Genomic DNA, 144,179 nt, shown 5'->3' with positions numbered 1-144,179 from the left:
AAGGGTTCCAATGGAATGGAATGAAGGGAATGTCAGCTGTAGCAGTCAGTTGACTGTCAAAACTCAGATCAAGAGTCCCTTTTTCTTTTACTTTTTTTTTTTTTGGGTCCGGTTGTGGGGCCTGAACTCTGGGCCTGGGCGCTGTCCCTCAGCTCTTCAGCTCAAGGCTAGCGCTCTACCACTTGAGCCACAGCGCCACTTCTGGCTTTTTTAATTTTGCTTATGTGGTGCTGAGGAATCGAACCCAGGGCCTCAGGCATGCAAGGCAAGCGCTCTACCACTGAGCCACCTTCCCAGCCCAAGAGGCCCCTTTTCTTGTTCCTCCTGTCCCATCCTCTAGTTTCTGATCTGCGCACTTTCTACCAAAGCATTTATGGTAGTTTGGTCGTATATCATTAATTTATAAATACATGTTCTCCCACTAAGAATCCCTTAGCAACCTTGGAATGGTCAATTTAAATGAAAATATGCTCCATAAAAGTGTGAAAATGATTACTGAATGAGTGTGACTTCTGCTCAGATGTTGGCACTGCCATGCTCCTATGGGGAGCTGTAGAGTCAGAGAAGCCTGGCTTCCTCACCATGCAGGCAGTGGGGAGGCCCAGGGTGGGCCTCACCTACCCAAGGCCCCACTGGTTCAGCCCTGGAGCTCCTCCCCTCCTGTAGATCTTGAAGACCTGCTCTTGCTACTCCCTGATTACCCATAAGTTCTATCGTATTTTTTTATCTCATTCTCTCAAGGTTTCCTGTGGTGACTGAAGCTTTTCCCACACCTCTGTCCCCCTACAGTACTGATACCACTAAGAGCTGGAGGTACTACCTTTGCCTGTGAATTGATATATTAACAAGAAACCATTGAACACTCAGGGCCTTAGGTCATCCCTATAATAAAGATAATAACTAATAATTACTCAGCTGCTACTATATTCAAGGTACTATTTTAAGTTTTACAAGCTTAAACCTCATACTAATTCTATGATGCAGGTTGTTAGACTTTCTAACTTCTACCAGTTATCTCCCCACCAGTCTGCCGTCGGTGTCTGAAATCTCCAAAATGTGCCAGTGAATGTGCAGATCTTAAGTCAATGAGCCCTTAGAATCATCTCTGGCACATAGTAGGTATGTTGGGCTCCCCAGAAGCAGACTCTGAATGAGTATAGGAGTGATAGTAGTTTGTTTGGGGGTACAGGAAACACTGAGGGGATCCAGATTGGGATACGGAGGTACACAGGAAAGGGAAGGAAGGGGCATCATGCCAGTTAACAATGTAGGCCATTAAAGCTTAATTCTATAGGGATAACACACACTACATAGCATCTTTTATTAGATACTACATAGCATCTTTTATTAGGGTTTTCTCTCTAGGGCTAAAGAAAATGCACATCATTCGGGAGGGCTTTGTTCAGGAGAACCAACTCTGCAGCACCTCATCTGACAACGCCTCGGGTGAAGTGGCTTTGAAAGTCCTTCAGGGAAAAAAGGTAGATACTTGGCAGAAACGGATTAGACAACACCCAAGGCATGAAGACAGCTACCCATCCCATCTGCCAGAGTATTTTACCTTTTAGAAGCCCTGTTCCCAGCAGGTCTCCACAAGCTCCAAGATGGTGGTGCTAAAGTATTTTACTAAATATCATTGAATGAGTAAGTGAGATAATGCTGATAACAAGAGGCTGAGGCGGCATAATCTCCACTGATTTGGGATCCCTATCAGGCTTTCCTGTGATTTTAGGTTTTCTTCATTCTGTGGGACAAATCTACCACAGAATATCTAGAGTATCTATGCTATCATCAGTAGCCAGGGGAAGATGTTTCAAGAGTTCCAGAAACACAAACTGAGTTTGGAACTGTTCAATCCCTGGGATTACATTTCCCAACATTCCTATGAAACTTCTCTCACAGAATGCCAAGTCTTCTGCAGTAGCCATCAGGAAGGCAAAAAAAAAAAAAAGTCTAAGAGGACACATGTCATGTGTGTGTGTGTGTGTGTGTGTGTGTGTGTGTGTGTGTTTTCTCACTAGTGAACTCTACCAAAACGCTAAAGTAACACAAGCCCAATGGAAACTATGTACACGTGTGTTTGGATTAAATCCTCTGTTGATTTCTCTTGATTTATGGATTAAAACTCAGCCAATGCAAACCTTGTCCCTATGCTACCAATTTCTGTCTTGAACTAAGTGTTCAATATTTTTTCAAACTATATTTTTTTGTTATTTTTAGCCCCATTAAAGTATTCTTTTTAAAAGAAGCCCTGTACAGGATTGGAGAGTAAGTAGTTTCATCTGTTTTTGTTTCCAGAAGGATTTCACCTTTCTGATTTCACATAGCCCTGGCTTCAGAGAATCACATGATCTTACAACTCTTAAATATAGGTTTCTCACATCTGTTTTTATTTGTCAGTCATGGGGCCTGAACTCTGGGCCTGGGTGCTGTCTCTCAGCTCTTCAGCTCAAGGCTAGAGCTCTGCCATTCGAGCCACAGTGCCACTTCCAGCTTTTTCTGCTTATGTGGTGCTGAGGAATCGAACCCAGGGCCTCATGCATGCAAGGCAAGCATTCTACCATGGAGCCACCTTCCCAAGCCCTCGTATCTGTTTTTCATATCAAACCAGAAAACTGAGCCTCAGATCTAGAAGCAACCAGTTATGGTGATATCTCTAAAGTCAAGGACAAGAACCTACTGTGATACAATCAATCAAGAGTTTGATATCCTTCTCCTCTCCCTCCTACTCTCTCTCTTCTCCTTGTCCTCCTCTTCTTTCCTTCTCCTCTCCACTCTCTCTCCTTTCTTTTACTCCCAAATGGAACATATTTGTATCTGTCTATGTGTGTATGTGTGCCTATGAAAGATCTAATATGCCTTGAATTCCAAGGTCATGTCTCAGAGAGAAATTGAGAAACTGCTCAAAAAGAATGTCTGTGTCTGTGGCTTGGAGGAAACATGAGCAGGTTAGAGGCACTCTTGACAGGGAATTTTCTACCAGGACAAACAATAGGTCCACTAATTATAAACTAACACTGCCACCTGGCCACTGTTGAGGTCCTCATGCTAAGGAAACAGCAAAGTAAGAATGAGGTCACTGTAGTGGCCAGGCAGTGGCTCTCCCACAGGGAAATTGAATCACCTCTTCTTCACACTGAGGCCAGGGATGAGCAGGGCTGGAAAGCAGGCAATCTTTGGTCCCTATTTTGGTAATGCCACATTTGATGATTAAAAAAATAAGAAAGGGAAGCTGTGAGGCAGGGAAGACAGGACTGCTGGTAGAACTCAGATCTAGATCATCCCACCAAACAAAGAACTTTGGCCGGCTAACGGCCTTCTTGTGGGCAAAGGGAGCATTGAGAAAGGATGTAGAAGGAAGAAGTGACATTACTAGGCACGATAACATGACCAGTTGCAGAAACGGTGAGTGCAATAACATGTGGCCTTCAAGTTACAGGGTAGTAAGAGGATGAAGTAATTCAGCTGATGGGGATAATGAAGACAACCTAAAGACAAAAGCAATGACATAGGGCCTCTTATCTTGGAGAGAGCTCACCTGTTTCCATTTGTATAAAGGGTCGTGGCATCTTGTTAGGCAAAAGTATGATTTGTTGATGGTCTTTATTTGGAAGCTAAACCCAGAAAAGTAAAGAGATGTAGCACATACATAAGGGTTAAAGTATGGATGGATCATTCCATTCTTAACTTGGTCAGGCTTGAAGCTTTTACAGGATCTCTCTCTCCCCCTCTTTCTCCCTCTCCCCTCTCTCCCTCCTCTCCCTCCCTGCCTCCCTCCCTCTTTCTTTCTCTCTCTCTCTGTCTCTGTCTGTCTGTCTCTGTCTCTATCTCTCATTCTCTATTTTGAATGGCTCCAGGTTAGAGTTGGCCAGTGAAGGAACTTGCCTCAGATTTTAAAGATGAGAGGAAATTCATGGCCATTGCGCCCAGCAGGCCATTGTCATAGTCCGACATGACACATGTAGAACTTCAGACAGATTGAAGCTTGTTTTTGCTCTGAATCTAGCTCTTCCTCTTGTTTATAAACCTAATGGTCTACCGGATTCTGAGCTATGGAGCTAGAGATCAGTAGCTGCCCAGATCGATAGCCTCTTCCCACCTATCCCAACAGAGGTACCCCTTTATTGTCCACACCAAAGACTAGAAGCAGCTGCTCCCCCAAAGTCTCCACCCACCGGTTCCTCCCCCTGTTCCTGTGCTCTGGGAGGGCTGGAGGTTAGTCTTCCTTTCATTTATTCTTCTTCTTTCAATCCTTCTGTTACTTAACTTTTCCTACTCTACAAGAGGTCTCCAAGAAGGAGAAAACGAAGGGCCTGCTTGAATTTCAAGCTACTCTGGGCCAAACGCAAGAGAGAAACATGGTTGCTATACCTTGAAAACTGTTCACACTGGGAGATGGATGGCTTCCCTCAAAGAAATCTTGGAGTCCTAGCCAGTCACTCAAGTAACAAGAGGATGGGTTCTACAATGCCTTCCTACCCACACTTTCTACACAGGAAATTTGATCACACCCAGGGGAAAGCCTGGGCTGTCCAAGGATGCATGTGCCATCTCCACTGTATGTTTACATACCAGTACTTCCTTAGCATCCCTGATTTGGGGGGATGACCCAAGTGACCCAGCCATTTACAACTGTAGACGCACCACACTAGAAATTATAAAAGGGAAGCAAAAAGGCCATCTTGACAGCTGAGGAGCCTCACTGTCAAGGCAGACAATCACCCCAGGGGAGTTTTCACAGGCAGTTTAATTTCTTTGTTGATACAACTTCTTAAATCTCTACCCCAAGTCGCTTCTCTCCAGACTTGGCCCAAATCTATATACCACCCCTCCTGTTTGGAATAACCTCCTCAGTCAAGCCCACAGTCAGTTTTTCTGAGTCTTTTCAACTCCCTAAAGACCTTCCAGAATCTTCCAAACAATGCCCTTAGAACGTATGACTGTGTCTGAGCATCCAGTTAAGTGTAGATGGAACATCCGTACATCAAGTAGGCTCTCTGAGGGCACATTGGTATATCGATTCAGTGCTCTGCATTTTTCCTGTCTTTCTCCCAGGTAGGATTAGGAGTGGCAGATTGTGTTTATAATCCTAGCTATTTAGGAAAGAGAGGGGGGGAAAGGAAGGAAGGAAGGAAGGAAGAAAGAAAGGAAGAAAGGGAGGGAGGGAGGGAGGAAGGGAGGAAGGAAGGAAGGGAAAGCAAGCAAGCAAGAAAGAAAGAAAGAACAAGAGAAAGGAAGCAAGGAAGGAAGGAAAGAAGGAAAGAAGAAAGGAAAAGAAGGAAGGAAGGACTCATTCATAGCTACACTAAAGAGTTGCTAAATCTAGGGGCAGGTCACCCAGAAACTGGGTCATGCAACAAGCCAGGGACAACTGGAATGGAACTGGAAACATTTGGCCAGTCCTGGCCATCTGGTACTCTGCCTCTCCCTGGATGGTGCCTGATGTTTGTGCCCTGGGACCACATTGGAAGTGTAAGGCCACTGAGAAGCCACGTTATACTCAGCATGGCCACAAGCACGTGATAAGCCCAGACGTTGACTCTGAGTTCCACTTAGTGCTCATCAGAGACAAGAGAGTGCTGCCGACCTTGGGACTGACTTGGCACTCATCAGAGACAGGAGGGAATTGGGCTCCTCCTTTCTCAGCAGCCTTTCTCTCAAGTCTCCTTTTCCATCTGTCTGCACCATAAAGACATTTGTTCACACTCAGCCTGCTTCCTGCCTGGATCTTTGCCACCTTCTGCTGCCTGACTTTCTGTCCTCTGCCTGCCGGCGCTCTGTGGTGCCAGATAGGACAGGCTGTCACTTCTCAGCTCAGAAGGCAGCAGCCTCTGGGCCCTGGCAGCCTCCTTCCTCAAGGTGGTAGACAGAGGCAATAGAGGTCTTCTTAAAAACCACCTTCCATACTGCTCCTTTGTTTCCTTCCATCCTTTCTTCCTCAGTGCAGATTATGTTTTCTTTCTAAAATTGAACTCTAAAAGCAAAAGCTCAGATCCCACCCCCTATGCCCCCTTTTTGTGTGAATATAAATCAGTGTTTTCTGTCTCTGGAAACTAAAAACCACTTACAATTAAAACTCCATGATAGCACCAATGATTGTGAAATGTTGGCACAAAGTCCTGGGAGATGAACACAGAAAGGAGTTCCTTCCCTTTGCACATACCTACCTCCGTGGAGTGTCTGACATTCAGGAATGCACCCCTCCCCCACTCCCAGTACCAAAGGTTCTAATTGTTGGTCAAAAACTATGCAAGAGTTTTTGTCCCAGCCTTTCCCCTAAATGTAAACCCAAATTCCTTTCTTTCTGACCATCTGGTCTCCTCATTTTAACTTGGATAAGCTCAGTGTGACAGGTATCTCCCTCTGTGCGGGCACAAAGGGAAGAAAAGAGGACCTGAAATTGGCCTGATCTGGTCTCAGACTTCAATTCTATGCTGCTTAAGGTGCAATAAACCATCAAAGTGATGTATTAGAGAACTATGGGCAGAGAAAGCATGCTCATTCCCAAGACAAGGAGGAAATGGACTGAGAGTAACTAGTCCTGGCACTCTGGGAAGAGATGACTGGAAATTCCACCCACCCACATTGTGCCTTACCTCAAAAACAATAATGGCCAACAGCACTTTACATCATCCTTTCACAGTTAATAGAGGGTCTATCAAAGAATATCAGGATGATGATTTATTCTCAGCTCTTCCTGTTTTAAAGTCCTTTTACCTTGGATACCTCAATTCATTCCCTCTAGAATTTTGGAAGATGAACAAAGCAGGAAATTATTCAATGCATCATTCATCCCATCAACCAGCGCTTATTGGATGCCCAGTGTGCTCACATGATGTTGAGATAGATGTAAATGGTGACTAGAGTGGATGAAGTCCCTGCTCTCATTGAAGGTGCGTGCTAATAGTAGGAATAAGCAAATAGGAAGCAGAGAGGACGTACTAGTGGGCTAAGGTGGGAATGACAGTTACAGATAAAAGTTAAGCCAAGAGATGTTTTACTTAGCATTCCAGAGAAGGGGGGGGGCCTGCTATTTCTATAGGGTGCTTCCCAGTGAAGTGTATTTGAGCAGAGACCTATGGGACTATGGGCTGGGATGAGCAGAAGCCTGGGGATAGGACCTGAGCAGGTGAGGCTGAGCAGAATAAGCAAAATAGGACTGGAGGAAGTGAGGTCAGAGAGAGAGGAAGTGAGGTCAGAGAGAGAATACAGATAAGATACACACAGAGGGCCTTGTGGAACACTGCAGGGGCCTTGGCTTCCTGACTATAGGATTGGGATGGCCATACTGGGTTTTATCCCAGAGAGATAAATCGTGGAAAGGTTTTACTCTAGTGGAGACTATGTACTGTCCCCCGATTCCCATTTCTTCCTTCTTATCTAATACTAGAAACCCCACATTTTTAGCTGAGCTATGTTTTGGGAGCTTTGTTTGTTTGTTTGTTGTTTGTTTTTTGCTCAAGGCTAGCACTCTTCCATTTGAGGCACAGCACCACTTCTGGCTTTTTCTGCTTATGTGGTGCTGAGGAATAGAACCAGGGCCTCATGCATGCAAGGCAAGCACTCTACCACTGAGCCACCTTCCCAATCCCAGCTGAGCCTATGTTATCTCAGAATAAAGACTGCATCTAGCAGCCTGTCCTGAAGATATATACATATATATATGTATAATATATATACATTATATATATGCCATACCACTGACCTAGCTAGTGGATAATGAATGGAAGTATACTGGGGCCCTTCAGAATATCATTATGTAAAGACAGGCATCTGGAGATTTTTGATATTTCTCTTTATTTTGTCATTTATCCTCAGCCTGGAATGCAGCTATGATGGTGAACATTGAGGGCAAGGATCACTCCCTCCAATGGGATAGTAGTCAGAAGAAGCTTAGGTTCCTGATACTTTGTGGAACATTCTCTAGCACCTCATGAAAACTGCTTCTGAGGGAAGGGATAGTGGGAGAAAAAAAGAGTGGGTAACAATGTTGGATAAGAAATGTGCTCATTATCTTGCTCATCTGACTGTAAACCCTCTGTACAGCATCTTTACAATAAAAAAATAATTAAACTGCCTCTGGTCAGTTATTTGTGTGTGTGTTTCTGGTAGCTAGGCCTAATTCTAATTAGTAGAAACTTTCTGGCTACCATATAGAGAGCAAAGTATAGGGAGAAAGTGCAAAAATGGAGATAATCTCTATAATTCATGAATGAGAACATGATGTTTGAAGAATTTAAATGAAACCCATTAGGACCGTGTTTGAAAACATTGGCTTCAATGCTAACAAGCTTGTTTTGTCTTCCAAACCTTCTAAATTTACAGTCCTGCACATATTCCTTAGCTTTTCTAAAAGGTATGTCCTCCTGTGTTGAACAAGACCTCGTCAAATGGTTATGGTGAAAATTCAATACAGTGAAATCTGTGAGAAGACATCATGGCATGGCACAAGGTTGGAACTGTCCACCTGAATCTTCCTTTGTCCTCTCCTCTACCTCTGCCCATCTCCTGAGCATGCAAGGATGTACTGACATTTCCAAAGGATGTGGGCATGGCATTCTTTCAAGAGAAAGCATTTTAATCAGGAAGAAAGGAAGGGATGAAAGGAAGGGAGGGAGGGAAGAAGAAATCTTGAGTCATGGAAGGGTATGATGGGATCAGTGCCTCTCTGGGGCTACAGCTTACAGGAAGAAAAGGAGAGCAGTTCTGGAACTCTGAAAGATCTCAGGAAAGAAGGCCAGCAGTTCACCTTTCAGCCTGCCATCTGGGGATGTTGTCAGCACTCCAAGCTGTTTCCCTGACTGCCTTCTTTTCTCTTCTCTTTCTACTTCCAAAAAAACAAAACAAAGAATGCAAAAGATTGGTAAATCATCTAGTTTCCAAGCTATTTTGTATTGGAGTAACTGACTTATTTTTAATGAGCCTGGCAAGATACTATGACACTATGAGGAGAGTGTGTGTGTGTGTGTGTGTGTGTGTCTGTATACATGTGCAATCCTGCATATGCAGAGTACTATGTGCCCTTAAGAGAGTGTTTTGTCTTTTTTATTTTTCCTTTTGTTTATCTGACTCTGGACTTAGGAATGCAAAGCGGCAGTACAACTATGCTTCTTCCCTTTTGGTAGCAGATTCTCTTCCTAATTATGTTTTGCTCAGGCTAATATTAAAAGGAATTGGCTTCCTCTGACAACAAGAAGTGTAATAATAACAGGAAATGGCCCCAAATCACCCAATAATAAAAATAGAGACAGGAGGGAAACAACAGAACTCTTGAGAACATTGTGCTGCTTGACTTCCCGTTCTACTTCATCCAACTGGCTGTCCATCCACAGGCTTATTGAACTGACACAGAAAACTCCATTTGTAACCACGGAGCAAATGGGAGCCTAGAAAAAGAAAATTCAGCTTTTTTCTTTGATGAGGAATTTGTAAAATTAAGGTGGGGGGGGTGAGGAAGAAAGATACTCGTGTTGGTTTCTCTTTAAACACTAACCCATATTCTGCTCCCTATAATTGTTTTGTTACAAGGGTCAAGTAAAAGGAATAGCTTCCATTAGTAATCTACATTGAAGGCTTTGATCAGTCCTAAAGAAAAGTCACCTGGGGAAATGTGTCTGGCCTTAGTGGGACCCCATTTGATCCTGGAACTTGTTTCTTTTCAGCTTTTCCTACTTAGGAAGTTGGGAGTATAGGCCCCAGAGTACTAACACCTTTTAAGGTTTTCCATCTTAGGGAAATCCCTACTTGCAGTCTGAATGTTGTTTTCCCTGTCAGGCATTTAGCCTGAAGAGTCACCTTCAACCTAATCAATGGTTGCTTAGGCCCCCATAAAAAGGCTCTTTCCTCCACCCCTCCAGAGCCCATGCTGATGGAATACCTTTGTCTTTGCAAGCTGATGACCATAACCTTGACCTTGTCCATAAGGAGCACATTCAGCAGAGAGCAAAAGGGTCATCTCTATCTCAAAACTCCCTCCTCCATGCCATTCTCTCACAAGAATCCTATGGTCTCCTTAGCACCATGAAGCAGAAGCTCAGGCCAGTCCACCTCACACCACACACAGTGTCCCTTTGTGAACAGGGAGATTAGAAGTGATGCCAAACATCTCTTATTTGTATGTGGGCAATTCAGGACCTGTTGTAAACCCAGCAAGGACGTCTTAGGGCCGGTGGATGGCTGAGGAGTCTAGCTGCAAGACCTGTTTGACATCAGTGCCAGTAAAGCCCCTGATTCCAAGGGCTATATGTGTTCAGTGACGGAATGGAAGACAAGGCCATGGTCAAAGTTCAGGAAAAGCCAGTGTGCGCATGCTCTTTCCACCCAGGTTTATCCAGTGGACTTCGGGACGCGCTCAGGAACAATGCTTGATAAATCACAACTGCCTCCAGGGGTCGCACACAGACTGAAGCCTAGCTAAGGCCCGAAGGGGTCAGCCATTGGACACAGGGATTTTATCAGGTGAGACATCTGTTCCAATCTCTGTTGCCAATTAGGTCATCATTAGTTTTCAGCTGACACGTTCGGACAGCGAAGAGACACCCCTGAGAGCTGACTTTAACACCTTCACCACTCACTGTAAATCAGGCTGCTCTGATTGTCTGAGAACATCTGTGCACTGGCCACCCTTTGGGCCTTCCAGCCTGGGGCTTCTTCAGTTGATGGAAGGATGCACAGACAAAAATGCTGTCCAAGCACCCCATATCAAAATGAGCTTCCAGGACAAAGATAATGAGCTCCATAGACAGTTTATATGAAAATATTTATCAAGTTTTCCTTTCTAAAGTGAAACACACATATGGGAGAAAATTCAGAGTATTTCATATTACATATTATTATGTTATATATCTGTTACATAATATACTTATAATATATAATATAACATATTTTCATATTATACATAATATATAATACATTACATCTTACCTATGAGATACATACTGTAGAATATATAACATATAAATGTATATGTTATACATTTAAATAGATATTAATTATATATTATGTAATAAGTTAATGTATATTAACATATAGTATACAATACATAATATAATGTAATATATGATATGTACATGATATCATACATGTATTATATTTACATATGTATATATTTTATATTACATATTGCATATATTAATATATGGGAATGTAAGAGAAATTAATAATATTTCAGACACTATATATATGCTACCAAACCTTAAATGTCCTATGCAAACATTTCTAAAATTAAATAGAAATCTCTGTGCATCTCAGTCATCAAGCATGTCAAGTGAGATGTATCCAGTAAAGAGTGAGTGGGGCTTTGGCTCCACAACCCTTGCAGAAGACGAAGATCTATGTTCCTCTCAAATACAAAGAGCAAAAAATCATCCCAGATGGTTCCATGGAAAACGTAAGATCCGGTCACCTAAGCTATGGTAGTCTCTCCTTTCCTCCATTTCCTCTGAACATGGGTAACCACCTTTCATAGGATCCAAGCCAGCAATGCCTGGCAGGCACTTGTGCCTAATGCGTGGGGCTGGGCTGGCAGCATTGGGGCATTACTGTCCTCCAGTAGAGCTTTATTTGCATTTTATATCCAAGTTTCCAGACTTTCCCTCTCAACACAGCACTTCTCAGAAACCATGGTTTGTGGCTTACACTCCATGGACCACACCCTGAAGTAAAACTTTCAGGCTGCATTAAGGCATGGGTGGGCACAGTTTCCACATATTTCTATGGAGAGTTGATCCACCTGGGTTTAGAAGTGGCCTCAGGCCTCAGTCTTGTAATTACAGCCTCTCTTAAGCTCTCACATTTCAGAAAATAAAGAACTATCAAGTTTCTGAATCTCTGGAAACTGCAGCATAATTATGACTGGATTTACCAACATCATTCCACACAAAACAGTTGCCCAACGAGAAACAAGGACAAGGACAAATGACTCCTTATGACTGAGGAGCTCACTTATGTACCCAACAAATATTGCTATGCACCTGGCTTATACCAAGTGTTAAACATGCTGAGTGAGACTTAAATCTCTGCCCCAAAGAAATGATAGGTTGCATACAGAAAAACTTCCTGAGCCACCGGAGCTGGGAGAGCCCTTTATATTTGCATAAATCCAACAGGCGCCATTTACATCACAGTCTTCTTTGAACAGCATCGTCTGGATCTGTGAAATGGACACTCATGTGGTCCATTGCATGATGCAATGTCTCTCATGGGAGTCTTGAAGAAGCTTTGGCTAATATCTTAATACAGCACTAAAAAAATTAAGTGCAAGAAGGTCCAGTGCTTGAATCAGTGGCAAGTTACCATTTTCCTTGCTGTTCAGGCATTCATCCAATAAGCAAGTCTGAGATACCATTGGGAGTATGTGTCTGGACCTTGCTAGTAGCTAAGGTTAGGATAGAGAAAGATATAAACTCTAAATTATGTATACATTCCAGGAGTTTATTTCCTAAGAGGAAGAGAAGTAACAGGTAACTACAATACAAGGTGATAAGTACTGAGAGTTGGTAATGGGAAGACTTGAGAAAGATACTCAAATGACTACTGACTGACTAGGTATAGACCTTCCAGAATCATTCCCTTCTGACATGTGAGGAATGATTAGAAGTTAATGACAAAAAGTGCTGGAAGATTCATTTAAGATCTCTGATAGGGAATGTGTAAGAGCAAGCCTGACCATAGATAGATGAGAGATAATGTAAAACTGAAAAGTCAGTTCCCAGGAAAGGAAAAGTAGGAGATGAAGCTGGGAAAAGTGGGGACATTGGTTTTGTAAAGATCACTAAATTTTATAGATAGCAGTCTTGGTCCAATCGAGAGACAGAACTCACAGGGTATGTTAAAGATTGAGAGATGGAGGTGATAAATTGGTAACTGACAAACCATACCAAAAATACAGATTTTAATCATAGGATTAAAGGTTCAATGAATGAACTGAGCTGTCACTTTCTTTTTTCAATATAAGTCGAAAAAGAAAAAAAAATCCTTCCACAAGTAATTTTCTACAGGGTCAGCTACACATAATGCCACCATTTAGTATGGAGCTTAGAACATATTTTCTGTCTAAAGCCATTTTACCAGATTTAGGATTGGGCAGAGAGCAACTAGACCTTCTTCAGCCAAGCCTCAAGAAATGTCATCCAATGTTCCCAATTGCAATGAAACTCCAGACCTAAAAAAGGCAATTTATGCAGTGTCCACTGTGGTTTTATTATGGAAGTTTCTGCAGAGCTGTGGTCAGGCTCCTCCCAGTGCTTATGACGTGATGAATCACAGAAAATGAGTGATCGACCATTCTATAAGACTGACCAATGTATTTAATATGAGACCCTTAAGATCTCTCATGGTAAACATATACTAAATTTATACACATGTCTGTTGGTGTATTGAAGAGTTGGTGGAATACAGAACAAGGTTGTGTGTGTGATTTGTTGACTCAAAAGACAACTGGAATTAACTCCGTGCTGCCCTTTCTTGTATGTGTTTGGTTATAATAAGAATCCAGTGGTAAGAAATGGGATCAGAGTCTTCAGCAGATAGTTCAGTTTTCTCGTAAACTGAGAAGGAAAGCAGAAGTTGTAATGAGAAATTACGACATGACTTTAATTAAGCCATTTACATCTTTGTACAGCTTTAGTTGTTTGAGAGCTTCTGCACTTTTGATTCTAACCCCATTTGTGTGTGTGTGTGTGTGTGTGTGTGTGTGTGTGTGTGTGTGTTTAAATTCTCCTCATCCTCTATCTTATTTCTGAATGTGGCATGGCCTAAGGGTCCAATGTCCATCATAACACTCATGATTTTCTTCTTCATGCTATCCAGACACCTCCAGCTCCCATTGTAGTGTGAACTTCCACTTGACCTCCAGTTCCACGCTCCTAAGTGCATGTTCATGGAACACTGAGTTATTCCTCCTACTTCATTGCTCTCCATTACAGAATGATGTCCTTTACCTGTCATTATGCTGAGACCTCCTGACACTTCACTGACAGGTTTTTCTGTGCAATTTTTTTTAGCCAGTAGAATACAAATGGTCATGAAACAGAAGGTGTGAAATGAGTCTAAAGATGGGACTTGAATACTGAGGCTTCTGTCACTACTGAGTGGAGAATGGATACGCTGTGTGGCTGCTGGTGTCAGAATGATGTACTGGGAGCATATGGGAAGCTTACCTGCAAACTTCATCAACCCCTAAACGCAATGGCTAGATGATAACCTCCAATCCTCAATTAATCCACACATCCATACTGGAGAGAAATCTATGCTTCCTGTTTGAAGGCATGCTGCTCCAGTACTGTTTGTGCTGCAGCATTATCAATGTGACGCTAGCTGACTATTATATAATGACTATCTCAATAAGGAGCTAATAGAAGTATTGCAAATTCAGCATCAAATTTACCTCTTTCCCTAGAGCTATGTTTGTTTTTTTCTATATATTTCATCCTCTTATAGTCTGTTCCTCTCTTCATTCACTAATGCATGTAATGGTTGTTAAGCTACAGATATAACTGGAGAAGAATGTATAAAGCAAGTTTGTTAGTGCGGGGGGGGGGGCGGGCATCTAGTCCTTCATACATGAAATTTGAAAGACAACCAAGATGGAGTTTTTTTTCCTTTTAGCTCTTCCTCACTTCTCACCTGTTGACACTGTCACAGAAACCTCTCAATCACGCTTACAACAAAGGAAAAAGTACCCATTATTTATTGTCCTCTGGAAGGTACAGTCTGGCAACTGCAACATAATGACATAGTGATAGCAGCATTAAATATCTAGTAGAGATATAAACCTTGGGCATAGATGCCAGAAAGACCAGCTAAATCTCAGTTTCTAAGAATAAGTGAGAAATACAAAGACACCTGCAAAGATGTAAGCTACAGCTAGAAGATGGGAAGAATCAAATTGCTACTCCAAAGGAATATCTTCTAATGAGACACCGAGTGCTAAGTCATTTGACTGCTTACCTCCATCATTTCTATACAATCTCTGGAAAGGTGCCATTCTGTGTCTTTGACATTTCTGCCTAGATGATTCTCTCCTTACTTATTTCACACAAAAAGTAACAATAAAAATAGGGTTTAAAAATATTTACTGACTTGGAAAGTTACTCATGCTATAATTTGGGAGTCATAAAAAGCAAATTTTATACTATACAATCAACTTGACCTAGGGTCATCTTTTTGATAAGCAGAACAAGAAAAAACCTATATGTGTTTATTTATTCACATACATTTACATGTTAGAGGAAGGTGGTTAGTATAGTTAATAATTTGGGATGCTTAGATGATAAGCATATGTCATCCAAAAGCTACAAATTACATACTTCAGCTTAGGAGATGTTGATCAATGAATTCTTTTAAAAATAAATTTATTAGCATAAATGTATAAAGGGGTATCATTGTGATGTATGCAACTTGCATATAATACACTTTGGTCCAATTGATTCCATCTCTATTACTTTTTCTTAGTAACCTTCCTTTTCCCTTCCCACCTTAATAAATATTTAGTGAGTTGCATCATGATATGGTCATATATAGAAATACTGGATTTATATATTTTTCAGTCCCCTGTCATCTTCTCCCTCCCTTCTTCCTCTAAAATGTTCACTTCTCCTTATGCTTATATTTCCCCTTCCTCCCACTTCTGGGTCCTCCTCCAAGAAGTTCCCCACATCTTCTTGGTCTGGTACCAATAATATGATCAAGCATGTCACATTATTTAGGTCTAGATTCTGCATATGAGCAAGAGCATGACACCTGTCTTTCTGAGCTTGACTTAACTTGTGCAACATGATGGTTTCCAATTCCATCCCTTTTTCTTAAAATGACATAATTTCATGCTCCTTTATGACTGAATAATATTCCACTGTGTATATATACCACATTGACTTTATCCAATCATTGGTTGCTGGGCAACTAGGATGTTCCTTACCTTGGTGACTGACAGCTACAGCCATCTGATATTTGATAAAGGAGCCAAAGGCATAGGCTGGGGAAAAGACAGCTTTCGATAAATGGTACTGGTAAAAACTGGATATCCTCATGTAGAAGACTTAAACTAGATCCTTACCTCTCACCTTGTTCAAAAGCCAACCCAGAATGGATCACAGATCTAAATATAAGACTTGAAACTGAAAATGCTACAGGAAAACATATATAGTCAGGCAATTATTTCCTAAATTGGATTCCAGTTGCCCAGGTTATAAGAGTAAGAATTGACAAAGTGGACAGTAGCAAATTAAAAAGCTCTGAACATCAAAGGAAACAATTTCTAGAATCATATGTAAACCTATACAAAGTGAGAGTCTTTGTGGCTACTCACAAAACAAAGGATTAATAACTGAGTATACAAAAGCTCAACAAATTTAAACACCAAAAGAATAAATAAATCCAATTAGTAAATAAGCAAATAAATTGAATAGGTAACTCTCAAGAGATGAAATATGCACCAGACACTACTCAGGAGGCTGAGACTGGGACAATTGTAGTTCAAGGCCAGCCCAGGTAAGAAAAAATTCATGAGGACTCTCCACCCCATGGTGGCATAGGCCTGCCACTCAAGCTTTGTGGAATGTTGAGATAGAAGACTATGGTTCTAGGCTGGCCCAAGCTGAAAAACACTTGTGAGATCCCATCTCAGCAGAAGAGAGCATGGTAGCATGTGCCTGTCACCTCAGTTATCATGAGAACTTTACAATAGGAGGATTGCAGTCTAAGCACATTCCCTGGCAAAAAAAAATGAAACCGTATCTTAAAATAATCAATGCAAGAAAGGGTTGGAGGCATGGCTCAGGAATAGAACACTTTTTCAACATCCCTAGCCATAAAAGAAATGTAAATTAAGGCAAAACAACACTGAGATTCATCTCACCTCATCCCAGTCAGAATGGCCCACATCAAGAAAACCAATAACAAATGCTGGGGAGGATGTATGTGGGTTGGGAGTAGTACACTTGAGGAAATGGAACACTTATATATGGATGATGGGAATGCAAACTAGTTCAGCTACTATGGAAATCTGTATGGAGGCTTCTCAAAAAACTAAAAACTAGAAGAACAATTAAGGTCAGTGAATTCTCAGTGTACCCATTTTTGTTGCTTCCTCTTCCCCAAAGTATTTCTTATTGGATGGAGCATTGGCATGTGTTTTTAAGATTTGATAGCATAAATGACTATCTTCAATGAGTAAATAAAATCTCCAAGCATTGAGATGAATCAGTTCCTAGCCACAGATGTGTCTGTTCTAGTTTGGTTTTCTTAAGTGATCCTAATATTTAATCTCCTCTCAACATGAAAAGTCATGGTAATTTGAAAGTGAAGTACGTATTGTTGAGATAGTCTACTTGAGCAAGCACTTAAATGATATTTCAAAGGGTATTTTACTTTTGTAGAAAAAGAAGTTTCTCATCCTTCATTTGAAAAAGTATATATGTATATGACAGAATGTTCCTTTTCAAGAGCTAGCATACATCCGTGCCAAAAAAGTAGAATGTTCCTGATTGCTCATTGCTCTAGTTAACAACAAAGGGCTCAAAAAGACATGACTCATTAGATGCCATTGCTTGGACTTGTAATTTGCACCATTTCAACCCTAAAACAAGAGCAGGAGGCAATGTGTCAGAGACACTGTGTTACACAACTTTGGGGGGTAATACAGACCTGTATTTCTCTGCAGGACAATGTCTTCAGTGATCCCTGGAGTTGTTTCTGCCAGCTCGCTTTCAATCAGTCAGTGTGTGAGCTGGCATTGAATGCCAACCCTTCTATTTTCATGGTAATGGCTTCACTCCTGATTCTTGTCACCTTTTGAAGCCTGTACACAAATGGCATAGTTTGCTACATGGAAAATGTCTTCTTTTGTGTCATAGACTTTAAACAGTTGTATGGAATTTTCCTTTCATGTATATCCCACATGAAGATTAAGAGCTGATTTATAGTCTGCACATCAATAGTTCTATAAGATAATAAAGTCTTAGCAACCACTCCCCTTTATGTACTAACACCATTGAAAAGTCCCAAAGTGCCAATGGAATGAAGGAAGCTTACCAAAGCCTCTTCCTGATTTCTCTGAAGGAACATGAGTTTTGTCTTAAGATCATCTAAGCCACAGTGTACTTAAGTAAAAGAAATATGAATTTGTATGATATGGCAGGAGCTCTTGTCTCTTTGGTGACTTAAGTAATGAACTAATATTGATTCAGACATTAATATTTTGGCCTTGCCTCAGAGAAATTCAAGTAGTTAACAATCATGGAGCTGTGTTTAAAAACAAAGTGAAAATGTTAGTCTTTTGTTTCTAGTCTACACAAGGTTAAAAATACAAAACACTTGCTGGCAAGAAATATGATGTCGCTTTCTGACATTCATTTCTTTACTTGTTCATTTTTCAAAACCAGAAGGACTCAGGGCAAAATGCGCCGATAGAATTTCATCTCAATTTCTCCCTGGCACACATCAGTGCAAATGTCTCACATTTGCATAAATAGCTAGTGCTCCCAGAATCTCCACCTTCACTTTTACACTATAACAGGTGTAGTCATTATGTTGTTAAGTTCATCACTAACATTAAGTTCAACAACCATTTTCTGAAGCACAAATCTATTTATGAGATTAGTAGATGGTACATCACATGACCATGATGGGAAGTGGGGTTTCAGCCTATGTAAACAGCAATACACAAGCAAGGTAAAAATCAACAAGTAGAATAAAGCGAACATTTGCAAAAACGCCCTTTGAAATTATAATGGCATCCCTGTGACAATCCCATTATGCTACCTTTCAAATTTGTGAGTGAATCTGAATTGATTTAGCTCAGTTTGGTATTTATTTTCTCCCTGGGAACTGTCAATCCATTTCAGACTGCCAACATGACAGCCAGCTACAGAGCACACTCCTGAAGTGTCTATCATATGCCACACAAATGAATGAAGGAATGAATGAATGAATTGCATTGAAGGACTTAGGAAAAGATTTCCAGATTAATTCATGCTATAAACCAGATGAATAAGCAAAATCTCTCTCAGGAAATGAAATAATTTTGTATTCAAACGCAGAACGTCCTTCCAAACTTCGGGAGGAGGAATGCATGACAGTAGAGAGTTGCCAGATCAAGCAAGAATATCTGCCATAAACGCATCGCATCCGGCCTTGATGCAAAGGACAGTGAGAGACCAAGTTCTGCACTCTATCATCTCATGGGAGAGAAAAGTCAAGAAAAAGGTAAATGAAGGTAGATATTTGGAGAGTGAAACTGCAATGTTTACCACCAATATGATGTGGGGAAGGGAAGAAAAAGGGAAGGAGAAAGGGAAGGGGAAAAGGGTAGGGGGAAAGAGGAAGAGGAAAAGAGAAAGAAGGGAAGGGAAGGGAAAGGAAGGGAAGGGAAGGGAAGGAGAGAACGGAGGAGAGGAGGGCAGGGAAAGGGAGGGGAGGGGAGAGAGGAAAGGAAAGAACAGGAAGGGGAGGGGAAGGACAAGAAGGAAAAGGGAAGAGAAAGGGAAAAGAAGGGAAGGGAAGGGAAGGGAAAAGAAGGAGAGAATGGAGGAAAGGAGGGAGGGGAAAGGGAGGGGAGGGAAAAGAGAGAGAAGGGGAAGGAGGAAAGGAAAAAACAGGAAGGGGAGGGGAAGGACAAGAAGGAAGAGAAGGAAAAGGGAAGTGGAGAATATGGGCTACAGGTGTCCTGAAATTTAGTCCTACATCTGCCATTTTCTAGATATGTGACTTTGGGGAAGTTTTTTATGTGTCTCTGCCTCAGCTTTCTCGTCTGGGAAGTAGAATTAATACACAGTACCCCCACAGGGAAGCTAAATAATGAACTATTATCAAGGCAAGCAGCTAATTGCAAAACATTTCATGGTCATCCCTCAAATGCCTCTGTTCTCCCACTACTATTAGACTACAAGTCCTAACTGTGCCAAATTATCCTCATTACTACCTGTAAAAATAGCACTGCTTAGATAAGGTATTCTTGGTAAACAATGAAACGTATAAAGCTTTCTAAATGCCCTCTCTGTTCTCTCTTCACTTTTGGTGGGTCGCCAACAAGATAATTTTGCAAACATATAAAGATTTTGTCTGTAACCTTGGGATTTCATTCGTCCGTGCAAAAGTGCAATCTGTAAGATTTATTGAACACCTGAGATGAGCCAGACAACCTACTAAAACAATACAGAGGCTACAGCAGTGATCAGACAGAAAAATCCCCTTCCCTCATAACTCTAACAATCCAATTGATGAGACAGACTTTAAACACATAGTCACAAACATGAAAGCCAAATGAGAACTTTGATCACTATTAAAGCCACAGGTTTTCTCTTTTAAGAACATGAGTGCTTTTTTTTCCTTAAAAAAATAAAAATTAAAAATCCAGAAGTTGAGTCAATTTTAGACATCTATAAAAATCAGCCTGAAACTCTCAAACAACTTGAAACTCTTTTGCCTGCTTTTACATTAAGGACATTTGGAGAATGAATTCCTGTGTCTTGTTAGGAATGTATTTCTTTGTTTGAGAGCTATATTTCCTGCAACTGAAAATTAATGTAAGATGTTGGCTGGTCTGCAATGGAACAATAGACCGTATGAAATCATTTTGTGGTTTGATAGTTCATTATTAGTTGGAGGAATCTCCACCCCCTTCTCCTGTCCCTCTGCCTCATGCCACCACAAATAGCAATTAGCTGACATAGAAGAGATTAGTAGTCAGGTTCATTGTCAGAAGTGGGGCTCTGTGTTACTGGCAGTAGGGGTGAGAGTGGGAGAGTGAAAACTGTCAGGGAGAAGAAGCTCCTTTTGTTGCATGCTTTCAGTCTCTGGGCATCCTGGTCATTCCAGAGACATCCGTGGAATCCGAGGGCATTGGGACCTTTTGTGTTAAACCATAAGGGCTAACCTCATGGGTGTTTGCTGAGAGCAGATATGGGGATGACGGGGCTCATTCTCCAATGTGAAGAATGTCACCGTCCTCTTAACGGTTGAACTGAGCTTCAGTAGAGGAAAAGCAAGGACACAACTGGGTTTCATATCCTATGAATGAATCTAAGAGATATTTATTGGGATTTGAAATTATCTTTGCAAAAATATAAGATATGGCAAAAAATGTACTTCTATTTTTCTGAATGCCCCACCAATAAAATAATGGTATTAATTTCAGATACTCACAGGTCACAGTTCCTGAGAATCTCCAAATGAGTATCATCTAGCCAATGCAGTACCAGAACATTGAGGTTTTAGTACTACAATTTTTAAGCAAGTACTTATTTAGCACCTCAGCCTTATGCTAAGTAACAAGGCTACAAAAGCATCCATTGTAAGCCAGGCGCTGATGGTTCATGCCTGCAATCCAACTACTCCCAGAGGCTGAGATCTGAGGAATGGGGTTTGAAGCCAGCTGGGGCAAGAAAGTACATGAGACTCTAATAATTTACTCAGAAAAAAAATGAAGTAGAGCTGTGGGTTAGGGGATTGAGCACTAGACTTGAGCCAAAGAAGCTCAGGGACAGCATCCAGGTCCTGAGTTCAAGCCCCAGGACAGGGGCACACACACACACACACACACACACACACACACATACACACATTCACACACACACACACATGCACACACACACAGCATCAATCCAGTTCTCTGAGAGATCATAATCAAGTGGTAGAAGCATCCCATAGATCCTCACAACATGGCAGAGCTAAACACCAGGAATCCAAGAGTGTCCCAGAAAAGACCAGCTAGCTTCAGAAGGAAGAAGATTAAGTCTAAGGGAAGAAAGCCATATTGATCATTTTTTTAAAAAGCTGTGAAAATACAGGTGGGTAGGAGGAGAAGCATTCCCTTCTATAAATATGAAATATATCCTCAAGTGAATTATTTTTTCCAGTTCATGCCTACTTTGAAACAAAGATAGTTACAAACAATGGCTTCAGTTTTAAATTTTTCATGAGTCCCTGTCAGTTTATCTAACCTTTGCCCTTAGATGTTAGGGTCCTCAAAGGGAAGGAATGGAATATTTATACATAGACTTTGCTCTTTTGTCTAACATTTATTATTCATGTACTGTCTTATGATTCACACACACACACTAGGATATTTCTCTGACAATGGTGACATCTGTGCTGAGTCACACTTGCTGTCCCAATGCAATCATTAATAGTGCCCCTTTCACTGGCAAGCTTGGGCACTAAATTACGTTGTTACTCTAATTATAGTCCATACATAAAGGCACATTTTGGTGAGACTAAACTTCTAAGGCCCATTGCTTTTCTTCTTTTTCTCTCTTGCTACTTAATTAGATGACAACAAGTCAGGCCACCATCTTAAAATATTCTTTATAGCTGCTACTGTATTTATATTGTGAACTAACATCCTGGTAATTCTTACAGGAGAGATGCCCTCCTAATCTTACTTCCTTAAAATCTCTTTCATAATTGAGAATTTTCCGTTTACCTTATTATATGCCTGTACCAGTATGAGATGTTAATTGAGCCTTAACCAGACAGATGCATGTATTTATAAAAAAGGGGATAGCTTATCTGATATTTGTGATTCTAATAATCTATAAGGTTTCACCTGACTCAGGATAAAGTGCACCCAGGATTCCTTTAATTTTGGACTTTGAAGAGCTAACAAAACTGGGTAGTGTTTGGAAGGCATAATATTATGTGCCATTTTTCAGTTTTAATATCTTTATCCAAATAAGAATTTATAAGTTCAGATTTAGAATGACAGGTCCATAAGTTGTGTGTGTACAAAGAACCATTAGATATCCATGTGTCCAGTGGGCATGGTGGTTCATGCCTATAATCCCAGCACTCAAGAAGTTGAGGCAGAAGGATCACAAGTTCAAAGCTAGCCTGGGCTACATAGTCAGACCTCTTCTCAAAAAGGAAAAAGTCATAAGCTTGCTATTTTAATGACCAAGCAGAAAATGATTACTTCAACACAAACAAATATGATTAGATGGGAGAGGGGTTCATAAGAATTACATTATAGGAATATAAAATGAGGTTCCATGGGCTGGGAAGGTGGCTCAGTGGTAGAGTACTTACCTTGCATGCATGAGGTCCTGGGTTCGATTCCTCAGCACCACATAAGCAGAAAAAGCTGGAAGTGGCACTGTGGCTCAAGTGGTAGAATGGTAGCCTTGAGCTGAAGAGCTGAGGAACAGCGCCCAGGCACAGCGTTCAGGCCCCACGAATGACAAAAAAAGAGGTTCCACTTGAGTATGATTCACTTCCAATTTTATTGGTATTAGAATGATGATACTGAGTTTAGTCTCAGAAAGAAAGGTCTGATTGATTATTGATGTCTACCATGGTCATAGAAAGTACTATAGTTGCATCAAAGTTCATGCAAGAACTTTGTTATTGGGTAAGAGATTTTTCAGAGACTAATGGCCCACTAATAGATGGTAGATCACCTGATTAAACCCTTCATTTCATTGTGGCATGGCTTTGGCTCCCAAAGCATCTTTCTTTAAGTTCTCCAACTTAGTTGGCTAGTAGCTCAGTTATTAGCCAAGGGTTGGTCTACTGGATATTAGAACATCAAAAGTCTGAAGAAAGGTACCAAGAGGAAGAGTAATAAAAGCACTTTTTCTCTACTTCCCAGTTTTGCTCCAGGTTATCCTTGGACACAGAAAAGCAAATTTAAAAAATGGCAAAATCGAATGAGCCTGCTTTTGAATGAGCCATGGATATATCTCAAAATTCATGGGCAATAATAGGTAATTCCCCTTCCCTTAACAAAGTTTAATTTTTACCACATCTTGATACTCATTGAATATAATCCATGCTTCCACCCCTCGCAGGGAGTAACATCAGGATCATGCAAGATTAGGCCATATCTGGGGCATATGCCCTCTGTTCGGAATTTTCCAAGAGGGGCTGGAATGAACTGTGACAGCTGTCGAGTGGCTTTCAGGGAACAACCTGCTTGCGCTCTCGGTGAAGAAGACATTTGTGCAACAGGAGCCACTCAATTTGTTCTTTAACACAGCTTGATACTAGCTTTATCAGTGAATGCCATTCACTTCATTCATGCTTTTGCTTTTGTCATGTTCCCTGCTTCTGTGGGGTGAGAGGAAGCTTGGGTTATATGAAAATGATGTGATAAGGGAAGGAACAAGAATTGAACATATCTGGGCTGAAGTGCTGTTGGAATCCTAGAAGTGGCTTTGTAATCTCCCAAAGGACGTCTGTTGCCTCTCCCTCAATAAAGCTCTACTCTGAATGATAGGTTGTGATGAATCTGGGTTCAGGCACACAGGATACTGCTTATAGACCAAGACACAGAAATGATATATTGTCAAAGGACAAGTTACTAAACAGGTATCTATGGAGCCCACTTGGTTTTAGCCTTGATATTCTGCAACTGTCTGGCAAATCGCAGCCCCCAAGATTCTACATGGTCCCAACCGCACTGTGCATCTCTGCCTTCATCCCCAAGCAGTATTTTTAAGGGTGGTCAACTGTACCACCATCTTGTCAGTCCACCCTTCTCCCTGATTCCCAAGGTCCATATACAATAGGTTATCCAGTCTTGTGGACTCCTCCTCTAAATCATCTCTCAATTTTAACTCCCTGCGTCTTTGCTCTCTTTGTCTTTGTGCAGGGCCCCATGATTTTGCACTGCTGATGTTTCTTCTTTATAGTTCCCTCCACTTCCTTCCTCCTTTTCCCCATCACTCCTCACTCTGATCTTAATGATCTTCCTAAGACAATAGAATCCTTTTGTTTATTATTATTATTATTGCTGGTCCTGGAGCATGAACTAAGGCCTGGGCACTGTCCCTGAGTCTCTTTGTGCTCAATGCTAGCGCTCTACCACTCGAACCATAGTGCCACTTCCTGATTTTTCTGAGTAGTTTGTTGGAGATAAGAGTCTCACAGATTTTCCTGCTGGGGCTGGATTCAAACCATAATCCTCAGCTCTCAGCCTCCTAAGTAGCTAGGATTAAGGATGTGAGCCAATGGACCCTGCACAATCAAATCCTTAAATTTAAGCATTTACATTGTTATTGATTCTGCTTCTTACAGCCCAATGGCCTTAGTGGGATCGTTCACCTCAATCTGCCAACATTTTCTTTTTTTTGTCAATTGTGGGGCCTGAAATTTGGGCCTGGGTGCTGCCCCTCAGCTCAGCTCTTCAGCTCAAGGCTAGCGCTCTACCACTTGAGCCACAGCGCCACTTCTGGTTTTTTCTGCTTATGTGGTGCTGAGGAATTGAACCCAGGGCCTCATGCATGCAAGGCAAGCACTCTACCACTGAGCCATCTTCCCAGCCCTCAGTCTGCCAACATTTCTTCTCATGTTTCATCAGTATACCTCAACAGCATTCTATGAAGGCCACAGACTTGCCATTCAGTTCTTGCACACCTTTAGGCATTTACATATATTCTTCATATAGTTAGAGTGACTCTCCATTTGGAAAATTCTGTTTATGTTTTAAGATCTGGTAATGTCCAGGCACCAATGGCTCAGGCCTGTAATCCTAGCTACTCAGGAGGCTGAGATCTGAGAATCACAGTGAAGCCACTCAGCCCAGGAAAGTCTGTGAGACTTATCTCCAATAAACTACTCAGAAAAAGCTAGCAGTGCTGCTATGGCTCAAGTGGTAGAACCATAGCCTTGAGCACAGAGAGGTTCAGGGACAGAGGGTAGGCCCTGAGAGCAAGCCCTGGAATCAGCACAAAAAAAAAGTGGCATTAAGTTCACCAAATGAAGTGTGTTTGGAGGAGAAAGGATAAGGGGATCCTGATAGAGGTGACAGTAATGAAGTAGCATCTTCTACTTCAAGCTGAGAAGCTTTGTTACCTCAGAAGCTTAGTGGGCAACAATGCAAGCATGTAAGTTTGAACACATAAATCATTGTGTATGTTAAGATCACTTTGGCTACAAGATGGGAAACAAGTGGGAAGAGGGAAAAACAAGCCGGAATTTAGAATTTAGGACCAAATTCTAAGTGAGAGAAGATGGTGACTTGGACTAGCAAGAAAAGAAGTTATGGAGGTAAAGAGAGGTGGGTGGATTTGCAAGATTTTTTGGAAGTTGTATGCATATACCAAGATTTGGGATGGATTTAATAAATGTAATATATATATATATATATATATACATATATATATATATACATGGGTAATATATAAATTATATGGTATATGAAAATATGTTTATATTTATTATATAAAATATATTATATATGTAAATATAAATATATTTAAAATTCACTTTATATAAATAAAATAAATATTTATAAATATATAAATAAATACATATAAACATATATTTATAAACATCAATATTTATATCAACATGTAAATTTATATTTTATGTGTAATATATACATATATTTAAATTAAATATTTTATATTAAATATTATATAATATTATTAATATAATGTATAAATTACATATATTATATATAATATATGCTAAATATATTTTATATATGCATAATGACAAATAAGACTGTAAGGCAGCAGATGCTTGAGGTGCTACTTGGGTCGTACAAAGTAAAGATATTCAACACTATACTGGACTTTGAAACCACTTATATTTTCTAGTGCAGATCTTAGACATGTGGGAAGGAGGGATGGTGAGGAGAAATCAGAATTCTAGCTCCCACTAATACCTCACAAGTAGAGAAGGAGTGGAGGCCAGAAAAGGTGATAGAGTGAGAGTTCATAGGTCAGGTGAGGACTGGATCAGACTAGCTCCGGGGGGCCCCAGTGCTCCCAGAATATGAGAAGAGGTGAGGGCAGTAGGTATGGGCTTCCCATTGGGATTCTGGCTGAAACCTAGGCAATGAGTAGATTTCAGAGACACAGATAGGGAAAAAGGAAGGACCCCTGGCAGAAGAAATGGGACCTTCGTGTTAAGAAGGAAAAGCTGTTGGAATTCATTTCCTTTAGGCTGGAAAAAATAAATTCAGAAGGCTTGTAACTGATTCTCTTAAGTGATAACAAAGAGAAGATGGTTGAGGACACACATTAGTGCAAAGATGCACCCTTGACCTGTCAAGTCTCAGAGTGCTTATGTCTTTTCTTTAGGCATTTAAGCTCTGATGTGGCTGCCCTCAATAGTTTCAATCCCAGCTGCACCTCTGATTAAGCATTTCAGAGTCGACTGAGCTTTGGGAACTCTAAAAACTCTGAAGCTGAGTAAGACATGACTCCTTGAAATGGATAAAAATTGGCACTGAGTGAAATTCAACTAGGACACACACACACACACACACACACACACACACACACACATACACACACACACACACACACGGTTTTCTGTTCTTTTTCTTTCTTTTCTTTTTCCCCCCTCAGGGTCTTTGCTAGGCAAGCACTCTAATATGTAATGTTTGGGATGTGTCAAAAACTCAAATTGGAAATTTAAAAATTCTAACTGGACAAAAATTGTATGAGACCAATGTTCCTACAAGTGCAAGCTCCATAGATTAAAAGCGTATGACTCACTATGGACTGATTGTTAAGATATCATTTTACACTGGGCACAGTTTATGGAATCAAGCACTCTAAAGCTGAGAATCAAGTTCCCCAGAGATTCTAATACACAATAAATTCCCACTGTATTCATCCAGAAGTGAATTAGCATATTAGAAACTTAAGACTCTCTCTTATTTTCTATTCACTCTTGTCCTTTTGGAGAAAAATAGACCAATATTACACATGAAAAGCATATAAAACAAGAAAGAAATGTGTATTCAGCTTTGAAATTTGGATCCTAAATAGTTAATAGACAGGGAATTCCAAGGTTAAAATTCTTTCCACCCTCCCTGGCTTATACATAAATAATCTGTGTTCTTGTTTGCTCATGCTAAACAGAGACCTTCGTATGTGATTATTTATGTTGTCAAGCAAATCACATAAAATAGAAGGTATAAATTACTCTATGGGCGGCTGCTTGTCAGCTTTGAGTATGAACATTTTCAACCTTAATGTGGAATCTGCATTGAGTTTGCCTCTAAATGGCATCTGCCCATGCAGAATTTATAGGGATCTGTCACTTTGGGTTAAGAGAAGATAGCAATGTCATTTTTCCTTGCTGTACAGATTCTTTCCTTACTGTTCTTCACTCTGACCTCATTAAAAGACAACTTTTAAGGAAGAAAGTACAAAGGGCAAATCCACTCCATACAGAAGAACTCACTCAGATTTTGTATGCAAAAACACCTGGGGTGATCTTGTTGACAAACCCTTCACTGGTTTATCCCATAAATGGGTGTGTACAGGGAGAAAAGACAGAGTTGAGCTTTAATATGATAGGCGAAAAGGTCCCAAGAAAGAAGAGAAAAGAAAAGACAAAACTTTGCATAACATACACATGGGTACATTCCTGGGTTGGGGAGAGGGGAAAGGAAAAGGCTCACCTTACATGGAAGTGAAATCTGGGGAAAAATAAGTGGAATTACAAATGAGTCCCTAAAGCGATGCATATGGAAAGAGCAGAGACCTCCTTAAAGTACTGCACAGAGAGGTATGAGCCTCAGAGAAGATGGATTTGCAGATTCTTGGAGCTTGACACAGAGAGAAATCGCCTGACACAGAGAAGGAACATGAATCCCAGAGTAGGAAATTTCCCCTCACTCCTTACAGGGCAAGTAAAGTGACAGCACTAGTCTAGAAACTTCACCCTGGACTGCCAACTCCTCACCTACTTCTGAACTGCATGTGTCAGCTTTCAATAACCCTGTCCACGACAGGGTCCTCACCCAATCCTTCATATTCTATGTATAACCACCCCCAAAAGGATCACCTCATCGTTGCTCTCTCCCCCAAATCAGTGACCTTGAACAACTTCAGCACACTTCATGTAAAAACCAGCTAACCTCGAAAGATGGCAAGCAGTGTCCCTAATCTCATTTTCGTCGCGGGGCAGTGTGGTAGCATCGGGGGAGCAGTACTAGGGCTTGAATTCAGGGCCTGAACACTGCCTCTTAGCTTTTTCACTCAAGGTTTGCACTCTACTACTTGATCCATGGCTCAGCTTCTGGCTTTTTGGCGGTCAACTGGAGTTAAGAATTTCACCGACTTTCCTGCCTGCTTTGAACCATAATTCTCAAATCTCAGCCTCTTGAATAACTACAGTCTTGAATAATTACAGTCATGGCCAGGCCTGATCTCCTTGCAATCAACTTTTGGAAATTTATAGCCTTGCTTTGGGCAGGAGGATCCCTGCATGTGTGTGTGTGTGTGTGTGTGTGTGTGTGTGTGTGTGTCTGTGTCTGTGTCTGTGTGTGTATGCATTATAGGGAGAGACCACAGGAAAGCCAATTGTGTGCTCTTGGAGCCCAGCTCTGATCCACATTTTTCACTGTCCAATGAAGCAACCTGGAGCTGCTAAGGCATCTATCTGCACACTAACCCACTTTAACCAGAGAGGTATTTGGACTGTGGTCATCTGACCCAGTGGCCCTGGGCCCCTAGTTCAGATGGGAGCATACCTTCCCGATAACACTACCACACTTATTACAAGGAGAGGTACCCTCATCAAGCCCCTTCGCCGTTCTTCTCAGATGCTAAGAACGATTCAAGAAGACTTGGGGCCCTTCAGCCTCCCCCAAAAACAGGGTGAACATATACTTCCTATCATGGGTCCACAGGGAGGGACTCAAAAGAGCCCAAAAGCCCACTAAAAGCTTACATTGGAGGAAAAAAAAAAAGGCTGAGGAAGGGGAAAGCAAACAATATGCAGTGCTTTCGTCACCGAGTTTTATAGTATGTTAAACTCAAACTCCTTCAGACTCCAACACATCCTTGAGTGCTATAATTAAATGGGGGAAAAATGAAGCCATTCCGGTGCTGGTTGCTTTCTTTGATCATTTGTTATTCTTGTGAGTAACGTGTAACTGGAGCTGCTTTTTTTCTGGGGCCCAAGACTCACCTCACAGGGGCAGCTGCTGCAAGGGAGGCCTGGGCTCGGAAGCTCGTGAGGGCTGCTGGCAAGAGGGATGTCCATGAGGTGAGGACAAATGGACATTGCCAAAGGGAGATACATGCACCAAAGAGCCACCCTCTGCTGCATGGTCTTCCGGCTCTCTCTACATCAATTCTCTGTCCCGGAGAATTGGGAATTTTCTCCCTCAAAGGGAAAAACAGGTGACATTTCAATGACAGTACAAGAAACTTAAGTCACAAAGAAGGTGACCGCTGAAGGCTCATAGTTTAGGTCCTTGATTAACTTCCATTGTTATTTGCCAGTCCCCTCTCCATCTGTGCAACACACACACACACACACACACACACACACAGAAGCTGGCATAAATATACATTTGTAAGCTTAGTGATCCTTCTAGGCTAAAGAAGCTCAATAAAACTAAAAAGCAAACTGTATTCATTAACAAGACCCTCTTCTCCTTGGCTATTAAGCGCTTATTGATTCACTAGAGCGCCCTCATGTGACGCTCCATGGTAATACCATTCAAGACCTTTGGAAGGATGTTTAAATACAAAGTCATCATCATTCAAGATACTGTCTCTTGAGTAAGCCGGGAAAGACAAGAAATATTTCTCATGTGTGAAGTTTTGAGAGAGCACCATTTAGTGTGTGTCCAGCAAAACCGGGCAAGTCTTTGCATATGGATCCGAACTAGGGTTCTAAATGCTCTGATTCCACTGACCTGAGCTGGAAATACAGCTCTGAACTAGACAGAGACCAAGTAGAGGAGGCTTAGTCACTGACTCTCTCTCTCTTCCCTAGTAAAGAAATGGTCAGCATAGACTGAACTGACATCAGAACCAAGAGCCTACACATGGATTAAATCTAAAACGTTTGTGGTAACACAGTGTTTCTCAAAGTAGGATTCAGGGAACACTCGCATCAGAATTCCCTGAAGTGTTTGTGAGGATTGCAGACATTTGGTTCTTCCTTCTGTACCTATTGAATCTGAACCTTTACTACTGGAAACCAAGAGCGGGTATCTTCTTGAGGTTTTCAAGTTGAGTTTTATGCACAAGTTTTGAGCAATTGCCCCCATTCTTTCATCTCCTCTCAGATCAGAGATTTATGTTAGCCAAAGTTAATAAGATGACCTCAGGTATTATGGTAAGGGAGCAGGAAAGGTATTTATAGATAAGAAGAGAGAGAACTCCAGTGATCCTACATTTTCCCAGCTGCATATTCAGATAGAAAACAGCCAGCTGACCTTAACCCTTTCTGTTCTGACCCCGTGAGGGTCCCACCCTAGAGCTACAGCACATGTGTATTGGGGATGCAGAGGAAGAAAGCTTCCTAGGTAAAGAATTCTGCCTGGAAACTTCTATCTCTTATTTGGAAAGGAGAGGGGCAATCAGAGACTTCACTTACGCCAACCCAGATAAGAGAAGTGTGCTCTTCCTGTCTCTTGTTCCCCATCACTTCCTAATGGGAAGAATTTCCCATCAATTCCTAAAGGGAAATTGTAGCTATGAAGCCCACAGCTGGAACCTCAGGCACCCATTGTGCTTCTAGCAGACACATATGTGCGGCTATCTCAACAAATATACTATTAGGAGTTATAATTAATATACATGAATTTCAAAGGTTCTTGAACTTGGCTGCAGAGATAGGTGTTGTGAACAACAGATACAAAGTTACAGAAGCAGTTGTCCACAGAGTTTATAGCCAGGGAAAGAGAATATTTGGTGATCTGGTGGGAAGTGAAATGATCTGGGCCTCCATCATCTTTTTTCTCTATTCCAGTGATAAGAGGGTCCTTTCTGTTCCTGGACACAAGCAAACATTGTGAATTGGTCCTCATCAGGGAGTGACTTGTTTCTTAAGTTTCATAAGGTAATCCTAGTGTCTCCGATGCTTTCGATGGGGGTTTTGCATGTATAGCTTCTGCACAGGACAAAAGGCACAGAGTAGCCATACTTCTTTCCATTCTTGGGCAAAGGGTAGGGAGAAGCATGTGATTCATTCAGACAGCCTGGTGTGGGAATCAGGAGGCCACCTTTCCTTCCAGCAGATGCTCAAGACCCAAGAGAAACAACCTGTAGACCAAAGAAAGCCTTGACCCTTACCAGCGGACTGGGCTTAATACACAACTCGGTCACTTTCTAGTTGTACAACCTGACCTAATGATTATAAACTCTCTAAAGAACTCTATTAATAATAGGTATGTTATTATGATGATGATGAAGGGGATTAGTCAAGTTAATTAAGGCATTAGTATTAATGAATCATGATTAAGACATTAGATAAGGCATAGAACTCAGTTTCAGTGTGTCTGGTATGTACAAGAGCTCTATTCATACTAATGAGGGTGACTATGTTTAGAAGCCATACTCCTTAGTTTATGGCTGGGAAGTCTGTGTAAGACCTTGTTCAGTACATTTTATAGTTCACTATTTATTCTCCATTCTCACTCCCCCTACACTCCCCTCTCTTCCTTCATGGGATTTCATATGTCCTTAGAAGTTTTAGAACCTCTGAAAAACATATAATTTTGTTTTGTGTGTGCATGTGTGTTAAATTTTAATATTCCCAACTGATATTGTCTTATAAATTGTCTTCCACCTTTTGTACTTCACGCCGGTGTTTTCAGAAGTATCCACATTACTGCATGCCAGTGGTTCTCAACTTCACTAGCAACAGAATCACTTGGGGGACATTTGAAGAATATTCATACCTAGATCTCAATTCTAGTCATCCTGATTTAATCTATCTAGGGTGGAGTACAAGCTCTGGGTCATTCCAAAGTGCAGCCAGGACTAAGAACCACTGCTGGGGATAAATCTAGCTCAGAGGCTGAACTGATCCAGGCAAAGAAAGGACCAAGGCCCATTGTGTTAGTCCTTAGCAAGTCCCTCTGGTAAAGTCTGGCAATGATGACCCTGAAGACTACACTGAAAGAAGAGAAGATAAGTTGCATCTAAGGGGTATGTACGGAAGGGCAGAAACTAAACCTCCTACTCTGCTCCCCCTCAAGTTGCAAGTCAGGAAGTAACATTTAGATTCATCCTTTCAGTCACCTCTATGTGTCCGGCATTCTGCCAAGAATACAGCAGTGAACAGAGAAGTCAAGGTCTCAACGCTCAATGGCTTTCAGCTCACTAAAACACTGCTTTTCAGCCCCCATCCCCCAGAGCTTCTGGTTTGACTGGCATGACCGTGGCTCAGAACCTGCATCTTGAACAGCAACAGGCCATATTGGTGTCTAGGCCTCCTTTGAGATGGCCCCATCCATTTTGTGAGAATAAGATTGTTTTGAGCACATTCGGTGAGTTTAACCCATTTCCCCTCTATAGCATTTTCAAGAAAACAACCCTCTTTTTTTTTTTTTTTACTTTTGTGCAGCTACCAGAGCTTGAACTCAGATCCTCCTGCTCTCAGCTTTTTTTAATTTTGCTTGTGACTGGGGCTCTACCTCTTGAGCCATCCCTCCATCCTGGCTTTTTGTATGTTCATTGGAGATGGGCTTTCACAGATTTATCAGCTCAGGTTAGCTTTGAACCACAACTCTCAACTCTCAGCTTTGTGAGTAGCTAGGATTACAGGCTTGAGCCACCAGCACCCAATTAGAACTCCATTTTGTTATTTATCTTCAGTAATAATCACAGCCTTGGGAGCCTCTTCCTTTATCCAGATGTTTCTACATATAGCACGATCAACAATTAATTCATTACTGTGAAACCACACCATGCAGTGGCTATAGAGACGTTTTCTCTGTATGTGGTAGGTCTCACCCTGCCATAGGAGCACATTAAACTACACATAGAATAAATGATTGTGCCTTGTGCTTTGGGCATTACTCCATGGCCCTCTGCTTCAGGAGGTGGGCACCTCACCACCATGTTACAAGAGGGTCTCTAGAAGTCCAGGACAGTCTTCACTCATTCTGTCTTTTCAAATGATGCTGTTGGGTGGTGAGACCAAACCAGTAATTAGATGGGTGTTATGTTCTTTCTGTATTCTTTCCATACACTAAGTATACAGAGGATTCCCTCTTACCTGACACTAACTGGTACTAGTTGGTTGGCTTGTTGGAAAAACACAACTAAAAGTAGGAGTTGTCTAAAGGTGATGCGTACATACACAGAGCATTTTATTCTAACCTAAAAGCATTTTATTTAACGGAACTTCCACATACAGCCAAGGTGTTTCCTTTGCCTTTAAGTTCTCTGTTTGGAGTTCTAATATCCTCTTTAATGCTAACTACATATTTAATGCTTCTAGGATTCTTTTTTCTTGAAGTAGATTAGAACTTAGCTGGACCTTCAGAATATGTCTAGGTATATATTCATTTATATATATATTTGTATTTATTCAGATATATAAATGAATATAAAATCTAAATAAATATATAATATATGACTATATAATATTATATGAATATATGTAATATAGAATATCGAATATATTTTCCAGGAAATTCTGATTAAAAAATTTAAAAACATAAGATTGGAGGAATGGCAAAAGACACATCATAATATGTAATGAAACAAGTGTCATTATTTGACATAATTACCTCATTTCTCATAATCCGTTCAGATCCAACCCTACATCCATTCATCTGTCATCTCTGTCTTTTCGCTGAGGACTTGAAAATGAGAGGTGACTCTTTACCATTCATATCTGTCACACAGCTTCCAGGAATGAGTCCATGCTCATGCATCAATTGTATACCAGAAGATTGCTAAACTTTTGGAGAGGCATTTAACCATCACTTTCTGGCTATTTTTCTATAACATTATGACTTTATAGTATGACTTTAACTTTCCTCTCTTCTTTGATTTTGTGTACCCCCAGGCCTTTAGAGGTGGGGGAAGAGGAGAGAGGAAGGGAAGGAGTCAGAGACAGAGAGATAGAAACGGAGAAAGGTGCAGAGGAGTCCTTCCATGGTAGAAATGTCCCAAGAGCTCCACTTCTCAAGGGCCTAAAGTTGTAGAGCGTTGTTGTAGATCTAACCTCCCTTCTGCCCCCTGCCCACATTTTAGTAGAGGTAAATCTGTTTCCCAGAACAAGCTGACCTCATCTTTTCCTGGCTTGGGATGTAGCAGGTCAATGCAGGGAGTATAAGGTGGACAGCATCATTAGTAACTTTTACTAATTTATTTGTCACTCTTCTTTTCATGATTAATGACCATAATCTGAACCTCAGCCTGTCAAAATCAAATATAAACTGGGTGCTTGTCTGCTGTCCACACTTTGCAGAAGACCAATAGTAGCCATTTTATATACCCCTTTATTTGTGTTACGGCTGATATGTGTTTTATTTTTTAATATATTTAATTCCACAAACCATTTCCTATAATTAATTATTTAACTTTTCCTACATTGCCATGTAGGTACCATTTCTATTGCTCATTGGGCTTGAAACTATTTGTTCTTCTTATTTTCCATTTTAAGAATATTCCAGGATATTTCTGTTAGTGTAGTGTTACTTATGAAAACGACACTCTATTTTTTTTCAATTATCTGAAAATATCTTTGTTAGCTGATTTCACAGGTTGCTTTTACTGGATTTAGAAATATCAGTAGGTAGCTTTTATCTATTCAGTTTCCAAAGATAAATATGTAGTTTATTGCTATCAGTATCTTAAGGAGTCAAGCTCACTGATATTCCTTTGACAGTAATGTACCTTAAGATTTTATCTGTTCTCTTTAATTTTTTGTCTTTAATTTTGACAGACTAATGTGCTTTGTTTATATATGGTTTTCCTCAAATGCATCCATCCTGAATATGTACCAGCTATTCACATCCAACCTTTCTGTTTTCTTCTTGTAGGAAAAACATATTCTGAGACATTTAAAAACTTTTTTCTTCCTTTCTAATACTTTATTATAACTATATTAAGCCTCTGTACTGTGTTTCCTTGGCTTCTTATGCTTCTTTTTTGTGTTTTGCCGCCTTGATTATTCCACTCTCTACTTTGGTCATTTTTCTACTGATGTATTCTTCAGTTTGCTAATTCTCTCTTCAGTGGAGTCTAACCTAGTCATAAGCATAGCTCCTTGATTTCTTAATTTTACCCTTTTTCATTTTTAAGATATAAAATCAAAACTTTTTATATAAATTTGACGCTTGACAATTCATTGTTGAAATTGTCCTTGTTTCCTCTATTTTTAAATTAACTCACTTTATTGTTGTTACTGAGGTGATGTACAGAGGGATTACAATTACACAAGTCAGGTAATAAGTATATTTCCTTTTGTGCCGTGTCATCTGCTCCCTCATTCTATCCGAGTCCCTCCCTCTCACCTCCACCCACAAGTTGTATAGCTCAGTTTCATCAATGTCCAGTGAGTGCCACTGCTGCACTTTTCCACCCTTTTCCCCTTGAGTTTCCTCTATTTTCTTGACCTTATTAAATACATGTAAAGTCTATATTTGATAAAAGAATCTTCAGGCTTCACTTGAAGTATTTTTTTCAGTCCTTCCTTCTTCTTTTGGTTTTTCAATCTATTTACTTAGTTTACTTATATACATTGCAATCGTTTACCAAATGCCAGACACTGTGCATGCAAGTTTTTAGATGTAATTTGAGACTATGAATGATGTAATCTTCCTCAAAAGATAATTCTTTTTTTCTGGAAGGCAGTCAGGATAAAGGTAGGTCATTTTGCTCCAATTTAGGACTGAACTAAATTGGAGCAGTGTTTGGGAGTTTGGATAAGTTGATCTCTTTCCAGTTGGGACTTTCTCTCACTGTGTAATGATTTAAGAGGACCTAATTCAAAAAACTTTTTTAAACCAGTTACTCTCCTCCTCAATGGGCCATGAACATCTATTTCTGTGTCTCCAGATCTGTGAGTTTGCCACTAGCTCTGTTGGCTATGTAGGTTCAGAGCTATTCACCTTGTTGGGCACTAATCTTGGACCAACAAATTCCTAGGAGAGAAAATCTCTACCGTTGTTCTACCTGTAACTGATAAACGGGCACTTCATTGTATCCTCAGATACCCTGAGTAACACCTAGAAATGTAGAAGGTACCATGATTCCTAGGGGGAAAGAAGAAAAGCAGTCTTAGCATGCTGGTAACAAGCCAAGTGGTAAACAGAGGGTTCAAGTGGACTCTTCAAGCATGCATTCCCATACATAACAGTCTCTTATTAGCCACAGATGTCACATCAGATTCTAGATGTGGGTAGCAGAGACAAGCTCAGAGTCCTGGCATGGTCTAGGCAAAGAAGTTCCTCAGTAAGAAAGGAAACCCAAGGCCAGTTTGCTCTTGGATGGGGTGAGGAAGGAAAGGTAGTCTCAGCCCATGAGGACGTCATTGGGCATTGGTGCACACAAACTAGTACTTCTAGCCAGCTCTCTCTAATGTCCTTGCCTTCAACAAAATAGATGATCACAAACAACCCTATCCACAGAGGACTTCCACTGCAGCCGGCGATAGATCGTAACATCTCTGACAAAGTGGTGTGAAGGACTGAAGAAGTCAGGAGTTTCATTCTGCCAGTGAATAGCAAGTCCCCTCTTTACCTGCTATGTTGGTAGAAACTGTTTTAAAGAATACAGACTTCCTTCCTTACCAGGAGAGAAAGAAATTTCATCCCTCTTCATAAGGTAGAATCAGAGGAAAAGTCTGGCAGAGTCAGGACTTAAACCACTGCTCTAAGATACTGACCTCACAGTCAGAACAGACAGAAAGGGTCAATGGTGGCCATGTGAAGAGGAAATGTTCTCTGGGAAAATCAGCAGAAGCCTTCTAGTGAGCTTTAACTTGTCACCAGCCAGAGGGAGGAAGCCCCTCCATCAGCATGTGGATAATTGAACATTCATCTACATGCTAGCATGATAAAGCAACATCTGTCCATAGCCAGCATCATAGGAGCAGAGGAATCCTGCTAACGTTAAAGACTTCAGGAAGAGCTAGATTCTTAGGACAATGTTGTTGGTATCCAATAAAAAATTAGTCACCTTATTACAATTTTTGTTATTAATTGTATTATAATTTTTGGTAATTTATTACAAAAATAGTAATAAAAATTGCTTATTACACCAAGAACAACAGTAAGAAACAACAACCAATAGCTGCAATACGAAATGACAGAGATGTTAGAATTATCTGAAGATTTTAAACAACCATTATAAAAATGTGTCAGGGAGCAATTCTGAAAACGCTTGAAACAAATTCTTAAACAGGAGGAAAAATAGTCTCCAAAAGAAAAAAATGTCTATGAAGAACTGAAAGGAAATTCTAGAACTAATACATACAATAAATGAGATGGAAAAACTGAAGGTATGGCCTTAAATACAGAGTAGAGCCAATCGAGGGAAGAATTAGTACCCTTGAAAGCAGAACAGCAAAAATCACCCAATGTGAGCAACCGAAGGAGAAGTAGACTGAAAAAGAAATTGACAGAGCCTAGAAACATGGAATGAAGTAAAGAGTATAAAATTCATGTCATTAGATTTACAGAAGGAGAGGAGAGAAGTCATACTAAAATATTATTTGAGGAAAAAATGGCTGGAAATTTCCTATATTTCCCCCCACACCTTCCCCCAAATGAAAACAAAGACAGAAAGAGTCAAGAAAAAAAAAATCTCAAGAGCAGCTGGAGAAGAGTGCTTTGTCTATAAGAGGAATGTAAAGTGACAACATGCTTCAAGACCAGAAAAGAATGTTACTATATTTTCCAAGTACTGAACGAAATAACTGTCAGCCATAGAATTTTTTTTTTTTTTTGGGTCCGGTCGTGGGGCCTGAACTCTGGGCCTGGGCGCTGTCCCTCAGCTCTTCAGCTCAAGGCTAGCGCTCTACCACTTGAGCCACAGCGCCACTTCCGGCTTTTTTCTTTTTGCTTATGTGGTGCTGAGGAATCGAACCCAGGGCCTCATGCATGCAAGGCAAGCGCTCTACCACTGAGCCACCTTCCCAGCCCAGCTATAGAATTTTTATACTGAGAAAATACTCTTCAGTAATTAACATATTTTCTATTGGAGGAAAAAAAGGAATAATCATCAACGAACCTATCCAAATACCTAAACACAATTCTCTAAAAAAAAGGAAATTAAAAAAGAAGAAATCTAGTAATGGCAATAATCTAGAAAATTAGATTAACACACTAGTGTGTAAATAACAACAGATAAGAAAAATATTAATGCTATCAGGAAACCAGGCAGTTTCAATACCTTTAATGAACAAAAGAAGAAAAAAATCCTCCACATTAATTTCCCTGGCAAATATTGGTGCTGCATTGTAATTCTGACACTTTCAATGAAGGAAGAAGAAGGAATTGGTATCTATTGTATGTGTCTGCAATTCTGTGCTATATTGCAAACATCTCATATATGCTTCCTAAGAACCCAATAAAGTAAGCTATATAATTTCCTCCAAAAAAAAAAAAAAGAAGAAATCTAGGACACATGAGGAAGGAATACAGAACACTCAAAAAGGGAAAAGTATACCTAAATAAAATGTATTTTCTCTTGAGTTTTTTAAAGTTCTGCTTGTTAACTGAACCAAAATATATAACTGCATATAACTGATGTGGTTTTAAATGTAAGTAAAATACTTAAAGCAATCGTCTTATGAATTATGGAATACAGATAAATGTAATAGGAGACACAAAATATCCATATATCTGGAAAGATATATATTAAAAAGCATCATATTTTAAACTTACAGAATGACAGAAGAAGAAAATGAAGAGAAAATGAAGAAGGAGAAACTGAATAGAAGCAAAAAGTGAAATTGTAGGTGTAAGCATTAACATATCAAAATTCCCTTAAATAGAAATGGTCTACATAGGCAATTTAAAAAATTACTGATGCCAAGTGCTGGTGGCTCACACCTTAATTATCCAGGAGGCTGAGATCTGAAGATCAAAGTTTAGAGCCAGCCCAGGCAGAAAAGACAGAACTGGAAGCAAGGCCCAAGCTGTAGAGTGCCATCCTTTCATGGAAAAGCCAAGTGAGAATTCAAAGGTTATGAGTTCAAACCCTAGCACTGGCATCAAAACCAAAACAAATTGAACAGGTCATAGTGACCCAAGCATACAATCTTGGCTACTTGGGAGGTTCAGAAGATTGTGATTCAAGGCAGTTCAAGTACAAAGTCTGCCACATTCCCTCTCAACCAATAGCTGGGCATGGAAACATATACCTGTTATTTCGGTCACCATCTGTGGGCAATGACACTGACAGTGACCAAAGGAAGCACAAGTATGTTAATCCTAACCCAGGCTGAGTGGGTATCCTTATTTCAAAAATGACCAATACATAAAAGGCTGGAAGTGGGGCTGGGAAGGTGGCTCAGTGCTAGAGTGCTTGCCTTGCATGCATGAAGCCTTGGGTTCAATTCCTCAGTACCACATAAGCAGAAAAAGCCAGAAGTGGCACTATGGCTCAAGTGGTAGAGCACTAGCCTTGAGCTGAAGAGCTGAGGGGCAGTTCCCAGGCTCAGAGTTCAGGCCCCACATCCGACAAAAAAGGCTGGAGGCATGGTTCAACTGGTAGAGTACCTGCCTAGCAAGTGCAAGATCCCAAGTTCCATCCTCAGTATTCCAAACAAAGCCAAACAAAAAAAAAGAATTTGGCAGAACAAATTCAAAAACACTTATCTATCAGAAACTTCCACCAGGCGCCAGTGGCTCATGCCTGTAATCCTAGCTACTCAGGAGGCTGAGATCTGAGGATCTCAGTTCAAAGCCAGCCCAGGCAGGAAAGTCCGTGAGACTCTTATCTCCAATAAACCACTAGAAAACCGGAAGTGGCACTGTGGCTCAAGTGGTAGAGCATTCGCCTTGAGCTGAAGAGCGCAGGGACAGCGCCCAAGCCCAGAGTTCAAGCCCCATGACCGACCAAAAAGACAAAAAAATGAACTTCCTTCAAATATAATGAGAATAAAAAATGGGAGAAAGTTACACCATGTAAACACTAATCAAAGCAAAGTAAGATGGCTATCTCCCTGCCAGATAAAATTCCTTTGCTTCATAGTAAATGGAGAGGGCCATGATATTAAAAGGGTGGATTCACCAAGAAGGCTGTTCAGATGCCCATCCATCCAACTGATTTCTGACAAAGGTAAAATTCATTCAATGGAGAAAGGTAAATGAATGGTGGTAGAGCAAGGATACATCCTTTAAAACTAACATACACACACACACACACACACAAACATGAACTATGACTTGAGCCTAACACTGTTTATTTAAATTAATTCAAACCTGGATATACATTTGAATGTAGAATGCATAACTCTATATTTTTTAGGAGAAAACTCCCCTGGATTTGGGAATTGGTAAACGTTTTTAGATAGGGCACCCAAGCATGGTCCCCAAAAGAAAAAAAATAAAATATGATCATTTCACCTTCATCTAAATGACAATCTTCTGCCCTTGTGAAGGACCTTCAGAGAATAACATGTAGACTCCTCAAAATGGTGTGTGCTGGGGTGTGAACTAGTCATGTGTGTTGAACTAAGATTAACTAGAAGATTTGAATTAATCCAGTGAAAAGCCTATACTGTTCATGAAGAATGATGAAGAGGACCCATGTCAAGTCCATAAGTGATACCTTCTTAGCTGTCCATGACCAGAAACCCACTGATTTCCTTAAGACAGATGAGTATGAAGAAACAAAAGGAAGAAAGAAATGGTCGGTGGGTGGGTGAGGGATTGCTTTAGAATGACACCACCAAATATCATGTTCATTTCAGCGAGCCAGAGTTTGTGTGTGTAAGGTTTCAGAGGAAAGAGAGAGAGAGAGAGAGAGAGGACACAAAATTCCATTTGCCTTCTGAAACATAAGCTCTGACATGCATAATTGCTCCTGCTGCCCCCAAATTTCTGCCTGGAATGCAAGCTCCTGGGAGGAGCTGGCCCACAGAGGATGACTTCGATGAATCATTGAAATGGAAACCCTTCAGAAGTTAGCTTTGTTCAAGTTCAGAAGGTTGCAGGAGAACCAGTGCATCCTTTGGTTAACTTTTCTGTCTTCGCTGACCCTCCATCAGTTGCCATATTCATATACTTATTATTGTTACATTTCAGCCTCAAGTTTACTGTATAGAGACTGCCTAAATATATACACCCCCCCAAACAAGTGTCCGCCAGAATGTCTAAGTGGATTGGTGTGAAGGAGCAACAAAAAAGGTCAATGTCTGTATATGGGGGGAGGTAAGACCGAAGGCAGGGACTATCCTAACTCCAGATTATCAGCCTCTTCCTTCCTCCTTCTCTTCCTTTCTTCCTTCTTTCCTTTCTCCATCCCTATGTCTCTCCATCCCTTCTTTTCTTTCCTTTTCTTCCTTCCTTTCTTCCCTTTTCCATCCCTTCTTTTTTCCTTTATTCCTTTGGTGACTGTCCCTTCTTTTCTTTCTTTCCTTCCTTCCTTCATTTCTCCCTTCTTTCCTTCTTCCTTCTCTCCTTTTCATCCCTCCCTTCTCTATACTCTCCCTTCTGCTTCCTTCTCTCCTTCCTTCCTTTTCTCACTCCCTCCCTGAAAAATAAATCAATTATATAGTATCTATTCTGCAAATCACTAGAGATATAATGATATCATTGTATGGTATTTCTTATCAAAAGGGAGCCCTTTTCATTAGTTATTATCTATTCTAAAAAAAGATAAAAGAATCATTAGTCTTTTATAGCTCAAAAGCAATGATTAACCGTTATTTTAGATTTGCTAATATGCCCAGGGAAATCTTGTGCCATGCACTAGCTCATGCAGTAGTACATGCCAGATAATAACTATTTTCCTGATTTTATAGTCAATGAACTAACTGGAAGATCAAAAAGACATTGTAGCCTTTCCAGAATTGAAACCTTAGCTCTTCCTGAAAGCAAAGCCTGTATCTTATCTGAAATCCCTTCTCCCAGGAGTGCTCCATAGAACCAAGTTTTCCACTGTGAGTTCTCCAGATCCACGAGGAACAAGGCTTCTGAGTGGTGGTGAAATAAGGCTGCTGAGCCATTGATCTCAATGGGAAAGCAAAGCTACCCAGCAGTCCTCACTGTCCTTGAGATTGTTCCCGTCTCAGCCCACCAAGCCCTCCCCAAAGTCCTGTGTGGTGGCTGCAGTGGTCTCCACAAACAGAGGAACAAAGGTCCTGAGCCCTTAACTACCTCACTAGGGTTACTCCAAGGTTAAGCATCAGAGCTTGGACTTAAACACTTATGTGTGGGGGGGGCAGGGGGTGGGGGGAAGCTTACACTTTTATTCCCAGCATCAGCCCATACTTCTCACTTAATCATGCACCTGATTACAGGATAGGCTCCTTCACCCGGGGCTGTCATTTCATCCTAAAAACCACCATAAACATACCCTTAGTATGTTAGCATAGAACACTAGGACCAGACGAGGTCACGCTGTTAGCTGGAGGACCTAAGCCAGCCGATGAAAAAACTGAGAGTTCAAGCCAGGTGTGTCACAGGAGCCTGGCATTTCAGTCATTTCATTATCCTACCTTCTCAAGTGTACAGGTGATCCTGGAGCCTGAATGTCACCCACAGGCTTGAGACCAGAGTGATTTGCAAGGAACCAGATGGGCCAATGAGATCTTCTTGGACATAGTGGGTTTTGTTAGTCTCCTGGTATGACTGCTGTGGTCTGCTCATGCTCTGGCATTTACAGACAGGAAACTCTTCGTTGCAACAACAAACTGCGGATTGCACGGACCCCCCCCCCCCCCCCCGCCCACACCCTTTTCATTTTCTTTTTCTTTTTGCTAGATTCAAGACAGGAAAGTTATCCCCCTACTTAGCCTAAAAGGCTTCCTGGGAAAATACACAATATTTGGAGTCAGCCATTCAAAATTAAGAACGGAGCCTCCTCTCTTTTACTTCTATAGACTAGGGTAGATAGACACAGATGGTCTAGGTTCTGATTTGACTTACAGTTTACTTTCTGTGTGCCTTGGCCCTCTGTGGAATGTGGATGATGATCACAGTGTGATTCTCTCAGATCAGGAAGTCATGTTCACAAAACCCTTGTGACAGCAGCCCCCAGGTTCCCAAGGGGACCTCCTTCTGTCCCAGCCATGCCTTTCCATGGCATTTGGAAAGCAGAATGTGCTCAGATTCCTAACATTTCAGAACTAACAAGAGTCTGTTTCCCCAGCTATGAAAAAGCAGCTAATTCTACCTCCCTACAACTGGTGTTTGAGGCTTGCCCCAATGAACAGACATAAATATACCTGGGACCTTACAGGGCCTATAAAAGTGCTCCAAAAGCTTTCACTCACCCACTTAAGACTTGAGCCTCTGCTTGCATTTCAATAAATTCATGAACCTTCTTGGTAGAATAATGTAAGCTAACACGGTGTGTGAGCAATGAAGTTTGGGAACAAATGTAAGTTACTAGGATTCCCCCATTCCCCATCCCTGGCCACTTTGCAGTCATACCCCCCTCTAATTACTATCTCCCTGCCACTCCCTCCCCCCTGCCCAATCCTGCTCTACATTCGCCCATCCCTGTTACTTCTCAGCTTCCCTGAGATTCACCCCTCCCCTGGGAAGATCTTCTAGGTGCCAGGAGCCTTCCTGCTCCTCTTTCTTGCCCACTGGGAAGGAAGCCCTCCCCTTCTTCCTCCCCACCCTGTTCCCTTCAGTGATACCCTGTGCACATGGGTGTTATTTCTCTTGTCATAGGTGTCCAGATGTCAGAGATGAATGAGTCTTGCCTAGGAGGAGGTGGGAAGGGAGGAAGTAGGAAAATGAGAGCCAAATGGAAAAGATCCCTGGCCAGGAACTCAAAAACGTGAGAAGGGTATGAATGGAAGCAACTGAACCAGAGAGGTGCAAAACAGCCAATTACAGGCCTTTATCTGGGGATTCAGCTTCCCCGAGCTCCTACTTCTTACCCAGAGGAGTGTGGCCAAGAAAAATGCACAAGGGTAGGAACTAAAGGTTAGGAGGAAAACTAGAGTAAAGGTCACATGCTCTGAAGATTCTTCAAATTACTCTGCATTTACATTTCCGACCTCCAAACTAAAGTATAGGATTACTGTGAAGATTAATCATTGTAAGTGCCACAAGAGTATCTGCCCCTGCATACATATTGCATAAGTATTAGCTAAATGTACTGAACTGGTTTGGGGTGTTAGAGTGGTTTTTGTTTATTGTAGTACTGGGGATTGAATTCCTGCCTCATGCTTGCTAAGCAGGTGTTTTACCACCTGAACCAAACTTCATTGCTTACACAACATGTTAACCTATATTAGTCTACCAAGGAGGTTCATGAATTTACTGAAATGTAAATGGAGGCTCAATATAGTCCTAACTGTTGTTTTATTATCAGTCATGATTATGCAGCAAAAGTTCTGGGGATGCAGATCATGGATTTTGGAATCAGAGATTTAATCTCCAAGCCTACTTCAGTAACTTTCTGGCTGTGAGACTGCTTAGTTCAAACACACCATATTTGAACCTCAGATCCTCACTGTGTGAGATTACGTCACCTTCCTTACTTGGCCCTGTATGGCTCTTATGAGGTATTTCTCCCTATAACAACACCTTGTCTGTGATGCCTGTTATATAGTGTTCGCCCGAGTCCAGGACAGCTCGGGAGACATCAACCCAGGCAGAGGCTGAGAGTCAGGGTGTCAGACAGATGGGAAGGCATGGGTGGTAGGTATCAAGCTGTCCCTTCTGTTTCTGGAAAGAGCACTGGCTTTGGAATTAGAATATCTACTTCAAATAGTTCTGCCATTTACACCAGCTGTGTGACTCAGAAAAATTATTTATTCTTTGTGAGTATAGGCACTCTGGAAGAATCAGATGGGGGAAGGATCTATGAGCCAGGAGAATGAATCAGGATTCTGCCTGCTCACCAGAAACAAACTCAACCTAGGTTAAACAAAAGAAGAGTTGGCCCAAGCAAGTGTCAGACAGAGGCCAAATTTCCAAATTGAGCCTCCTCCTCTCCTCTGTGATCTGTTTGTTCTCTACCACCTTGACTTCATCTCCCCTTTTTCCATTCCAGCCTTCCATTGTTGCCTTCATAGAGTTGAATGGATTTCCTTTAACCTAAGCTCTGCTTTCTTCTGAAGATGCATATGTTGCTTCTATACCCCATTCCACCTCCACCTCTATAAACTTAGTTCTGTAGAAATAGAAACCTCATAATCGCTGCAGCCAGGACTTTGACGGACTTGCTTAGAGGTTTCCAATCCTACCCTTGGCCATTTTCAAAAATGATTCTTCATAGCAGATTGAGCTACATACAATGGGTATAGATTTTTGAGTCTAAATTTCTAACGGTACTTTTTAGTGCCTCAAATTTAAATCTGTTCTTTGGAAGTTTCTGGAAGTTCAGCAATCCAAACCAGGGCAGGAGGTATGACACTCCACTTATAATCCAGATAGACTTTGGAAATGTGACATTGATCTCCTTGTTCAACCTTTTTCATATGTGCTTATTATTGTTGTTGTTGTACCAGTCTTGGGCACAACAGGTCCTGAACTTAGGACCTAGCCATTGTCCCTAAGCATTTTTGCTCAAGGCTAGTGCTTTACCACTTGAACCACAGCTCCACTTGCAGCTTATTGCTGGGGATTAAGAGCCTCATGGACTTTCCTGCCCAGGCTAGCTTTAAACTTGGGATCCCCAGATTTCAGCTTCCTGAGTAGCTAAGATTACAAGTGTGAATTACTAGTGCCTGGCTTCATGTTTATTTATTATTCCATGCCTGTGTCTCTCCTGTCCTAATGTGTACTTGTGCAAATAACCCTCCAGACACCCCTTCCCAATGGAAAATCCTGCATTATCCTTCAAATCTTAACTCATATATGTCCCTAGGAAACACATTCCTTTTCTCTAGTTGCATGACACTTTGACTAAATATACTATGTTGTGGTCATTCGTCTGTTTTTCTTGATTATGAGTCCTTCAAGGTCAAGAATTACTATCATTTCCTCATTATCCTCATTCTGGGGGTACTAGGAGATTGTCTAGAGTATAGAACCCAGCAGACAGGAGGTGCTCAAGGAATATGTGGGAAATGAAATTGTGAAGTGCTAGAAGGTTATCCCACAGAAATGAACTTCATGCCTGTTGAAGTCCTGCGGTGAAACAATCACATTCCATTTTTCTACTGCTACCTATCAACACTCCTGAAATGTAGTAGTCTGAAACAATGGCAATCATTTTATGACCTCTCGCACTGTCTATGAGCTGGGACTTCAGTAGTGGTGTGAGCTGGGCAGCTGTAACTCAAGGTCTCTCACTCAGGTGCACACTGATGGCGGGTGAAGCTAGAATAGCACTGGGATGGGACCACTGGAAGTCTGAGGCTGACAAACTATCCTCTGTCTTCACGGAGTCCTAAAGCCTCTACATGTGATCTCTATGCATAGGCTAGCTTGAGTAGTTTGAGCTTCCTTCTACAATGGTGCTCTCAAGTTAGGTGATGGTTTACATGAAGACTAGAGGCTTCAAGGGTAAGCCAATGAGCGAGGCAGAAGCCAAGCCACCATCTATGGTCTTGACTCCAAATCACATTATCATCACATCTGCTGTCCTCCATTAGCCAAAATAGTCACCAAAACCTGTCTGACTTCAAGGCAAGGTGACACAGACCTCATTCCATATAGCAAGAGTGTTAGAGAACTTACAACCCAGGTGTCGATAGCTCATATCTGTAATCCTAGCTACTCAGGAGGTTGAGATCTGAGGATCACAGTTTCCTGCCCAGACCAGGGAAGAAAGTCAGTGAGACTCTTAATCTCCAATTATCCACCAAACAACCAGAAGTAGAGCTATGGTTCAAGTGGGTAGAATGCTAGTCTTGAACAAAAACACTCAGGGACAGCACTCAGACTCAGAGTTCAAGTCCTAGGACTGGAGAGAAAAAAAAAGAATTTGCAAATATATAGCTGGGTATGGCAGTACACATCCATAATACCAGCTACTCAGAAGGCAGAGGCAGGAGGCTCTGGAGTTCCAAGAGAAGACAGTTAGTGGTGAGACTCTTTCTCAAAACAAAATGCAAACAAAAAGGACTGGAGAAATGGTTCAAGTAAAGAAGCGCTTGTCTAGCACAAGCAAAGCCCTGTAGTACCACAAAATGATGCTAAGAAGGAGGGTAATAATAATGATAGTAGTAGTAATCACAATTATAATACTAGTAAGATGAACCACATACAAATGCCAGTTTGCAACTCAAGAGCAACTGAGCAGGGGTAGTAAATCTACAAACAAATATGAATATAGGATGGACTTATTTCATAGTTGTTCTCAAGAGAATAGTATAGTCCAACATTCCTGAAGGAAGAACTCTTAGAAAAACTCAGTATGGAACCATATTTTTCCCAGTGAACTCCACAAAGACCTATTGGCTTCTGGAGTCCTCGCTAAGCTCTTGTCTTCAGAGCCAACACTTTCGCTGGACTGAGAAAATCTGTCTTGCTCTAGTAGGCCAACAGCCAGAGTCCGCAGGGCCTCCAGACCCAGACACGAATGTGCAGGGTGGAGTCCATGATAGCAGAGATCCAGGCCCAGCTGGAAGGCAGCCATGGGCTCTGCTGAAGCAAGAGGCTGCAGGAAGTGGAGGAAGGAGGAAGTCGTCTTACTGACAAGTCCCACCCCTCTTCCATTTCCCAGGAGGTCAGGCAAATGTCATCAGATGAATTTTTCCAGACATGAATGGAGGCTCTAATAGAATTCTGACAGGAGACAGCTCATTATTGCTACTTTCTTTCTTTTTTCTCTTTCAAATCCAAACTCAACAGCAGCTGCCCTGATTTAAGTTGTAGATCACTCTGCAAGCCCCATATTAAGAAGAAATGGCCACTCAAAAGAGCAGGGCAATTTGACCAACAGTCCCAAGCATGCCACATGACTCCTTCCAGGATTGCAGTGAGACATGCTTCGGGCACATCTGAGGAGAGAAGGTGGGGAGTGGTGTTTGGCAGCCAGCAAAATGGTGTCCAACTCTGGCTGAGCCACATCCAAAAAACTACGTTGCCTGTTTCTCTGTTTCTGAATTACCCTTCCCTGAACAGAACAGCTGGGCATTTTGTTTTTCGTTCTTTGAACATGGCTGGGTTTTGATCTTTCCAAGTTCTTGTTCTCCCTTAGTTCAACACACACAGCAATAAAATTGAGAGGCATTTTCGCTGGTGTTTCGTTCATGATGAAGTATCTGGCGGCATCTCCTTCAGCAAAACCATCCTTGGGAAAAGTTCTCATTCAAACACTCTAGTTTTTTGTGTTTTTTTTAAACCAGTGAGTTCCTAGACTTGGATATTTTCAGGCAATCTGGATCTTATTTTAACTGAAACTAGTTTATTCTCCTCAGAACAAAAGAATGCCAACAATTCAGCGGTCCTTCACACAGCTACGTCACCAGCCAGAGCCTTCCTGCGCTCTGAGAAACAAGGCAGTGTGGCCTTGGGAGATTAGAAATAGAGAGAACTCTTGATGGCTGTATGAGGCATCTGTTTTTAATTGTTCTCATTCTTTATACTGGGGGAGGGCAGGGGCAAACATCCAAGGAGTATGCTGAGTTCCAGTGTACATCACTACTGACAGTTTGGGGGGCACCAAATGTGATCCCAGAGATGCAAGCCTCATTCTGATAAGAACCAATATGTGGTCAATGAGAATCAACATTCAAGTTGAATTTTCTGTGTAAACACCATGAATGAAATATTGGGTGAAGGACCTAGATGCCAAAGGGCCTTTCTGCAAGGCCCCCACCCCGTCTGTACTCAGGAGACAGCTAGGCAGGCTGGGGACACAATACCAAAGAGTCTACTGGGGACCACCAAGAAAGAGTGAGATGATTGTCCCAGATACACTAAAAATGTGCTCGCCACTTACAATCACGTCATCATCTTTCAGAGGCATCCGAAAACAATGCTTTTCTACATGGAAGAATTATTTTATTTTTAAGCCATTATCCTAGAGTAGATGAGTCATTTTAGTTACTCTCCTCTTTACTCCTTTTCTTTTCTCTCCCTCTTCTCCTCATCCTTCTTTCCCTCATTGTCAACATATATTTATTGGATACTAGCCTATGTCCATGATTATCCTGGGAGGTCCTACAGAATATAATAAGACAGTTGCCAGAATATGCTAAACTATGCTGCAGTGACAGATAATCCCAAGCACTTAATGTTTTCAAACCAACATGGCTTAGTCTCTTGGTGCTCTTTTGTATCTTCAGGGATCTTCCCTAATACCTCAGCTCTGATTAAATGTGTTCACTTACAGATACTACCAATTCTAGACCTGCTTAGCAGATCCCTCTCTCCCATGAGGCAATCTCTTAAGAGTGTGGAGATGGTATCCCAGCATGGTGCTGGATAATGACAGGTTCTGACTTGAAGGTTTTTGAATAAATGAAGAGGTAACTTAATATGATTCATGCATTTTGTGGCATTAGGTAATCAATAAGACAGAGCTTGATATAATACTATATTCTTATTACCACTACATATTTTCACATGACCTAGACAAAGTGCCTACCATATATATTTAATAGATGATATAATATATACTATATTACAATATACTATATATTATGTATGTAATATATAACATATTATATATAATATAATGTGTTATATAACATATAAGCATATAATATATAAATATATGATTATTACATATTATAGTCTATGTTATATATACCCTATATTACAATATGTAATATTATAGATTACAGATAATATAACAAAGACTCTCCTGATTCACAAGAGGCCTGGCAGACTTTGGAGACTTACTTTGAGGAAACAGAGTATTTATACAAAATCACGAAAATCAAGAGAGTGTACCAATTATATCCTATGTACTCATAAAAGTATAATCTGTTTTACACACATTTAATTTTCTTTTTTTTTAATTTATTTTTATTGTGAAAATACTGTACAGAGGGGTTACAATTACATGGGTAAGATAATGAGCACATTTCTTATCAAGCATTGTAGCCTCCTGCTTGTTTCCCTTTCCCGTCCCTTCGTATCCTCCCCCCCATCCCTCCCCACCAAAGTTGTAAAGTTCGTTTTTCGACACAATGACTTGTACATCTCATTGTTGCAATGGGTCCTCCTGAATCCTTGTTTTAACAATTTGTTTTTTCCCTTCCCCTTCACATATACCAACATCATATATAGTGAAAGCAGGGGTTGTACCATGGGGGAGGGACATACAAGGCAACAAAGAAATAATCTTATAAATACACATATTTAATTTTCATAACCTCCCCCTACAAGGTGGGAAGCTGGGGCTCAGAAAATAAAAAAATAATAAAAAAAATAATCTGACCAATCCAGAAAGAGCGCTACCTGACACCTCTCACCCAACATCTGTAGACCAAGGTTCTTTCTCAGCATGCCCATGAAAGTAAGATCCATGTTAGAAGTAATTATAATGATTGATGATGATAAGTTATAATAATAATATATTATATATTTAATAATAATAATAATCAAGTTAGAAGTAATCACTAAAAAGGAAAGAGACTTCATTGGCAGAGAGCATTCAGGTCTCTAGTAATCTCAGACCCTTTGAGAGACCCTGCTGAATACTAGGGATCACTTTCCATCCATGTGCACCAAGTTTATATCTATCTGTAGATTTACAGACACGCAAAAGCCTGCCCATGGATTCCAAATCAATGCTAATGGTGATGAAATTATGCTATGTATCAAGCTCTTTTATAATCACTTCATACAAATGATCTCTCTTAAAACTTAGAATGACTCAAAGAAAAGTAAGATGGAGAAGTTAGGTAACTGGCCCAAGGTCACACAAAAAATGTGAGGGTAGGAAGCAGTTACTGGCATTTGAATCCGGGTGGCTTTTAGAGAAAGTACATCTACCTACCACTGCCAGACTAGTTCTTTCACAAGCAGACTCTGACCCATCTCGCAAGAGCTTGGGCCACCTGTTCCTCTCACCTGACACCTGTAGGCCAAGGCTCTTTCCCAGCGTGCCCATGAAAGTGAAATCCACTTGATTCTACAACTACCCTGGTGTAAACGTAATCAGTTCCAGAGGTGTTACTGAAAACCATGCAGACCCTGAAATAGTGAGTTGCCTTGTTGAAGTAGAAACTTCCTCTCTACCACCCTTCTCATCACCTCTCCCGAGGAATGTGAAGAAAAATTCCTCTTCCACCTCAAAGTATCCGGTGTACTCAGGACTTACAGTCTCTCCCACATTCCCCCTTCAGTTATGTTACCAATTCCTCCACATAAAGCCCAGGAGTATTCCAGCATAGCGGGGAGGAAAGGCTAGGAATGGAGAGAAGGCCTCACACTAGCAGAGAAAGGTAGCATGCCCACAATTCATTATGCACATTTATTGGAGGGCTGGTAAGCAAATCAATGTCATCAATGATTTATTTCCTAATTTGCTTTGAGTATGCACCTCATAAATCAGTAATAGAAAATGGGTGTTAACTGTCAGCCAAAGGCAGTGTACTGATTCTTTAATTAAAAGAATGTGTGTGGTGAATATGTCCATGTGTTCCATGAGATATGGTACATTTTTAAATTGTTTTTTTTTTTTCACATCAAAAGCCATAGTAGGAGTTTGGAAGTGGATAAAGAACTGTAAATTCACAGTAAGCAGCCAGAGTCCCAACATTCCTGTGAAATATACAGTAACTTAGCCTCATCCAAGGGCATTCTGGGAGCAGAGATAATGTTCCCTGGTACCAGGCCAGCTTCAATAAATGCAGAATACAAGCACTGCTGACATTCTATCAGAAAGATGTAGAAAACAATGAGCTGTGGCACTGTATCTTTTGAGTTCCAGATAAAATTGACTGTTTCCTCAGGAAGTGTCTATGGAATATGGAAATTAAGTCATTATTCTAAATTAAGACAATCAAGTTGGCATGCCCTCTCTCCCAAAATTCAGAGGTTGAGGCCATATTTTTCAGAAGAAATCAACAAAATTAATATGAAAAAAAATCACACAATTGTGAAGATTTATTCCTAGGGCTATGGATATGGTTAGTGTTCCCAGAGTCAGAGCACAGAGACAGACACTAAAACATAATTGAGACTTTGGAAGTCAGGAACAAAGGAAAATAAGTGGCAGGAGGAGATGCCAACAGTATCTACTCCAATATTTAAAGTTAATTGGCAGCTCATGGCGTCCATATTATCACATCCTCCAAGAACTCAGAGGTCACTGTGTGTTTTGTTCTAGGATATATCTCAGTCATATAGGAAGTACCCAACACCTAATGGTGCTCAAGAAACAGTGATTGACGAGTAAAGTGCTCACCACATTATGGCACTCTAATTTTACGAATGTGGAAACAGAAGTTGAGAGTTACAAGACTCCTGTTCAGCTGTTAGGTGTCAAAGAAGACTTGAACTTGAATTGGCCATACTTTGAATCCAATGTTTACTTAAATCATTTTTCCCCATCTGTTTTATTTATAAGGCAGTCACAAAGTGTTCTGGAATTTGAGAAGACATAGGTATTAATTCTTACTGGGAAAGACATCATAGAGAAGGCATGCATAATTTCTACATGGAGCTCTAAAGACACACATTTCTACAGATCATAGCTTTCTCTAAGCAACATCAAATCCAAAATTTTAGTTTTTCAGGCAGTAACTAATCATAAGCATAATTTTTGGCCCTAGTGTTCACTGCTTTGCATAGTAGTTGGAGTGAATCAACCCTTACTTTACCACGTGAACACTTAAATTACAATGCAGTTTGTCTGCATCATTGGATCAATGCACCTGGACCATTCATTTACCAACTTCCAGCAACTATCTACTGAGTAGATCATGGGCCCTGAGCTGACACAGCAGGAAACAATACCGGCCAGGCATCTGCTTCTACAAAGGCCAGGTGGTGTGACAGCCACGAAGAATGACAGGGTTGGAGTCCTGTGGCAGTGAGTTGGGAAGAGGAAGATACATGCAACAAAAGCGAGAGCTGTAAATTGACATTTAATAAATAGCTCTATGTAAAATAAGAGAGTGGACCCACAGATCACCAGGGCAAGTGAGTAAATGAGGAATGAGAGGACAGACAATCGTAAAACCCTGAGACCAGGGAAGGTTTATTGTGTCTGAGGAGCAAATCAGTGAGACCAAATCAGAAGGAGCATTAGGATCCGATGCGTCTGGGAGGTCCTAGAAGCATGGCAAGACTGGTACATACATGGTCTAGCCTGCCTTGTTGACTTCATGAGGAGAGGAAACCCATCGTTGAAGGCTGCCATCTAACATTCACACATGGTTAGATGAAGGTGACCTGGCCTCAAGAGAAGTCATGTGACATACTGGTAGTGAGGCTGGACTTAGCGTCAGAGGGCCTGAGGTGGAATCCAGGTTCTCTCACAGATTTGCCATTACAGACTGCTACAGTCAGAATGTGTCCCCACAAATGTATGTGTCCAAAAGTTAACCCCCTAAATAACATAATGGGAGGGTATTTGAGTCCAGAGCTTTCCACCATTACAAATGGATTAATAGCACCCAAACAGAGCTAATAAGTTGTTGTGGTCTGCAGAGGGTATAGGGGAGGTATAGTTCACAATAACCTATTTTATGTTTTGCCAACAACTAGAGGCAAGGTACTCTGAGGCTCCAAACACAAAGTCATGATAAGGAAATACTAGTTATGTAAATGTATTGAACTATCACACTGTATCCTGCGAATATGTACAATTACTGAATATTGGCCAATTCTTTTTAAATGTCTAAGGGGAAGGAACTATTAACTATCTTGATTTGGTTGCTATCTACTATCTACTTATTAAATCATGAGATTGTATCCCATAAATTTGAAAGGTTTAAAATAAAATACCCAGAGAGGCTTGCAAGAGGGATTATCTCTCTCTGCCCTTCTACCAGTGGAGATAGTGTTTGCCCCTTTCAACCTTTCCACCAAAGGCCATGTGAGTATCTACCATGAAAAGTTCTCACCCATAACTGATACATGGCCTTGGGCTCCCCAGTCTCTAGCACTAACACAATAAATATGTGTATTCTTTTTTAAGTTTTATTTTATTATTGTCTTTAAGTAGTTGTGCAAGAAATTGCCATTCAACGAAGCAGTTTATGAATATAATATATCTTGATCAATATCACCCCTTTCAACATTCTTACCCATCCCTACCAAACCAGCCCTTCCCTCACTTTTCTTAATTTTGTAGGATATACATTGAACTCTTTACTGAAAAAAAAAATCTCCCTATCTTGGGTATTCTGTTATAGCACCAGAAAAGAGACTAATCATATACTTTGTTTCTGACCAAATGATGTAACCGTGCTGAGTTGCTTTTTTTTTTTCATCTTAAAATATAATTGTTATACTGACCTCATTCATTCTCCTGGGACGATTTGTCAAAGTGATGCAGGCACCGTAATTAAACAGTATCTGGCATGTTGTTATTATTCAGTTAATATGGCTATTGCCATGGCTATTAAAATTATAATTGTCACTACTATTTGTTTCTGGTATTGACTCAGCACAAGACTCCCACACTAGGTCATGCTCAACCAAGCCAGGCTCAGTATTCAAAAGTAAAAGGAGTCTTCCCAGAAGACACACACACACACACACACACACACACACACACACACACACACCCCATTTATAGTTGCCCACACAGCCACACAGTCCCTTAGTGAATCTCTCTGGTAGCTGCCCACAGCAACTGAGAAGCCAGCATCTACCCACTGCCCCTCCCACCTCCGTGCCCATCCACCTGAGGCTGGAATGGAGGGATGAGAACAAACGTCTCTTTCTCAGCTCTAGGGTGCTGCTTGGGGTCTACACCCAATAAGCTCCCTGTGGGCCTCTCACCATCCCACAAACACACTGCTTTCCTCATCTGGTCCTCAAGGAGGCAAATCTGATTCACCCTCTGCACACACAGACCTGTGACTGGGGCTTTGCCCAGCGTGAAGAAAGGGAGAGCTACTAGAAAACCTGGGAAAGAGGAGGCAATCTCATCTCATCTGGGACACTGCAGCATGCCTGCAAAGATTTTAGCATTCTTCCTACCATAGAGGGGGAAGGGGACACCATTTGTCTTGCTCCATCTTGTGCGAGGATGATGGCAGAGGATCTGAGGCTGTAGTGTCAGGCAGGAAGGAGGAAGGTGGGGAGGATTTTAAAGACCCCCCCCCAGGGAGGGTCTGGGCTTTGAGAAGCTGCAGTGTGCCAACCCATTAGAGCAACCTGATGCAAAGAAAAGCATCCTTTCTAGTTCCTGTCCCAGGCCCTTCCTTTCCCACTGAAACAAAAGAAAGCACATTCTGCTGTTGCACCGTCTAGTGGAAAAGCACAATTCTTGAGCAGTCTTTTATTTAAACCACTTGTTATGCATCAGCCCCCCACCCCCACACCCCTAGTAACTCCCCGCTTTCCCCTGTCAGGACTACAGTTCCTGTGACATAAAAGGCTCAGCTCTCCCCTGGTCCCTAAACAGTCCTGATTTCTGGTGGTTTCCTTTTTAATACATTTGAGCACATACTAGAGACCCCCTATGATAGGCAGGCATGAGGCCAGACAGCAGGGATTCTGAGGTGCATAAAATATGAGCCTCTGCTTTCAGATCTCCCCTGTTGGACCTCAGTCTCATAGCTGCACTGGCTCACACTGACAAATATACCCCTACCCCACAAAGAAGGCCTCTTAGGAAGCTCTGAGGGCAAGCTCAGCACCATCGCTTGCCAGCTTTGCCACCTGGGGCAGGAAATGCATTTTTTTTTTTTAGTGAAGTGAGGATGCTGAGTCTAACCAGTACCACCTTGGCCACGTGGCAGGTAGGAAATTGGGTTAACTGGTGCCATCTTGTCTTCATGGTGGAGAAAAGGGAAGTCCCACCTCCCAGGTGATGGGTGTGCCTGAATTCCCAGATGTAGGGGTGGGGACTTGGACTATAGGTTACAGGACCTGTCAGTTCTGTGCTTTGAACTTGGGAGACTAGAGTTTCCTGTGACTCTTCCTCCTGATCTATTGAGGCCAGACCAGCTCAGGTACCATTACACCATGTCTTGGGAGTTGTGTCTCTGGATCCTGGCCATCCTCTGGTCAACATGGCATCCCACTTCAGCTTTTCATTGGAACTGATCTGGTTTGTTGGCATTGTTTTTCTGCTCTTTCTTTCCTCTCTGGCTCTCATGGCTCAGTTTTCTAACCATGTTATGTGTATTCACAAGTCTTTGTGACAATAGTCCACCTATAGATGCCAGCACTCCAATAAAGACTCCCAATTTGACCTCTCACAATGTGGCTTCTCTTTATCTCACAGATTGGATTTACCTTATGACATTTTGGGGGCTCATCTGTTTCCTCTTCTGCAAAAATGGGATTTTGTTTTTTTGCACTCAGTTCTATTTACCATGCTTCTGAGTCTCTGAAGAGAGCAGTCACAGAAGACTTAGTAGAAACTGGATACCAAGATGTCTCTGTATGCAGGTGAGGGTTTGAGAATTTTCCCTCTAAAAGTAGGGACTCTGCACTTAGGGTCCTTGACTTTGATCACAGAATAAGAATTTCTGGACAAGTCATAATGGTAAGAAAACTTGGTGGAGCTTTATTGAGTAAGTAAGCAAGAAGGCAAACAGACAAGCAAAAAGCAGACAAACTGAGCAAACAGAAAGGCAGGGGCACACTCTAACAGAGTGGGGGTGCTCTCAAAGGGAGAGAGACAGAAATAGAGAGACATACAGCTCCTTGGCTGTAAGGGGTATTTATATGGTAAAGGCAGGGGGTCTGACTTCAAAGTCATGCAAACATACGTGTTTTTATCTTCAGTCTAATCATTCATTCCTGGTGTTATACTTTCTGAGTTCCTGGATATTTTGGGCATTCTTTCCAGGTAAGAATGTATCCTGCCATAAAATAGATGCTTATTCTTGAGATAAGGAAGGCATCCTGTTGTCTACCTTCTGGGTAAGAGGTTGCTTAAGTGTGGGGGAAGCATTTTTCTCAGTAAGGTACACATCTTGCCAGACAAATGTTAATTCTTGGGATAAGAATGCATGTTTCAGGAAGGAAAGCATCTTGTTGTCTCTCTTTGGAATAAAGATACTGCTTCTGTGTTTCCAAATACCATGTTTCTGAGGCCTCATGGTCCTCAATTTACCCTGCCTCATTTTCCCCTAAATGACTTTGGGCCCTCAATCTTAAGGGAAGTAGATGAATAAATATGTCCTGTATTTGCCTTAAGCTTAATTTTTTTTTGTTTGTTTTTTAATTCCTGCCAGTTGTTTCCATGCCTCACTCTCCCTAGTCTATCCTGCCTCAAAAAGACTTAAATTTTTCTCAGGCGGCATGAATTACAAACCTGTATTGGCCCTATGCATGATGGGATATCCCACTAGAAAGCATCCATGTCAGGGATTCAAAAGCCTGGAGGCTCCTTGTGGCTTTATTCTGAAGTGTTTATTGAACTCCTGGACACACTCAAGGAATTTAAAGCCATCCATAACCAGAACAAGTAGCCCTGGGCACCCACAGAGCTTTCTTCATGTCTCTCCTCAAGTGACCTGCATTTCTTGGAATCTAGTTTCCTTTTCCTGTTTGAAAAGCTGTTCTCACATATACATACACACACACAAAAATTAGCTTTTAAAGAAAAGAAAAGCAAAAAATTCTTTTTTCACCAACTAGCTTTAGAATTGTACCAGGTAATAACTCTAATTTTAACCCAGCCAGCCATGACTTACTTAGGGTCCCTACTTAGAAACCTCACTCTTCATCACAGCTTGTATGATTATGAGTGAAAGGCAAGCCGCAAGGAGGCCTCTGTCGGACAAAAGTAAAGGAACGATTGTTTGAGGAAATTCCACCTTCACCCTGTTGAACTTGTACTATGTGAGCTGTCATAGGATCTTCTTCTCTCTATATGTGTGTGTGTGTGTGTGTGTGTGTGTGTGTGTGTGTGCGCGTGTGTGTGTGTGTGTGTGTGTGTGTGTGTGTGTGTATATGTATGTATATAACCAAACTGCTTCTAATCCCTAGTCTACTCTTTCAAAGAACCCAGAATGTATTGCTTAAAGGTTACTTCTGAGAGAGTTAGAAACTTCAATGCATCTTGTCCAGTAGTGGATCCAGATGGGACATTTTATGGACCTTCTTGCCACGCAGAGTTTGTGTAAGTTCCTAAGAAGCCCCCTGATTTCCACAAAAGGACACCCAAGACAGAAATGTCCCTGTTCTCTGAATACACCCTTACCTTTCTCACTTTACATCAAGGAAAGAGGCCATAGTAAGACTGGGAGGAAAAAATTGGGCATGTTCCTTTTGGCTTTTTTGATTGGCCCTCTTCCAATCTGCCTGCAAATTGTAAGAAAAGAAAATGTATGTTGACTTCCACGGTAGCTGTCAGTGCCATTTGCCAGTGATATTCTCTTCCCTGCTCCTGGGCAAGGCTGAAGGATGCTATATGAACGGCTTGTGGTGGAGCAACTGCATGACTGCTTGTGGCCAATGTCTGGGGAGCGGACAGAACACATATTGATAATGACATAAAATTACAAACATCCAGGCAAACTTAAGTTTCCAGTCCAGCAAGTAAGGGTTGTAGACATCACTACATCAGAGCAGTAAGTAAGTAGCTGAATAAACTGAAAAATCAACTCTTCTTAGATATTCAGGGAAATGAGGTCACTCCACAATACTGTAGAGACAGGTACCTACAGAGAATCATGACTTACTGTGGTAGTAATGGTGTAAGAAAAACTGATGTGTAATTAGTGGATTGTGGGAGGTGCTGTGTGGACAAGCCTAAAAGTTTAAAAACATCTCAGGGAATCTAGAGAGAGGAAAATAATCCCACTTCTGTGACTTTCACCTTCAGAAAGTGTACAAGGTCCTCAACATGACTATTCGGGCCATTTTTTTTTCATTTTGAAATAAACCAGAGCATTCTGTTTTTAATAATGTTTCCTCTCTGGAAACAGAGAGCTCTTAACCCACTGGGTTTATAGCAGAGTCTAACCTAACTGAGGAAAAAGAAAACCCCAACTTCAGCCTCCACCAGCTTTCTTGGCTCTACCCAAGTATGAAAAAAGAAGATGGGAGATAAGAACTGACAGGCCAGGGGCACAGAGCTACCAAAAGAGTGAGACCCATGCATGGCACTAAAAACACCCTCACCTTCCCTACATCTTACCATTGAATTCTCAAAGACTTGTTACTGTGTATGCTTTATGCAGTGCACCATGTTCACATTGCAACAACAATTACAAGGGATATTAAAAGGCACAAGACACAACTGGAAAGGCGAGAACTAACATCAGAACCAGAGGAAAGTATGGCAGCAATGTTGAAACTACAAGGTTGGGATTTAAACATCCAAGAAACAAAACCAAACCCAACCATGATTCATATACTAAAGGCTATTAAAAGCCTTTTAGAAAGTTATTGTACAAGAATAAATAGTACCAAGAGATAGAAGAAATGAACAAAAAGAAATGGTCGAATCAAAAGTATGCTATATACTATACCTCCCAATCACGTATAACAGAAATGAGGATTTTGTTTTTAATTTTTAATTATCTTTAAGTAGTTGTACAAAGGAGGTGCTATTTAACAAAGCAGTTTATGCATAGTGCATCTTGATTAGTGTTACACCCTTCAACATTCTCACACCTCTTCCACCCACCTCTTCTCTTACTTTTTCTTAATTTTGTGGTATATATCATCAATTTTTGACTGAATTCTTACCCCATCCCCCCACTTAATCTGAGGAATGGTTTTGATAAACTTAGTAGAATGGAAAGAATGGAAGAATGAATCCCTGGCCCTAAGGACACAAAGATAGAAAATTCCAAAAGTAAAAAATAATAAAATAACCTAAACTTAATCAAAGAGGTGAAAAATCTTTGCAATGAAAACTATAAAATCATCAAGAAAGAAATGAAAAAAGACATCAGAAAATGAAAAGCTCCTCCACCATGCTCATGGCTTGCCAGAATTAATATCATGAAAATGGCCACACCGCCAAAAGCAATGAAATGCCCATCAAAATCTCAATATTCTTCCTAAAAAATCTGAGAAACCAATCCAAAAGTTCACATGGCAGCACAGAAGACCCCAAATAGCAGCAAAAGTAATTGTAAGTAATATGAATACCATTACAGGCATCACAATTCCAAACTTCAAATTTTTCCTCAGAGCCATAGTGACAAAAACAGCATGGTACTGTCACAGAAGTAGACCTGGATACCAATTGAGCAATATAGAAGATTCTGTAGTTGAATCAAAAAGTTCAAAATAAATTCTGGAAGATATAGGCTCAGGTAAATTTTTTCTGAATAGGACTCCAGATGCTTAGGAGATGGGAACAAGAATTGAAAAGTAGGACTATATTAAATTTAAGACTTGCTTCAGAGCAAAACCAAACAAACAAACAAAAAAAACCATAATAAACTAATCAACAGAACCAAGAGAAAATCCACAAAATGGGAGAAAATCTTCATCACTTATTCAAGAGATAAAAAATTAATATCCAAAATATATAAGGAACCAAAAAAGGCATTTAGCGAAAGAGTAAGGAATCCAGTTACCAAATGGACAGGTGAACTGAACAGATAGTCCTCAGAAGAAGAAATATAAAGGGATAATAGATAAATGAAGAAACATTCGACATTCTTAGCCATAAACAAAATACAAATCAAAACCACACTAATATTCCATTTCACCCTAGCCAGCATGGCATCTGTCAAGAAAACTAACAACAGCAAATGGCTGGTGAGGATGTAGAGAAAATGGAACCCTAATACACTGTTGGTGGGAATATAAACTAGTTCAACCATTATGGAAACAAGTATGGAGGTTCTGCAGAAGGCTAAAAATAGACCTTCCTTATGACTTCTACATAAGCATGTGCTGTGCTGTGTTGTGCTCTGTGTGTGTGTGTGTGTGTGTGTGTGTGTGTGTGTGTGTGTGTGTGAGTCTGAGTGTGTGTGTATAGTATGTGTACATGTAAATTCTTGGCCTGGGGAATCATTGGCAGGAAATAAAAGTAAAATTTTCCAGAGCAAGCATCTACCATTTTGTAACCTACTTAATGACATATACCATGTGTCAAATAACTTAAAATATATTAGGACACCTAATTGCTTCAATTACCCTGAAAAAAGTGTAATTCTTATGCTTATTTAATAGATGAAGAACCAGAGTTTGAAGAAAGTTTCTCAAGGTCACAAACTGGATCCATGAGAAAGACAAGTTTTGCACTTCAAAACCTTATGCACTTAACCACTATGTTCTTGTGTTGTTTTTTTTACTTCCTATACTTCTTAGAAGAATAGTGTGTTAGCCCATTTTATGATACTAAAACAGAATACTTGAGACTGGACAATTTACAGAGAGGTTTGTTTCTTCTACTTCTGATGGTTGACAAAGTCAAGGGGCTTACTTCTGGCAAGGGCCTTCTTGCTGCATTACCCCATGGAAGAAGGCATCATGGAAGGACAGAAGTGGGCAGGAAAAGACAGAAAGAGGAAGCCTCTATCCAGATAAATAACTCTCTCTTGTGATAACAACATTAATCCATTCATGAGGTTAGGGCCCCCGTGACCTAAGCACCCCTTAATAGGCTCCACCTCACAACATTGTCGCTCTGGGGATCAAATTTCTAGCCCATGAGCTGTGGAGGACATGTTCAAACCATAGCAAATGGCAAACACATGGGTCTTTCTCAACAACTACTCTTGAATTTACTGAATGCACAAGATAGATTCCTGTCTGAAACATTTTAACATCCTTATGTTCTTTGCACTCAAGTGCACATAGCAAATATTTAATAATTTTTTTTATTTTAATAGGCAATATGACAGCTTCATAAACCAAAAATACTGCTACAGAGTATGACAACCCAGGTTTGATGATGGGTGGCATTTCTGTAGCCCTATTAGCGAGTATTTTTTGGTCTGTTTTTACACAGTGTGATGTTTTTATTTTACAAGAAGAAAATATAGTATGGCTGAGTGGGAAATATGGTTCAACATTTCTTTCTCCTAAATCAGGAAAATCAAATTACTTAGACCAAGGGGCAATAAGTTTGGCACCATCTCTTTTCTCTTTGTACCGATTAAATCTGAAGTTAATTTGTGAGAATACAATTATCCCAAGTGTTGACAAATATAGGTCAAGAAGAAGGGAAATGGATATTGTTTATGTCCGTATCCCATCAGGACATGCTGATTGCCCCATAGAAAACGAACTGTCCCTATCTTCAATTTATATGGAGTCATTCCATCCTCTCTCATCAGCACCTTCAAGTTCTGGGAGAGAGGAAATAATCTTAACCTGACCTCTCATCTTGTCTCAGCCATGGGCAATAATCTTCTTTGTACCTAAATTGTCCCATTTTGTGTTTGGAATTGTTGCTTCGTGGTTTTCTATTTTCTTCCTATCATTTGCTTGTTTAGAGCTAGCCAGAATGGCTCAATCGTGAAACCTTCAATAGAAATACCGGAAAAGAAGAATTTACATTTTTCTAGATGGGGACCTTGTAGGAGAGAAATCTTGATGGCTGCTGACAGCCATCTTGTCACACCAAAAGGGAACTGCCCTCAGCATGTCTGTGATAGCAGGGGAAAAAATCATTTCTCATGATCGCCTTTGACCTGTGGAACAAAACTCTTTTGAACCCAAATCTACCCCCAAATCATGTTATCTGACTTAACGAATTTCATTGCATATACAAACCACTTCAGATTTCTTTCACTGGGTGACCCAAAAGTCCTAAACTGAGGAAGACCAAGATTCACCAAATACCTATGCCCCTCTTGCCTTGTGATCATCTCATTGAATTGTCACAAAACTCCTAGAAGGTATATATTATTCTTTCTCACTTTGCCAGTAGGGAGATTCAGCCTTAGAGAAGAAAGTCATAGCCAAACTGATTCGATCCTAGGTCTTCCTGTCCTTTCCACAGTGGAATACAGCAGGAACCAATCCCTATGATAAGTCACTCTTCTTGCTGGGGCTGGAAAACATTCTGAACCAAGGGGACAGATTCCTGGCCTGGTTGTTGCTGCTGCTGCAGAGTTCATCATATCTTGCAATCTGACCTTGAACACATTGCTTTTTAAAATCTCCAGGTTGTTTTGTTCTGTTTTGTTTTGCCTGTCCTGGGACTTGAACTCTGGGCCTAGGCTCTGTCCCTAGGCAAAAAGGATTTTGCTCAAAGCTGGAACTCTACCTCTTGAGCCACAGTGTCACTTAAAGTCTCATGGACATTTTTGCCTGGGCTGGCTTCAGATCTCAGCCTCCTGAGTAGCTAGAATTATAGGCATGGGCCACAAGCACCTGGCTAGAGGGGTTTGTTTTTTTTGTCTTTTAATGTATTTCTGCTTCTTGACCTATAAAACCATGGGGTCGGAGCTAGATAGTCTATGTTCCTAGTTCTTTCCATTCCTCAAAACAAAAAATATCAATTCTTGATTATTTTCTTGAAATTCCCAAGTACTAGAAGAACCAGACATTGAAACAAGCCAACAAGTGAAGTTTTCCTCAAGCAAACCTCTTCTCCTAATTTGGGCAAATGGATGAGGTATGTGTAATTAAAACTGCAAAAACATAACAAGCTTCCGGCCAAGTTCTCCCTTCACTTAACCATACTCTTGGGGGTTGTTTTGAGAAGGGGCAGCGGATGTCAAACCCAGAGTGGAATTTGGCCTAATATGAGGATTCTTATAACTTCTCAATGATGTCACTGTACTTTCTTGAGAGACTGAGAAAGTGCTGAGTTTAGTCTATTCACCTCTATAAAGAAAAACTGGAAACCACTGGGTTGGGGCCAGTATTGACCAATGTTATAAAGCTCAGAACATTTTTGGCAAGGCAAAACTGTTTGGGGACAGTCATATCTAATTCATGGTGATTTATGGTACCTTTCTGTCTGATTAATAGTTATTTTCTAAGGTAGAGAATAATAGCCCATTCTTGCAAACTGACTCAGAGAAATTGGGATTACTCAAATGTTTTAATATCTGTTGATTCCAGAACCACTGTGGTTATAGGAATTGTAGCAGAAGCCATCGGGGATGCATGAGTTAAGTTCTCTCTCAGGAAAAAGTAAGGATAACTTAATGAAATCAGTTATCTCATAATATAACTCAAAATAGATTTTCAGTTCTAGTTAATTAGTAAAACAATGGCTTTGCCCTTTTGTGTCTGTTTTGTTAAGAATTAGCCTCTTTGAGGGGGTCTGGGCAAGGTTTTGATGATGCTAAGATGGTGCCTGTCCAAGGAACTTGAAAATGCCAGTATTGCCAGGCACCAGTGGCTCACATCTGTGATTTCAGATACTCAGGAGGCTGAGATCTAAGGATCACAGTTTGAAGCCAGCTGAAACAAGGATACAAGATGATACCCACAAGACACTATATTGGAAATGAACTTTACAACTTTGGGCAGGGGTGGGGAGGAGGAGTGAGGGAGATGGGGGAAGGAAGGGATAGGGGGAGAACAAGAAGGGAAGGGGTAACAATGCTCGCCAAGAAATGTACTCATTGCCTTACTCAAGTCCATGAGATTCTTATCTCTGGTAAATGACTCAAAAAAGGCCAGAAGTGACTCTGTGGCTCAGAGCGCTAGCCTTGAGCAAAAGAAGCTCAGGGACAGCACCCAGGCCCAGAGTTCAAGCCCCAGGACTGGCACCAAAAAAAGAAAAAGAAAAGAAAGGAAGAAAAAAAGCCACTATTCTTCCTTGATTCCATGGTCCCCTTACCACATGGAGTTCCAAAGTATTTAAAATGTTGTGGGTAGGAGTAGGTTGGGCTTTAGAGTCCGAAGGTCTAATTTCAAATCATTTTAATCATCCCTCAATAGTAAGAAAACATCTAAGAATTTTACTAATCATCAGAAAAATAAAAAAAAGTAGTAGCCATAGTTCTTTTTCATAGGGTTGTTGTAATAATTAAGTCAGTTCATGAAAAACACACTGAATGATGCCTAGCATGCACTCAAGAAATGCTAGACACTGTTTTTGAAGGTCCCATACACACACACACACACACACACACACACACACACACACACACACACACACAGAGGAAACAAGATCATTTGTAAATCAGGTCCAACTTCATTTCTATCAGGACCACTTCCTGGTATAGTCATGGTGGAGCACTGACAAAGTAAGGGTAGCCTCATCTATGTCCACAGGACTCTTCCCTCCCAACTAAGCATCCCAAGTCCCATCACAAGATGGATTCTGGCTGACTCCTATGATCAAGAGAACCACAGCTGACATGACCATCTTTAGGAAAACAGAGAAAGCAAACAAATGACAAGAACAAAGGGGAAAGACACATGTCACATCACAGCAATGTCACTTCGCAGCAACAGCAAGAAACAGGAAAAGGAGACATGGTCTTGCAACTATTTGATGTTTTAAAACACACAATGACAATATCCATTAGTCAATATGGCCTAGTCCATAACCCAGAATCTAGTTGATCAGATAAGAAGTCCTCTTTTGCAAGAGGAAGGAACAGGAAAGGAAAGGAAGGGACTTAGAAATCCTCCCCACCCTCAATCCCATTTCCTTCTGGTGATACTTCTAGTGTACTGGATGAATCATCCCTATCAAACTCATTTGGAATGCAGGTTCCTGGGCTCCTCACAAACTTAACTTCCTGCAGCAGAACCCTGGCAGTTAGGGCTGTGCCTTCTATGCCTACTAACAGAACCATTTGTCTAATTCCTATGGAGTCCATGAGGAGCGGAGGTGGTATTAGGGTTCATGTTGAAGTAGTCATATTTGAGCAAGTGGTACTGCAGTGTGAAGAAGGAGCTAAAAAGCCCTGAAGCCACTCAAACCATCAGAGTGAAAACAACACTGAGCCGCGAGCCCTCCTCTCATCTCCATTGTGAGCTCAGTCATCTGATCAAGCCTGACACTTCATAGGCTCATCTCCCTCTGTTGGTTCATTTGTCATCACAAAAAAAGAAGATCTCTTCCCAGAGTTTTAGTCAACAACAGTTGAGGTGAGATGTGAAAGAGCTTTGACAAGTTATATAACCCAAGGGATCATTCCTGTGAACTCAAAAATAACCAACCTTCTCCACTTCCCCTGCAGTTATGGAGAATCAGAGGTTTCTGTTTTCCTTTTCAACAGACTCACCACAAAGATCGTATTCACCGGATAATTGCAGGCTTCATTTTATTCAACTTGTGGATTCAGTCACAGGATGAATGCCCATAACTAATGAGAAGGTACCACATCATTTCAGGCAAAAACATTTTCAAAGAAAACCTGTCTTCTCTCCTCAATGTCATGGAGCAGTCACTGTGCTTTAGCTCGACAGACTTTTCTCTTGATCCAGGCCTGGGCATCTCTACTCTCTAACAATTCTGTGTGTCCTACCTGAGTCTCCCATGTTTCATTCCCAGTAGATGGAGTTCTGTCTTTATTTCTTCATGGTCTCGGTGTCCTACTAGCACCTGTAACTCAAGAATCCAGTTGACTTGGACTTCACCACCTCTGATCACCATCTACCTGGAAGAGACTGTCCTGCATGCATGTTCTTCCTTTACTTCCTTAACTAATCTCAGCCTCTTGCTGACCTCACAATCCATCACCATTTTGGCTCAGGTTCATGGCTGTGTAGTAAGAAAAATTATGATCTAGAGAGCCTCCTCAGAGATCAGATGCTCTTAAGTAGATGATCACAGCATAAAGGCAAGAGACATCATTGATGATAGTGCCTGTGTGTTCCCTAGTTGACAAAATTCTAGGAGAGAACAGGATCTCTAGAGAGATCTCGCACCTACTGAACCTCAGCTGTGGTAGAAACTTGGGGACGTTCCTAGCTGGAATTGCAAGCAGCCTGTTTCTTCAGAACTCTAAGCTACACTGAGTGATTCGGCTTGTTTATGTCACCATCGACTGTATACTTTCCTGAAAATAAACTACATTCCGCTGAGATCTTTGGAATTAGATTTTTATCCCACGCCAATCCTCTAAGGATTCAAGGCAGGAAGCTAGGAAGAGCTGATCCACAATAGAATCCTTAACGACTATGCCTACCCTGGCCTGCCTCCCTCTGGACTTCATGATGTATGAGATAGAGACATAATCCCTTGATTAAGCTGTGACTGGTAAGCTTTTCTGTTGCTGGTGACCAGATGTATCCATGGTTGAGTAGAAAGAGAGAGCTAGGTCCCAAACCTGTCTGTCTTTAACACCTCACTGTTGCTGTAAATTGTGGCTTATCCGAGGCTGTGAAAATGCAGGAAAAATGAGATCTTCTAATGAGGCCAGAGAAGTCTCAGCTAGCAGGGTTATTCTTCAATCCTTGCTTCCAGGTTTCCAGCTCATAATGCTAGCCTGAGGAGCATGGTCCACAGCCAGGCAACTTGTTGCTTTAGTGCAACCTTAAGCTTACTAGGAATTAATTCAGCAAGGCTTTGGGGTAGGGCTGGAGTAAGACATCAGTTTGATTCTCCAATTTGATGGCCAGGAGCTAGTAATTCCTTTCATCTAAGTACTCCCTGGATCTGCAAACCTCCACCACTGCCTCAGGAAATCTCATGAAACCAGAACCTTGATCATCAGAGGCATGGCCCATCTCAACATCTGCTTGGAGTGACAAGAAGGAATCTTCTTTGCCACATGTCCTAAGAAACAAGCAGGCCTCATGGAATGTGGTCTGAGTCTGTGTCTATGGCTCTGTGCTAAGCTAGAACATCAATGGGAAAAAAAACACAAGATGGTTAGTTCAGACTAATCAGAACCTTGCTCCAGACCATGCCTGGGGCGTCCCAGTAAAAGAAAAGGTCGTAGCAGAGAAAGGGGCAGAGAGGAAGAAAGCAGCAGGCTGACGAATGGTAAAGGAATGCACCATCAGCCTTTATCAGGACTGACATGGCGTCCGTCCTCTGCAGCAGGTCCTATTCCCCAGTGTTTACACGTGTCACATCTCCTTTCCTTGCAAACAGAAGATGCTTGACAGTCGGAGTGGATAATTTGTCAGGTGCCAGGCCTCGTCAGCCATCCCTGCACACACATTTTTGGGTGGACCGAGGGCAAGCGCAGGGCAGTGACTACATTTTCCAGCATCAAAGAAAGAAGAGCCCCAAAACATGCTGAATACACAAAACCCCAAAACAACAGCCCCAAAACTATTGCAAGCACTTAACTCCATCCTGTAAGAATAAATCAACAACTCTCACCCACTCCAGGCCACCAGACCCCAGAGCCCAAAACTTCAAGAATGAGACTCAAATATGTAGCTAAAGGAAAAAGGAGTGATTTTGACTTTCTGCCCAGACTAATAAATGTCTCCATGCTTGCAAAATTCTTATTTCAGTTTTAGTTGTCCTGCCTTTGTCCACTGCATTTAAAAAATCATTTTAAATTTCTTATGTGTTTAGGGTAATTAGGGATCTGCCTCCAATTAGCACTTAGAGGGGGTAGGTACATGTGTGCGTGTGTGTGTGTGCACGCGTGCGCACCCGTGCACGCATATGCACATATGTGCGCATGCAGGTGCATGCATGAACCCAGGAACTTGGCCAAATGAGCATGGGGTACAAGCCTTAAATTCTTAATGATAGAGTTTTGGCCACAATAGTGATGCCTGATCCAGTTTATTTCAGTTTTACAAGTAACTCAAATTGTTGATCAGCTATTTTTTTTCTTTTAATCAGAACCCCAATAGAAATATCAAATCTGCTTGTATCCCCTTTGAGCAGACATGAGACAATCCTTTGGCCTTTAAGAATGATAGTAAAACAATGCACACAAAGTACAAGACTAAGAATCTTCACTGGGCCTTCACAAGGATAAGGAGAAAAGGTAATGCACCCCTAAATTAAAATTCAATTTTATGCATACAGGCATGAATAAATTTCCATTGGAAATGACTCTTCACTGGCATCCAATTCACACACACAAAAAAGATCTGGGCCTGGGGTACATTTGCGAAAGGAGATGACAACATGGACTTGTGCTGAGGATTACACTTTAAAATGTATGAATATTTTGGCATGATACATCTTCAATCATCAATACACATTGACCATAATAAGAAAAGGAGAGGTTATGAAAGATAAAGAATGACACTGGCATAGAGCTTTCTAAAGGAATGGCTGCATTTGTGTCAGGACATCCAAGGAGGCCGCATGGAGGAAGTAAAGCCAGATTTTGGTTTTGGAGAATGAAGTGGGTTCAGATTGCCAGAATGAATATGTAGTAGGCTTAACAGTGGAGTGGGCCGAAGGATTTGGAGCAAGGATAGGTTATGGGTTAAAACTTAAGGTTAAGGCTAAATTAAGGTTCAGTCATTAAGGTTGGAGATCAACCTGAAGGAAATGATAATGTTATTGTACAGAGATTTAGTGGTGGTTAGCCCGATGAAGAGCTTGGTTGGGCATCTAGTCATCATGTTGCTTGAAAGTGAATGATAAGTTAGAGAGAATCATGAATTCAAGAAAATCATTTTTCCAGAGTGCCAACAACGGTAGATTTTATTGGCCACTTGTTTTTGAGGCAGGGTTTTATAACATAATCTACATTAGTCTGGTGTGCTTGTTAATGACAAGGACCATGCTAGATTTTCTTCAGCTCCAATCCCAGTGCTCAACACATAGTATGTGCTCATTAAGAACTTGCCTCAAAGCCCAAACTGAAGAAAAGTCTAGAAACAAGAAACAGTCACTCTGCGGCCAAAGCTCCTCCAATTCCCCTGAATTTACTACTGCTCTTGCTCTCACCCCTCAGCTCTATACTTTCCTTTGTTCCTAATCATTACCCTCTGATATCTTGTTCCAAGGGAGAAACGAGAAGCAGGCACATCTTCTCTTCTAAATATTCTTCTTTTGCTTCTGAAAAACAATTCCAGAGGTGCAAGTTTATATATCCAAGTGAATAAAGAGGTAATAATGTTTAAAAATGCAAATTCTATGACTTCTGTTTAAGTGGCCTCTGTTAAGTCTTCCACCCTCTCAGTTGACACCCTTATGTGTAAATCTGGTTGTTTATGACTATGGCATTGGGTTGCTATGAACTTCAGACAACATATTTATATTATTGGATAGTGATCATACCGGTTGATCTCCATTTACTCCTAATAATCTGTAGTCACTTTTTCTTTGTTTTCTGAGTATTCCTTTTTCTTCAGAGCGAAAAATCATCATTCAGCATTATTTTGTAGAACAAGTCTTTTGACAATGAGTTTCCTTGCAACTATGAAAATGGAACAAGGTAACCGATTGGGGATACTTATTTCTTAGAAGGTGCAGAGAGTGTGATATGGAATGTGTGTGTGTAATCAATTGGGAAAACCATGTAAACATGTGTCGAAATAGAGCAATGACAGTGTCTTTATTCTGCCTTCATTATTGAAGGCTGTATTTCCTAGATGTAGAATTCTGGCTTGGCAGGTTATTTTCACACATGCACACTTTAAGCATATTCTTCCACTAATGTCTGACTTCTGTGGTTTCTGATGAGAGGTATGTGATTAAGGGCATTATTTTTTTCCCTGCGTGCAACATATCTCCTCCACCCTTGACTGTTTTCAAGATTTTCTGTTTGTTTGGTTTTGCCTGTTTGTTTGTTTGTTGTAATGGGAATTGAACTCGAGCTTTATGCTTACTAGGTGACTGCCCTACCACTTCAACTATGACCCCAGACTGTTATCTGCATTTTGGTTTTGAGCTGGGGCTTACTAACTTCTCTCACTCTTGTCTTTCTCTCCAAGAAGCTGAAATGACAAGACCACCTCTGCCTTCTCAGCCATAGATTTGATTGTGATATATCTAGGTGCAGCTCTTCTTTTAAATTTACCTTGAGTTTGCTGACCTCCTTGTATCTATATATTTAAGTTATGTACCAAATTTGAAATTCATTCCACTTTCATTTTTTCAAATATCCTTTTACTTTACCCCATTTGTCTCTTCAAGATTCCAAGTATTTTTGTATAAAGCCTTTTGATATTGTCCCACTGGTCTATGAGTTTCTGATTATTTTATAATTATTTTTCATTCTTTCATCAAAAAGTAGGTAATTCTTATTTACCTAGCTTCAGACCTACTGAATTTTTCTATGTTGTCTTCATTCTGTCCTTAAGCCCATCCAACAATGAAGTTTACTTCAGATTACAAAATTTGAAAGCTTAAATTTTTTTTATTTTTGACATTCCTGTTATATTGCCAATTTGGAAAGATCTCCTATCTTTTCACTGTTACTATTTTTTTTCTCCATAAGTATAGTTTTAAAACCTGCTCTAATATCCTTGTCTGATCATTATAAAATTCAGATCACCCAAAACTTGGCCTCTATTGATTTCGTTTTTCCCTTAAATTCGGTTATATTTTCTTAGCTCTTTCATTTGAGAAAAAGTTTAGTATGTCCTGGTTATTGTGACTTTTAATGTTGCGAACACTTGGGATTGTTAAATTTCTTAAAGACTACTTACATTTTGGTTGTAGCAGGCAGTTAAGTTGATTATACTCTGGCTGCAAATGCAGTGCAGATCAGTTCAGCCTGTTTCCAATCTCCCCTACTTACACAAGGTTCAGTCAGACACTTGGGCAGAGATTGTACACAGAATTTGAGGCTCTTATTTTCTGGCTCTTTCTTCTCTGGCATACTTCCCTCGTTCCCTAACAGCTTTCTTATTTGTCTTACCAAGAAAGAAAAAAGATTAAGCTGTTTTGCTGGAATTTTAGCTTCCTTCCACTGTGGCTGCCCTCAGGACAAAGCAGAAAGAAAATGGCTAACTTGCCCTGTACTATTTCTCTCCTCTATGTTTCTCTCTAATTTTAATTTTATTTACTCTCTCAGATTCTCCCACAATTGTTTGAGATGGGACCAGTTTTGAAAGGATTTCCTCCTTAATATCGAAAGTAAAACACTGAAGGGTGGGCTTTGATACCTGAATACTTCATCAATTTTTGCTTCCTCCCTCTGCAAAATGGCTTAGGGTAGGACTATCAATTTTACGATTAATTCTACAAGAAAGCTGAAAAGAACTTGTATCTGGAAACTACTGGAAATAATTGGGGAACATGAAGTAGAAAAGTAGCATTATCCATTTTGGGATTTAGAAAGGTCCCTCCTACACCACAGCCAGAGTGGTAGTTCACACCTATAATCCTAGCTACTCGCTGTCAGGTCTGCCCAGGAGAACAAGATTACTGGTTTCAGGCAGGTAAATAAGAAGAGGGGAGGGGCTGTTCTCCCGGGTAGACCTAACACTCAGGAGGCTGAAATCTGAGAATCCTGGTTTAAATTCAGCCTGGACAAGAAAGTCCATGAAACTCATATCTCCAATTCACGACCAAAAAGCCAGAAGTGGAGCTGAGGCTCAAATGGTTCTACTTAAGTGAAAAAGCTAAGGGACAATGCTTAGGCCCTGAGTTCATGCCCCATACTCCCCCCGCCCACACACACATCCACACACACAAAAACATGTAGCAAAACTTAGCTAGAGGGACATTGAAGGGTTGACCCAGCACTCCAGTCAACAAACAGAAAGGACGTTAATTAAAGCCATGGTAGTGAATATAAGAAGAGCAAGAATTCAGTTGGCTGAGATAGCTAGCAGAAACCATTGATTAGGTTTTTAAAAGGGGCTATGTGGCATGCAAGAAGAAGCTTTCATTTCTGATCAATGTAACTGCGTTTTTCTGCAACTCATTAAAGATGAGCAGGAAAGGGAAGAAAATGGTGAGTCTAGTTTGATACCTGTTTCTTATGAAGTGTACAACTAATGACAATTCTCTCTTATTCCTAAACACTGATTTAGGATCATTTCTCAGCCTTCATTAGAAGTTACTTGGGCTATTTGATGAAGTTCTAAGCAATAGAATGTGAGTAAAAGTAATGTACATCACTTGTGGAGGAAATGTCCACATACCATCTCTTGTGGGCTTTCCCCCTCCACTAGTAGATGTTTATGCCCAAAGGGATCTCTTTTTTTCTCTTGCATTTCTTTTTTGTATATATTTTTATTGTAAAAATACTGTACAAAGGGGTTACAGTTACATGAGTAAGGTAGTGAGTACATTTCCTATCAAGCATTGTCAAAGCGATCCCTTTTGCAGAGTGGAAGAACTTCCAGAATTCTAGATATGTGGCCGGATGCACTAAGCACAATTCTTCCACTCCAATCATTCATTGTTGCCAATCGGGACCAGCTACAGATGGCTTATGAGGGAAAAATAACTTCTACTCTACTAACCCACTGAACTCTGAGATCTATTTGTTGGCTAAGTTATTCACTTTAATTATAGTAAAGTACTTACTATAGCCTGGATATAGTTCAAATGTGTCTCCCCCTATCAAGAAGACAATATTAACCATTTAACAAATCTTATGTGCTAAAAATTTACTCTCTATTGTGAGGTACTAAAAGAGAGGAACGTTTGGGAATGTGACTAAGACCATCAAGAGAAGACACCTACGATTGGCTTCTGGTAGCTATAGAGAGAGGGGAGGGAGGAGGGGAAGGGGGAGGGGGGAGACAGAGAGAAACAGAGAGAGATAGAGAGATAAGATGTAAACTTAAAACCATACTGCCTCTTTCTCTTGCCATATGCTATCTTACCCTACCATGAGACTCTGCTGGCAAGAATGCCATCACTGGAGGCTGTTCCCAAACTTATACAAGAATCATGAGCCAAAATAAACACCTTTTCTTTATACCCAACCTCAGATATTTCAGTATAGTAACACAAAACAAACTAATACAATGCCTGAAGATATTCTGAGGGATGAAATGATATCCTGATTAGAAATAGAATTCTTTTATTTTTTTACATTGATATTAAAGTGGGAGTGGGGATAGGGCCTCCTAAGGAAGATGTGTGCTGTAAGGTCAAAATGTTAAAAGAGGCTGACTTTTAAGAGCTGAAGCTGTTGGGGTGGGGGTGAGGTAGAGGTATGGCTCAAGTAGTAGAGCATCTCCCTGAGTTCAAATCCCAGTACCACTGGAAGAAAAAAAGTTGAAGAAGAGGGAGAAGCCACCAAACAGACTTAGAAGTGATGTTTATTGAGGAGGAAGAAAATGAGTAAGTTGGGGCCCAGAAAACCACATCACAAAAATAGCATTCAAATAAGAAGAAAGACGCCTCTATGGTAAATACCAGAAGAAGACTAAATATGCTACAGACCAATGGATCCATTGTACATGGCAGTTACTAGTTATCTTGCTGGTAATCATTTCAATAGGATGGCATGCACAGAAGTTTGGTAGCAATGAACTGAAGACTGTCTTCTTGAAGTAGATATTGTACACTTATAATCGCAAGTGTAAATTGAGAGAAGCTTAGGAGAGTAAATGCATGACTGACTGAAGGAACTTTCTCTGTAATTATAAGCAGGAAGGGCTTGGGAATTTGCCAGTTAAGATGGAGATCAGAAAGAAACCTAATATGGGAGAGATAGTCTAGTCCAGCTTACATTTACTCTAAAAACCAGCAGAAACAAAGTTTTAAAGGCAAGTTAACAATTGTCTGTTCAAGCTGGGCTCATGCCTGTAATCCTAGCTGCTGAGGAGGTTGAGATCTGAGGATCACGGTTCAAAGCCAGCCCAGGCAAGGAAAGTCTGTGAGACTCTTATCTCCAATAAACCACTAGAAAACAGGAAGTGGCGCTATGGCTCAAGTGGTAGTGCGCTCGCCTTGAGCTGAAGAGCTGAGGGATAGTGCCCAGGCCCAGAGTTCAAGCCCCACGACCGACAAAAAAAAAAAAAAAGTTCTATTACTAGGATAAAGACAAATGTATAGGAAGCCATGCTTGTTCCTATCAGTGTGTACTTAAAAACACCAACTTATACATATATTCTAGGTAAAGTACGTGAGAACACATCTGCTTACCAGTGACAAGGTAAAACCAGGAGTTGGTCATCGAAACCCATTTGGGATAATATGTTTTCAGATCTCTGAAGTTTGCCAGATGCACTCACATGCATCAGCCCATTTTCCCATTCAACAACAGGTGTGCAATGGTTAATCCTGCTTTTAATAGTTAAAGGACGTGGAAACCAATGAAAACAAGAGCTAGAACTGGATCCACAGCTTTTAAATCTCAACTCTGTTCCTCTAGGGTTCACCAGGCTGCTTCAAAGAGTTTTGTATACAGAAAAGGCAAAAGCATGAGAAGGGATAATCAAGTTCAAAGGCAAATTTGGAATGGTGGCGTGGAGGTTGAGCTGCATTTGAGCAGGGCTGAAGTGGGAGGGAGCGCTGTGGGGAAAGGGGGCTGGGAAGGGCGGTGATGGGAGGTACTGAAACAGGATGGTCACCATGAAAGGCCACTAGCTGCTTGCTTTTTCTGGCCCCTTTTGCCAGCTCCCACCTCCCCTCCCTTCAGACTGTCTGGCTAGGATTCCTTCTCATTTCTCCAATGAACTTGTAGCTCTTCAGTAGACAGTCTAAGCCCAGAAATGGAATAAGATTATCTTTGAGTTTATTTTAGTCTCACTTTAAGGGTCTTATCACTAGCAAATCCCCCATTACAGTTCACCATAGCAAAACATGCTAGAAAGAGCCACTTAGAAAAAAAAAAGAGGGAGGGCAATCATTTTCCACAACCCCATTAAACTGTCATGAAGTTATTCTTTATTTACAAATGCAGATTCATTCCTTATACCCACAAGCCTAGAGGAAAGAGTCAGGCATGAAATCCTGAAACACACAATCATTTTTTTGGTATCTGGACTTTGGGGAAAATTTTTCAGGATTTTTTATGAAGAATTAGCTTTCATACTAAACTTTATTAAATTCTAACACTGAATTCTTTCCCCTTTGCAAAGGACCCTTCAGCCATCAATGCTGGAGGACAGCCCATATCGGATTAATTCCAAATGAAATGTAGAGGAGGAGCTGGAATCCTCAGAGTACAGACACATCTGTCTCATTAAATTTGTATAGACATTCACAACAAAGGCTGACTCAATTATATCCCAAGAATGATGCTTGGAGAGGCTGACAGAACCGAGGCCTGGTCAGGAGTCTCTTGGGCATCACAAAGACAGCCCCAGTGAAAAAGCAAACACTACTACCCTCCTCCCCTGGCTTAAAATAGTTTGGGGCCAATTGTAAAGAGAAAACTACTTGGAAATGCCAATTAGCCTCATTGGGTTTTGTCCATGTTAATTTCTTTTCCCTCACTAAATCAAGATCTGCGATGATTTAATTCTAACTTAAAGTCTGATCAGATATTTAGAGGCCAAAGTGGTGACAAATAAAGCCTGAGCAAAACCTTAGCTTGGGACCCAAAAAGGAACTTGTTGGCCTTGATGAAGTAAATTGAATTGGTAATACTGAGAAGAAAGAAAATTACTTTCTTGGATAAAACTAGTGATGCATACCTACTACACACACACACACACACACACACACACACACACACACACACACACACTTTTACCTCCTACACTCTTCTCAGGAACCAGAAACAACCAGTCCTCAGCTGCTAGCAACATAAAACAAATATTTGGAGGTCCTGATTGGTTTGTGGGAGCTTGCTTATTTGCCCTCACAATATTTTCTTGAGATATGTCATATATCCCAAATCTAAGAGGTGAACCACTCATTCTCTAGCAGGCCCAACAAGCCTGCATGGAATGAATTCTGGTTTGGGCACAAAGGAGCCAACAGAAATCCCATAGACAGGAGAACAGCAAAATCACTGTTGAGCCCTCTGTTAACGCATGGCAAATGGTACCTGGATAAGCCTTTACTTACTAGACCTGCAACTTTATCACATTTTAATGTGTCTGGAATGCCAACATGTCTTAAAAGGTTCATTTATCTAGCATAGTCACGTTCATTTCTTTTCTTAAAAACTATGATTCAATTGAAAGGAATTTTATAATAGGTGACATCTGAGTAACAAAGAAATATCATCATAATTGTCTCATTTAAAGTGAAGAAATGATATAGGTAGATGTCATGTCGGAAGGAACTATAGTAAATGAACTAATAGTTGACCAGACCAGTAGGACTCTTAAGTATAATGATTTTGATGAGTTTGCAAATTTGTGTTTTCTGAGCAAGAGAGTACCTTACCAAAAGGCATGTTAATAGTGATATGATGAATGATATAGCTGAAATAGATTATGAAATTCTAGTGGAAGGAAGAATAAAGGCTATTGAACATGTCCTGTTATGAAGTTATGAATGAGCATCTGAGCTAGAATGATACCTACGTCCAGAAAGACAGAAAGGGTAAGACTGAGAGACATGGAAGAACAAATTAGTAGAAACTTGATGATCCATTGGATGCTGACAACCATCATTGGTTACCCATTTCACATGGACCTGAATGTTGAAGGCATGAATATTAAAATCTGTTACTCTAACTGTGCCTCTAGGTATAGGTGGACCACATCCTTTAGTAGCCTAGTGTTTTGCAGCTCATACCTAAGTCTCTCAATCTTCCAGCTCGGGGCTCAGAAACCACAGCAGGTATGCCAATACATGTGGCATCCTTTAGGACAGAGGAAAGTTGATTGCAAAGCCGAGACAAATCTTAAAAGTAGCATTGCTTGTGTTGTAAGGAAGGTATACATAGTATGGTATCTAGAAAACCCCATCTCCTCTAAAACTCCACCAATGACATCTCAAGCTGAGCAATGATTTTCTGCTCTCAAGGAAGTGATGACATAGATATAAACTCTAATATCACTCCATAGGTTGTCATGGATTTCAAATAAAATTCAGATGCCTAGGTCCATTTTTCCCATTGTTTTATGTACCTGTATTAGCTATTGTTAAGGAGGATCACTTCCTGACCATTCACCATGTCAGATGCCCCACAAAGTACTTCACGTTATCTTACTTAATCTTTATTGAATAATAGTCCAGACTAACTTTTTGCGACATCTGGTAAGATTATTATTCCTCCTTTTTATTTAAATTTTATTGTAAAGGTGATGTACAAAGACGTTACAGTTACATAAGTCAGGTAGTAAGTACATTTCTTTTCTTTTCTTGGCAAACAATAAAATTAGATATATTTCTTTTTTGTTCCCTTTTTTTATTAAGGTGATGTACAGAGGGGTTACATAAGGTAATAAATATATTTCTTGACAAACTTGTTACCCCTTCCCTCATAATACATTTCTTTTTGAAGTGTTGCCCCCTTCCTCATTTTCTCCCACTTTTTCTCCTCTCAGCCCTCTTCCCCCACAAGTTGCAAAGTTCATTTTCAACATAGTGTCTAGTGAGTGTCACTGTTGAATTAGTTCACCCTTTGTCCCACTGTTTCTGTGGTTCCCTTTCCCTTCCCCAAATGAATGTATATATAAGACAAAGGGTACAGAAATAAAAAAAAAACAATGACATCAGGGAATAAACCAAAGGGGGAAAAAGAAAGAAAAAAGAAATGACTGCAAAGAGTACAATTTAAAAACCCTCTTGTTTCCATTTCTTGAAGCTCATTTAGATAAGCAACATTTTATATGGTCATATGCACATAGCTATTGAGCTATTGTGGTCCTCTCCTAAGACTATCCTAGACATATTCTAGTCATTACAAACGGGAGAAACCATGCAGTCTATGTTTCTTTGGGCATGGCTTACTTCACTTAAAATAATTTTTACCAAGTCTTTTCATTTCCTTACAATTATTCCTCTTTTCTAGATGCTATGATTCCTCTTCCCAGAGATTAGGGATTTGTCTAAGGTCTAGATAATAGCAAGTGGAATATATGCACCTCAAATTCAAGTCCAGCCTACTGTGTATTGCCAAGCAATTCTGATAAGACCAACGTACACTGAATACAACTAAAAACTCTAAGAAAGAGTGAAGTAACATTCAATAAGTAGATAATTAAAAGCAAAACAATACTAGAAAAAAAAGGGGTTGGCCATTGAGGGCAGATGAGAGCTCTATTAGAAAATCCTATATGACTGGCTAGAATAGCCAAAAGACAGAATATAAATTAATCACAGCCACTGGAATGTGGGGGGCATAATTCCAGGGGTAAAAAGTCAGAAAGAGAAAGCTCTAAAATTCTGCACATCATCCCTACCCAGATCTCTGAACAATAAAGACATGAAAAAACTCTTCTGAGTTTATAGATGCACCTGCTATAGGGGAAATAATATTTACAGTACCCACTAGAAAATCAATCCCACTTTCGAGAGGAATATAAACTCACCCAGTGCCTCTACATCATACCCTTCACAGACTCCGTGATGCAACCCAAAACTGACCAAAAGACAAATAAATAGGAAAAGATGATGTATTTTCAAGAGAAACGATAGTTGATAAGAAGTACCTCTAGTCCAAGATGCTCTAGTTATTAGAATGTACAGATAAGGATTTAAAACAACTACTTAATTATACTTAAGAATAAGAAGGTAATTTGGAATGGAAAATGAAAAAGTACATGAAATGTATTCAAATGGAAATTCTAGAACTGTTCACTGTATCCAAAATAAAACCACCCTAGATATGATTGGTAATTCACAGTGAATATAAAGGTAGATCAATGGTAATTATGTCCATCTGAATGAGGGTTGATAAAAAGGAGAAGGAGGAAGAAGAGGAGAAAGAGAAAAAATAATTTGTGTGTGTGTGTGTGTGTGTGTGTGTGTACTGTATGTGTGTGCAAGAGAGAGAGAGAGAGAGAGACTAGTTCTGAAGCAATATCACAAGGCCTCACATGAATGCAGTTGAAGTTAGGTAAATGTAAGAACAAGAGAGTTGGAGTGAGAAAAACTTTAAGAAGTAATGACTTGAAATTCCTCAAATTTGTAAAAGGTCTGAAATAAGATCCAGGAATCCCAATGATCACCAAATAGGGCAAATACAAAGAAAACATGTGCCTATGAACATCATACTCAAACTGAAGAAACCAAGATAAATGAAGTCTTAAAACATCCAGAGGAAAATGACACATAACTTAAAAGGAACTGCAATTCACTTGAACATCAACTTTTCTTCAAATACCAGAAAACAGTGCAATAAAGTATTTAAGTAAAGCCAGGCATGGTGGGACACGAGTGGTAGAATGCTAGCCTTGAGCATAAAAGTTCAGGGACAGTGGCCAGGTCCTGAGTTTAAGCCTCAAGTCTGGCACAAAAAATAAACACATAATAAAAATAAAAATGTTGATATTTTAAATATGCTGCCAGCCAGATTTCTATATCTACCCCAAATATACTTTGAGAATTAAAGCTAAAGACATTTTTCATCATCATTATTAGTAGTATTACATTACATCATTGTACAAAGGAATTACAATTCCATAAGTCAGTTTGTGAGTACAATGCTTCTTGGTCAATGTCACCCCTTTCTAAAGCTAAAGACATTTTGAGTGAAAGAAAATTAAGATAATCTATTTCTAGTGGTTTCACACTACTCCTTTCTTCTTCCCTCCTTCTTCTATATAAATGTAACTAGCAGTTCTTAAGGGAAATGAGCAAATAAAAACTTCAGTCTTCAGGAAAGAATGACCAGCATGAGGAATGTTAAGTATAGAGTAAATAAAAAGATCTATTACCAATTTCTTAATTTATTTGGGAATATACAATTGTTTAAGCAAATCTGATAACATTGTATTTGGGGTCCATGACGTATGTAGCTGTAGCCCATGACTACAATAGTATAAAGGATGGGAAAGTGGTGCAGTATAACATTAATTCTAACTATACCATGAAAAGCTACAAATGTATAACTGCACAAATGACGGAGATACAATCCAGATTGACCTAAATTTAAATAACGGTGGTGCTGGAAATGAAACTCAGCCTCACACTTACTAGGCAGACTTTCTTCTACTTGAGTCATGCCCTCTTAGCCATTTTGCTTCCAGTGTGTTTTTCAGATAGGTTCTCACACTTACGTTTGGGAACAATCTGAGACTTTTATTGTCCTATTATTGTCTCCCAAGTAGCTGGATTACAGGCATGCACTCTCACACTAAACCTGATACAATGTACTAGTATACACTTTCAGTTAATCCAAGAGAAAGACAGAAAGGGAAGAGAGAAACAAATACCAAAATGTGCATCCAGAAGACAACCAGTGGGCTGAGGGAGGATGGTAGAGTGCTTGTCTAGCATGTATAAGGAATAGTGCTCCATCCTATCTTGTTACTTAAAGGGCCTCTGCCTAGGGCTGTCCATTCTACTTAGTTATAGTGATTAAAAAAGAGCTCGGCCAGACGTTGGTGGCTCACGCCTATAATCCTAGCTACTTAGAAGTCTGAGATCTGAGGATCACAGTTCAAAGCCAACCCCAGGTAGGGCAATCTGTGAGAATCTTATTTCCAATTAACCACCAGAAAACTAGAAGTGGTGCTGTGGCTCAAGTGGTAGAGCACTAGCCTTGAGCTGAAGAGCTGAGGGACAGTGCCCAGGCCTAGAGTTCAAGTCCCATGTCTGAACAAGAAAAAACCCAAAACTGGAGCTCAGTACCATCACAAAGTGCCAAAGGAACCTCCATCACCAGAAGAGGGCCTAGCAAGACTTAACAGAGCCACTGTATTCAAATCCAAGCTTCAAGGATGTGTGAAAATTCACCAAGAAGAGACAAGGAGAGCATATTCCAGGGGCAGACCAGTGAAGGACTTGGATAATGGCTAGAGAAAAGGAGGAGGAAAGAGGACATTGAAAGAGCTGAAAGAAGCTAGGGGTGGTGTACTATGGTGAGAAGGGAGGGAGATAAAGCTGGAGAGGTAGATGGTGGACACAATAATGAGAGGTGGGAATCTATGAATCCATTCTAAGCTTGAAAAACTAAACTCTGGGCCCTACCAAGAAACTTGCTCGGGATTACAGGGCAAATTGGGCACAGCGCCAGCCTGGATTCCTTCCTCTGCAGGTTTTTAAGCCCAAACTTGCCCACTGATTTCCGGAAAGTAGGACTAAAGGCAGCCATAGCTGTAGAAATGTGCTGATGGGCATGGGACCAAAGCCCAGGCCTATGTCATTGCTAAGCACAAACAGTAGGCAAGACCACGTTGGTCCTTATTACCCACCTGGGACTGTCGGAGCTAATTAATCATAGTGACAGCTCACTGGATGCAGGTCAGAAGGATCTTTCTTTCCTGAATGCTGCTAGTTTAACCTGCCCGAGGCAAGACTTCACTGTACAACACCAGGATAAAGCCTTGCTCAAAAATGATGAATGTCTTTTGGAAAAGAATAACATTTTGATAAAGACTCTCCCAATCAGCCTCTCCAGGTTAGAAAAAGAGTGGATTTCCTCTCCTGTGTAGAAAGCCAGCTCTATCTCAGGGCTCTGAGACAGGGAACCTAGAGAGGCTTTTTATGATTGGACATCAAATAAATAACCCGCAGCTGTCTCTGGCCTTTCATGAGGAATTATGGCTGGAGCTGCCATTTCCATTTCAACTTGCATCCCAAACCCTTGGTGCATCTTGTGGCTCCAGTTAGGGAACCTCCTGACAGGACCTGAAAAGCCATGGTTTCTGTCCAAAGTACATGCAAGGCCTCTTTATCATCCAGAACATAGATGTTGTACTACTAGCATTTGGGTTTGTGTGGTGTTGTTGAAAGTTATTATTTTATCCTTGATTTGGGGTTAATGTTAAATTTGACTCTTTTTTTTTTTCTTAATCATATAAGTCTCTTATTCTTCTGAGGGAAATGATTAGGAAGGAAGAGAAAAGAAGCAAACGAAGAGAACTAAATGGGAGGAGGGAAAAAAGTGACTTCCAAAAAAAAAATAAATATGGGATAAGCCAGTACTGGTGGCTCACACCTATAATCCTAACTACTGTGGAGGCTGAGTGATGAAGATCATGGTTCAAAGCCAGCCCAAGCAGGAAAGTCTGAGAGACTCTTACTTACCATTAACTACAAAAAAGCCACAAGTGGAGGGGTGGCTCATGTAGCAGAGCACCAGTCTTGAGCAACAAACAAACAGACAAGTATTAAGTGCTGGGCTATCCAATGTTCCCACCCCTACCAGTCTAAGTGCGAGTGAGCACATGCACACACATGCACATGCACACATAGGTATACACACCATGCCTAAAATCAACAATACACACACCATGACCAATTAAGGGCTGGAACTGAGCCTGCCATTAACTGTATCTGCTTCATATGCTACTTTGTTTGCCATAGAATGTCACAGTTATTTACTGTTTGCAACCAAGATGCACTTTTGAAAAAAGGTTTGGGCTGAGAGTGATGACATATTGCTATAATCCCAGTTACTAGCTGTGTTCATGTTTTAGTGGAATGGTGGCAAGTTAGGCTTCTGCGGTGGCAAAGTCTCAAATCTGACTTTGAGCTCTTCTACTCACCACCCACTACATGACTTGGGAGAAGTTTCCCTAGCTGCAGTTGGGACATGCGTGAATCTCACAGGGGGCGTTGTCAGGATAAAAAGTGAGACAGTGCTGAGCACTTACTCTCCTTGGATGGGAAACATGCAGTAGTGAGAATTCTGAGAAGAGCACATCTTTAAAACTCTCAAGAATCTGGGCGGTGGTGGCTCATGCCTGTAATCCGAGCTACTCAGGAGGCTGAGATCTGAGGATCATGATTCTTCTAATCCAGCCTGGGCAGGAAAGTCCCTCACCCTTATTTCTAATTAACTACCATAAAACCAGAAGTAGCATTGTAGCTCAAGTGGTTAGAGCACTAGCCTTGAGCCAAAGAGCTTAGGGACAGTACCCAGACCCTGAGTTTAAAGCTTGGGAATAGGAAAAACAAACAAACAAAACCCTCCTCTCAGGAGTTCTTAGAACTGTCCTCTTAAAGTCAAGCTCATCTAACAACCCTTAGCCTTCTACTGTGATGTCTGCCTCCATGCTTTAATTTCTACGTCCTTGTTTCCTCCCTTCAAACGGGCTCTTTCAGACCACCAGTGATCTTGAAGCTGTCTCCGCTTTTCTCTCAAACCATTGATGCTTGACAACCAACAATACAAACACATAGTCCATCAAGTGGTAACAAATGCTTTGATTAAAAAGTAAAGAAAGGGGGATCAAGATTGCCATGGGTGTAGTGAGCAGGAGGGAGGGGGTGTGACTCTGAGTTGCTGACCGGGGAGTATCTCCTGGCAAAGGTAAGATTTGAGAAAGGATGGGAGGTGGCTTCTTAAACTCTCTGTAATAGCTCCTGCTGCTAGGGTGGGAACACTGGATGGCCCAGCACGTATTTGCCCCAGAGTCCCAGTAATGGATTGTCTCCAGCTCCTTTCCTTTTCTCTCCTTTGGTCCCTAAGTATATTTGAAATGTCCATACTGTCTGGACTAAACCTACTCCTCTTTGGTTACTCCATCCTTTCCACAGCATTAAGCTCTTGCTCTCTGTGCTTGACCCTCTCCCATTACCCTTTCCAGAACCATCCTCTTGAGCTCACCCTGGGCATGACACTTCTCCCATTGCACTGTAATTAATATCATATCTAATGGAGTCCTCCCTCACATTCATCTAGAACCTAACACAGGAACTAGCTCATTGATGCCACTCAGGAGAGCGTTATTAAATAAGTAAACAGATGAATAATATATTGTCCATATTCTAGTTGAATATCACTAACTCACCATTGTGTTATGTTCATCCAAATGTCCCAATAGCACCAGAGAGAGAGAGAGAATTGCCCCTTAGTATTCTTAGGGTAGGGGCTCCAGAATCTCCTATGGATGCCAGCATCTGAAGGTATCAAATCCCATACATAGAATAACATAACATTTGCATATTCTCCCATATACTTTTAATCACCTCTTTATAATACCTAGTAAAATGTAAATGCAATGCAAATACTTGCTATACTATATCATTTAGAGAATAACTGGCAGGGGGTGGGGAAACATTTGTACATGTTTCTTAGAGATGTATTTCTTGCCAAGTATTTTTAGACCAAAGTTGGTTAAATCCACAAATACAGGATCCACAGATATGCAGGGCTGATTAGCTATGTACACACTTCCATATATCATAAAATACGTCTACTGTTGCGATAATGTTCTGTGATTTGAATCTCTCGGTATCATATTTCAACATTTTTGAAATAGCAATGTTAAGTCCTGCCCTTAGAATTACTGCTCATGCTATGTTTGAAGATTAAACTAAAGGCCTGGAGTTCCAGAGTATGAAGACAGACTAAAAGTTTTCTCTATGTGACTTTCATGGGTGAGAAGAGTCAGGGTGAAAAGGGTGGGGGGGGCAAGAAAAGGAGAGAGCATTCTGAATCCAGAACAGCTAAATGCACTGGGAAATAGAAAAGATAGGTAGAGAAGCATAAGAAAGAGTCCACAGCTTAAACCCTTCATGCCTAAGGGCAAGGTGGAGCCAAAGCCACCTTCATAATTACCCTTGGTGACAACAGAGGGAAGCCCCAGATGCAGGAAAACTACAGTGCTCACAGGCCTCAACTCTAGTTGTGGGATTAGATGCATCACGGCTCAGCACCGAAGATGAAATCCATGGTGTAGTTCCTCACCCCTCACAGTACCAGAGTGAGGCACCACCTTGACGGGAGCTCCTCTTTGAGACTGAGCTATTCTGAGAACTAGAAAACGATGAACAAGCACTCTCACCAAGCCTGGGATCTCCTGCTAACTGGGTGTGGATGGAAGATGGCCACATGAGGTGATCCTGGGGAAAGGGAAGGTTAGACATGGACCTGATAAGTAGTTTAAGCAGTGGGGAGCTTGGGCGGTGCAGAGTAGGGTGGGTGGTCGGCCCTGCCTTCTGGGGCAAGGAGCAAGCTTCATCAGCTGAGCATTACTGCAGACACTGAGAGCCAGAAGCACAAGGCCTACAGAGCTGCCTCCCTTCAGCACAGTTTGCTTCCAAGTGGAGCTGAGAGGTCTGGGCTCAGGTTGGGTGCATTGCTCAGTCTCTACAGCTTTCTCCCTCTCAGAGAGTCCTTAGAAAATGACAAGCAGAGTGCCCAGTCTCCTCAGGTCTCCCCCACCATGGCAGAATAGGTTATCTATTAGCTTCTCTCCTTTCTTCCAGCCACTATGGAATCAGTACAAAGGCGCTTCATACAAGCTAAAAGTAAAACCCTACCATATGATTGAATAATGACACCACCCATATCTGGAGAAATCAAAGTCAATATATAATACAGACACCTGCATAAGCATCTTTACCACAGTGCTATTCACAGTACCTGGGTTATGGAATCCACGTAGGCAATCTTCCCACATCCCTAAAAGTCTACAGAATCTTAGCTTCTTAATGAGCAGCTCTGTTGGTAGGAACCCAGAGTAATCTCCTTCAGAAATGGAAGTGATAGCTACCAAATAAGACTTGGTGCTAGGTTGAGAAATACCTTCATGGATCCAAATGCCTCCAGCTAGGAGAGATGACTTGAAAGTTTTCAACCTCCCTTTGCTGCAATTATTTCATCAGTAAAGTGGGTACATTATTACCTCTCTCAAAAAACTGCAGAATGGATGGCCTGACATTAACTACCATTCACTAGTGTTGCTAACACCTACTCTTCCAGCACCCCTAGCTTTATCTGAGAGTCGGGATATAATGTGATAGTCAGGCATATGGCAAGATGTTTGTCACCAGAAAGGACACTACCATTTCTGGGCAGAGTGACTTCCTTCTTTCAACCTTAGGTTTCCTTGTCTTTCAATAGAGACAAACACAGAACCCATTCCCTACTGTTATTTTGAAGACTGAATGAGTTCTTATGGGAAACATACTAGAGCAATGACTGACACATGCAGAGTAGCCATGCTCCCTTCTTATAAATGGAAGCTTTGGTTCCTACCTGTGAAGACAAAGTGTGAGAGCTTTAGTTGAATCTCATACCCAGGGCAGGAAAGGGGTCTACTGGATGTCAGTAGAAGGAATGAGACAGGAGAAGGAAATGGCTGACCTAGAAGACTCTTTCCTGCTCCAGGTGCACCCATCTTGGGGACCTCTAGTGGAGACAGAGCTGGAGCAGTCATTATGTTAATGAGGAAAGGGTTAGACAGTGGACACAGGCAGAGGTGTCTTGGGGCTCAGTAGCAAAGTGGAATGTGGAGATGGGGAGGAGGTCCATCTGCTCAATTCTGCGTCTACAATTCCTGGAGCTGCCGGAAGTAGCTTGGACACAAACCATGGTGTCATTGGCAGTAGAAAAGAAAGGAGAATCCTCCTAATAGCTGAGAAAGCACTGAAGAGAAAGAGGGTACTAGAGCAGAAAAGTGGGTGCTGAGTGATGCTTTCCAGCCTGGGAACATCCCACACAACAGAGGACTCACAGATGGAGCTTTGGTCCTGGTGTCCAGCAAGGGAAGGATGTGGGAATGATTGACATCAGGGTTACAGTGAGATACTATATACAAAAGTGTGTTAATGACAGTGTGCGCATCATATCATACATGTCCCCTAGATGCCAGGAGGGCCAGAAATTTCTCCAGAAGGAGAACTGAAAGTATCTCTGATGAATCTTAAAAGCATTTCTTTAAAAAGCATCAGGGCCAGGTACCAGTGGCTCACGCCTGTAATCCTAGCTGCTAAGGAGGCTGAGATCTGAGGATCATGATTCAAAGGCAGGAAAGTCCATCAAACTCTTATCTCCAATAAACTACCAGAAAACACAAGTGGTGCTGTGGCTCAAGTGGTAGAGCGCTAGCCTTAAGCTGAAGAGCTGAGGGACAGTGCCCAGGCCCAGAGTTCAAACCCCACGACGACAATAATTTTTTTAAAAAAGCATAAGGATCATATTCTTTGCTCACCTCAAGTTTTGCTGTACATCAGAGACAGAGATTTTCATCCTGTTGGGGGGAAAACCAGGAGAGACATAATATTTCCTTTCTGTAGCCCCAAGTCGACACACGAAACATTTTCAGGCAGGAGAGAAAAAAAAATTGGAAGTCGGCAAGGGCATTTTGACAGCACTGAAATTTATGTCTGGCTGGGATGAGATAGTACCCCACATTTTTAAACAGTTTGGGTCAGAGGAGAAAAATGTAAAATTGGTCCCTAGCTAATGAGGCCCTGATCCTCCTTTTATGGCACTTAAGTATGCAATTAAGGTTGGCTTCGTGTAAACTGCCAGCACACTCAGACTTTTAACAGCCTTATGTATGTCAGGAAGGAAAATAAATAGTCCCCTGTTTATGCTTTAGAAGGGGGGACTCATTGAGATAAACAGCTTGGGCCTGGCAGGTGTGATTTCTTTCGGCTTACCGTGATGGATTTTCCGATGGCAACTGGAACTGATAGGGCCAAACTGTTGATGGAAAAAAAACATGGTGCAAGTCTGACAGTTGTAGACATGCCAGATCCAGGCAGACATTGTCAGACATTCAGACTTGCAGTGTTTGGGAGTCTAGAAGGATAAAGAATATAGACATCCAGGCAGAGGAGGCTCATACTAAAGCAGGTGGTGTCCTGGGGACCTGCATAGTGAGCCTGAGAAGGTCTAATGTCTACCCTGCTACTCAACATTGGCCCCCAGGTCTCCCAACCTAGTGTCATCTCAGTTATTCCAGAGTGCTTCTAATCATCCTGCAAAATCATGGATCGTTGTACTCGGACTCAGAGACCTGGGTTTGGTACTGGACTGATTGTCACAATGCCTGGTCTGTAGTCAACCCCTTATTAACGTCCATATTTTTCATCTCCTAGAGCCTCCCAAAATGCAAATCAGAGTGTGTCTCAATCTCTCCTTCTATTTAAAATGCTTCACTCACTTTCCTCTCTGGTCGGGGAAAATATCTCAACAGGATTTGGAAGAAACTTCTCTAGCCCAGTTTGTACCCCCAAACTGATCCTCCAGTCCTCCTAAAGTATTTAGTCCTTCCCCAGAGATAGACTTGTAAGATACAATAGAGAAGACTGTGTTATACATAAACTTCAGGTCAAACATAATTTTTAGTATAAGTACATCCCATAGAGTACTTGAGATGTCAGTTTCCTAAAATACTACTCAAACAACTAAAATTCAAAATTGCCTGGAAGATCTGTATTTTTATCTACAAAGTCTGACATAAATCTGGTAACCCTGTTTAACTCATAGCGGCGATTACTTTTCCTTACTTTGAGGCCTTTTCAAAATGTGCCTTCCTTTGGTGAAGGCCTTTTCTCTCTCCCTGCCTGGCCATCTTGTGGAGTGAGGAGTCCCAGACTTTGTGTTTGCCTTTGATAGTATAAAGTTAATCATATCTGTGGTCTTCAAGTCAACAACTGCATTTCCAAACCTCTTACATCCAGGTGAGTCTTGTGACTATAGCTCACTGGGGGAATATGAGTATCAATTCACCAGCCACTTCTGGTTCAAGTGTTTAGGTGAGGAAGCAGGAGTTCATTTCTTCCTCATTTATCCATTTCTGATTGAATGAAAGAATCCTAAAGGCCTATAAGATAATTGATCTACAGAATAGATGGAGTTCAGGCCAGTCACAGACCAATCACATCAGCCCCTACATGATAGAGAAGCAAGCGATATATGGCATCACTGAAGCATGAGGCTCGTGTATTACAGCAGCTACCATTCCCTTAGCTCCTATACCTAATCTTTGGTTCTGAACTCTTGATATCCCATTCTCACAGAAAGTGCCTAAACTGGGTTAGTGGCCCCTTTCAATACTTGCAAACAGTTAATACAATTGTAACAGTGTGGAGAGCCATTGTGAATACATACTTGTCCTTCCCCTTATTCCCACAAAGCACAAAAGTTGTCTGAACAAATTGCAACTTATGATTTGCCACAGGGAAATTAAGTTGGAGTAGTTATCCCAGCCAGCAGGCCAGGGTCACAAACTGTCTCAGGTCGTCTGATCCAGAAATAGAAATCCTTTAGCTAAACATGGACAAACAGATTCTGTCTGCCTGGAATTGGAGCTTGAACAGAGAGACACAGGCAGCAAGTTGGAGGCCCTGGATGTGTAAGCGGAGGCCCTGGTTTATCTTAACAGGAAGTGCTGTAGACCTCTGCTTCTGCATTTCAGGGTCTGACTCTTAATTATCTATCTATTCACTCCTCAATCTTTCGGTCTCTCTACAGATTTTTTTTCCAGAATGATTTTCTTCAATTTACCAACATCAGATTTTCTTTTTTAATTGTGAAAATACCATACAGAGGGGTTATTTGCAGAGCTTCTGCATGGCAAAGGACATAGCTAGAAAGATCAGAGAAAGCCCACGGATTGGGAGAAGATCTTTACTAGCCATACAATGGACAAGGGTCTCATATCTAAAATATACCTGGAACTCAAAAAATTAAATCTCCCAACAATAAATCCTCAAAGAAACAACTGCCCAATAAATAAGTGGGCTAAAGACTTACAGGGAAACTTCTCTGAAGAGGAAAGAAGAATGGCCAATAGACACATGAAGAAATGCTCAACCTCCCTAGCCATAAAAGAAATGCAAATCAAAACAACATTGAGATACCACCTCACCCCAGTTAGAATGGCTATAATAAAGAACTCTAATAACAACAGATGCTGGAGGGGATGTGGACAGAAGGGAACCTTAATGCATTGTTGGTGAGAGTGTAAACTTGTTTAACCACTTTGGAAAGTAGTATGGAGGCTCCTCAAAAGACTCCACATAGAGCTCTCCTATGACCCAGCAATCCCACTTTTGAGCATTTACCCAAATGATCACAAACAAGACCATATTAAAGCTACCAGCACAACTATGTTTATTGCAGCATTATTTACCATAGCTAAGATATGGAACCAACCGAGATGCCCCTCGGTAGATGAATGGATCAAGAAAATGTGGTATATATACAAAATGGAATTCTATACCTCCATCAGAAAGAATGGCATTGCCCCATTTGTTAGGAAATGGAAAGGCTTGGAAAAAATTATATTAAGTGAAGTAAGCCAGGCCCAAAGGAACATAGGTCCCATGGTTTCCCTTATTTGCAATAACTAGTATATGTCTGAGACAAGCAGATACGGTCAGATAAGTTGATGTTAGGTGAAATGAACCCCAAGATAAGGATTCAAATGTTTTTTTCTTTCTTGTGATTGTTTCTAACGTATTTATAACATGATTTCTTTGTTAATTTGTATGTCTCTCCCCCACAGTATAACCCCTGTTTTCACCATATTTGATGCTGGTATACTTTGTGGAGGAGAAGGGAAAAAAACAAATCAGATTTTCTTTCACACTTCACTGACTCCCATAGGGGTAAGAAGCAGATCAGATGTCACTGCCCTGATCCCACAATCAAGTCCACCTCTTCCAATACTGCCCTGTGCCTCCAATGTGCTGGGTCAGCCCACTATCCACAGTATACAGATCCAAGTCCCCAGCTCCCCTCAGGCTTCTAATGCTTTCCAGTTGCAACTATTTTACATTGTTATGTAGACTACGTTTAGCTATTCTGTTGAGCGACCATGTCTCAGACTTCCCTACACCAAGAGTGGAGTTAAACATAACCTTTGCAGACATTGCATGTGCATTTCACTGAATAAAAGGACAGCTTTACTCCAGGGTTGAATTCTCTGTCTCTCCTGACAAGAGAAGCTAACAGTTGGCAGCTTTCAAATATCAGTTTACTCTACTTCTAGTTCTGAAGATATTTACCTCCACCTCCTGGTCCCCTCTGCACAGGAAAACCCATTTGCATCATCCTTTGGAGCCCCATCTTGCTCCTAGGAGAGGCACTCCCGACCTCCTGCTTCTTGTTTATTTTCCAAGGTTGTTTTCCTTCATGGAGGATTGGGGAGCTCTTTGGCTCCTACAGGTCAAATAAGCCTGGAGAGTATCCTCTCCAGCCTTTCCCAGAAAGCAGAGCCAAGGGGACTAATCCAGCCTCGCCACGCTTCTCTGGGTCTCCGGACTCTGTCCAAGCATCTGGCCTTCCTCATGCAGCCGAGGTGGACAGGCCACGTGGCAACATGCAAATAAGAAACAGGCCTGCACTGGGGTGGTCCACGGCTCACTGTCCACTGGAGGCCAAGGGGTGTAACCTCAGGCGGTACAGCTGTCCAGGAAGAGGCCAACATGTCTCCCCAGAGGACTACAAGCATGCCCCATCTCCTTCCCACAAGTTCCCCCAGTGCTACCAAGGAGAAGGGACTTTCTTCACTGAGTAATGGATGTGGATGTGGTCAATAAAAACCACCTGACGGCACTATCCATGTTTGGGGAAGCCATCAAGCATCTGCCCAGCAGGGTAATCACTGTTAAGGTCTGAGAAATAAGAAGACGTAGCGATGTCTAACTAATGGCTGGAGTGAGACTGGAGTTATAGCATAGAGGAGGGTAGGATAATAGCTCCTGTGTTTGCAAATCACTTCATAGTTTGTAGATGGAGATGACAAAACTAGACCTTGGAATCGTAGAATACTGGAGAATGGGTGCCCATAGGAGCAGTGCCCCACCTGGTGTCATAAATAAGTAGAGAAAAGCACTCCATGTAGTCAACACGTATCAGCTGAACATCAACAAGTATCTGAGGGGCTGAGCACCAGGGATAGAAAAACAGGAAGAGTCAGGCCCTGGTGGCTCACGCCTGTAACCCTAGCTACTGAGGAGGCTGAGATCTGAGGATCGCGGTTCAAAGCCATGGAAAGTCCGTGAAACTCTTATCTCCAATAAAACACTAGAAAACCGGAAGTGGCGCTGTGGCTCAAGCAGTAGAGCACCCACCTTGAGCTGAAGAGCTGAGGGATAGCGCCCAAGCCCAGAGTTCAAGCCCCACGACAAACAGAAAAAGAAAAGAAAAAGGAAAAGAAAAACAGGGAGAGACGGGATGGGATTTAACTAGATAAAAAGGCCCAATGAGAGAGAGAGAGAGAGAGAGACAGACAGACAGACACAGAGATAAGAAGAAAGAAACAAACAGAGAGAGAAAGCTTATGCAAAGGTCCCAGATCATGGACTACGTGGGAAGTAAAAGCCATAGGAAAGGCCCTGAAGAGCTAGTGTGATAGGTAAAATTCTAACGGAGTCCAGGGTTTGCACACTTGGTAGTATTTCTTTCTGAGTCTGGGAAGGCCCCATTAATATGACAGAGTATCACTCCTACCTTCACATGACATTCAATGGAAGAAGGATTTTAGAGACTAAAATTACCATGCAGTTATCCTTGTTCTTAAAAAAATAAAAGGAGACATCCTGGGGAGGACTGACCTGATCAGGTAAGCCCTTAAAAGGAACAAGAAGCAGTGGGAGATGCTCTCCTGCTGGAAGAGGGAAAGAAGCCATGTTATGGATTGCCTGCAGAGATCATGAGGGCAGCCATATAGAAGCTCAACGGGCCCCAGTCAACATCCAGCAGCTAGCAGGGACATAGAGCTCTATCATTCAGCCTCAGCAGCTGAAATGTGCTAACTGCCCGTATGAGTTTAGAAAAGAATCCCAAGTTCCAGGTAACACCACAGCCGGAGATAACACCTTGATTGTAGCCTCCTGAAACCCCCAAGCAGAGAACTCAGTCTCCACATGCCCAGAATTCTGACCTAGAAGAACTGCAGGTAATGCAGGGTAATTTGCGGTGGGGTAATAAAAACCAATATGGCTATTAACAATTTTTAATATTTATCCTTAAGGCATAAGGAAGTCAGTGGAGACGTTTAGGGAAGAGCCAGGAGGGAGCAGGCTGCAGGGACAAAGAGTCTAAGGCAGCCCGTGCAATCGTGCAGAACGACACAGATGGTAGGTGAGACAAGTTTGGACATGGACCGAAAACAAGAATCCACGTGCAGTTAAATGTAGCTTCTTTGAGAAGGAAAAGTTAGGGATTTAATAGCTTGAGCATGTGGGTCACCTCACCAGCAGAGCTTATAAGCCATGCCAGAAGTCACGGCCACAAAGGGGTAAAGGTGGGTCTGGAACTCCTTTCTCCTGACTTTCAGGGCTAAAAGCTACAACCTCACAGTCACAGCTTTAGAGCAGAACCTTCACTGGTCTTCATTCCTTTGTTCATGTGTCCTGGGGGGCCTCAAACACACATTGTGTTCCATTTGGAAGACATAACCAGGAGCTGGAGCCAGGGTGGTGCTGGCTCAGTCACTTGCCTCTTTCACATGCAAACTGTGCAGAACATAGAACCCACAGAGTCTAGGTTTGTCTTCACGCCACTTACAGATTCTTCATGAGGATTCTTCCAGGAATTAAGGGAGGAAATTCTGTCCGAAAAAGGGGGGGGTGGGGGGAGGGAGGCGGAAGAGGGAGGATGAGATCTTCCATCTTTTCTTTCATCAAAATTTGAAAATTCTAATGCCATTAGTGGTTTTTACCTTGGGTCCTGGGAAGCCTAAGATTTAAGTCCTCACTTATTATAGGCTCTTGAAACAAGTCTTTCCTAAATCACTTCAAACATCTCTTCATTTTAAATAATCTTATAATGTATGGGTTTTAATTCTATTCACCACACCTCAAATTATTTCTTAATAATAAATGAAATGTATGTTTTTGCACGTGTAATTCAAGAAATGGTTAAATAGGAACTATAAAGAGCTCATACAAATCAAATAAGAAAAACCCAGGCATGGTAACAGAAAAGGTAGCAATGGATAATCTGATAAAATAAAAAAAAAATACAGAAAAAATGCAACTATGAGCAATTATTGTCATTAAAAATAATATATAATTGCACATATCCATTGATTATAAAAGATTAACTAGTTTGGGGAAAGGTGTTGGAGAAGAGGTAGTTTTGTGAACTATGAAAAATAGTATGCTTTAGAAAACACTTTCCCCAGGGCAGATGTTAATAAAAAGTTTAAATTTATTTTGACACTGGAATTCCTTATTGTGGACTTTTTTTTTCCTATAATCACACAATATATAAGCAGATAAGTCTGTATGTTCATTAAACATTGGTTTGTTTACGATAGGGAACAGTTACAAACCACTTAAGTATCTATCCCAATGGTACAATGGAATATCATGTCATGAAAGTGTTTATCTGAAGTTCAACATTAACCTATTACAACATTCACAGCAAATTCTTGAGACCCATATGCCCAGTATGGTTCCATAAATTTGTATATCTCTCCATAAGAATATTTGCATATTCACCAAGTTTCTGATATGTATGCAGCTTGATGTGATTTGTGATTCCTTCACAAATTTTCCACTTCCAATAAAAGGTAAATAATGAGCAAAAATATAATCAACCAAAATCAGATGAAAAAAATGAAGAGATTTCTTTTTTGAGCTTGCACACCAGAGAGCAAGAAGGATGGATGGCCTGTGCGGGAGGTACACCTAGAACTGAACTTCAGCAAGAATAGCTCCATCAAACAAGGTGCACAGACTTCATCATGCATGCTTATGAGAGGGTGTCCAGAACTGGAACTTACCTCCCTTCCAGCTCCATTCACCACTGCCCTAGTTCAGCCCCGAACTCTCTATCTAGAGTTAAGCGCCTGAATTTGAACCCAGATGTCTGATTCCAGAGGCTCTTTGTAACTCTCCCCTAAATGGACTTTGTCCTGAAGATTTGAACAGCCTGTCTTCATTTCCTCATTCAGCTTCATACATATTTCAGTCACAGCCAGTGAAGACTTTGTGATATTGGTCATTCACGTGAGACCTGTGCTCTCTACTACACAGCTGCTAAACCCATGTGACTATTCCAATGAAAATTAAATAAAAATTTTATAATCTGGTTTGTCGGTTGTGCTATTATTTTGGCACTCAGTGTCCGCATGAAATGACTCAAACATAGACTATTTCCCCATCAGAGGAAGGGCTGAGCCTAGAGAAGGCAGGAATGGTGCCCAGTGCACCACTGTGCCCTCAGCAGCCAGCAGAGCAGCTGGTGCACAACAAGCTTTCACTGGAGAAGTGAAGACTTAATGATTCAATCCATCAAACCCAAACCCACTGATGTTAGGTGGGAAAGGCATTTAGCAGGAGCTAACATTTCAGCCAAATCCCAAAGGTAATTATGGGTGGGTCAAAAGGAGAGTGGAGCATTCCGGATGGGGTTTTAAAAAAAAAAAAAAAAGGACTTGATTTAGTGAGAACGGTGAAGGAGTTGGCACCCTCATGTTATTGTTCCCCACCACTGCCAATTAGAATAGGCACATCCTAGGCTGTGTTTTCTTATCACGTTTCCGCCAGTGTGCATGCAACCTGACTTGGTATTGTAAGGTCTGACTCTGATTAATTGGGCTCTTGACAACTCCACAGCCAGGCAATATTTTATTTAATTTTTTTAATTTTGTTTCATTAGTAAGTTTTGATTGAAGGTGAAAGAATGCCCCCGAGGGAACTACAAGATGTTTTTCAAGAGACTTTTAATCCAAATGCCCACTAGATGAAATGTTCACTATGTGTGCTCATGGCCCCGGGGGTACTTGGGGGAGACAGTAGAGTTCTGCACAGAAGCTCCGTTCAGTCCGCCAGGCAGACGATTCAACCAGACACTGAGAAAGACAGTCAGTCACCAGTGAAATCTAAGAATCATTTTACTTTTAATTTACAATTAACTCCAAGCTCCACCACCCACCACCCTTCATCTCTGAGCCTCCAGTTCCCTTTTCTGTAAAATGGAGAAGTGTTAAGAGCTAATGTAAGTAAAGCACTGCAATGTTATGTGTTAACTTGACTGGGCCACAGGGGACCCAGATATTTGGTTAATCATTATTCTGTGTACTTGTAATAGAGATTCTGGGTGAGATTAACATTTGATCTGGGAAACTGAGGAAAAGTTTGTCATTCCCAATGAAAGTGAATCTCATCTAATCTGTTCAAGGCCTGAGTGGGACAAAACAAGAGTAAGGAATAATGTGTTCTCTCTGTCTTCTCATCTTCGAATCAATCTTCTGCTTTCAGGCTTATACTCAGACTGCAACTTACCCTATGGCTCTTCTGCCTCTCAGGCCTATAGTTTAACACTGTTAACTATACCAGAGGCTCCCTGGGTCTCCAGCTTTCTGATGGTAGATCTAGGACTTTGCCTCTTCAGTTATGAGAGCAAATTCTGTGTATCTTCTATCACTTGTGTTTCTCTAAGGAACTCTGATAGAATTGCTAAGCACACAACAAATGCTTCACAGTAGTTTGCTAAATAATTAATAAATGATTAAAAGCAGGGCACTGGTGGCTTACACCTGTAATCCTAGCTAATTAGGAGGCTGAGATCTGAGGATCATATTTCAAAGGCAGCCAGGGCAGAAAGTCCCTGAGACTCTTATCTCCAATAAACTACTCAGAAAAAGCCAGATGCTCTTTTCTAGCTCTTTCTCAGCTCTTTCTTTCTCTTCTCTTTCCCAGCTCTCTTCTCTTTCCTAGCTCTCTCTTTCCCACCTCTTTCCCCCCGATGCTCTCTTTTCTAGCTCTTTTCTCTCTTTCCCAGCTCTCTCTCTTTCCCAGCTCTTTCTCTTTCCCAGCTCTCCCAGCAAAAAAAAAAAAAAAAGGAAAAGAAAAAGCCAGATAGTGTGGCAGCTCAAGTGGTAGAGTGCTAGTCTTGAGAAAAAGAATCTCAGGGACAGCATCTAGGCCCTGAGTTCAAGCCCCAGGACTGGCACTAAATGAATGAATGAATAAATAAATAAATAAATGTATATATCTTCCTGTATTTTCAAATATATTTATGAAGTTGAGGCATAAGGATGAAATTAATAACTATAATGATGATTATTACATCAATAATTTCTTTTTAATGACACTGGATTTGAACTCAGAGCCTTGTGCTTGCTATGCAGGCACTTTACCACTTAAATCCCAGCTCACATTAGCTATCATTTATTAAGCTCCTATTTAACACTAATTTGGGAGCCCTCTCGATTCCCTCACTATTTTATCTCATTTCCCCCCTCATGTAGCATCCTCATCCATGTTAGGATAAGTGCGGTAGTCAATTATCCAATCCCTGACATCTACACCAACTCACCTATGGCAACAGGGGTAGATTTCTTAGTGGCAAATCAGATTTCATCACCTCCATATCTAAAAACTACCCAGGCTCTCCCACCTAACAGAGTTGATAAACTGGATTCAAATTTATCATCAACAACAATTGTCACTATATCCACTGTGTTTTATAAACTCCCACTGTCCCTTCTAGCAGAGTGAACAACAGATTCAGAGAGAATAAATCTGTCAAAGACTGTCCATAAGTTAGTGACAGAGCTGGGATTGGAACTCCATTCAAATCCACAACGTTTTCTCTTAATCAGAGCAGCCTGAAGTATCACACAAAGCACAAAGACAGTACCACATCAGGGCTCTGGTTCCCTTCCCAGGCAGGGGGGGATGCCGGGATCCATGCTAACCTCTTGATTGCTTTGATCCTTGACAATGCTTTTCAGAAATAAGAGAAAGGATATGGGGTGTTCTGTGGCCCATGTCTACTGTTCTGTAGGGTAGCAATAAGCTCAGTCTTCCTGGGAGCAATCCTGGAGGCTTCCTCGCCCACCTCTGGCCCTGTCTCAGTTCAACATTTTCGCTCTCTGCTTTGCATTCTTCCCCCGCAGTGTTAACATGACGGGAATGCCTACACCATGGCAAACATCTGTCCGATAGTCTAATGACACAGCAGGAGGAACTGCGACACAGACACATCACTGATTCTGTGTTTATATTTGTCCTGGCAGGCAGACTCACTTGGGAATTAAACTATTCCAACCTCCAGTGGGTGATCTCTGCCCTTTCAGTGAACATCAACCAGCAAATGCTTCAGGCTGATATTCTATCTTTTTCAATCCTAAATGTTACCAATAATTAATTCTACTATCTGAATGGTCACCCAAGTGTATCGTTTTATACTTAAACATCCTTAGATTGATGTAAGTGCACATATTATATGTTTACATGTCTATGTGATTTCAGTTACTAGGTAGATGCTGACAACTCCCAAATTTATACCCCATTCCAGACATTACTCTTAAATTCCAGTTCCATCTACTCAGCAGCCCACTCAACAGTCCCACATTTGTGTTTCAGAATCACAAGCTCAGCAAGCCTTAAAATTATAATCTTCCTTCCAGAGTCTACGTGTCCCTCCACACTCAGTAAATGATAGCTACCATTCAAGCAGATGCTCCAGGTAAAACCTAGAAGCTCCCTATCACACCACCGCTCTCTCCATTATTCTGTTAATCTACCAGATAACACATACACGCATCCTGATGATCTGTTAGGACACACAGTCATTAAATTTATTTGTGTCAATTTGCTCATTTATTTCACAACTTCTATATAGGTGGTGCCGGGCCAGAGCAGTGAGGCATTCCCATAATCTCAGCACTTGAGAGAAGGATGGGGCAGGAAGATTACAAGTTGGAAGCCAGTCTGGGCTACATACTGAGATACTGTCACAATAAACTAACAAATAAAATGGGAGGTACAATGGTAACAAAGAGACATACTCCTTAGAAATCACAGTTATAAACTACAACCATCATTTTGTTGAACAAATACGTAATATGCATTAAAATGGTGTTATATGGGTTAAAGGTGTTAGTTTCATTACTGTCCAAGTATACTTTGTGGTAGAAGTTTTCAAGGACAAGAAGTATTGTAGTAACTAAGGGCACAGACTTTATAACTAGGTTAAATCCTTTGCCCAATAGTTGATACTTATTTCGTTCTTACTACATGTGTACTACATATGCTAAGCATTATTTTAGGCAATGGAAATTCAGTGAACAACCAAATCTTTATGATCACCAGAATCTCGAAATACTTTCCAGTGTTTAGAAAATTCACCATCTTGGTAGAAAATGAAATTTCTTCCCTTTATAGCAAAAATGTGCTCACCTTTCAGACTCTCTTGCAACTATGTGGTGGGCATGTAATGATCTCAGTGGCTTACACTGTTAATGTTGCCACTAGGTTGCTCTACTACAGGAGCTTCTAGCAATTAAATAATGACAGTAGCAGAACTGTTAAACTGATTCAGTGCTGTGACTTGGGGTGTCATTTCATGCCTGGCTCATTAAGGTCCCTCAATATCTTTTTTGAAAATAGTTTCTTGATACAGCTAAGCAGTATTGGGGTCTGTTATTTATAACTAAAAATCCAAGATGATACTCCTGGCTTGAATTTCAGACCCAGACATATTAGCTGAATGTCTCTTGGTGGATTATTTGAATTCATTCAACCTCAGTTTCCTCATCTTCACAATGAAAATTATTCAGTGCATTAGTATATGGGTGTGTTGAGAAGGCTGGTATTGTTTCCTTCAAGGTCTTCCATCTCTGATGTCTTAGTGTACTCTTACAGTGTAGTCATTATTCTAAGAATTCAGGATATGCATTTCCATTTGTCCCCTTTCTTTGGCTCCTTCCACCTGTTTCCTGGGTAAAATTCCTCCATCCTGAGCCTCCAGTGCTCTCTGTTCCTTTGATATTTCAATTTAGAATTTATTATCTGTCTAGACTATTATATTTGATCTTCACAATCACCTTAAAAGAGACATGTAGGACAATTTGTCTTCATCTTGTTTCCCAGAAGAAGAAACAAAGTCAGAATGCCTGAATACAAGTTATGACTTGGGTTTTTATTCTACCCAAGTTTTAGGATAAACATGGCATTTTAATTAAGTCTTCTGCCCTGGGCTAAAATTTATGTTTAAAACCCAAATCACCAGAATCTCCCTGTTCTCTAGCATCTAGAACCTAGGGAAACAATGTAAAAAAAGTCACTCAAGTTGGGTGTTTCATCTAGAACGATGACTACTAGACAGTTAATACAACAAAACCAAGAAAAGTCCAGCTCTATATTAAGAAGCCTGGGAGCCCTGATGGTGGTTGAATGGGGATATAGTAGAAACATAGTAGCAAGTACTTCCTGCTCAGGGACTTATAGTTGTGGCTTTAGTATATGTGTTTTCTAAGTTTAGTTCTTCAATGTTTCATCAGTTTTAAAAGGTACTCAATCTCTTTCAATACATGCATTTTCTTGTTGAAAATATGTTGTTTGCATCCAATAATCCTTAGTAGTACCCCCATGGAAATATGCACCTGGCATACTGAGATGTTCTCTCTGATGTATGAAATTCCAAGCAGGATTTATGGCAAGACTGGCCTCACTTGCGCACTATCCAAGCTCCAAAGTCTGTAAGAACAAGGATGCCTTGAATTGCTTAAAGGGTGGACTCACAGCAAAGATCACAATGACCTGGGGCCAGCTGGTTTCCTGTGTCCTCTGTCCACACTGTAAATTATGCCGCCATGTATAGTCAGCCTGAACACACCAGCAATTCATTACAGATCTTGGCCAGTCCAGTAGGAGAATGCCTGGAAGGACACTGTGAGAAGATATTTTCAAAATGTCCCTAATGAGCATCTACCACCCAGAAGAAATAGGCATAGACTCCAGGCAAAAGCAAGGCAGATTTATTAGAAAACCTAGTGAAGACTGTTTCAGAGACTTGGATAAGTCCTGCTGTTTATCAAAAGGAAGGGAAAGGCATATTAAACTCTGCAATTAGGCTGCAATGGAATCTTCCCAAGCCTTTCAAATCTCCTTCCCATGGGGCTCGCATGCATGGAATCGCTTGCTTTTGTGAGCAGTTCCATAGGCCTCTGCTGTCGTCCCTGTGTTGTTTATTTTGCAGATGAGGAAACTGACACGCAAAGCGGTTAAGAGACTTGCTCAGGGACGCACAGGTATGAAGTGGCAGATCTGGGAATTGAGCCCAAGTCTGCCTGGCTCCAAAAGTTATATTCTTTCTACTAAGCCATGGAGCTGTTTTTAACTTCCCAAGGCAATTGTCAAGAGTGTTTGCCAAGAAGTGCTAACAACTGATGCCTCTGACAGTGGAATGAAGAGGAAGTCTCTCAGTGGCCCCGGTGACATGTGGGAGTGGCTGCCATGAGATATGGGTGTGTAGGGATGGGCTGGGCTGTCAGAGGGGCAGGGTGATGTCTGACTTGGTTGTTTTTCTCAGGAAGTTCTGATGGGGTAATTGTTTCCAGGAAGGGTAAGAAAGAAGAGCCAGGAGTAGGGGGAAAGGGACGGAGGAAGGCTGGGGGGGTGGGGGGGGGAGAGGCAGGGACAGGCTTTGCCTTTATTTGTACCCACACTCCTGTCCTGAATGGAGTTCACAAGATCCAGTGCCAAAAAGTAGCTCCTCTGTGCCCTGCAACAAACCCCTCAGCGAGCCAGGTACCTCTCCAACTTAAGGTGACACAGTTGTTCAGTGCTTCCCTGGCCAAACCCCTTCAGTATTCGTTTCTTCACTGAATAAGCACCTGCTTGGGACTATATATATCAGCTCAAGGCTAGCACTCTACCACTTGAGCTACAAGTGCCACTTCCAGTTTTCTGGTGGTTTACTGGAGATAAGAGTCTCACGGACTTTCCTGCCCGGGCTGGCTTTGAACCGTGATCCTCAGATCTCAGCCTCCTGAGTAGCTAGAATTACAGGCGTGAGCCACCAGCGCCCAGCTTGCTTGAGACTATATTAAGTAACCTAGCTATGTTTCATTTGATATTGGAAACAGGAAATGGAATCGCTTCTCCACATGCAACAAGATGCCCTTGAAGATGGTTTAATGACTGTCCTGTTTGCTTCATGCTACAGCCTTCTAAGGGCACAGCCTGTTCTACTCACCTGTAGCCCCAAGAATCATTCAAAACAAGACAAAGTTGGATGAGAAAAGCATCCAGGGAGGTAGTTTCGTCCTGTCGGAAGACCCATCCCCCTCAAAGGAGACTTTGAGTTGGCTATGACCAAAACATGGGGAAATATTCAGAGAAGACAAGGTTTGCCCCTTCGAAGAGCTCCTTCAGTGAGGGGAATTTCCCCAAACACACTGGTCTCCTGTGCCGCCTCTGCCTGATGGTTAGTTGTCAACTGGCTGATAACTGCAGCTAATAATGTATCAAAACCTTAAGGAGGGGAATCTGGCTTCTCTCCCTCCCTCCTTTTCCCTGGGAAAGTGTGAGGCTTTGGTAGATTCCCTGTTTCCTTTAGGCTGATTATTTGTAAAGCCAGTCCCAAAGATAACATTTTAGTCTCATTCACTTCACTCTTTTGACTCAGCTCAGAATCAGGACAGAAATAAGACACTAACTGTACCCTCTCTAAAAAGAAAATGTAGTTAGCAAAAGACAACTATTATGATTATAATTATCATTATTATTATCATCATCATCATCAATCATCATCATTGTCCTTCAGGGGCAAACTCATAGCAATAAAAATTTACATTTCCATCTCTTGACTTATTCAGAGCTGTCCCAATATTACTATGAATGGCTTCAAGAGAAGCACCCATCCCATGACCCCAGTCTTTTCCCACTCCTGGCCCCTAAGCCCCTATCCATCATTCCACACCCACATAGCTTCCTGACTTCTCAGCTTGCAAGCTGGACCTTCAGAAGCTGCAAGCAGAGGTCACTCACAATACAAAGAAAAGCTGTCATAAATAATGTCAAAACCCTCATTGTCCCTCTGTCTTGGGCCAGGGCCTTGTTAGATCACTTGCAAAAGCCTGCCAGCTGTCTGGTGGGAGGAAGGGGCTCCCCCAGGAGCCTGCTCAGTCCCTGGAGGATCTGCAAACATTTCCATGTGTTGAACTAAAGGACTCAAGGAACAATATGACAGCCCAGGGCATGTGGAATTATGCATGCACACGGAAGAGTAGGCATCTGTATCTTCAGTGCCCATTAATGGAGCAGCCCTGGTGTGACTCAGTTTTCAACTGTTAGGTTTTGTGTATTATCCAGGAACTGGAGAGAAGAAAAAAAAAAGATTGTGGCAGAATGTCTGACACAAGGGCTTGAAGGGACACTCTAGTAATGACAGGTCAGGGGTGAGAGGGAGTTGAAGCTGTTTACATAACACTTTACTGTGCATTCAGGAAGAAGTGGTTGTACAAGGTACCAGAGAGCGTTCAAGGAGATGATGGGATGACCTACAGCTCTCCAGTGCTGTGTTGTCCCTTGGTATTGCCACAGCCTGGGAGATGCTTCCCAAAGCCATTGCCTACCATCCGTATAAGGTCTGCCTGTGTCTGTGTCACAGGCCCCATTCCCTTCCTTGAGCCTCTGAATTTGGTGTTATCTCTCTCTCCGTGCTTTCTCACTGTACTCAATCGCCAACATTTTTGCTTTTGTTTTGTTGTCACACCATCCCTGTAGAACTAAAGGACCAGTGAGGTTCTTCAAGGTCTTCAGTGACCTCTGTGCTCTAGCACCCAGCAGAGCCAGGCCCATGGAAGAGGCTCAGGAGATGCCACAAAGGAGAAATATTCTATTTTCTAGGGTAGCAAGTAGAACCAGCTCCTGCTCTAATTGTCTGTACATCCTAGACTCCCCCCAGGGGCTTCACAGTAGGTCTCTGGATATATATTGCTCCTATAGAAAGCCTGATCAGGAAGAACTCTCAATGTGTTCAGAAACAGAATTTACCAAGGCTCTTCCTACATCTCCACCCTGGCTGAGAAGAGAGGAAGGGAAATCATGCAACGGGTTTCCAAGTATTACCTAAAAGCAATCCCTCCATCAAATCTGTGAAACCCACATTTCATAGATGAAATGTGTCCATATTAAAAGAAACGAGGCATACTATGGACTAGGTCCATTATACTGTCCCAGGTCCCTATACTTTTGCTTTAGGTGAATTCATAAAGAGGAGTGGACCCTTCTGATCTGGACTGGAAAGAAGAGCCTCCGTGCCCATATCAGGGTTCATGTTGATGATGAAAGCCATTCTAGAAGCCAGAGAGGATTGAATGGAAACTGACAATGGCAATGATTATATCTGCAGCCACAGAGACATGAACAAGGACCAACAACTCAGATAAAGGTAAAAAGGGCTCCCTAGAGCCTTCAAATATGAAGTTCCCAAAGGAGTGAGGTTGGGTTTAAAAGTTCCTGAGAGAGAAAGTAGTATGGAAAAGGGCAATAAAGAGCATCGGGGTGGGGAGGAGATATCATTCATTAGGTTCAAAGCACAGAATATAAGAGAGAAGGTGAAAGATGAGAAATATTTTCCAAGTTCTTACCCATGGGCAATGAGCTATCACTGGAAAACCTCACAGGCAACTCCTTGACTAAACACACATTTCAGGATACTAATCCTTGCAGCAATGTGGAAGATAGATTGTGAATGGAGTCAGGGAAGGGGAAGGGTATGGGAGAAATGGGAAGTTGGGATCTGTTGTGCTGGAGGTGGAGATAAGGTTGTTGTATCTTAGGCCAGGGTGAAAGAAGATGAATGAGAGAGAAGGTGAAGACTCTAGAAGGTATTTCAGATGTAGAACTGATAGAACTTGGTGAATGGTGAGGAGTGAGGTTGGCAGATAAAAGTCAGGGCCAACTCCCAACTTATAATTCTGGAGATGGCCTTGTTATATTGCAGGCAGGAACTGTGAACCTGTGCAGGCTACAGAGTATGACAAATAGACATACCCTGTAGGCGAGCTGGTTCATCTCACCAGTCCTGCTCCAGCTTTAGTGTACCTGTCCCTAAGCCAGGTACTGGTGGCTCATACTTGTAAGCCTACCTACTCAGGAGACTGAGATCTGAGGATCATGGTTCAAAGCCAGCCCAGGTAAGAAACCACCAGAAAACCAGAAACAGATCTGTGGCTCAAAGTGGTAGAGCACAAGCCTTAAGCTTAAAAAAAAAAAAGGCTCAGGGATTGTTCCCAAGCCCTGAGTTCAAGCCCCATGACTGACAAATACATACACACACACACACACACACACACACACACACACACACACACACACACACACACATATAATATTTCATATATATGAAATAGATGGAGAGAGAGAGAGAGAAAGAGAAACAGAGCTGTCCCTAGATAAACAGGCAGGATGTGTGTGTGTGTGTGTGTGTGTGTGTGTGTGTGTGTGTGTGTGTGTGTTGGCTTCGCATGGAGACACTAGGAAACCCATTCAGGCTTCCTGGTGCTGTACCCTTACAAAGCTTGTAATAGTAGCAGGCATAAAAAGCAGGGGACAGGGGGTAGCATATTTGCTCAAATATCACTAGAGCATCTCTAGAGTGGCTTTGCTTCCACTCAGTGCTTGTCCCTGGGAATGGAGATCTTGGGAATCTAAGCAATGCAAAGGGTGACAGGTGAGGGCCGGATTCCTGTGTCTTATTTCTAGCTCATGCCCTGTTCACCTTTACAAGCTTAGCATTGTCCCCTGGACAACACCAGCACAGTCCTGGAAGAGGCAGTGAGAAGGGAAAGCCTCGGCCACAAGGGCTCTCTCATCTCCCACCCTCCATCCTGAAAGAGATTCCTATTCAGGAATGTTGCTGAAAGAGTGTCACTGACTGGCAGATCTCTGACTACAAGTGCCCCAGCACCCGCCTCCACAGCAGAATTCCAATGAAGCCCCCAAGCATGCATTCCTTGAATCCATTCCAAGCTCTTAGGGAAACTGGCACTCAGTCCAACCACGTAAATGCAGATTGCTGAGCGAAAAGAGTGTGAAGAAGCACTGGATTAGGAGCAAATACTGGGCTGCACAAAGCCCAAGGCGCCCATCGCTCTGTGCCTAGGTAAGCAGAGCCCAGTGGAGTTGTATAGTACTGGAAGCCCAGCAGCAGAGTTAAGAAACCATGACCCTATCCTGAATATTGGACCTGCCAGTGTTGCTCCCTGCACACATCACAGAACCACAAGTCTAGCATCTCCAGGTCCAGCACACTAGATTCCTTTTACAGGTCCCCAATACCAGCAGTTCTGTGCCATAAGTACCATAGCGTTTCCCAAGACGTGAATTCATGACACTTATTTGTAATGAGAAGGAAAATACAGAGAGAGAGAGAGAGAGAGAGAGAAAGACACATATGAAAACTAGAAAGCTCAGGCTTGACAAAGGAGCCAGAGAAAACCACCCAATATCTGAAGAGGTTTCCCAAGACACAAGCATGTTCCACTCTCTACCACGTGATGGTAAACCCTGCCAGACCCTGAGCTTGCATGGCTCACCCCCACCCCTCCCATCGTTTAACAAGAGTCCTCGGGTATAGTCTGCCAGCTCCACACCCAGCTTCCCAACTCTCACCACCAGGGCTCTTTAATGACAAGCCCAAACATCCCGGGCCTCTTTCCCAGCCAGCAGGCTACATTGTTGACATGAATCTCTGGACCACTCGATGACATGATTGTAGGAGAAACAAAGGAAGAGCATTTGTAATAAATCCTGGTCCCAAAATAAAAGAGACATCATTAAAAAGTTGGGTTTCTCCCAGTGGCCTTGGCAGAGAGAAGCAAAGGGAAGATGTTTGCTTGATGGTTTTGCCATCTTTAATTAGCTCTTTCTCTTTCTCATGGCTGCTAGGAACTGAACTCTGTCTCCTCCCCCCTCCCCCTAAATTCATTTGTTGAAACTCTATTTCCCCCTCCCCTGTGTGATGGTATTTGGTGATGAGGCCTTCAGGAGACAATCAGATCCTGAGAGTAGAATCTCATGAATGAGACTGGTACCTTTAATTAGAGACACAGGAAAGATGACCTCTCTGTCTACCACACTCAGATATAAATATGGCATCAACACATCAGCAAGGCCTTACCAGATATCAAACCACTGTTACCTTAAACTTTGGGCTTCCCAAATCCAGAGCCATGAGAAACAAGTACCCATCTAGGGTATTCTGTTAAAACAGCCCAAAAAGATTCAGTCATTCTCAACTCAAGCCTCTTCCCCCATTACAGCCTTAGAATTATCCCTGCCTCCTCTCCCTCTCCCTTCACCCTGGCTCCTAGGAGCCACCTCATCTGAAACTCCCAAAGGCTATGGAAGTTTGAAGCAAGTTGTAGGGGAACTGAATAATGATGACAATTTGAGAGGGAAAGGCTGAAGCAAAAATGGTGTTTATCTTCAAGGGACCAGTCAGCAAGGCTGGGCACCAGTAGACAGTGTATCAACTCACTGACTGGCACAGAGTGCTTGCTCAATAATTATTTGCAGAATGCACTAGCAAATGAATCTCTTCCAGTCTCTATGGAAGCCTTCAGGAAGATTTTCAGATCTCTCAAAAGACAAAGTGAGACTCATAAGAAACCAAGCAACCTGTACAAAGTAGAAAGGATGAAGGCCCTGAACACAGACATGACATTGGTACAAAACAGATAGTTGTCAATATTCCTGGGACTAGACCAGATCATCTTCCTTTCTCCAAGTGTGCAGAAGAACATTTTGAGCTTGCCTTGTTGAGTTATACTTCAAGTATCTCCTCCTTTGTATTTGCAGTGATGAGAATCTATCCCTTCTTTGTCCCATCATTACCACAAAAGATGTTATTTACTACATTTTGTTGCAACTGGTTTTTAGCATCTTCTTAGACGCTCATCCCTGTTCCTTAAAGATACTTTGTATATATCAAAATTTCCTATTAAAAAAGTCTTCACAAACCAGGTGTGGGTGGCTCATGCCTGTAATCCTAGACTGAGATCTAAGGATTGAGGTTCTAAGCCATCCTGAGCAGAAAAGTCATGAGACTCTTATCTCCAAGTGACCACCAGAAAACTGGAAGTGGTACCATGGCTTAAAGTGGTGGAGCACTACCTTGAGCCCAAGAGCTTAGGGACAGGGCCAAGGCCCTGAGTTCAAGCCCCAGAAACCTCCCCCAAAAAAAGAGTGTTCACAAATGTTTCTTGCATGGATGCATAAATAAACAAGTGACAAATAGTTAATTCTTCTGAAAAGTAAAGTCAAAGTTCAGCAAAATAAAACACCAAGAAGCAGGTACTGAAAAGTATGCAGTGGGGTCAAGGGGAGAGGAATGACCGAATGAAGAGAAGAAGAGGGAGAGAAAGTAGTCAAGAATCCAATGTATATCCTGCAAAATTAAGAAAAGTGAGGGAAGTAGTGAGAATGTTAAAGGATGACACTGATCAAGATAGACTGTATTCGTTATGTCGAAAAACGAACTTTACAACTTTGGTGGGGGGTGGGGGGAGGATGGGAAGGGATGGGAAGGGGAAACAAAGAGGAGGCAACAATGCTTGATAAGAAATGTACTCGTTATCTTGCCCATGTAATTGTAACTCCTCTGTATGGTATTCTCACAATAAAAAATAAAATTTAAAAAAAAGACTGTATTCCTAACCTGCTTTGTTAAATAGCAACTCCTTTGTACAACTACTTAAAGATAATAAAAGAAATCTTTAGGAAAAAAATAGGGGGATGAATTTGTACAACATCTGACATTTCTAAAATACTTTTATATTATCTTGTGTAATCATCATACGACTTGAACTATTATTGTTGTTATTATTACTATTACAAACATCAAATACCAAAAACATCCTTTGGAGGGATTTTTCTAAGAGGGCAAAGCACTGAGGAGTGTATTGAGATACTTGAAGCAGGCAAAACTCACAAGCACAGAACGTTAACCCAGAAAGCAAAGCATTTCTACCATAAGCAAAAGATGCATCCTTCATCCCAGTGAAGAGAAGGGAAAACAGAGGACGAGGTGAGATGACCCACAGATAGAGAAGGACTTAGAACAGGCTAGCTATGAGCCAACATGGTGGGATTTCTGGCTGCTAGTTGATGGACAGCACAATGGCTGAAGTTGATCTGAAGTCACCATGTAACTCCTGCCCCTAACCTTCACCCCCGCCCCCCACTCCCATCCCACATCTCTCTGGCCAAAACCAGAATGAAAGCAAAACCAATATGCCAGTCACTTGAGTCATTTCTACTCATTTACTGCTGTTCCTTTTTCTGCGGACTAGTGTCGAAAGTCTAAGAAAAGTGCCATCTCCATGTTGGGTTGCCATGATACTGTAGAACAGAGATGGTAGACAAGAAAGATGGAGCCCAAATCCAACATTCAGTAGATGAAAAGGGCAGTAGACAGAGAGAGAGAGAGAGACAGACAGACAGACAGACAGACAGACAGAGACAGACAGACAGACAGACAGACAGACAGACAGACAGAGAGAGGAGGCTCAAAACTCTTTTTCCAGTCTCTTCCTAACAGAGAGGCCCTCTTAGCAGCTGTGTTGTACTCTGTGAAGAACCTGGGGCTCAGAGTTTAGTACTTTGTCCAGGTCACACAAGTAGCAGCTGGTAGAAATAAAAACCTAATTAAATACTTTGCATCTCTTGTATCCTGGTGCTACTTGACAAAGATTATGATCCATGGGGTGAGAATGAAGTGGTAGCTATTCAGGGGGTAGCTTATGTTTTTTGTGAGGCATAGGTTGATTCTAGTTCTTTCTCTGTATAGGTCTAATCTCAGCTTATCTGACTATTATCTCCAGACCCCGGAACACAGAAGTAAAATGCTGCAACCACAGTCCCTTTCTGCTAAGGGGAATGAATAATCACAGCATTCCAAGACCAGCGCTAAATTCAAAAAGACAGGAAGAAGGGGACGGCTGGAGAGCTTGTCCTGTGTCTTGTCCTAGCTGACTCCCCCTCTCCCCACCATGAGCCCAGAGCATAGCCAGTTGGGGCAAATTTGGCAAGTGGAGGCCTGCATTCTATCTGTCATAGGCCTTCAAACCCACGGGCTTTATCAGGAACAGGCCTGCACAAGAGCAAGCCAGCGCAGACTGGTGGAGTGCTGACCTGCCTTGTCTCCCCCATCATCTCAACACCACAGGCTTCACCCATAGCACCCAAGCCAGACTCAATGAGTGGCAAGCCACCATAATCTTAACTGGGAAGACACTTTCTTAAAAAAATAAATAAATTTAAGCAAAGTAAGCCGAATCCAGAGAAACAATAGGTTGCATGGTTTCCCTCATTTGCAGGAGCGAGAATGTGCCTATACATCTACGAGTAAACACACTGGGTAGTAAGCAAAGGGTTACAAGTGAAGTAACTGAAGTATAATAGACTCTATGAAGAGCACACATAGTGTAATTCTTTTAAAAGGCTAAGTCAAAGCCCAACAAAGTAAGTACTAAGGAATGGATACTTGCAAGAGGGTAGGGTGTGGCTAAGGGGAGACAGGTAAAAGAATGAAGCGGGAACTGGGAAGAATACAGGCAAGACTTCATTGCATATACCACAGAATTGAGAAATATAGGGAAGAGGTGGGTGGCAAGGGGGTGAAGATATTGAAGTGGTGGCACAGATCAAGATGCATTTTTTTTCACCTAAACTGCTTTGTTAGTACTGGAGGAATATCAATACCAATTTTCAAACTCTACTACAAAGCCATAGTAATCAAAACAGCTTGGTCCTGGCACAAGAACAGACTGAGGACCAATGGAATAGAATTGGAAACCCAGAAATGAACGAAATGAACCCACAAACCTATAGTCACCTAATCTTTGATAAGGAAGCTAAAAAAAAATAGAATGGAAGAAAGACAGCCCCTTCAGTAAATGGAGCTGGCAAAATTGGTTAAACACCTGTAGAAAACTAAAGCTAGATCCTTATATATCACCCTGCACCAGAATCAACTCCAAATGGATCAAAGACCTTGGAGTCAAAGACATCCTGAGAACATTACAGGATGGAATAGGAGAAACCCCAAGTCTCCTTGGCACAGGCCGAAAATTTCTTAACAGAGACTCAGAAACATAACAAATCAAAGAAAGGTTGGACAAATGGGATTGCATAAAGTTGCAGAGCTTCTGCATGGCAAAGGACATAGCTAGAAATATCAATAGAAAGCCCACGGATTGAGAGAAGATCTTCACTAGCCTTACAATGGACAAGGGTCTCATATCTAAAATATACCTGGAACTCAAAAAATTAAATCCCCCAACAACAAATCCTCAAAGAAACAACTGCCCAATAAATAAGTGGGCTAAAGACTTACAGAGAGACTTCTCTGAAGAGGAAAGAAGAATGGCCAATAGACACGTGAAGAAATGCTCAACCTCCCTAGCCATAAAAGAAATGCAAATCAAAACAACATTGATATTCCATCTCACTCCAGTTAGATGGCTATAATCAAGAACTCAAATACCAACAGATGCTGGAGGGGATGTGGACAGAAGGGAACCTTACTGCGTTGTTGGTGGGAGTGTAAACTTGTTCAACCACTTTGGAAACCAGTATGGAGGTTCCTCAAAAGACTCTACATAGAGCTCCCCTATGACCCAGCAATCCCACTTTTGCGCATTTACCCAAATGATCACAAACAAGACCATACTAAAGCTACCAGCACAACTATGTTTATTGCAGCATTATTTACCATAGCTAAGATATGGAACCAACCCAGATGCCCCTCAGTGGATGAATGGATCACGAAAATGTGATATATGTATATATGTATATATATATATATATATATATACACACACACATATGTATATATGTATATGTATATATACATATATATGTATGTGTATATATGTATATATACATATATTATATTTTCTTGATCCATCTATATAAATATATATACATATCACATTTTCTTGATCCATACAAACACACACACACACACACACACACACACACACACAAACACACAAACACAATGGAATTCTATGCCTCCATCAGAAAGAATGGCATTGCCCCATTTGTTAGGAAATGGAAAGACTTGGAAAAAATTATATTAAGTAAAGTAAGCCAGGCCCAGAGAAACATAGGTCCCATGGTTTCCCTTATTTGCAATAACTAGTATATGTCTGGGACAAGCAGAAAAGGTCAAAAGCTATGTACATATGACCAGATAAGATGATGTTAAGTGAAATAAACACCAAGATAGGGATACAAGTGGTTTTTTTCTTTCTTGCTATTGTTTCTAACATATTTATAAGGTACCATGTGATTTTTTTTGTTGCTTTGTATGTTCTTCCCCAACAGTATAACCTCTGTTTTCACTGCATTTGATGTCAGTGCCCTGCATCTTGTATATACACTTCTCTAATTTGGGGAGGGGAAGGGAAAAAAAAACAAAATGTTTAAATAGGGATACAGGGTGACCCATTGTAACAATGAGATGTACAAGACACTGTGTTGAATAACAGAGTGGAGAGGGGCAGGAGTGTAGTTGAGGAGGTGGGAGGGAAGGGATGGTAGGGGAAAAACAAAGGAAGAGGCAACAATGCTTGATAGGAAATGTACTCATGACTTTGCTCATGTAACTGTAACCCTCTGTACAGTATTTTTACAATAAAAAACTTTAAAAAATAAACTGCTTTGTTAAATGGTAAAAAAACAAAAGCAACACATAACTTAAAATTAAGATAAGTAAGGAGAGGGGTGGGTTGGGAGGAGTGGATGAGAATGTTGAAAGGGATGACATTGATCAAGACGCACTGTATTCAGAAACTGCTTTGCTGAATGGCAACTTCTTTGGACAGCTAATAAAAGCTAATAAAAAAGTTCAGGAAAATTAAGCAGTAATGGACAACTTAATAAAATATCCCTGCATCTTTATTAAGCACCTACTATGTGACAGGCGCTATACACCACATGTAATCCCCATGGTAGCCCTACAACGTTTGTATTATAAATGCAATCAGTGAGGTTCAGATCAAAGTTAGTGCAATTAGTAAACTGAGAGGAGTTAAGTGGGGGTGGTCCATGCCTGTAATCTCAGCATTTAGGAGACAGAGACAGGAGGATCGTGAGTGAGTCTGAGGACTCGGCTACAAAGTGAGATGTGGTCTCAAAAATAAAAAATAAAATAAATACATTGGGAGGGGAGTATTTGAGTCCAGAGATCTTCAGGTTGAAAGGCCAGGCTTAGCTCACTAGGCCCTACAGCCTCTAAGGGAAGTTTACCATGACCTGAGAGGAGTATGAGCTTTGCAGGCAACAGAAACACTGTGACACCTAGAAGGGGAAAAGTTGGAGCTAGAGTCCACATATTTCTTACTTGAGGTTCTCAGACTTTCAAAGGATCTGTAGGCAGGGTAGAGCGGGACTATGAACTTGGGAGTGAATGTAATTTTTATTTCCAATAAGCCTAAAAGTGCATTCAATGATGATATGAGTGTGGAACACAAACCCCAAGAGCACTGAGTGGCTAGAAATCATAATTATTTTTTTAAATCACTTTATAATGTTACAGCTCCTCGGAAGGCTCCTCTCCACTTGGAAAATACAATAGTTTTTAGGCTAACCGTTAACTTCTGTGGTGTAATAGGTTAGTAAAGAACCACTTATAGAGACAGGTATGCTGACTTATCCCTGAAATCCTAGGACTTAGGAGACCAAGGCAGGAGGATCACAAATTCAAGTCTGGCCTGGGCTACATAATGAGAATGAGACAAAAGAAAAAGAAGGAGGAGGAGGAGGAGGAGGAGGAGGAGGAGGAGGAGGAGGGAGGAGGAGGGGGAGGGGGGAGGAGGAGGGAGGAGGAGGAGGGGAGAGAAGGGGGAGGGGGGAGGAGGAGGAGGAGGAGAGAGGAGGAGGGGGAGGGGGGAGGAGGAGGGGGAGGAGGGGGGAGGAAGAAAGAGAAGGTGAAGAAGGAAGAGGAGGAAGAAGAGGAGGAGGAAGAGGAGGAGGGGGAGGGGGAGGAAGAGGTGGTAGTAGTGGTGGAGAAGGAGCCTAGCTATTCAGGAGGCTGAGATCTGTGGATGTGGTTTGAAGCCAGACAGGTAGATAAGTCCATGAGATTCTCATCACCAATTAACTACCCCTCCCCCCCCCAAAAAAAAAGCCAGAAAAACAGCTGTGGCTCAAGTGGTAGAGCCCTAGCCTTGAGCAAAAAACCTTAGGAACAGCACCCAGTTCCACACACATAAAGCAATTTCATATGGCTCAGCAAAATCGAAGTTCAAGGCCTTCAGGTATGCACTGACATCTCCCTGGGGTGTGCTTATGCATCTCGAGACTGGAGAAATGACCAGCCAAGACCCAAACAATGGGCAAGGGGAGGGAAACACAGATGGCAGAACTGCAGGGCTGCCAGCAGAAGTGGGAGAGCCGTGCCAAGGGCAGTACTGAGGCTTCCCCCTCAAGTCTAGCCTGCCTTACTCTGGCTCCTGAGGCTACACTGCCTTCCCCCCAGTTTCAACAGAAAGACGTTGCCTCTAGCCATCAGGCACCAACAGGTTGAAGATCTGAGCAGGTTCTGGCTGGACTCTTAATGTCTCTTCTTATTTTGTGAGCCCTGGACACACTTCTCCATCGGGCCAGTGAGCAAAACCCCAAGGGTCTACTCTCCTGTTTAGGGCCTGCAAAAATGCTCTCATTTCCCAAAATTCAAAGGAAAAGCAAATTCACTTACAAGGTTAGGGAAGACGTATTTTTCTCACCTCTGAAAAGAAGGAGGTGTTTCACTCCTTCATCATGAAGAAAAATGTCCTTGAGGGCTCTGAAAGTTCTTGAAGTTCTTTTTATGTGTTTCCATGGAGGAAAAAGCCCACATGGGCAAAAGGGCCTTGAACTCACAGAAGTCCGGAGGTGGCCTGTATGAGGAAATGTCCAGTAGTGAGGTAAGAGGCAGATGTCCCTTGGTATCAGTGATGCCCTGTGTGCTGAGCCTTGCAGGTCCCTTCCTGTGGGGATTTCCAAGGCTTTCTCCTTCCTTATTCTTCCCACCTAGTCGCTCCCTTCCTTGATGCCCCGGGAACTTCCTTCTCCACCAAGAATATCAGAAACAGCCATAGAAGAGGAGAGGGGACAGGACCAGAGGAGTTGAAAGGCCAGAGATGAGTTCAGGCTCTGCTTCATAGGCGCCATGGCCCCTGCAGAATGGCACCCAGAGTCTCCATCTGTAGAGTGCTGTTCTTTTCTAATCTCAGCATACATATCTGATTATGAATTAAATTCACATAAGCCATGAGTTGATTGTGAGGGGGGCTGATGTATCACTAACACAGCACAGGGCCAACCATGAAGCTGATGCACAGAAAGAATACATTCTTCTATTTGAAATCAAATCTATAAAGAAGTCACTTGGCTGCCTCTTTTTTTTTTTTTACTTCAGAGATACAGAAAGGTCCCAGAGCTTAAAAGATGTTTTCTCTTACTAAATACTACACCACCTGAAATTCTGCCATTAGCGATTTCTCTCAGGAGGCAAACATCATTCTCTTCCCAGGGACTTTATGAAGATGCAGAGACTTTGAAAGAATGGCTTCATCAGCCGCCTTTCTCCACTTGCCATGAGCAATATGGGAGATGCTGCCAGTAAATGCCAGCTGCCTTCCCTCTGCCCTTCTCGCCTGCACTCGCCATTGTAAGGTGGCAACATAAAACGATGCCCAGCCTCCTTTGAGCTAGGAAATCTTTCTGCTTCCAGGTTTCATGGGGTCTCAGGACCGAAAGATCTTAGGCCTCTGATCTCCGTGACTCACCTTACTCCTTAACTTAAAATGCTCAATCAGGCCACTCTTTGTCGCCTCTTTGTCCCATCCCAGTTTTAAAGCCACCAACTGCTTCTCACTAGTCCTAGAAATGTGTGTCAAATGTCCTCAGTCTAGAAGACTCAACGGGATTCTACTTACCTGTCTCCTCCTTACTTCCTGGCACTCCCTGCTTACTCACACCACTGCAGCTATGTCAGCGGATGGCTTCACTAGCTTGCCCTCCCACACCCAACCCCTGGGCCTTTGCACATTCTGCTCTTTCGTGTACCGTCCCTCCTTCAACTTCTTGGAGTCCTTGCTTTACTCTTGCCTCCACAGCCAGACCTTCTCTGAACTTCTCCCAATCACCTCCTCAACATGCACAGACAATGTATATCCTCACTATCCATCCAAAGCAACCTCCATGATGAAATAACAATCTGCTTGTTGTCATTAGTCTAAGTATGTCCATTGCTAGCCCATGCATCTTGAACACTGTTCAAGATGCATCAGAACCATATATTCTTCTCTTATAATGGAAGGTGGCTCAGTGCTTCTTGCTAAATCCTTCAAGACATCTCCATAAAAATCGCAGCTGGGAAAAAATTCATTCAGCTAGCATTATGTATGTACATTTGTATTGAGAGATGTGTGCCCTGTCTGACTTACACTGCAGTTCAATTGCCATTGGCATGGTGTTGGGAGCTGCCTCACCCCGGACCCTCTCCCTTGCCAGCATCCTTTAAGCTAGGAACCAATGCTACTCCTAAGAGGTATGCACTTACAGTGGTTTAAGGATGTCACAGCAGGCCTGGGTTGTTATATGGGAGATGGTTGGTAGAGGTGAGTTCGACTTCCTTGATTTTCTTCTGGTTCTTCCCTCACCATGGGTTGGTTGTCCTCTACCATTTTATGGTGCAGTAAGAGGGTCCTCATCAGCTTCGCCAGAACTCTGAGAAATAAATGTGGGGGTTTTTGTTTGCTTGTTTTCTTTCCAAATTATCCAGTCTGGTGTTCTATTATAGAAGCAGAAACGACCATGTGTACTGGGCTTCTCACTAGATATGTGTTCTTTGTCTTCGATGAGTCTGAAGGTCATGTGACCTTCAGAAGAAGTAGGATTGTAAGAACAAAAGAATACACTCTACCTGACTGTTTTATTTTCAAAGTGGCTCACCTGGTAGCTTGATTGCCTAGCAAGTGTATGAGATCCCGAGTTCAACCCCCAACACTGACAACCATAACTTGAGACTCAAGTAGGAAGGGCTTTGAGAGAAAGGAGGGTAGAGTTCATCTGGTGAAGAAAAAAACAGAAAGAAAATGGGGGAGGAGGCAACTCCTGCTTCGGGGCCACCTGACTCAACATGAAAATGACCAGATCACAGATGAGACAGTGGAGGAGATGGGAATTGGGTGGGGAATCTCAGAAATGACAAGACCACAGCGAGGTCACTTGTGGGAGGGAGAGAAAGAAGGAGGGAAGAACGAAAGGGAGGGAAGAACAGGAGGGAGGGAGGATGGAGCTGCTGGCCAGTTTCTGGAGCACTCTAGGCAGGACCTGAAGATTACAGGGTAGCACTGGAGAAAGCATTGGGAGACGCTGGCAAAAAGCTACCTGAGTTCTGTCTATGCAGTGCCTGCCTGTCTATTGAGACCACAGGAGATAGTTGCCTGCTCATGACTTGATACTTATCCAAGCGCCTCAAACTGTAGTTGGGTCATCTTTCCAATGACCCGGGACACTTGTAAATTTCCCTGATAACCAAGCTTAAAATGAGAGAGAAAACTCTGGAAATTAACCCTGCTTATTTCCTTTCTTCTTTCTTTACTTCCTTCCCTTCCTTCCTTCTCTTCTTTCTTTTCTTCCCTTCCTCCATTCCTTCTCTTTCTTCATCTTCTTTGTTTCCTTCATTTCTTTCCTTTCTTCCTTCCTTTTCCTTTTTCTTTCCTTCCTTCCTTCCTTTCTTCCTTCCTCCCTTCCTTCCTTCATTTCCCTCCATCTGCCCTTCCTCCCTTTCTTTCTTTCCCTTTCTTTTTTCCTTCCTTTTCTCCATCCATTCTTCCTTTCTTCCAGGTATAAAGAAATGAATTCACTGCCCTGCCTGGGAAGGGAACTGTACTATGGCTAGGAAGCCTGAGGAGACATTCTGCAGCTTCTCTGAGATTGGGAAGCATGTTAGAACGTTCCTGCGTGTGCACACTACAGGACAGGGAGAGCCAGAGGGTTGCACCTAGGGAGACCTGGAGGCCACAGACTGGGGGAGTCCAAGGCCCCTCTCTGGGTTGGGGGATGGGAGATGAGAGGTTCCCTTCGAAATGGTGCTTACTGACCACAGGAAAGGATTTCCCCATTGTGACCTGAAGTGCCAAAAACTTGCCTTAGATCTTGCTGAATGACCTAACCCAAGAGATTCTTTATGTTCCCTCCCCAAAAGACAAAACTAAGAACTCGTTTCCTGCCAGCTCTGGCAGGTGGAGAACAAAGCCAGATTTATTGGCTTTAGAAAAATAAAGAAAATGTGATGTCGTTCACAATCAAGAGGTCTCAGAACAAATCCACACAGGTTCTAGCTGGTACTAGGAATGTCAGCCCAATCTCCCTCCAAAAGCCAGGGGGCTTCCAGGGCCTGGGGCCTGCCTAAAGATGACTCTTTTTCCCTTTAAAACACTGTGGCTGCTGATGATGAACGGACACCACCAGCAGCAAAGGCCCCATCATTAAGTTGAGGGTGTTTGGGAGACAATCACAATAATTTATACTTCTCCATCACCCCACATCTCTCCCACAAGCTCTCCAGATTTTGTAACTATGACTCACCTCAGCTACTGCAGTGGGGTAACTCTGAGGGAGCAGCCAAACTCACAACACACCACAGTTTAGCCAGAACATTAAAACATTTTTTTTAAAAAAAGAGCTAATTACAAGTGAAACACTCCCTGTCATGAACAAGCCAGCTGACTTCATGCTAGGGCAGCAGAAATGCGATAAAACTCCCAAGTTGGTCCTTATATATTTTAAAGTCATGATCTCATAGCCCGGTACTTCAGCCAGTGGCCCTGAGCCAGTCTTTGAAATATGACCTAAAACAGGGGCTGGTGAGGGAATGGCCATCCCTGGCAGAGTTCGTCAGAAGTCAGTTTTCCTGTGAGGTGTCATCCTTCTCAGGCCAGCTGACACTACGGTAGCGCCATACTTTCTCGGACTGCCAGCAGCCTTTTCTATCTGAACTAGCCACTTGGCACCCAGCCATCCTTGCTCCTGTCTTATTATCCAACCCCACTCAATCAGCAAAATGTCTGCTTGGAGGCATGATAGCTTAGTGGCTGAGAATGCACTTGGATTAAGAAATGATATGGGTTTGAATTCCATGGCTCTCCAGGACTGGCTATATCAACACGGGTGAGTAATTGAATCGGAGCCTCATCTCCTCATTTTCAAGAGGAGGAAATGACACAAACCTCATAGGAGGCTTGGCAAATGGACCCACACGCTGTAGCTCACACTCTGCCACCAACAACTGTCTTCATGTTTCCAGGGGGACTGCAGTGCTCTGCTTCAGTGATAGAGGCTGTGGGCAGTGTTGGGTGGTTCTAGGCTTGGAGATCATAGACTTGCTTTGGAAACCATTTCGGTGATGCTCAGCTCTCCGTGAGTGATTGTGACCAGATGTTTCTTGATGGTGTCAGAAAGAGGAGAGGGTCCTGGCATCCGCTGAGAATCTCAAACTATAAAATATTTCCCTGAGGAACCAATGCAGAGAGCTCATTGACCCAGCTTCCCACGCTCTCCCAGTTCAGTCTGATTGGAGTGATAAGAACTTGCCATTGCTGGGTGTGGTGGTATATGCCCATGATACCAAGTCATCAGGAGGTATATGTAGGAGGATTGCAGTCTAAGGTCAGCCTGAGCAAAAGCCTGAGACCCTGTCAGAAAAATAACTTAAAAGCAAAAAGGCTTGGAATGTGAGCTCATTTCCCAGAACCTCCAAAAGAAAAAATAAATTGAATTCACAGGTGCCTGACATGGAAGACTAATCATGCCTGGACTTGTAGCCAGGAATTCATAATCACAGCCCTGCCACATTTGATCACTTTTGTGTCATCTTCAGGAAGAAGATCACCCTCTGTGAGCTCCATTTGCTTTATCTGTCTACAAGCTTATCAAAATATATCTTCCATGATCCATGAGAAGATCAAATGTAAGAGAAAGAAAAGCACATTAGGTAATGGCAAGTAACAGAACCAAACTGACCAGTAGCAAACAGTCACTTGTCAACCCATCAACAGCTGCCTCGGGCATCCCAATTTTAATCAGCAATTATTTATGCCAAGCTATAAACTGGCGCTGGTCCCTGAGAACTTGTTAGACAGGATGAGAGACTTATCCCAGGTGCCACTGGAGACTTCCCAAGCCACAATGCAAAACAGTGGTATTGAACTAGACAGAAACCATACTCCCCATCCTTCGTGGGAACCACCAACTCTTTTCAGTCCCTGAAGGTAGCTGGCCATAGCCTTTCATGCTGCTGTGGCCCACCTTCTTCTGGGTCACCTGGGATGCTGCAGGCCCATGAGCCAGCACCTCCCCAATGGCACACAGTGCCCCTTAACTCAAGACTGTCATCTTTGCTGAAATCTCAGAGGATTTTAAATCTTTTTTTTTTTTTTTTGGTCAGTCACGGGGCTTGAACTCTGGGCCTGGGCACTGTCCCCTCAGCTCTTCAGGCTCAATACTAGTGCTCTACCACTTGAGTCACAGCACCACTTCTGGTTTTCTAGTGGTTCATTAGAGATGAAGAGTCTCATGGACTTTCCTGCCCGGGCTGGCTTTGAACTGCCTTCCTCAGACCTCAGCCTCCTGAGTAGCTAGGATTACAGGCATGAGCCACCAGTGCCTGGCTAGGATTTTAAATCTTTGAGGCTACATTGTTCAGGACAGCTTCTCCCTGACTACCACTCCATACTGCCTCCCCTCCACCATCACCCCCTATCCTCTGGGCCTGTGATGACCCAGTCATCCTCTTGGGTCATGCTTTGTTCCACCAGACCACATGCTATTGGTTCAGCATCTGCCTATGAAAGGAACTTAAGATGGCATGTACTCAACCATGTGGGTTTCACTCCATGAAAATCCTCATACCATAGACTTTACAGAAGAACAGGAATCTCCAGCACAGCAGAACAACTGGGTCACACAGACAACCTAAGACTAGAGTATGAAGGATGGAGGTGAGCGTAAGCTCCTGGCTGGTTGTCGTCTCAGGGTCTATATCTGAACCATCTGGAAGAATGAGGCCACCAGACAACAGGAACAGCATGAATGGAACCAAGGCAGGGAGAGACAGGATGTGTCCAGGGGCAAAAAAAAGAAGGACATCTGGCTGTGGAGCTGAGGAAGGAAGGTGTGAAATGGAATGGGCTGTGTAGCAGGGTGCTCCAAATGTATCATGAGGAACCATCTACTATTCTTTTAAGGAGCTGGGTAAGGAAGAGAAGCCTGAGCCACTCGTGCCAATGAGAAAGTGACACCAACCACCAGAAATGCAGAGAAAGGATTGGCACCAGCAACAGGGCATAGGCAACAGACAGGAAGTGATAAGAGTTGGAGAAAGTGAGCCAGAGGATATGGGAGACATGGCCTCTGAGTAGAGGATTGAGACCAGAAGGAAAAATGAAAGCAAAGCTGGATTTCAACTCCTGGCAAGGAGAAGAATGGGGACCTCAGAAAGTTATCAGTTTCCAGAGAGAAATGATGAATCTGGGTCTGTGATCTTAAGGCTGGAGAAAGCCCTTCTCCTCCATCTGCTTCTGCCGGCTGTCAAAGACCTATACGTGGGACATGGATCAAGTCCAAAACCACTGGCCAAGACTTGCTCCACCTTGGGCCTTGTGGTCCTTTCCATCTTCTGAGATTGGTCACAGCTTTGCACACCATTCAATCCCACTCCTGATGTGGAAAACCAAGGACTCTGCTCTGTCTTCCGCACACTCTGTGACTAGGCATACCAGTCTTGCACAGAAGGGAATTGAGACGATGAAGGTCTCACACTCTAGCAAGCCATGAGGCACCTCTGTTCCACTACACACAAACCAAGCAATGGGTGAAGTTCAAGGGCAAAGGGATTGAAATCCATCATTGGTCCCACGTTGAGAAGCTCAAGTTTAATCACTGTCCAGAAATAACAAATATGTTGACATCTTATGGTAAAGGAGGCACTGGACCAGGCTCCTTGGAGGAAGCAAAGAAGTGTCATCCAAGGTCTCTGCCCTCATGGCAGATGGGACTCGAGCAAAACAAACAAAAACACCAGCATAATGAGTCCATGGTGCTCGCCTTTCATTTTTATCACAGCCCTCTGCCTCCAGCTGGATTTGTCCTAATTCCCAGTTGACTGTTTGCATGTCAATTGTACACCTACATGTCTACTGTGTGTCTGTATCTATTGTGTGTCCATGTCTCTTGCTCATCTGTGTGTCCATGGCCATTGCATGTCTATTGTGTTGGTTGTTGGCAATGACCCACAACCAGCTATTTGTAAACAAACCTCTAGTGTCTACAGCTGTGCCTGGTCCCATCAAACAGTCAATATTTGTCAGTCTAGTCAGAACACTTGGCAACAGGGCACACAGATTTTCTCATACCTCCCAGACTTCCAGACCTGTGGTCCTCTGTCTCACCTCATTCATTGCTTCATTCACGCATGCATTCATCAATTAAAGCAGAGTCAGCCACATCATTCAACCTCCAGAGTTGGCAAAAATGTGTTTACACAGTGGTTCTACCACATCCCAGCTGTGTCTCCTTGGACAAATTACACATACTCTTTGTCTCTGTTTTCTCATCTATGACAGAGATAATAAAATTATCTCCAGTGAGTCCTAAAGGTGGAATGAGATAGAAACTGTCCTTGTTGTAAACATCATTTCTACTATTATTATCATTCATTTCAAAACCAACTGAAGGTGGAAGATGGAATTCCCACAGCATAAAACCCAACAAGCCCCAGATACAAGTTGCCCTTCCCAGAAGTCACTCTGTCTGTGGAAAAATGATGCTGTATTTCGGCCTCCATCTGCCACAATTGTTTTACTTTTCAATCAGTTCAGAATTTTGATAGGAAAAAGAAAAAGCAAGTGCTATTTACTGGTGCCACCTTGAATCCAGAATTATAAATAATCCTATGCATGTGGGTCGCTGAGATTTGTTTCATTGGTTCAGTGGCACAGTTCAAAGGGAGAACTGATTTCAAATCCAAATTCATGCACTTTTTTTTTCCCTTCTCTGGAATCCCACCGGCATCCCCATCAACATTCCAGACACTTGATGATCCTGTGATTTCTAGCAGAAATTTACAGTTTCATTATAGAAAAGATGAAAACAGGGCTCCCTGCCCACTTATTCTTCTTAACCCGTTTTCCCCCCTGGAGCCAAGGTTAGCAGTGTTCATTACCGGCTGCTTGCTTTTTGTTTAGATCATCCCTCCTTGCTGAATTCCAGATCTTTATCCAGGCCCGTGTGCAGGACAGGACTTCTTTTATGTGGTTTTTTTTTTTTTTTCTTTATGAGCTTCTAGGGCCCAGCTACCTTTGGTAAACTAAAAGTATCTCTGGCTCCCTGGTGATCAGGAGCAGGTTTCGTTTGTGTAGGCAGACTCTTGTTTGGAAATGGTGATTGCATGAAGCAGAGAGATGCTGAGATTAGGAGCCAGGGCATTCCAGTTCAATAAATCAATCCCCTTTTAATTGTGTCCCTGTCAGCCCGCATTCTTCCCCAGACAGGAGGGCAGGGAGCTTGTTAGCAAAGTGATTCCTCTCTCTCCTTTGTGTGTCGAGCTGATTGTCAATTAGATAAAGCTACAGCCAGGGCAGCTGGATGAGGCTCCCTGGTCTGTGTCAGTCACAAGAAAGAAGCTAAATGGGTCATAAATACACTGGGGTCCAATTTGGAGACATTTCCACCTGGGTATTCATCTGGATCCACAACCAAATTCTGGCCCCATTTGGTGAAACTAATTGGCACCTTCTGCATATTTACAGTGGCTTTAAGTTAAAGATCACTAAATCCCTGGCCACAGTTTCCCAGTAGGCTCCAGAAGTTGTTAGACAATAAAGCTTCTGTCTTCCATCGGGCATCTAAATGTTGCCTTCTCAAAGATGTCCCTACTTGTCTTATTCTTTCAACAATATATATGCAGGCTGACACCCCCAAAGTGGATGGGAAGTTCAGCCATGCTATTAGCCATTGCTCAACATCTCTGGACATTGAAGAACCTTGGTTTGGAATGGAATGACCTGGAGCATCTCAGATGTTCACAAGTGTGGGTGGCTCTGGAATCCTGTGGAAATGTAGATTCTGACTCAAGATTCATGGAAATGTAGATTCCAACTCAAGATTCCTGAGGAGTAAACATTCCAACAGGCTGTATTTCCAGCAGGCTCCCAAGTGATAACCCAATGGGACTCTACCATGCACCAGACTCAGAACCCTAAGAACCTAGAACTAACTTCTCCTTTCACTTGGATTATGTCCAATCTCCTTCCCATTGCCTGGGTGCTTCATCACATTGGTGAGGCGTGGATATGTTACTGAAATCTTATCTGGATCCCTCCTTGGTATCTCCTGAGACAATCCAGGGTAAGTGCTTACAATAGTACCTGGCACAGAGAGCAACATCTAATGAAGAGTCCCCTTTATCAGCATCAGCACTGGTATCATCAACATCAGGGATAGGCAAGGACAGCCCACAGCCAGATCTCTCCAGACACTTGTTCTAGACACAGGTGCTATCAGATCCCAGCCACACCTGCTCATTTGCATATTATCTATGGACTTCTTTTGCACGACAATGGCTGAATGGAGACTTTGCAACAGAGACCCCAGGGAGCCCAAATCCCACCATATTTGTTATCTTTCTCCACCCCCCCCCCAATAGTTTTCCAATCTCTGATCTATGTCACTTATTCAACAATAAAAATGTGTCACATACCTATTGGGTGATAATAAAATTTCTTTCCTGAAATAACAGCTAATACTTATTGAATGAATCCCTGTGCTGTCAACAGGCCTGAGCCACCTGTCTCTTGTCTTTAAAATGGGCATCCTGACACCTGCTTCTGAGTGCAGCTATGTGGACTTCAGTAAGTCTATGAATGCTAAATTCTTAGAACAATGACTAGGGCAAATCAAGTGCTCCACAAATAGTATGCTCTTCTCACACATATAAGGCATTCTCATTCCAGTTTTACAGCCACAAGAGTGGATCATTATTGCTCTTTTATGCATGTAGAAATGAGCTTGCTCCTCTCAATCTAAACCTCTCCTATGTAGTCAGAGGACAAATATCTCTTCATTATGCTCTCTCTTGTTTCCTCTGACACTCTGGCTCAGGACAGTCTTCAAGATCAATACACCACGATGGTTTTAAAAAAATAGCTACATACATATGATCACAAAGAATGATGTTTATCAAAATGCACTTCAAGAAATGGAAACGAGGTGTTATGTTATTTTGCTTTTTTTCTTCCTTTACCACTGGGGGTTTTTTTGTGCATCTTTTATGTAAGTTTATCTGTTTGGGGGAGGGTTAGAGGAAGCAGAGAAATGGTGAGACAGAGGATGAACAAATGCAGCAATGATACCTCACTAGACATTGTGTTGAAAATGAACTATACGACGTGGTTTAGAGAGGTTGGGAAGGAAATATTAGGAGAAAATAAGGGAAGAGGTAACACTGTTCAAAAAGAAATGTACTCATTACCTGACTTATGTAACTGTATAACAATTTTTTTTTAACACACAAAAAACCATGCTCATGCTGGCTACAGGTACCACGTGGAAGCAAGTACCATTGGAATGCATACCCGCCACAGATCCTGGGCTCTGAGGTAGAAGAGGGTTTTCTGCATATACAGATAAGGAAAGGGAGGCTTCAAGGGGCATTGTCACACTGCTGCTAAGAGATAGAACCAGAATTTGAACCCAGGACTGTCTCACTCTCGGCCCACAACACAACCCCTAAACCCTACTGCAAACATTAGAGTTGGAGTTTTACAGTAAACATTTCTGATATTCTTACAGATGGCAGATGTGATTCTAATGCTGACCAAGAAACAGCACTTCCACAGAAGTTAGTAAAAACTTCCCCAGGCCTTTGGTTTGTGACAACTATCAACATAGTTGTATTGGGATCTAATCTCCAGAGAAAAAGCCAGGACCTGAAGGCAAAGAATTATCACAGCCACTTAAGAGATAGAGGTGACCTGGGTGACAAGTCTGGACTTGGGTCCTGAGCCTCTTTGATGAACCTACAATACCTTGACCTACTCTGGTCTGGGTTGATGCAGTGAATGGCAGCTGTATCAGTTATATATAAGATGGGGTAAAGAAGACATTGGAAAGCAATGTGACCAAGGTTCAAATCCCAGCTCCTGCAATCACTAGAGTGTTAGTTACCTTTCTCATCACTGTGGTAGGAAGCTAACATAAGCAACTGAGAAGAAGATGACTTATTTTGTCTCATTGATTCATAATGGGGCAGAGCAGTTAACATCATGGTAGACCAAAAATAGAGAAAGAGAATTACAGGAAGAGACAAAAGCAAGCTAGAGACCCCAATGGCAAGTTCCACCCCCCCCCCCCCCCCAGTGCTCTACTTCCTCCCAAAGGAAAGAAAATCCCACCACCACCTCCCAATAATCCATTCAAACTTTTTGAGTTCAGCAAAGGATTAACGTAAGAGCCCTCATGACATAATTTCTCTGGAAACGCCCTCACAAACACACCTAGAGGTGTTTCTCAATTCAACCAAGTTGACAATCAAGATCAAGCCTGTTCCTTAAGTTCATGTTGTGGGACCTCAAGTCCTATGCTGTACAAGGGGGTTCACAACAGTATAGACCGTGTATGACCTTTGCAAAGATTGACATCTACTTCCCCTGATATAAGTCTGATTGGAGACTTGTGTAACAAGCCCTTCTTATCTTGAATCAGGCCTTCAAATCTTTATAATTCTTCCCTTAAGGTCAACTTAATATCAGGAGAAAGTAGGTCCTCTAAGAGTATGTTCTGGCATGTGCCATCCATATTTGAATCTCCTTTCTCTGTTGACTTACCTTTACATTCAGACATATTCTACTTTCACTGATGATTGATGGTTATTCAGTCAGCAAGTCTTTGTTGAACATGTACTATCTTGCTGGGCACTGCTCTCAGTGTTGGGAATACTGAACCAAACAAGGCAGACAGTAGACTACTCCTGTGGAGCTGCTGTTCTGGTGGAGAGAGACAGGCAACAAACGTGCACATGGGCAAACCATGCAACAAACCACTGTGGTTAGAACTCTGAAGCAAATAATACAGGACAGTGGGGAAGCAAATGGGAGTCAGAAGGTAGTCAGCTTTTGATTGGCAGTGGAGACCCTGGGTTAATGGGAAGAATCATGACAGACCAAGACAGGAAGAGCATCACAGGCAAACTGAATAGCCATTGCAGAGACCAAATGGTGAAGAAGTTTGTTTCTCCCAGAGATACACAGATGTCTGGCACAGCCAGGGCTGCAAAGGGCAGTGATGGAGGAAATACTGTGGCAAGGGCCAAGGAGTGAGAGGTGGGAGTTTGGTTATACCACAAGAAGACTGTGAGAGCCGTGGGAAGACATGTAGATCTCTTTCCAAGCAGAATGAGAGGCCATTGAGGGCTGCAAGCAGGGAAGGGGCATGTGTTCTAATGTTGCATTTAGAATGATAGTTGGGCTACATGAAGAGAATTGCCTGGAAAGGACCCAGTGCAAGCAGTAGACCAGTTACGAAGCTGGTGGAGGTGAAAGGAGTCGGAGGTGTAGATGAGTCGGGAGCAGTGGGAATGCAGAAAAGCAGACAGATTTGGGGTTGGAGTTTCAGGTTGAACTGATCTGCCTGGTTAGCTGAGATTAAAGAGAGAAAGGGAATCTTTCACTGGTAACCAATCCTCGTGTTGAGATCATGCTGCTATTTGGTCAAGACTTTGATCTGATCCATTCTAGGCTCTGTTAACTCTGATCTCCATTGGAGTGAAAAGGCTTAGGGGGAAAAAATCAGCTTTTAAATGTGAGAGTGATCAAACATGAAAAGGCCGTCTGGAGATATTTATAGGCCCCCAGTGCACCCCAAATGTCCTGATTCCACTAAAGACAGATGTATGTCAAGTCCCCTGGTTTTGTCTTTACCCTAAGAAATCTGTCCTACCTTCAAGCAGCGAGACATCATAGAAAGAGCAGGGGGAGGGGAACGGAGAAAGACCTGGATTTTCACCTGGGAAGCTCTCACCTGGCAGCTGCCCAATCTATCATGGTCCAGGTGCCTAATCTCACTGAGCCTCAGGTCCCATGAAGCAGGAACTTTAGAGATAAGGAGCATGCCCTATCTGGTGCATGGTCATGGCTGAGTAAACTCTTTCACTATCTAACATCTTCACTCCTAACAACCAGTGAGTTTGTTCATTTTCCTTCGTGTCCTCAGGGCTGACTCTCCCTGAAGTAGATTTCAGAAGAAAGGTGAGTGCTTTCAGTCTCCAGACACCCCCTTCTGCTTCATTTGTGTTGTCTTCGCTCTCCAGGAAGCAGAGAGAAGATGGGAAGAGAAGCAGGTACAGCCGAGAGAACCATGTAACCACAGTGCAGGTCTGACCCCCAAGTGAAGTAGAGGGAGGAGATCAGGAGAAATTCTGCAGTGTCCTGAGGTCGTAAAGAACAGGGTAAGGCCATCAGAGACTCTTTGCATCAAAGCCAACTATCACAGAAGTCTCATGTTCTTTCATTCCTGCCGCCATTGAGCGCTAGCTGGGAGATGTTATTGCCATGGCAAACACTGTGGTAGCTATCAAAGCCCTCCACCAGTGATGCTTCTGGTGGTCCCTGATCACTGAAAGCCATCTCAGAATGCCACATTCTGCATCAAAGCTCTGGGGGCCTTTTCTTTTTAAATGGTTTAAAAAAATAAGTAATCCTGCAGTCGATTTCAACCTTAGGGAGTGGTAAGGTCTCACCCAGCTCCCATCACAGAGGAACCTGCTCCCATGAGGCACTGGCTCAATCTCCCTGGTAGCAAGAGCATCTCACCCATGTTTTAAGAGTTGGAAAAGGTGCTTTCATTCTTTACTTCCTATGCAACTCGATCCATGAGACAATTTCCTACGCTCTGGGTGACATAAAAACTATTCACTTCACCCTTCTCATATGCCTCTGCAGCAGGAAAGGCGGTTCATCTTCTTGGTGATGAGCAGGACCTTTCAATTGTTAGTCTGTGCTAGTACTGGTGGCCTGTTTATGGGAAGTCAAGCCCTCAGCTCACTACCCCAAGATGAATGAGTTTGTTCTATGGCAGGACAGAAGAAGGAAAGCTGAGGAAGCAGAAGCAGAAAGTCTAATCTCAGTCATAGTTCTCAGCCACATTCTCAAATCTACTGCTGGGTAATGAGTATCTAAATCCTTAATTATATCTCATGGTGTTTCTCAACTGGATTAGAATCCCCTGGGAAGAGGGGTGATTAATTAGCACTGTGAATCTCCAATAATGCCACATTCCAGATGCTTGTTTATCAAGGATGATCTCCTGTGACCCCACTGCTGGTAGGGACCCACAGACACTTCTAGGCACTCCTGGAATCTCCACTCTGAGCAGTCTTCAAAGGGAATATTTATCATCTTTGTTCATAATTACACCCTTTGTTCCTGCTGAGCTAGGCTTGGAGCCCAAGGACTCCGGAAAGAGAAGTTCTTAGCAGATCCCTTTCTCATCTCTCAGCCACAAACAAGTTCCTCTCCTGGTATAGCTTGGCACACACAACCAAGAACTGCACTTACTGGTTTGTAAAGTCCTCCACCCTGGCATAGAGATCAACTAATGCCCCTCTGGCCACTCCCTTCCTTCTGGAAGCCTTTTGCATGTGGAATAGAGCCCTTCCTCCGCTAAGTGTACCCACCATCATGGTTGAGTTATCAAGTGTACACATCGATAGCTCATCCCATTATTGACTTTCACTGTCCTTCATGCACAGCGGGGCCACAGCCACAACCAGACCTTGACTTCAGGAGTGACTTACCCTTGAAATCTCACCAGAATTGTTTACCAAAGATTACATGCTGGAGACTTAGGTAGGAGGATCACAGTCTGTGACCAGCCCCAGGCAAAAGAGTGAGACCCCACGAACTGAAAAATAACAAACAACAAAAGGGCGAGGGTGTGGTTCAAGTAGTAGAGCATCTGCCTAGCAAGCACAAGGCCCTGAGTTCTAAATAATAAACAAATAGCATGTATGTGTATGTTTAAATCACAATCAACTCCTCCTGAGAATTCATGGCTAAGTGGAGGCAACCAAATGACCATTCTGACATACGGCACTAAGTTCAGGGATATGAGAAAACTGAGGAGGGTAAAGGATGAGATGCCTTGGGTGAGTCTAAAGGAAATATTGACAGCGAGAGAGACACTAGGAGAAATGGGTATGTCCAGGCAGAGAGTGGGCATTTGCAGCACTGTAGGAAGAAGCACAGCACATCAGGTATGAGGTATGAAGCCAGACAGGGCTGTGGAAACCTAGCATGGAAAAGTGAGACTATTTCCTAAATAAAAACTCAAGACAGAGAGCCCCAGGGAGACAGTGTTCCAAATCAGGAATGCCTCAGATAATACCAGAGAAGATGATATCACCAGTATTTGGGAGAGTTAGGACCCGATCGGCCATCTCTTCCACATCCCTCTGCCCTTATGTGCACCTTAGCTCCCTTCAGAAATATACCAGAAAATAAAAACTCTCCAAGAAAAATGCTAGACCCTTCTCAGATCAACTTAACTATTACTTTAATTTTTTTAAATAGTCTATCTAAGTAGCCAATAAAGAAGACTGGTTAAATCATTTGGGATTCATTCAAATCCACTCACTCTTCAATACCCAGAGGGGATTGGTTTTAGGACTCCATGGGTACCAAAAATCTCAGGATGTTTACACCCTCTGAGGCTAAAGAAATGATGAAGCTTTAGCACACAACTTATGCACACACACATTCTCCTGTGTGCTTTAAATCACCTCCAGATTACTTATAATGCCTAATACAACATAAATTTTGTATCATTATATTGTATTACTTATGGACTCAAAATCTATTCTCCATGTCATAATCAGTTTGATATTTCTAAAATTCAACCTAGAACTCCTCAAATTCCAAGCTTCTTTATCAGAGCATCCACAGTTCCTTTCCCAGTCCCACTAGGGCCCTTTGCACAAGCTGTAAGCTCTCCTGAAATCCCTTCTCCATCTCACTTACCTGTTTTACAGCTATGGGCATCCTTCAAGATATTAATTGAGAAATCACTGGCTATAAGAAGCTACCCTTGACCACTGTCACACCTCGCAGTTCCACCTATCTCCCCATTGAGTCCCATGCTCTCCCCCACACACTTTTACATACAGCAGATTGCGGTAGCTGACTGACTCATTTCCATGATCCACTATAATTTAAGCTCTGTGATGGCCAAAGCTATGTTTGTCATGTATATGAACATGCAAAACCAGTTATCCATTGCTGCATATCAGCAAACATCTATAATCCCAAGCAGTTTCTGCCAGCCAGGAGACTGAGACATCTCCTCTGTGTGACTCTAGCTCAGGTCTCTCAGTAGCTGTGGTCCAGATGGAGCTGAACCATCTTTAGCCATCTGAAGGTTTAACTAGCATGGTAGAGTATCAGCCTTAAAGGTCAAACTTAAGAGATGGCAACTGGATCCTGAGCTCAAGCCATAGTACAAACATACCTGCACACACACACACACACACACACACACTCACACACACACACAAACAAATTGACTGGAGTCAATGGGATTTACTCAGTTACTAGGGGCAAGGGGCTTCAATGGGCCACAATATGAACATCGTTGACATGACAGCTGGCTTTTCTAAAGAGAAGACAAAGCAAGACAGCAAACAGGGACCTAAAAGAGACTCATCCCACATCTTCTACATAAGGAAATAGAGGAGTAAGGGCATTGGGTCACACAGAGACAGTCTAGCTCTAGAGCATTAACTAATCATATAAGTACCACGCCACTCCACCACTCTAGGCAAATCAGTATATATTTGCTGGCTAGAAGAAACTATTGTTTTCTAGTAGCTGCTAAAATGGGTTTTCTCCAATTAACTCATTTTTGGCTCATTTCTATTTCATGGTGAACACTGAGCTGGACATGCAAGGAGCCATTTTGATCACATACATACACACATACACACATGCATGTGTGCATGCACACACACGCATACACACACACATGTAAAGTCCACATGGTCCCCAAGGAAAATTCCCACCATCTAGGCAAGCCATGACTTGAAAGAAGGGCAGCAAAAGCCTCATGACCTCTAATAAGTTCCCAGTTTCATGGAAAGGACCAGAGTTCTCTGGGAGGACATCTGAGTTAAGCTACCTCAAGGCTCCTAGGACCTCAGTCCCAGCATCACTTGTCATAGAGACAGTTAGCTGGCCTTACAGCAGCTAACCTGGGAGACTAAGATGGGACTGGGTGTGCAGGGTGAGGTTGACAGCTGTGGTTGGGTACTATGATTTCATTGGAGAACCATTCTCCAGCTGCCTTCCTCAGGCTGCAAGAAACCTCAGAAGGAGACAGCCCAGCAGTGAAATCACCATGGAGGCACCCGGCACAATGGCACCCTTGTGAGGTGTAGCTTGTGACCTCATGGGTCCAGAAGCACTGAGCCATGATCTCTGCCCCAGCCTGGCTACACCCAGGTGCAGCCCAGGGACACCTGCAATGTCCATGAGCTAATCTGAATCCTCTGCTCCAAACTAAGCCTTAGAATCAGCAAGAAGAAATGAGCAACAATGCCAGAGGAGGAGTTTTTGACCCCCTATTCAGGTTTAAAGTAATAAGAAGCGAAATTTAAAGGTCCTTCCATTGAATTATGAGTTGTTCTCATTTAAACACAGGAGATTTTCACATTCCAGTGCACCATACACACTAAGGGACAATGCTTTATTATTTTATAAGCATTTCCCCTTGTTCTGAGAAAATTTAAGAATAGAGCTACACATAATGATTCCATGAATTAAGATGTAGGAAAATAAAAGAAATCCAGAATGAAAAGTGAACATTAATTTGAACAAGCATACACACAAAATATATCTCATGGTGTCATTTGTACTTGGTATGGATGGCTCTATTTTTTTGTGGCCTGAAGCTTCCTATCAGCCAACATGAAGAAGAAAACCTAATCATACTGAAAAATAAGTATCAAGAATGGTTTATGCCAATATATTTATACTTTATTACTTTTTAAATATAAATTATGGTGTCTATGAAATTAAAAACAGCCTGTTACTCAAGCAAAACACAGCTACTAGGGGGAAAAATTCCAAGACGTATCATAAAAGGATGTTAAATAAGGCCATAAACAATCTCCCTATAAAAGTTTCTAGTTTTAGGCCAACAGTGTTACATACTCTAAAAAGCAAAGGTTGAAAAAGTAAGCTTGACCCTCAACCTACTATTGTAAGTAAAGACTCATTGGAATGTAATCATGCTCATTTGCTTTTACATATTGTCTATGGTTGTCTCTGTAGTGTAAAAGTGGAGTTGAATAGTTCCAACAGACTTTCTATAGCAGACATACCCTAAAAATAAGAGCAGGGTAAGGGAATGTCACTTCCCATTGTTGTCTGTTTATATTGATAATTTTGTATGGTCCTGTGAGTATTATAAATATCCAAATGGCCCTTGGCAGAAACAAGGTTTCCACCTCTACTTCTGTGTTATGACTATAAGTGGAACCTGTGACCTGCTTCTGAGCAATAGACTTGCAAAAGTGATTTGTCTCTCTCCCTAGTGAAGTCTCTGCTCTAGTTTGGGTAAAGAAAGTCCTCCCAATGGTCCATGAACAACCCCCCAATAACCTAACTTCCTTCAACTAACCCCCCACCGCCTAAAAGTTCTGCTACTTTTCAAGAGCACACAGAGGGTAGCCAAGCCTGTAACATGTGTGTCTTTGGTAGGGTAGGGGCTACTCTACATCCTAATTGTAGCAGTTTAGAGCCCTACATGAAGCCTGCATTGCACATCCATCCACTGACATCACCACAAGGCAGCTGCACAGGACCTATGACACCAGCTGAAGCCATTAGATTTCTCTGGTGACAAATGACACTGGTGATTATTTATCCAAAAATTTAGAATGCTTGGAGTCTACCACACCATTCACAAAATCAAAGAAGACTGGTGATTTGTTCTCAGAAAAGGACAGTTCAAGGGAAGGGTGTTCAATAGCAGAAGTGACACACAGATACCCAGAAGGACTCCAACACCTCAATAGGCATACCCAACTGTTGGTTTATATTTTTTTCCCAACACTGGGCTCAAAATTCTAGGTCCCAAGAAAGAAGACCTGACTGGGTGAAGAGGGGCAGGCACCTTGATCTAGTCTATCATGACTGCACAAGTCAAGAGAGAAATTATTCCTCATAAAAGAAAGCTGGATGCTAGTACTAGAGAATGGGGAGAGGGCACTGAGCAGTGGCTGATGGCTGCATCTACAGGCTGGTCTCTGTTCCCACATTACTACACCCTGCTCTCGCCCAGTCTAGTACCCCCCTGAATGTCTGTACAAATCCTTGGCAACCTTGTCCTTTCATCAGGATAGCTACCTGTCTTGAAAGGACAGAAACCATGGTCACTTGGTTGAAATGACAGTGCTTAGCATGGAACCTACACATCGTGGCCCACAAGAAACCTGCCACATCCAACTAAAAAGCTTCTGCACAGCAAAGGAAAACACCAATAAAATGAAAGGTAACCTAGGAGTTGGGACAAAATATCATAAACAGAATATTTGCAAATCATGCATCTGATCAAGTGGTAATAGCCCAAGTATACCAGAAACATGTACAGTGCAACAGAGAACAAAATTAAAAACCATACTAATGGGCAAGGAAACCAAATAGACTCTTTTCCAAAGAAGACTGCAAATGACCAACAAGTTTATGCAAATGTGCTCAGCATCACTAATCATAAGAAAAATACAACCCAATACCACAATAAGATATCCTGTTAGAATGCTTATTAGCAAAAAGATAGAAAATAATAAGTGTTGGTGAAAATAAAGAGAAATCCCACATTTCAATAATTATTGCAGCACTAGTCACATTATCCAAGATAAGAACAGCACTCAGAGACAAGAAAGATCATGAGTTTGAAACCAGCAAGTTTCAGGCCAGCCTAAGCTACATAGTAAGACTTTTATCTCAAAAAATAAATTAAAAATTTGGAGGAGGGAGGAATGCAGTCAAGACTTCTATGTATATTCTGAAAAATTAAGAAAAATGAGGGAAGGAGCAGGTGGGGAAGGATGGGTGAGAATGTTGAAAGGGGTGACATTGATCAAGATGCACTGTAGTCTTATACTGTGTTGTAAAATGGCAATTCCTTTGTACAACTATTTAAAATAATAAGAATATTTAAATCATATATATTTATTTAAGCAAACCTAGGTGTCAATTGATAGATGAATTGATAAAGAAATTATAATACCTAGGATAAAATCATTATTCAGCCTTATAAAGGACATTTGTAACAACACAGATGAGCCACAGCTTACACAATGCTGAATGAAATAAGCCAGCCACAGAAATATTGATACCACATGATGGCACTTATATGTGAAATAAGAAAAAAGATAGAACTTATTGGGCTAGATGGTAGAATGATGGGGACTAGGGACTAAAATGGGAGATGGGGGGAAATATCCATCAAAGTGTACTGAGTTATAGTTACAACGAATAAATCTCCAGTGCCCATGTCCAGACTGAGCACATGATTAATAATGCCCCATTGTACCCTAGAACTCTGCTAAAGGAGTAAACGTCAGGTGTTCTCACCCCCAAACAAGGGTATATTGATTTGCTTGGCTGCAGCAATCATTGCATTCTGCACGCTTCTATCAAGACATTGTTGTAGGTACCATAAACAACTTTCACAAAGCAGCTTCTTATGCTTAAGTAAGCCTTGTTGATTAGAGGAATGGAAGTATGAATAAATGAATGCTCAGACTAATTCCGAATCACTCCATCAAGTCTCATCTGCACAAGACCTGTGTCATGTTAGCTCCTCTGCCAAAAGTGAGAGGTGTCCTGACTCTCCTCCTTCCACTTCTTCCTGGAAGTCCACCCTTTCCCCAGCTGCAGAGGAATCTAGCAGACTAGTTCTTTCCACACTCAATCTCTGGCATGTGGTGTTAGGAAAACAAATACTCGTGGGCACCGCTTTCGCTGTGTTGTTCTCCTCCCTGTAAAATGGTTTATGAAATGTTATAAACATCACCACAATGGTTCTTTCTGTCTCTAACAGGAGATGGTTAAAGCTGGGAAGGAGATAGAGGCAAGAGGCTGTTACAAGGGCTTTTATGGGCTTGGCTCTGGAGCCTCCAGAAAGTCAGAGTTGTAGATTGACTGCAGGGAGTTTGGCTCAGGGAGAAACTCTAGTGTGAGTGCTCCTGCATACAGGTAAGCTGAGCCGTGCTGTGCTCATGGTTAAGAATAATCCTGTGCCTACGGTCAGGTGTGGGAAAGACAGGTTCTGCTGGGCGAAGCTGAATTTTTTCACAGCTGCCGACTACCCTAGCTTTAGATGCCCATTCCTGCCAGGCTCTGAAGGCTCAGACCTTGCTGAGCTCCATCACTGCTCTGACCCGTGAGGTCATCAATGAAAGCCAACATCTATGGGGAAGAAATCATGTACTCAGCTCCGTTGTTTGGTGGCTCCATAAAACTCCTGGCTGACTCAATCCCTCTCCAGAGACCAAGGACCTATGAGCCATGCATGCAAGAGGGCATTGAGCAGATGCTTCCGCATGATGATGATTTGAAAATGTCCTCAATACCAGGAGGGTCCTGGACTCCAGGATCTGAAAGAATCTCCTGACTTCTGTGAGAAGAGTCTATGGCCACGAAGCTTTCCTTTTGTTGGTGGAGTGGTAAGGACCTGGGAGGGCAGAGCGGAACAGATGGAGCGTTTCACCTTTCTTTCCATGACATAAAGTGTCTAAGAATGTGTGGTTGCTCCAGCGGGGATGACAAGCTCATGAGTGTGAGGCCGGGAGGTCAGCCTTAGCACATGCTATTCTACAGGGCTCTAGCACGGGCTTTTGGCAAGGCAGCACAGCAGGGGAAGGGGGCGAGGGTATGAAGGGAAGAGGCTCCAAGTTTCATTGCCGACCTGAGGATACAGGCCACCAAATGTCTTGCCACCACAGTCTCTGAATAGATGCACCAATACACGTGTGCACATACACTCACGAGCCAGCAATATATGTGTGCACATACCTGGGTGCCTATTCTTACCCATGTATGTTTGCACATACATGCATGTGCACACACATGAAAACACATTCACACATGCTCACTCAAGCACACACACATGCACATGCACACACACACGTACACACAATCTGAAATCAGTGAGTGATCCCCAGACTACCACCTTTTGTACCCTTCTTCTTGATTCCAGCTCATGTTCCTACACTCGGGTGTCACTTTTGACAATTAGACTGGTGAAACTTGCCCAAAAAAGGCACTGGGACTTGATGTTGGTGGCTGAGTTCCTGAATCTTGCTTTCTGGATTTGCACCTCCCTCCGGCCTCCAACACACACTCAGCTTCCATTCACCTCATTCCTGAGCTTGCAGCAGCTGCCAGTCTCCCTCTGGACTCCGGTCTAGGCCCTGATACTCTAGCAAGGACTGCATCCTTGAGGCTAAGTTATGTTCAGCACCAACCAGTTGAATCCATACTCCCTCAGTGCCCCCATCTGAAAGAAACAGATACTTCTCCCCACAGCCATACATTCCAGACTGTCCAGTATGACCTACTCAGGAACCATTTCCACTGTGAAAGACGGGCCTTGTGTGTTGTGACAGTCAATTTCCACACATTTTAGAGACTCTTCATAAATTCCAGAACTCTGGCAAAGCCTTGATGAAAAATAGAGGCAAGAATTCCCCCACATTGCCTTAATTTTTGCAGTGTTGTTGTTGTTTTTAATTTGGCAAACGTGCATTTACCTAAAACTGTGTTGCAGCTTTGAAGCAATTGGACTCTTGGTTAAAACCCAGGAGAAACCAGTACATAATCTTGAAAATTTTAGGACCACTTGAGTAATGGAGCAATCACCAGGCATATCAAAGAATTCTGGAATATTTGTATTTCTTATTTGGTTAAATTAATTGTTCTGTTTTTCCTAATAGAACTATACATTCCTCCATTAAATGACTGAAGTATTTACATCCATACTGTTAAATAGGAGAAAAGGGAAATAGTGCTTTTACAGTGGAAAAAATTGGTAAACATCACCATAACTGAACAATGAAAGTCACTCTCATCTATGATTCCATGTGGGTGTCATGAATACCTTAATTATAGTAAAATGAAGAAAGTACTTCATCTCTATGGTAGTCATTCATCAAAAGAGAGAGAAAGAGAAAGAAAGAAAAAGAGAGTGAGAGAAAGGAAGGAAAGAAAGAATGAAAGAAGGAAGGAAGGAAGGAGGAAGGAAAGGAAGGAAAAAGAGAAAAGAAGGAAAAAGAAGGAAATCCTTCAAAAGTGCAATGAACAGATAAAGTAGGGGGACTAAATACTTTCAAAAAGCCATTTGAACTCAGGTGGAGTCTTATTTTGTTAAAGATCATTCATTGCCCCTTTGCCTACCATCTATTGAGCGTAGAATTCCATTGACAGCTCTTAGAATACTACAATGAGATTAAACAGACTACTGCTCCACAAAGGAGCATGGATTTTACAAACATCACGACAAGCAAAAAGAGTCAAATTCAAACCAAAACAAACCAACATCAGTCTGGTTGGCTTAAATTTATAAAATGGGCAAAAGGTAATCAATACTGTTTTTTTAAAAATCATAGTAGTGGTTACATTAGAGTGGAAGGGTGTATTGACTGGAATGAGGCATGAGGAAAGTTTTTGGGGGTGCCAGCCAAGTTCAATTCCTCGGTGAGGGTGCTGAGTCCATGTTGTTCATTTAGTAAATGCACTCTACTCTTAGTAAATGTACTCTACTTGTGATCACTTTTCTCTACGTGTGTTATACTTCAAGAAAAAACTTTTCTGAAAGCTAAAAAGGAAAAGACACACACACACTTCAAACCTGTTTAATTTTAACCTAAAACATATAAATGCACATTCATTCTCCACTCTTTTGATGTGGAGCCAGTGCTTTTCTTTGAGAATGGGTCTGCTGACTGTAGCTCCCTGTCATCTTTCTTACAGAAACCACACCCATCATGCATCATCTACAGTTTCCAGCAGGAGTGTCTTTGAAGTGGAGAGAGACCTTTAAGAGCCTTGTAAAGCAATATGAGTTCAGAATCATACTAGAATTTTATGATTTTCCCAATCCTTTCATTGTCTCATCCACACCTAATTCCATAGAAATTTTCAAGGTGCTCTCTCCATTAAGTTTTTGTCTCAAAGTTTTCAACTTAACATTGATAGAAACAATGTTATCTCAATCTCTCTCTCTCCCCTTGCTTTATTAGTGGTTGATAATTTATTAAATAACGGATAACTGAGACGGACATAAATAGGTTTGAAACCAAATACAAATGGTCCTGGAGAAACTTGGAGCCTACTGATGGGACCAAATATATGTAGGTATTCCTGTAATTTCAGGCACTTCTTTGGATATGACTATACATTCATCATCAATGTGTTTTGCAAAAGAAATGAGCATCCATCAGTCTCCCATGTTTGTCAAGTAGAGAGGTCACCCTTACGTATTTAAATTTATTGCTGTTATCCTTAAGGATTTCCCACACAGGTACCTTTTAGTTGCTATAGTACGAACCACATACCTGTTTCTTGTTGAAAGTGAAGTGGAGAGATCAGGTCTGGCCATCTTGGTTATATGGTAGATGGTAGGGTATGGCATCTTGTCTTCATGGTGGGGGAAGGTGAACTCCCCCCACTCCTCAGGTGATGGGCATGCCTGAATCCCTGGAGGCATAGGTGGGGACTTGGATGATAAGTTACTAAACCTGTCAGTCCAGTGCCTGGGACTAGAGTTTCCTGTGACCCTGACCTGACCCTATTTAGGCTCAGACCAGCTCAGGTACCATTACACCATGCCACTTGTCTCCATGTTGGTTTCCTGTTTCCTGTCTCCTGGCTCTCCTCTCCATGGCATCCTACTTCAGCTCTCCATTGGAGCTGAATTGGTTTGTCGGTATTGTTTTTGTTTTTTCTTTCCTCTCCAGCCTTCCTGGCTCAGTTTCTTAACAGTGTTAAATGTCTTTGCTGGCTGCTGGTCTTTGAGACAGGAGTACACCATGCAGTCGCCAGCCTTTTAATACAGACTCCGAGATTCGACCTCTCAAAATGTGGCTTCTGTATTTTCTTGTGACTGGATTTGTATCTGATTTTCAGTACCAACAAAAGTTCTTTAAATGTGGAATGCACACTGGCACAGGGTAGGTGTTCCATAAATATATGCCAAATGAGCAAAAGGCTAAATGAATGGACGCATGACTTTTTAGTTCCACCAAGACAAGTCTAAACACTTTGGTCTGCCCAACGGGACCCATCATGCTCCAGTCTGCTCGTCGCTTAAGTCATCTCACTGTCCATGTCCTCAGTCCATCCTGAGCCCCCCTGATTACTCAGCATATTTGTATCATTATACATGCTGGCCCTCAGCATGAACGGCCTTCTATATAGATGTCTATGAAGACACAAGCATTCCTCCCTCATCAAAGCTATGCCTGCATAATCTGGCACTGTCTACAATAGCCTGAGTTGCTTGACAAGCACAGTTGTCAGCATTTCTTGTCATGGCTCATCAACAGCATAACATAGGGACTTGAGGGCCTGGGACTTAGTCCCTTTGTTTGGCACCACAACGTCAAAATCTAGCTCAGCCTTAACACAGACAGGAAGGCAGAAGTTAGCTAACCTGAGTACAAATCCTAGCTGTGCCACTGGATAGTCATGGAGCCCTGAGCAAATTCTTTCTCGGACACTCAACTTCCTATAAAAGAGGTGCAGTGATCCCCCCCCCCCCCCAGCTCTGTGTTCCTGTAAGTACTAGGTGAGATCTCTGGAAAATAAAGACCCTGACACACAAAGGCATTCCACAAAGAGAACCAAGAAGCATGCTCAGCGCCCACCTGCCATGGCTAGACAAGGGGCTACCCCTGCCCATCCAGTTCCCATGAGAGTCCAGCTGTGATGAGAGGCTAGAATTTTTAGAAATACTCAGTATGGACACATGGGTGCAAGGCCTAGGTAATCCTCTTCTGTGTCCTATTTCCTCTGCCCTTACCACCCTCCTCTCTATCCAGGGGTCTCCATCTCTGTGGGTAATTTGAAATTAAAATCCCAAAGTTATTTTTCATAAGCAAGAACAATCACTCCTGGGTCTGCTGGCACAGCATCCTGACAGGGGGCTGGCAACAGCTAGCTCAAAGTGAGCCCTGCCAGGGGACTGAGCACATGCTTCTAAGAATAACTCAGTGTCCAAGAATTCCGCCTGCTCTATCGCAATCTGGGGCCAGTCTGCAGCTGGTTTGCATTAGTGTCGAGGGCGATGGTATTCCACTTTACTACAGGGAGGCTGATATACCTCCCTCCCTTCCTCAGCTCCCATTCTGGGCTGCCATTGAGTGAGCAGGGTCCTCATTTAACAGTCTTGAAAGCATGAGGAAGGGGTCTGGTTAGAGGTAAGCTACAGAATAGATGAAGTTTGCCTTCTGGGCCCTTTCATCTCATGTCTTAGTCATCCATCATATTTCCATTTGGGTATCATCCAGAGCACCCCAGTGGTCTAATCTAAGTATCCAAGGCCATAGGACTATTACATCTGAACATATTCATACAAAAGCATCCTATACCTGGGATTTGTCTGGATCATCAGTCGTATGCTCATTCATTAGTTTAGAATGCATTCACTTCTACACAGAATTTAAATACTAAAGTCAAACGAACCTCGCAGATCATTTAAAAAAAACAATCTGATCTATATATCTACATGAAAGAGAGCTTGGAACCACTCTCCTAAGGATATTTGTAAATGCCTGAGAGTATTTAACTTGGAGTGGCACAAATAGGAGAACCCCTGGCATTTAGTGGGCAAAAATTAACAGCATATTAAAAAAAAATCCACAAGCCACTGTGACTGCAAGCCAGGCATACTGGCTTAAGCTCAAATTCTAGCTATTTGGGAGGCAGAGATCAGAAGATCATGGTTCAAGGCCAGCCCAAGCATAAAATATCTCATTCAATGGCCAGGCATGGTGGCAAATAGAAGCGCAATGTCTGGAGTAGTGGTGCATCTGTCATCTCCAGAAACATGGAGAAATACAAGTGGGAGCATCGCAACCCACAATGGCTGAGGCAGAAAGCATGATCATACTTCAGAAATGACTAATCTAAAAAAGGGCTAGAGGCATGGCTCAAATGGTAGGGCTCCTGCCTAGCAAAGCACCAAGACAGAATACAGTGATATCACAGCATAAATGAATGTGTGGAAGCTGAAGTGACACAGAAACACCAGGAAGAATTAAGCATTTGTTCTAGCTGAAGCCAACTATATAGTGGCTAGTAATGGGCGAAAGTGAGAGTTAAGGTAGTATTGTACATAGGGGACACCAAACATGTTGAAAATCTGATCAAAACCTGATCTCACCCCTTCACATAGGATAATCCATTAAGTGTTTGTTTTGTTGTGTCTAAAACTTGACTGGGTCATTGGGTGCCCAGATATCAAGTTAAATATTATTTCTGGGTGAGTCTCTGGAAGAGATTTGTATTTGAATGGTAAGGAAGATATGCCCTCACCAGTGTGGGTAGCCATGATTCAATCTTTCTCTGATTGTCTACCTCTGTCTTTCCAGTGTTGATCCTTTAATATTCTCTCTTTCCCCCCTCATTTTTCTTTCCTCTAGTCTCTCTTATCACTTCTCTCCTCTTTCATGGGAAATGAATCTTTTTTCTCAGTTATTTTCCCTCAGAGCTCTTGGGCCTTTAGGCCCTAGGACTTACATTGGTATGTCATCTCTACTGCTTTCACTTCTCAGGCTTCAAATTCAGACTGAAATACCAACCATCTTCCTCCTATCCTTGGAGATGCCTAAGACAATATGAAAAGGTAAAGTAAAAACATCTTGACAAAAGGTAATGATGAACTTCATTATTTCTCTTATCTGATCTTGGTCTACCTAGGAAATGATCTATCACAAGACATCTATTGGCAAGACATCTGGTCAACCACCTCATGGCCCCAACTGCTCCAGTAACCTTCATGGTAGCCCTTGATATAGAACATATACAGAATGCTCAACCCATTCCAGAACATAAT

The sequence above is a fragment of the Dipodomys spectabilis genome, unplaced genomic scaffold, assembly GCF_019054845.1.
Source record: "Dipodomys spectabilis isolate Male_0828 unplaced genomic scaffold, ASM1905484v1 ptg000163l, whole genome shotgun sequence".
NCBI lineage: Eukaryota > Metazoa > Chordata > Mammalia > Rodentia > Heteromyidae > Dipodomys > Dipodomys spectabilis.
The sequence above is the reverse complement of the archived record's forward strand: the minus strand, read 5'-3'. Positions refer to the sequence as shown.